Genomic DNA, 114,362 nt, shown 5'->3' with positions numbered 1-114,362 from the left:
TTAGCTCTCTTATGTAAGGTGTTGGAAAATGAGTGCACTATAAATGTTTGAGTACAGATTCTGTCGATCATCAAAACCCACATCGTGTGATAGGCTGACCCACCGACTGTATCTCTGCTTAACAACTATACCACGTGAAAGAAGTGTTATAACTATCGCAAGATTTAGTACTCCTTACAGTTCCCTTTCATTATGTTCAGGATTGTTTTACCCTCCTGCTTATCAAAAGAACACACAGCTCCCAGATCGCGGGGTTTTAGTTTTACCGACTTCATAAGTTTGCAATTATGATTGGATAAGAAATTCAACACTATTAAGGAAAATATTTCATGAAACTCTAAACGTAAGTAGCCTCCAAAACTAAATATATCAAACTTTAGTATGAGAACGTCGATCTGGTTATGACGGACGTATAGTTGATATACTATCATATGATTAATAGTTCCAGAAATAATTGTCACACAAAAAACGACAATTTTTATGTTATACTTAATTTGTTCACTCACGTTAATTTTAATTTTCCGTGTAAAGTTAGTTTGTATATTATTGTAGTCACTTTTAGTCTTAAGTGGTAAAGTTCTGTACCACAAACAAAATGGATCAAATTCGTTCTCATGATTATTAGTACCTCAGAAATCATTTATCTTGTTAATTATATCGACAAATGTCAAGGATATCTCATGCTGTATCAGGAGATTCTTGTAATGCATAACTAAATGCTAAGGACGTAGCTTCAAATGCAAACGATTCGGGACTGGATTTTGATTTTTCTGAGTATGTTCTTTCAATGATTATTGCGCGTAACAAGTCTAGCCATCACCTTGATAATAGAGATTGTTCATCAATCTATATTGTACAGCTCGTTTGCCAACTAGACGGGTGCAGTCTGAACGAAATAAGTGTACGGTTAACGACTCATTAGAAATTGTGATTTTCGGACTTTAGAACGTTTCATGTCATTCATACTAACTCACTTCAACATTCTTATCACAGAAACAATGAATAATGTCATATGTTTCTATGGTTTTTGGCATCTTTTTGACTTACTGTTCAATCTCACTAATAAATTAATTGGAATACAAACAATAGAAAATGAATTTTTACACAATAACGTCTTTCTTGACTTAAAAGCAGCATTCGACTCCATAGACTGCGAGATTCTGTGGCAGTGTCTGTCATTGAAAGGCGTACCTCAGAAGTACATAAACCTTGTGAAGGCTCTTTACTCGAACACTACCAGTCGAGTCAGAGCTTATGGCGAACTGTCATCTGATTTTGCAACCTCAAATGGCGTCCATCAAGGCTGTCCACTTTCTCCATTTCTGTTTAACTTCATCACAGACCTATTGATGGAAATAACGATCTCGTCGACTGAATTTTCGTACATTAATCTCCTACCAGGAAGTTCACTTATAGACTTAGAATATGCAGATGATATAGTTATGTTTAGTGAAGACGCAGATAAAATGCAGTCTTTTGGTAGCACTAAGCAACAATGCCAGAATGTTTGGAATGCGCTTCTCTCCCACTAAATGTAAGTTGTTACTTCAGGACTGGTTTGCGTCAATATCTGAACTAGAGATAGGGAGTGAAGTAGTCGAACGCGTTGACAACACTTATCTTGGAAGTCTGACCAGCCACAATGGGTTAGTGTCTAACGAAATTTCAGCACGGATTCGAAAAGCTCGTTTGACTTTTACCAACTTACGTCACCTATGGTGAAGGCGAGATATCCGTCTATCAATTAAAGGACGAGTATGCTGCACAGTAGTTCGTTCTGTTCTATTTTATGTCTGCGAAACGTGGCCATTAAGAGTAAAAGATACTTGTAAGTTGCTGGTATTCGATAACAGATGTCTTAGAAATATTGTCAGCATCTGCCAGGATCACTGGGTAAGTAATAGTGAGGTTAGACGCAGGGTATTATGGAATGATGGCAAATAAGTCGATGATGTTGTGAATCTTCATCGACTGAGATGGTTGGACCACGTGTTACACATTCCTGAACACCGATTACCACGACACGCAATACTAACTAGTGTTGGAGATGGTTGGAAGAAAGTTAGGAACGGCAAAACCAAAACGTGGCATCAGTGCTTGAAGTCACTAACTTCTAGTCTGAGTCATGTTGGTAGATGCAGACTACTTGGTTGGGGTCCGCGTGACTATCGTAACCAATGGTTGGAGACTGTGTGACATGGCTAAAAATCGATCAAAATGACGTAGGTGTATACACTCTCTGTCTTCTCTTAAACTAAGAGATTAAAATCGCTTCATATCTTTCTTTCTATGAATCAATTCTTTCTTCCTGTACTATATCCTTATACACAATCTTTCTTTTATATATTACCACCATTGACTTAACCACTCCTATGTATCCGGTGTTCATCTTGCTTTGCTAATGAGGTATGGCATCTTGGACTGATGCATATATGTGCCTGGTTCTACGTTGTAGCCGACTGACTGACAGTAAGGCATGTATTTTCGGGCAAATGAAAGTTAGTCTTATTATGTTTTCAGCAATAATTTTGTGGCAGCTAATTAATAAGAATGCACAGATTTTCAGAAAATGTGCTCAAAGACTGCCCATTCATATTATCAAAGATCTAATGCTAGTTTTTCTGTGAGCCTTTGAACTTTGCATATGATCTCACAAATATTATATCAAACAAAACTCCAATAGGAAATGGTAGAGTTATATGACACCATTAAGGTCCCACAGAAATTAGACATTGATACATTTTAGACTGGTAGGTATATCGATAAAATCCGTCCACTTCATAGTTTGATAGCTTGTATTTTAGCGTCTCAAGAGGTAGCTGTATTTCACATGCCGGAAGTCGTTAGATTCTTTTGAATACTAGATTTTATGTATGCAGCGCATACCGTTTTAAATCTTCGTAGACCTAGTTCATGTGGAATTTTTGACAGAAAGACAAAATTCACTCCATTTGCATTGTCTTAAGACAATATTTAAATATAAAGAGTACTCTATTTAGTCACCGAAAATTCTCCGTTCCTTTCTTCCATCTTTTTAATTTTATCCATTTCTATATTTTAACAGTATCAAAGACAATTATCGTAAGAGTTTTGATGTCCGAATATGTCCCATCGTAATTACGTACGCGAAGAGCAGTATGTAGGACCGTACAGGCTTGAGAAGACGTTGGGAAAAGGCCAGACAGGTTAGTTGATCTAGTATCATAGTCTTGTTTAAGTTATGTGGCTTGCAATGAATAGAAACATAAATTTTATTTGTAATAGTTTGGATTATCTTGTTGCTGATATTTTGACTGGATTTTGATCAATCGAATTGCAGAATGAACATCATCTCTGAAATTCAAGTAGATCCGGCTAATAAGTCCACTCCATCTCTTCTATCTGTAAGGACGTGTTAGTGTAGCTCACTATATGCGCCTAATAGTTTAAAGTACTTTTAACGTTTGATGTTGTATATCTGCTTGTCATTCTGTGATTAAATGAAGCTGTCATCCTTATGTCTTTGGGGAGCGAACAATTTCATTGTCTTAATTACATTATGTGGCTGGTTTCAAAAAATCAAAAGCATAATCGTATCACCAGTGTAGTTTAAAGGTTTCAGCAATAAACGTTAGTGGATCAAGCACTATAAGTTTTGGGGATATTGTTTCACAAATTCAAATTAAGAAATACAGCTTACATTTGCAAAGAATAATAATGATAAATTAGTAAATTTCCAATTTCTTTTATTTGGTTTACAGTAACGTTGTTTTAAGAAAAACGTTACTGTTTTCTCTGTGATTTATTGTGGACCGATTGAAATATAATTATTAAGAGGTAAATAACGTTAAAATAGTCATGGGGAAATATCTAATGAGCGGGTTTTTAACGTTTGAAATGCCTAAACGTTTCCAAAATAAATAGTTGCGTGTACTCAAAGTTCACTCACATGCGTCAGAAAATGTTTTATATCTTAACCTTAGACTACGGCCAGGATATGGGTATTGTAAGTTCTTGCACTTTAAACCCTGACTTAAGAATTTGTAAGGCACCTAGGCAGAAAAAAATAATTATTCGTTTCAAGATTGTCATGTCGATTTCCATTTACACTTAACCAAGCGTGACATTAACTCCGAGTTGAACTATTTTACCTTATGTAAAACTTTCTTCACTTTTTGTTATTGGAGGCTAAGCTACTTGGAGCATAGATGATGCTCAGATATTTTAACGAATTAAATGAATGTTTGCTAATAGTCAAGTCGGTTGTTCTGCGGTATACCTTTTTCAATGTATATGCATGACGTATGACCATTAAAGACAAAAGCATGTGAAGTTTGATTTTTGGTCCAGGTTGTGTGGAGAAAAGGTTACATCCACTCCTTTCCAAATCCATTTAGTGATTGACTTCCTGGAACGTCCTGAAATCTGTTCTGTAGCACTCTATGTTCGTTCAAATTTTGCTTGGGAGAACTAAAGAATTATTTGTTGCTTTGGATCGGTGTCTCATTAGTAGAAAAGGGATTTTGGTTACAGAGAAGTATGGTTCTGAAGACTAAGAGGAAAAAATAAATCAATGATTAATAGAGGTGATGGAGGAGTAATATTTAGATTAATCTTTCAGTATCTACAGAACTGAAGCAATCATGGAGCTTTCTTTTTAAGAATTCAGCAGAAATAGCCTTAGCTATAGATCCCAGTAGAGAGCTCCATAAGTTACTCTTCGAAACGGCGGACAGACTTACACAAATTTTGTATGAGCTCTTTCATATTTAATCCTGAGTGGATTTCCTCTTATATGTAGTCTGTTACTGAAATGTATCAGCGATCTGTTAGGCTTGAGCAAACTATGGGCGATATATTACATTGTGTTTATAATCTTCCTAATCCTATTACACAGCACTAGTTTTAAATTAAGGGATTCGAGGCTAATGGAGAACGATTTATTTTTTATATAAACACCTCTTTGATTACCGTTTTTTAACACGCTTTACGAGAGTAATGTCTTTCTTAAGGTAAAGAGACAATGCAGAAGTTTTTCCATAGATAAGGTCTTAAATAAACACTGAAAATAGTATTTAATGGTTTCATACTTCGGCTATTGAATGTTCTGGAAAGAGACCTTAAGACTGGATGAATTTCATTAGCTACATGATGATAATGGAAAGTGACATCTAGATCATCACAAAGACTGATGTTCGAGTCTCAAGTGATCTCAAGATATTCTTGTTGACTGTTTCCCACGGATTAACATATTCAAATAATTCAAAATCGTTTAGCACTGCACACGTGTTAAGACATGTTTATCAGTTAATCCATATTTTATTTGAGTCGTGTATCGTTTGCGCTTTGCGTATTTTCCATGTGGATTTGAGGATTGTACCCTTCATGGTTTAAAGATGCTGAACGATCCATCAGTAACCGCTAAATAACCGATAATCTTATCAGCGTGTAACTCACCATTTGGAGTTTGTCGTGGGTTTAGAATACAAGTTTCGCTTAATATTTTATTTAAATTGGTATCATGAGTGGATGAATGTTAAACCGCCATTAAAAACCTGGAAGCATTGAACGGCCGTTTCGTCCTAGTATGGGACATTAATACCGTTGGTGCCGGCTCAGTGGTCTGAAGGTTAAGCGTTGGGGCGCGAGATCGAAGGTCCTGGGTTCGAATCCTTTTGATGGGGAATCGTGGGTGCGCCGTTCAATGCTTCCAGGTTTTCAATGGTGGTCTAACATTCACTCATTCATGATATCAATTTAAACTCAACAATCTCCTCAGCCCTATGCTGATGATATTCTATCGTTCATTTCTTATCTCCAAAGCTTTTGTCATACATACGGTGAAACCTTATCCAAGTGAACAGAGTAACTCATTGAGCTTTTGTCTTTGCTGTCATTATTGTTAAGCTCATAATTATTTCGTGGGGTTTTCAAAGCCACCCTATCCCTTAGTTTTCTAACTCGACTCACTCGAACGTTGTAAACAAGCTTTTGTGTTCCTTTACTACTGTATGTAAAATAAATAAAGTTCTACCAGGTAAGGTCCCATTTTACGAGCAATGCAACCAGATCTAAACCAATTAGTAATAAGTGCTGATATCTACTAACCAACCAATAAAATTTTTGTGTTGGTCATTGCTGATGAGTTGCAATAAACTACTTAATGTTACTTTATCTTTACTATCGGGATCATGTTGAGAATGAATTAATTGAAATACTGTTCAGTATTATTTAATTAACCAGAAGTAAGCAACAAATTTATTCTGGGCTGATCTTCGTGTTTTATAGTTGAAGAGCTGATAAAACATGTGAAGGTCGGTCAAATATGGCAGAACTTCACTCACTGTTTTTTGGTGATTTATGTCGTATTATTCTGTACAAAATTAATTTATCAACCTTAACTTTTTTGCCCTATCTTTAAATTCTACTTTCTGACTATTGTGAGTAGTATTATTTCTATTTTTTGCTTCTATTAATCCCTTCTTGATGTGTCGATGTAGAGCGTGACAATCGTAAAGTTATCCATTAGCATTGTGAAAGTTTCCAATTTTCTTCTGTATATCTCTGTCTGTATGTCTTTTATGGAGTTATCAGATGAAATAGTGATCCTACTCCACATACAAAATGGTTTCTAACGATTACATCACGACTTACTCAGAATGAGCACCATAAAAATCTAATAAAACTTCAACGGACTTCATTTTTGTGAAAGCAAGTGTAGTAATGTGGGTAACCTCTGCTTTTGTGGATGCGCAGTTGAATCCCTTAAAATGTTAATAGTTTCCTTCATTTGGTGCTTTAGCGAAATGCCTGTTATTTATTTATTGTACAGTTTTTTTTGTCATATCATCCCCTTGTATACCTCTCATAATGGAATCAATCAGTATTAATTATTCAGCCATTAATGTCTACCACGGGTTATAGCCTGAGTTTAAACTTTCTGAAAACAATGATATCACATAGTTCTTATAAATATTTCTTAGCGCTAAATGCTACTTTAAATAGAATGAATCATGATTTCCTATTATCTATGTTTTACCAGACTCCAAATATGATTATGTTTTGACTACTTGTGTTCAATCCGGTATTTTATGTTGATACATTTCTCTACTCACTTTTTTAATTTCAGTCTCTTTAAGTGACTCATTTTAGGGTCGGAAACCTCGTTTTTGACAGATAAAGGAATTTAAGCTAATCGAATTTCCATTTACAAACTCTTGAGGCAATAAAATTTCTTTGGTAGTTCAAAATTACAACCATTAGGACGAGATATTGTTTCTCTTTTTTATGATGGTTTACTGGTAGCCTTCGCCTAGTAGTTTTTCAGCGTAGGGAATTATTCTTAGGACGAAATTAGAGTCAGATATTAAGAAAAGCAATGTGCCAAATGTGTTGGTTTATGTTTTCAGTATTTGTCGACAACAATGACAGAAAAATGTTAAATTCAACAAAAAGGTATAGAAAATAAATTTGCTTATGGTAATAGATTATCTTGTGTCTAGCAAGTAATAAAGCTCAGGCCTATTAACACCAGTAGGATAGGTTTTGAGCCGAGAAAACTTGTGACCGTAGCCAATGGTTATGGGAATGTTGAAAATCCACAGTGAAAGAGCGTACAGTTCTATAAAATGTTCCAAATGGTTAATCGATTACTACCTTGTTTGAAACTAGTGATTCATCTACCATCTACTTAAATGTATATCAGTCAGCGACGTTTTTTCGATATAAATAGCTAAATGTGTCAGTTAAATCTTACTCTTTCTTCAATTCTCGGAAAATTAATTAGTTGTCTTTATTGGTCGATATCATTGCATGCAAAATGCTTGTTCTGAAAGTTGAAAATATGACTACCACACTTAAATTCAATCATATAGGGATATATGTTATCTTTCCGAGTCTTAGTCAAAATGCAATCCACTAATTACGCTTTGTTTGAATATTGTCTATTCAAGCCTGTTCACTGTCTATATTAGACTGCTGCTGGTGCATTTTTGTTTATTATGTAGTTATACAGTATATGCCATTGGTGAAAGGTGTATCAGGTCTATGTTCTCGTTAATGGAATAAATGTTTTTGTTTGACATTTATATTACATTTAGTCATATGGAGAAAATCATGTTATATCATTCACTGATGAACAATTCTACAAGTGTTTACTGAGACGACAGGTTGATTGCCTTTGCTTCTTTTACGAGTCCAATTAAACTAGGTGTAGAAATCGTTCAGTTTTTTTCCTGCATTGGACCTTTAGAGCATAAAGAGTAGTAATCCAAGCATTCAAATTTTGACCTTTAGGTCGGTGGTTCAAACCCTCCTTCTCTTAATTCAGTTTGTAAAATCTAGTATCATCAATAGCCGTCAAACAATATAGCCTAAAGCCAATTACATTAAATACTATACTTTTAATATGATTAGTGAATGTTGATAAAGCGCTTACACTTCAATCTCCCAATTATTCGACGTCATACTGTACATTAGTTTGATTTCTTAGTCTTCGAAAGAAACCTTGAATCGTGTTTTAGTCAGAATATATGTTGATTATCGTTTTGTAAGTTGAAAATTAATTTTTAATATTTCTTCTACTCATATACTTTACCAGGTTGATAATCCATTTCAAATTAAGTAGTAAAATACACCATAATCATCGACGTCTTAATAATTTTACCTTAATTAGTTATTTATGTTGATTAATAAAATAAATTCGTCATTTTATAAGTCATCAAGTCTATTTGATTATATTTCATTTCTTTCTTTTTTTTCACATCATTTTACAATTTTACTAGACTAATTCTTTTAAATAGGGCGTTAGTATTCCAAAACCTATGTATTTGCCTACGAAGTGAGTGGGTCACTTCTCCACCCAATAAGTTCACCACTCTAATGGTTGTATATTATTTTTAAAGTTTAGTAGTGAGGAGTGTAAGTTAGGTTTCTTACCTGGAGATAAAAAAAATTATTTCCAAATCATTTTGAAATTTCATGAGTGATTAAATTGTATAAGCTATCTAGTCAGTAATCAATTGTTACATTGAATGAATTGTATTTTACATTTTGGTGAAAGCCTTTAATATTTTCTTAGGAAATAAGAAAAAAGTAACTATTAAGAAGGAATTTCCATTCTTATTCAATTTAAATTCTTTTAAGGAAATTTAGAGACTGGCTTGTCCTTGTGTAGAGTGGTATCACGCAAATTTTTGTATATTTCAGTAAGAATTTTCGACATGAACTGATATAATTACAAACCATGAATCACTAGACAATTGTTTGAAACTTCTCATTAGCAGTTTGTTATCACTGGCCTCACATAGAGTGGAATCCAAGGGCTTCAATTTTCTTAGGGAGCAAAATACCTTTATATCATTGAGTCCAAAACCAATCGCCAAGAGATTGGATTCGGTAACTTCCTGGTACTGGCTGATACCAAGTCGATTACATAGGTTGGTTACTGTCCCATTTGTGACTTGATTGATTCTTTCACCTTGGTGAGAAGGAAACTAGTCACTGTTAAGTAGTCAGTCATCATCAATGTAGGATTTGGCATGGAATTTTTACTAAGTGAATTGGTTAGTTCATGGATAAGTGAATACCTGATTGCTTAAATAAAACAATATCAAGTAACTCAGTGTGAAATCTCCCTTATTTCCTTTATTTAATCACGGAAATCAGACTTTTCATTGTTTATTTTATAAAGAATCAATAGTATAGGAAAATTATTCCTAATAAACTGAACTAACCGGTGATAGTTTCCCCTACTTTTCCAAATAGTAAATTATCCTAGTTAAGTGGGTCTCATCTGTACTAGAGCATAACCCTACTTATTTAAGATATAAACTAATAAGTGTAATAATTCTGTTATGCTTTAGTTTTCAAGTAACTTTACCAACTATACTAGAAGTTTTAGAGTAACCTACAGGTTTGTACATGAATTATGCGAATTGATAGATAAAACATTATATATACTAGTCCACATTTGAACCACGGAGACGAAATAATTGCTGCCACACTAGCTGATAGTTTGTTCCTAAATTTCCGAACCAGTTAGTTTCATTAGATATCTGTTGACTCACTTCATGTTTAAACTCTACTTGAAAATCCTATGAAATCAGATACCAACCAAGTATCTACTAATAGCTTGGATCAAATGTCCCATTTTAATCAAATACTGTTGTTATTTGATCAGTATAACTATGCATAAAATATCTAAGAAATATTTAGGAAGTAGACCGACATTTCTCAGCAAGCGAAAAACCACTTCAATCCTGTATTGTTCGAAATTAGTGGAACTCATCGGGTATGTTTTTACACTTGACCTTGTGAAACTTTTACAATGTGAAAACCGAAGATATCTACCACTCGGCTGCCGAAATTGTAGTAGGCGTGTTGGAGCTCGAATCTTAAACTGTGTAATTAAAAGTAAACTGCTTTCCCCAAGAAACCACCACTCAACCGACTTCCAATCACTGCTTAGGAAAATATTCCCTAAATTTACGCCTTTGTGTCTATTTTTATTTGTTATAACTGTAATGATAGGCTGACAAATTATGGTTATCGCCACCATAAACTGTAAGTAAATGAAAACTTTTTTGTTTCTTAAAAGTGTACATTAAAATGTATTAAGTAAAACAAACCGGTTAACTTATCTTTTGAGATTATACTAATGATTATAGAAACACTGTAATTTGATATTGTTGTTTAAATTATTGTAATTCATAGAGTATTGGTTTATACTCTTGGTTTTTCGTATCATTATGTATGAATTATTGATACCATTCAGCTACCAAACTCGAATTAATGAGTGACAGTTCTCAGACCGCGACCGGTTAGTTGAAAGCCCAGAACTCTAACAATTAGACCGACAATTCACTTATCTGTAGATAGCAAAATTTGTATAAAGTTGAAATTTACTTATCTTAATACCTTTAACTTTTCATATATTGTATTTCGAATGCTAAAACATTTTTATCTTATAGTGTTCACCTTTTTTCTATTAATATGTTCGTTAGTCATAACCACCTATTAAAATGTTTCGGTTTAATAGATTTTATTTTTTCATGATTGGAGATTTAGCAAAATTTTAATTTCTAAAAATGAAATAACTAGTTATGTAATGCTTTTAAAAAAATTGTTCAGTGTTTAAATACGAGGTTCAGTATATCTATTAGGTCTTGAAAAAATGTAATGATACGGTGTTACATCTCTCTGAAACCGGAAAGTTATCTATTAATGTGTTTAGCTTTCTGTAAATTATTTATATATATATATACTGCACGACATAATAATTTTATATTTATTTATTTAACTACTAATGGCTTAGTAAACAGAAGATTTCCTAGAGTATAATCATTTCTTTTTATCTACTCAGGTGAGCTTATAGGAAGCCAAACGAGTTCTATTAATGAGACTGTTAGTTGCATCGGTTTAAACCATGTATACTTAATATGGATATTCAACTTTCTTGTCTTTTGTTTCCTACTTCATTTTTCAGGACTTGTTAAAATGGGAGTACACTGTGTGACAGGTAAAAAGGTAGCTGTTAAAATAGTCAACCGAGAGAAGTTAAGTGATAGCGTTCTTCAAAAGGTAACTTGCTTTTTTAGTTCATTCTTTGTTTTTTAACATGAATAGGTTGAAAGGGAAATTGCTATCATGAAACTTATCGAACATCCTCATGTACTTGGATTATATGATGTCTACGAAAACAGACGACATTTGTATGTATTTCTGCATATATATATATATGAATAATTGCCTTTTGTCTTTCCTTTTATAGATATCTTATTTTAGAACATGTGTCCGGTGGTGAATTATTTGACTATTTGGTTCGGAAGGGTCGTTTAGCGCCAAAAGAAGCAAGAAGATTTTTTAAACAGATTATATCTGCATTAGATTTTTGTCATAGTCATTGCATATGGTGAGTGATAGTCTCTATCGATACCTTTATTTATTTCTATCAGTTGACAAGCCTCCAAAAAATTTTATTGTTAAAAACTTGACTTCTTTCTTCTTATTCTTTAAATCTCTAACAATAGGCTAAACTTGGGATATATATATATATATACTTATGTCTATTACCCATCGCGGAGGAGCATAGGCCACCTATTAGCGTTATCCATCCAACTCTGTTCTGGACAATCCTTTCAAGTTATTTCTAGTCCTTATTAATTCTTTTGACACCTGCTTCCAGTTCTCGACGCTGTGTGTTCTTTTGTCTTTGTCTTTACCGTTCCCCTTCAGGATTGCAAGTTAGTGCTTGCCTAGTGATGCAGTTTGATGATTTCCTCAACCTATCTCATACCCACTTCTAACGTCTTTCCTTAAGTCCCTCTACAGTTGGAAGTTGGTTTGTTCTCTCCTACAGTAGACTGTTGGTATCTGGCCAACGGAAATTGAGTATATTGTGTAGACAACTGTTTATAAATACTTGGTTGTATTAGTTCTCCAACTTCCAGCTCCATACAAAAGGACTGTCTTAACCTTCGTACTGAAAATTCTGACTTTGATGTTGGTTGACAGTTGTTTTGAGTTCCATATGTTCTTCGACTGTAGTACTGCTGTTCTTTATCAATCCGTGCCTCTATATCTACTTCAGATCCTCCTTGTTCATCGATGGGGCTGTCCAGGCACGTGAAAATTTCCACTTGTTTCAGAGTTTCTCCATCAATTTTGATTGGGTTGGTGTTCTTCGTGTTGTATTTGAGGATCTTGGTTTTACCCTTGTGTATGTTAAGGCCTAATTATAAATAGGGTTCTCCTATACTAGTTGTCTTGATCTGCATTTACTCATGTGTATGGGATAGGAGGAATTGGTTATCTACGGAGTGCAAATCATCTAGTCACATCCAGGCTTCCCACTGTATTTCATGCTTCCCCTCAAATGTGGAGGTCTTCATACTACAATCAACCACCCGAAGAACGAGAAAGGGTAAAAGTAAGCAGCCTTGTCTGACACTGGTCTTCACTTGGAATGCATCAGTCAGCTGCCCTCCATGTACGACTTTGCAATGTGGTCCGTCGTATGAATTCTGTATGATGCTGACGATCTTCCCAGGTACAACGTATTATCGAATAAGGTTCCATAATATTCTCCTGTCAACGCTTTCAAACGCCTCATTTTCAAGGAAGTTGATGTATGGTGACGAGTTCCATCCAGCTGATTGTTCAACGATGATTGGTAGTGTTGCGATTTAGTAAGTGCACGACCGATCCTCTCGGAATCTAGCCTTATTATCTCGAAGTTGGGCGTCCACTGGATCTTTCAGCTGGTTGAGCAACACTCTGTTGAGAACTTTTCCTGATACCGATAGTAGTGTGATTCTTCTGTAGTTTTCACACTTGCTCACATCTTTGTTTTGTATCTTGGCGAGATATCCTTCTTTCCAGTCTATCAGAACTTGTCCCTCCTGAATCTTTCTGAATAAAACGCGGAGCATGTTTGGATCTGCTTCTATTTCTGACTTCAGTGCTTCAACTTATATATTCTCATATCCTATTTCTCTCCCACTCTTGATTTGTCTGATGGCCATCCTATATATATATATATATATATATATATATATATATATATATATATATATATATATATATATATATATATATATATATATACGAAAGTAATTATACTACGACGATGTCTTAATATATGCTGGTGAATAACTACGATTAAATGTTTTATGAACAGTAGAAGAGTGTCTCTTACTAAATGACTATATCTTTTGATCAGACCTCTGAAGGATCGCGACAGTTTTCTCTGAGCTTCCTACAGTTTTGGGGCAATGGACAAACACATCTGTAAAAAATACAGTAAAATTACAATTGCTGTGATTCATTCATTTGTTGAAATACGTGGTGTGAATGAGAACAGAAGTTTAAGACATATTCTTTTTAAAAAGTCAACCGATTAAACATAATTTTACTAATTCTTTATTTTATCGAATTTTAGAGTGACAGTTTTTGATTATTGACGCCTAAAAGATAGTCTCGTCGCCACTTCTCTTTATCTGCTGCATGATATAACTTATTTTTAAATAAAAAATAGGGACTTTCAGAATTGAATTCGAAATTCAGTGATCTATTGGAAAATGTTAGTTCATCATGACGTTTTGGGATTGAGTAGTGAAATAATATGACAGCTCTGAATATTTGATGACGTTCAAAAGAAACGAAATCCTCTCAATCTTATTTGTTTTATGTTATGTATATGTTATGTACGAATAATCTCAGCGATTAAAATCTAAATAATTCCAACTTTTCACCAGTCATATTGATCTAAGCTTCTTGATGAAAACAAGCAGAACTGGTACTCCTGATTTTGATTATTTCCTTGAAGAAGCTCAGACGATTCTGGCGGCTGAAATGTCGAGGTTATTTGAATTTGATGACTGAAATTATTCAAATATAACATTTACATATGGTGCCTTCTGTTTGCTTGGCGCTCAAATTCTGTCAAATTATCCGTCCAAATTTGATGAATGTTTACACATATTCTTTGTTTCAGCGGACTAATTTCTTTGAATTCCTTTAAAAGTAATGTATAAGTAGAAGTATTTGTTTCTTATTTCATGAGATTGATTACCAGCTCATTTTCTTCTTTAAAATTCATAACTATAGTGTGGAATCTTCTCACTTACAATAATCTCTGGCGATCTAATTGACAGAAAATAATTTTCACTGTTTTGTGGTAAACCAATAAAGGTTACCTATTACTAATTGTCAATATCTTACTGTTGTCCTCTAAACTCTTTTTGCTTGTATGTATCGACTGTAATTTTCATTATGAAACTCAGAATATTGAGACTTTTTGTTTAGAAGATTAAATTTGCTTTTTTCCATTAGATCGATGAATCGATATTCAATAGATGATACTTTAAAAGTTAATGAACTGTTTGGTTCCAATTTGTTTATCCATTATGTTCATTTATCTGTTGAAGTTTTATGCAACTTTATATATCATTTATATTGGTTGTTTGAATCTCCTGATTGATGATTAGAACTGCAATTGATGTAGTCTCTTTTTGGCGTATGTACATCCTGTGCAAACTACCTCTATATTGCCATTAATTCACAGATGTTTTAAGCGGATATGAATGGTGGCTAGTGTTGTAAATTGCGGGTAGTGTCCTATTAATGTATAAGGTAATGATACTGTCAATTAGAGAACAGTGATTTATCGACCGGACCAATGACGCATAAAACCCGTACGAGCAGTCGAGAGTCTTATCGGTCCTGCTTCCCGTCTAGCCCTACCTGTTAAGTCCAGAACACAAGTCTCAACCTCTGTGTTATGAATCGTTTATTTCAAACATACTGGGTTTATATACCAACCAAACAGACCACATCCTACCATAAAATAGAAAATAACATTTGTACAAGATTCAGCTAAATGTGGCTGTGAATGTGGGAGATAGTGATTGATAGACAGGGCATAACTCAGGAATGGTATATCGTATAATAATAGTTCATAGGTCAAAATAAAGCTTATAATAAGAGAAACACGAATATAAATAGTTTAGTCACTTAAAAATCATACGATAGAAATATGTGTATAGTAATGGTCCAGAAATAGATTCCAACAGTTACCATTCATTATATTCGTCGGGATATAACAGCTAGTAATGAAGTCTTAAATAATACAAAACCCGTTTCCTGAATTTCGCCATCCATCTCTGCTTAAGATTTATATATCGTTTTTTGTATTTTATGAAATAATATTTACTACTTATTTTTACTTATAATTTAATTAGTCATAGAGATTTAAAACCCGAAAATCTTTTACTTGATGATCAATTAAATATACGTGTCGCTGATTTTGGTATGGCATCATTACAACCTGAGGGTTCATTGTTAGAAACTAGTTGTGGGTAAGTGTATGCTTTACTTTCCTCTGTATTCTTTATTTTAAAAAAAAACTTATGTTGTATTATTGTCATTATTTTTTTTATTATTTAAGTTAGATGGTTTTGTGAAGGTGACATTTACTTACTTTTAAAATTATTCAAAGACAATTGTTTATGTCTGGTTTGAGATTTCAGAATTGTTTTTATTCATAATCTCCACATAGAATGGAATTTAGTAACTTGAGGATTTGTGACGAAGATGACACTTCTAAATAAATAAATGCTAATCCAATAATCTAGATCTTCGAATTCAATCACTTCATGTTATAGACCAATCTTTTAATATATTCATTGAATAATTGTCTCATTCTCAACATAACTGATTTTCTACTTAGAACTGGAAGAATTTTTATCGCGTTGTTCGAGATTAATGAACACAAAGTTATTATTAAACTAATTAAAGATATGATTAATAATAATAGTTTAGAGTAAATCAGTTTATAGTGAAAAAATACTTTCTGGAAAAAAAGCATTTGATTTATGTTTTCATCAAACAGATTATATGAGTTATTATTTTCCAATAAAAAAGAATTAATTTTACTGTTCTTTCTCTTGCTAGTTTTTGTCAGATTTGATTAAAAAGTTTGACAGTATAGGATTGTGAAGATTATTAAGTTTCTGATTGTGATCGTGAGCCGATTGATGTTATACCACCAGCGTTCGCGTGCGAGACAGTTCGAGTCCCGCGAGCGGGATCGTGGATGCGCATTGCTGAGAAGTCTCACAATAGGATGAAACGGCCGTCCAATGCTTCCAGGTTTTCAATGGTGGTCTAACATCAATTAAAAAATTTAAATTAACGTGTTAAAATTATTTTTATTACTAGAGCTGTTAACAAAAGATTTCCGATATTTGTAGTTGATGGTAGTATTTTAATTACAAAAAATTGTATAAATAATGTCATGATTGTCTGAATTTCTATTTCACATCATTGATCATTCTTCTCCTCAACATCATCATTACTATTATGAATATAATCTACTTGGTACTGTTTGATTATTTTGTATAAATGTATGGTTATTGATATTTTACATATTCACTGTACTTCTAGTGACCCTAAAGTCTTTTTTCCTATATAAGATATGATAATTAGGTGTTATTATTGACAAGCATTTGATCCGTTTGTGATAGAAACAACTGCATCAATCTCATTTATATTTTTTGCAGCATATTGTTTTATGCTAGTTACAATTGTTATTGTCGATCCATTCTTGTGAAAGTAGTAAGAGAAAAGTTATTCTGTCTTTTCCATACATAAGATATCTATATTTTCAACGTCAACAACGATCTATTAGACTTATAAGTTATTGTTAGGATTTCATCGTTTCCTATAAAGCTGTGATTGATTAAACTGTATTTTTACCCACCATATTCAAGAATTCTATGATGTTAGTTCTCATATCCCGGTTCAATTGAATATATTTTACATTCGAATTGCTCCTTACTTTGCTAGATATTCTTAACTATCAAATAGTCATCTTTACTGGACGGCAGACACAGCAGTATTGTTGTTTAATAGTATTGGCTTGGATATTTTTTAATAATCATGTTTTTTTTCACTGGTAATGGAGGATCAGGAGTCCTATCTACACAAATATTTGGTCTTAAAAATGTATATTATTAATTTTATAACTAATGATTAAACTTTTAACTGTTTGAAATGATACTTTTAATAAAATAGGCGTTACGGACAGATTTATTCATGTATCATGCGATTGAGTATAATCATTTATATTGTTATAAATTACTGTATTTTTCAAAAATGTGTTCAGAATAGGCTAAAAATAACATATATACACAAATATCACTCATTTGTATTTATCTGGTTTCAAGTTCAGCAAACAACCTTAGAGGTTCTTCAACTAAAATATTTCCACTATTTTATAAAGTATACATAATCATTTCTATCGAGTATTTCGAATAAATCTATGCTTATTACTTGATTAAAGCCAAGTATACTAAAAAATTCTAAAAGCAATGAACTTAATTGCATATGCCGAAATCGGCATTTTGATTTCACGTATTACATATTACAATTTAATTTCGTATCCATCCCAAGTGAGAATTCTATGAAGTTTTTCGGTTAGTATTCTAAATATTTCTCCAGTTAATTTAAATTTGTGGTAGGCTTGAAGAAACTTGTTGATGAACACATACACCTACACCGTTTCATGATAACACGAGTTTAACTGTATGTGCTATTAGTCCAGTTATCTTTCACACTATCAAGTCCAGTTTTTGTGTCAATTAAGATTTCGTGATAGTATCATCATTATAAATCATGTCTCTGGTTCAAAAATACGAATCAATAATGTTATATTGGCTTCTCTATTCAATGTCGTTTTACATAATTGAAATATATATATATATATATATATATATATATATATATATATATATATATATAATTCTCATACTGTAATCGAAAACTGGTTAAAAATAAATTACCAGACAAAATATGATTTTGTTTCATGCATAGGTTTAATTAGTTATATTTGTGACTACTTTCTACATTTATTCAACTTTTTTCTTCTAATGCTCTGTACTCTCTCTTCATCTCTCTCTCTCTGTAACTTTCGTGCTCATAGCCTAAGCGAATCAAACGAGTTAGTTTATAACAACAAATTAAAAAAAAACAATTTGTAGAACAGAAAGTCTATGATGGGATAAAGTAATTAAATTATCTACTCAAATAGGACTTCAAACAAAATAGACGAATAAATAAAAAAATAATAAAGTAATAGATAAGAATATATTTAATTGGATTGATCAATAAATACATAATTAATAGAGGTCAGCTTCGATAGTCATGAAAGTATATATATCATTACACATGAGTTAAATATTGCTTTGCAATAAAATGAGTAAAATGTCTTAGTAGTGTCACACATCAAAGGAATGAATTTTGTAATCAATTGTAGGCCTAATGGTTTATCCATACAGAGAGTGTAGACAATAACAATTTATAATTTTTAGTTTTGAAGAAAAGTGAGTCATAAACAACTTATAATCTTATAAAAATGTGCACTAACACAAGTTGTCCATCTTTACGGTATGATATACTGAAATGAATAGGATTAAAACCATGGGACATTAAGTAATAATATGATTAGTAGTGATAAGCTAACTAAATGAGAAATATAGTCCTATATTAATGCGTGAGTGAAATTAAGCAATACAAACTATGGTTTTGTGTTAAGTTCATGATTTTCAGGCAGATGACAAACGAATGCACTTACTATCGATTCTGATCCGTTTGACCTAAACTTTCCAACCATAGATTGCTCTTATCTCACAAATTCTAACCAATAGGTTATAACTTCTTAACATGATCTAGGCTAAACTATAAAAAACACTACTGACTGGGTTATAAATCGAAAAATTAAATTCACCATTATAATGTTAAACTGTCTATTCCCAAATATACTGACATTTCATTTTCTTTACTCTTTTTTACTCATTCTTTTCTTTTATAGCATTTCCGTCGTTTTATGGATTTTTAGTGAGACTTTTCTAATTATTTTTATGTCATAGATTACAAGATACATATATCTTATTTCTGAAAGGTGTCATTTTATCCTTTTTTGATAGAAAATAAATCACTTATTCTCAATACCTAATATTGATAAATAGATGATCATAAGCAATATAATATCGATATTAACTCATTATTAATTATTTATAAGACAATAAAAGTATATCGTATACTTCCTACGCCAAATTACTTGATGGCATTTTGTATAGATCAATTAAAGTAGAACAAAACTCATACTGATTAATTTATAGTAGGTTGTTAAACCTAGTGATTTTAGTCGAAGTCACATTCCAATAAATAGATTAGCTTCAAGTGAGATGACTCAATGAATCAAATTTGAACTCTATGACAAGTGAACCTAGAATTTTCACGTAAGTTTTGGCTAAACCAACAGACCTATCTATACAAAAAATTATCAGATTAACAAATCTTCTTTAAAAATATCTTCAATTTTAATACCTATACTTCACTATGATACAATACAGATAAGTCGTTGAATTATATCAGATTAGTTTTTTATCTTTAGTCAAAAGTTTGTTCATTTACACTTCATCGGTGCTAACGATAAATAATTTAATGATATATTACTGTTTATAATTCATCAGCTCTCTTACTTGCTCAATTCCTATCCTTTTGGACATTATTCCTTAAACATTTACCAAATCAATAAAGTAATTATGAAAAGTAATTTATCTGATGTATACACATCCCATTCTATTTATAATGGTATTGTGAGTGTTTTTGATGAACGTTACTTATTAATTATGTAATTAAAGATAAAATTATTTCTAAATGTTTAAGATGGTGTGTTAACACCATGGTTATTCTTAATATAAAGAAATATTCTCTACTTATAAATAAATAATCCACTTGTCCAGTAAATTGTTTCACCAAAGTTAAAAAACCCTCCAGGTCTTACAGTTATAGGTGCAGTCACCAATACGGAATATACAGTTGCTTTGAATATATCGTTTACCATATCTGGTGATGAACTAGATATTTCATAAGTGACAAATATATTTGTATACCCGTTTGATATCCATTTATGACTTAAATCTCGGGAGGGTGAACTGCTGTTTATAGATTGAATTCAAAATGAAAGTCTGACAAGTTACCAATCAGTTATAAACGGTTTGGAACCTATTATGTACGTTCATGGGCTTAAGTTGTTCACATTATGCAACAGCATAACACGAGAAAAGTGACTACGTGAAGAAAGTTAGGCCTCTTGCCCTTCTTGAGGCATAGGCTACCGATCAATAATCTCCACTCAAATCTGTCCTGGACTTCCTTCATCAGAACGTTTTTCCAACAAGTGTAAAATACAAGCCACGTCATCATTTATCGGTTGATGATCTCAATGATCATAACAACTTGTACATACTAATAAAAAAAACTTACAGGTTCACATATAATTATATTATTTTCTAGTTATTGCTCTTGGAGATGCTGTTATTGGTTTTATACTGATTGACTGTGTAACAATGTAAAATACCGCGTTCATCATTTTTAATTATAAGATTTAATTTTCTCCCTCTATCTAATCAAAGTCTTCAGAGTGCCATATTCATATTTCACATGTTTTAACAGTTTTTCGTTTATGTATATACTTTTAAAACTCAGTCATACAACTTAAGACTAATGATTGGCTTGAAATAGTTTTTATCTATAATGGGGTTGTAAAATTTGCAACTTTTGAATAAACCATTAATTAACTTTTTTATATGTTATTTTCAGTTTAGCTGCTTAATTATGTACGTTACCATACCAAACTAAATGATCTTAATAACGGACTAAATGTTGTTTGATATATATATATATATATATATATATATATATATATCATTAAATTATTCCATTGATTAACTTTTATTCATGTAGCTCCCCACATTATGCTTGTCCAGAAGTTATAAGGGTAAGGGATATTTTGGATAGTATACCTGCATGTGTTAATTGAAATGAACAATGCATAGAAATCTACCCCATTTTCAATTTATAAACATCACATTTTATTCTTAGATCACTTATTTGTCGTTATTGTATGTTGTGCTATACTGATTCAGATAGTTTCATTCTATGCATGCAAAATTTGTGCATGTTATTCAGTTAAAACTGATTAAGATGGGTTATTCCCTTTTTCTCCATTCCATTTACTCTCTAATATATTTAGAGAAATTTATTTATCATGTTTACAAAAAAAGATAATGGACTCTTATGAAAACAAGTACATATATATATATGTATATCATGCAAATGTATATTTAAGTGGTTATACTAGAACTTGGATTATATTTTACGTTTGATGTTCTATGGTTCAATTCATCATTCACCTGTTCTTCGTTGGACTTAGCGCAATTTCTTTCTGACTTATGTAATATTATTACTAACTGGGTAGAATATTTTACGTATTCTCATTTTCCATGTAAACAAACTGTCAAATTCCTTTTTATAGAAATTCACGTTGAAATCAATATTTCAGATTACACTCATCATCATATGTTTAAGGATCTAACCATACTCACAGGTGACTACTACACTATCAATTCACTAGGATTAATTGTACAGTTGAATTTACCGAGAATTATCGAATCTGAGTAATATACGAAATTCCAAATAGTAAGAGTTTGAAAACAAATAACTTTAATACATTTGTTCATTGTAAAATCAGTAAATTTTGTGTTCTACCTACACACGATGATTATTATAATTATGCTTTGATTTAAAATGGATCTAATCCTTCAAGAAAATGTACAAACATCTTGATTAATAAAATCATGTGGGTTGACAGTTAACTTCATAGAGATAAGTGTCGACCAAAGAAGACAAAAGCTGCATCGAGAATCAAACAAATTGATAATAGTGGCCATCCAAAGAAGAATAAAGTTGATCCAGCAGCTTAGTTTTGCATCCACATGGCTTACAATAAGTCATCATATTTCATTGTAATGATACGTTATTAACTACATAAACTTTATGTTCAAACTATCCAATTCATCTTTTACATTTGGTTCATCTGGTTTCATTTTTTTATACAGTGAAACTTGTTTCAACTAGTTTTTTCAATAATTAAAATAGTATATAATCTATGTTAATGAGCTTGTTGGTATCAATGCCAATGTTTGACTAGATAGTTACAAATAAATTTAATTATTTACTTAGAAGTGACTTACGTTAAGTCACAAAACGTCAGAAATACAACTTTCTACTCATCGGGATATCACAAATAGTATATTTATAATATAATATATCTGCGTTTGGTCTTGAATGAATCAAGTTTCCTGTATGTCACTGAAAGATGAAGTATCGCTTTCTGCGAAAACTGAATTAGTTAGTGAAATGTCAAGTACACGACGTCGGTATCTCTTTAAAATCTAGTGTAATCTATGCCATCTAGTGTATAAGGTGAAACGTAATCACTTTAGAACTTTTAATTATCCCAACCAAATAAGCATTCATTTATAGTAGTTGTTATTTTCTATGTGGAAGTTATTAAAAGTTATTACGGCTTGTTGTTCAATAACACTTAAATCTAGGCAATTGTTGACTTTGTAAGCTGCAGGTTAGAGGTAGTCGATATAAAACTCTGAACCTGGGTTTCGTACTATTTAGCACTATAGCAAGGTTTACCAGTAATTCTGAGTTATCTGATTCAGTTCTTCGTCACCCAGCTTCACGGTCAGAAACATTACCCCTGAATTATTTTGATCGCGACTGAATTCCTGTAGGTCTGTGATTTCACATCGGGAATCGATCGATAGGATATGATTGGCACTAAGAAGCACTTGTCATACATGATATCGGTCACTTTTAAATGATCAGTCAATTGTAAATTATTGACTTTATTTTCCTGTAGTCACTTGTTATTACGATCAATAAACTCGATAAATGATGTCCGACTCAGTTATATTTTAGCTCCTTTAACGGTTAATTATCTTCACGGAGTTTATCTATTAATTAGGGAAGATTATTGATTATACTGATTTTCTGATTATTTCTGGATATTTTCGTATAAATATTTCTCATTTAAATATATATGTGATTATTTTAAGAAATAAATTAAGCAACCAATATAACTCGGTTATTCTAGTTAAGTAGGACACTAAAAAATATATAAAATTAAATTAGCTAGGTAAATATAGCAGGAAAACATAAAACATCAGAGGTAATAATAAGGTTAAAGAATTAAAAGATAAATTAGGGAAAAGTAATAATGCCTTAGTACAATACAGAATCATATTTCTTTTCATGCATCACTAAATATTTAGCATTAGTTAACTCAATAAATGTAATTACATAATACCATCACGTCATTTGCATGAGATCTCACACATAACGGGACAAATTTCTTACTAACTGTTTTTAATGAATATAAAAGTTTAACTTCATTGCGTCATTCAACTGTAAAGCATTTTAGCTATTAATCTGAATTAAATTTAAATTGTCATAAACGGTTGAGTAATAAATTTAATTTGGCTCCATTTTATATTGAGTTGGAATTTATAGTATTGTTTTTACACGCCTGTAAGATAAACAAATATACCTATGAAGTGTATTACTGCATTTATTTGTTGAATAGAATGTGAAATTAGTAAAAAACCCTCATAATTGAAACTACTCTGAGCATGATATTTTTCTTCTCTTGCCTTGTTGCAAATTTGAGATTGCTTCGATAACCACAATAATTTTTTTCGGCGAGACTATAATTTATGGACGAACTAATCACGTATAACGTATAACAGGTCTTGGATTTTGGCGCGAAATTCACTCATCCATTTGGAGAAATAGAGTTTTGGCATCATAGCTGATGCCAGTCCGTGATGAAAACCCGGAATCTAATTCATAACCTTAATCATCAACTGTAGATTATAATTATAATTTCTTACATAGGTTTATAACCCTCATTTGGTCCTGGTTATTAAGTGGTCACTCAAGGTTAGTCTCAAAAGTCGTCCATACATCATAGTCTCACCATTTTTTCTTTCAGACAATTATGATCTGTATCAGTTTGTCCTCAATAGATGTCATTGATATTTTTCAATATGCTTAGGATAGTAATTCAGTAGGCTAATTTTTAGAATGAATATAGATTTCTATTATTTTAATTGAATGCTTTACAAAATACTTTCTTCATATATCATCATGTGAGGATACACTTTAAATTGTTGTCATTGCTTCTATGTTGTATATCGTGTTATATTTTTTGTGTTTATCAACACAACTATTCATTCTTTCCTGAATACCAATAATGATAATTACATTTTTAGTTATAATATTTGTGTCATTTAAAAAATTATTTCAGGGTGAAAAATACGATGGACGTATGGCAGATGTTTGGTCTTGTGGGGTGATTTTATATGCTCTTCTTGTGGTAAGTTCTCATGATTTGTATGTCTGTGTATTATCCTTAGCGTATTCGATGTTGCAAGTGTCAGGTTTCAGTTTCCGGCATAAATCTGGCATATTATCAGTAAATTTGTGTTTGTAATTTTTTCATAATCCTCTAGTATATTATACCCACGCTTATTCGTAATTAGTCTAGACACATTAATAACTTAAGTATATATATACTGTGGCGAATTCCAGAATTACACTCACCTGTAATCCTATAAATAGACTACAATGCGTGAGTGTATGTGGATGGTAAGAAAATATAGTTACAGACTTCTAGGCATTAAAGCAGAAATATTGAGGATTAGTCACTGTTGTTAACACATGTTATATATATTAGTATTATCCTCTTAAGCGTTGGCTGTTTTAAGCTTCGAATTTCTATAAGATTTTCCACTTGCTTCATGCCTCTCGTTATTTTTCACTTATATATTTAATGTTCGCTGTACACTTTTTATGAATCCATTTTTGTAATTATATTTTGTATGTGAATGTTGTATCTGGTTGTTTTTCCCTAATAATGTGTAGAAAAGTAATCATTGTTTATTATTGAATACATTTTACGATTAGTGATAATTTTCTTTCGTTTTATTACTCAATATCCATTTACATAGCCTTCAATTATTTTTAATTATTTTGCCAATTCTATGTTTAATTTGTCTTTAAATAACTATTTTTCATCCACAAAAGTTCATATTAAATGAAAATGACCACAACGATTAATTGCCATCGTATATGAAACACAAGTTAACTGTGTTTCCATTATTCTTACTAAAGATATTGAATACATTTCATTGTTGTAGGTGTTTAGTTGCTTCGTGACAGTAGACCTTTTGAAAATGATAGTGTTTTTTTTACTTGTCTCCCTTAACATTTATCCACTAACGATGCAACAATGATGTGCATTGACAATAACCACTATGGCTTATAAATTAGATTTTACTTGTAGTCAACACATCAACTACATGATTTAAAGACTTCCTTTTTTAATTTAATTATTTTAAGCTTTTTAATATTCATAACTGATGTATGTTCATTTGATTAAGTGTTTTAAGTGGTATTTCCTCTACTACTGGACATTACAAATCCAATATTTATACTTTCCCTTAATAGAAAGAATTTTTTCTCATAATAATAAACCATACCTTTTATATGAACAAAGAGAAGTTGTTCCATGATTAATAGAAACCTATTTTATACAACTGGAAATACAACAGCATAGAACCTTTAAAATGAATATATGTTTGTCCTAAATATATTTAACTTACAATGCCTCTAAAGTAAGCATGAGTGAAATAAAGAAATAACTCATAAAAATATTTAATAAAATGTCTATATATTACTTCTACATGTGATCGAGTCTCTTCAATGTATTTGATTTTGAACGGTTTAACTATTTCAGTATAGTGGCTGTAGAGATTGTTAAAGTTCGATTGAGATCATGAACCGATTGATGTTAGACCATCACTGAAAACCTGGAAGCACTGGACGGCCGTTTCATCCTATTGTGGGACTCCTCAGCAGTGCGCATCCACGATCCCGCCCGCCGGATTCGAACTCAGGGCCTTCAGTCTCGCGCGCGAACGCTTAACCTACTGAACCACTGGGCCGGCATCCAATGATATGTATAGGTAGTCAGTGTGGTTATAAGCAAGGATGGATAGTGTCTAGAAGCGGAATTTTGGACGCGCGTTTCGTCCTATTTGGCACTCGTCAGCTGGATGCATCTGCATCTCAGAGTTGATGCTCACTCTGGAACTCGGACCCAATACCGTTTGCTTCAAACGTCATCGCTTTATCCACTTAGCTACTGAGTCCTGATAGCCACTTGCTTGTGCGATTGGATGAAGTTTAGATTCGTTTGGTAAACAATACGAAGAAAGCAATACTAAATCAAGTCAGCGTGATGATTTTCTAAAACCTGTTTAACTTTAGTTTTGCATAACTTTTATGAGTAATTTGTCATTTAATTATCTACTTTAGTAAGTATATTTATCATTGATCAGTTAGTTGTTTTGTTTTTACGATAACAGTTGATAGTTCAGAACAATAACAGGGATTATAGACATGTTTCCTCGTAAATGATTTGAATAATAACCAGTAATTAGTATTTATGTATGTTAGATTTTATCGATATACTCTGGGTGGTTACTATCATATTTTCTCTCTCATCTCAATAATAATAATACTTACTTGTCAGAATGACACAATTTATATTGGTTTTAGAATAAATTATTTTCTACATGTAAAGTGAATAGAAAACATGTCAGTAGAGGTTGAGCATTGGGAAAGTTATTTGTATTGTTTTTTTCCAAATTCCACTCAGTTTTTTCCTTTCAAATGTCCATCTAAAAAATACTTATCGAGTTTCAATTTAACCCATTTAGAATGCACTGATCATGTTCCTGTTTTCCCTATGTGGTGGTCTGTATACAGATTAATATAAGGCTTGGTTACACAATTTATTAGAAAGATTTAATATATGTTTCTTCTGGTTTAGTTTTACAATTCGAGTTTTTTGATATTATAAAATCGGCTTAGTTATTCTCAGGTAATAACCTACTGAATTAGGAATCACTGTTTACTTTGTCGAACAATCATTGTTATTAAAGTCAGTTGCCTATTAGTCCACCACTCATCACTAATTTCTCTCCAGTCGTCTGTGTAGATAAGTTTTAGTCTAGTGTTTAAACACTGAAATCTCCCCTGTAAATACTTATTTTCGTGTTGCATCACAAAACTCAATCCATTGTTGTTATGCTTGCGTGATAAATCTCTAAAATATCTTGATCGATTTACAATTCAAAGATAGTCAATCTGAATAATGAACTGTTTTCTCAGTTTATTCACTAGCTTTATAAGTAATAATTTGTTCTCATAATAAAAAATTGCCATTACAAGTTAAATAGTTGTTGAACTATAATACGCTATTACGAATTCTTTGTCTGTGATTTTGTACTTACTCTCGTCATACTTTTTTTAGATATTGCAAAATCAATATGGAACCACTGATACTGTATTAAGATTATTTATAATCACTTAAATATCTATAGTTATTTGTTCTTTTTCAGAGCTATATTTTGTACTAGTTTAGTAGCATACATTTTTAAATTATAGTAATTCACTTGACTGGTTTCCATTTTTACATAAACTTGAAGTGACAAGCATATGATGATCTAACGTTCAAATTCTATTCTACAGTTTCTCACAAATCTATTTTAATTGTGTTTTCTACATGGATTTAAAGGAAATAAGAATTATACTTAATTGAAGATATTGTTATAGAAATATTTTGCAATCTGTGCTCAAGAACTAATAAATAATTACGAATGTGTTATATCACCTGAATATAGGTCGTTAGTGTTGCTTGCGGGGCCAAGTCTTAAAGATATCTTGATAACGACTATTGCTTTTGTTCTATTGGACCTATTTTCTTGATCAATGAACTTCAGCAGCCTGGATCATAGTTTGAAATGATCAAGAAAAGAAGATCTACTTTTTAGTTTGTATATACACATTACTACTGGTTTATTTATAGACTTACAAATGAATTAACACTTCCAGAATTTTTCAGAATATCTAACAACTATCTTTGTAATGGTTTATCATTAATGAACATGGAAATATATAAGTTTATTTCATTATAGACTTTTGTAGAATCTCTTGTAGAAAAATTTCCTTTTTTGAAGTGTTTAATAACTTTGATAACATCTTGTGCTTGTCGCATTCACTCTATTTCTCATAAAATTTATAAAGCTCATACTTCATATCTATTCGTTACATTCGTCTACGCTGAAAATCAATGATTCCTTCAGATCCCACTGTAATCGGTATTCTACCACTAATATTTTCTTACGTCCTCTAAAAAAACAATTTGTTACTATTTTTCCGTTTACTGATTGCATAAAATTGAAACGGAAATAAATAATACAGCATAAAGTTGGTTTCAGTTCACACACATAAATACTACAGTTCAGTGAAATATATATAAATATATATATATGGTTTAACACTCAAATGGATCGAAGAAAATTACTCTTCAGCTGTAGCAAAGAAAAACTATCATCTTTATTTATTTTGCCCAAACTGTGTACGTGACTTTCTGTGTAGTCGATTCGTTGTTCTTTGTTTGTTTTTGCTTCAAGTAAAAGAAAAATCAACACATTTATTGTTTGCTTGTATGGGTGTATGTGTATGTGTACACGCACAATTTCTAGTACAATTACTTTATTTGTCCTTTATCATTCACCTCATTATATTTTTATGTCTTACTGTAATTATTTATGTTACGCTTCCTCTTTCTTCCACACCAGGGTGCACTACCGTTTGATGATGATAATTTAAGAAATTTATTAGAAAAGGTTAAGAAAGGCGTATTTCATATACCAGCATTTGTTTCAAGTGATTGTCAGTCATTATTAAGATCTATGATTGAAGTGGATACACGTAAACGTATTACAGTAAGTTTAGTTGATTTTTATTTATTTATTTTTATAGTAGAAACAAACAAACAAACAATTTGTATTTAAATCTATATGAACTTATTGCTTGATTCTTTCTTTTTCTGAAATTAAGTTGAAATATTATTTGATATTTTTATCGTTTTTTTAATTCTACATTTAAATGTCCACTTTCATTTGATATTTCTGTGTGTAAATAGACATATATTTAAGGAAATAATTAATGTTGACAGTTTTGTGGTCCGATAATTTATCATCTTATGTGTATACATTGTATAGTCAACAGAGTGAAATGAAAATACAATCGCTGAATGGATTGCATGATATAGTTGATAGATCCATACTACTTAAGCTTCGATGTTTATTAAAGAGAGAGATGATTAAAGATTATTGGTTAAATATGTGTTGGCTACTTATTTTACATACATTCAATAATGAGAGTTATTTAATTGTTGATTCTGGGATGAATAGATATTGGCCGGTCTTCATGTTGGCAACTTTGAAAAATGTTCTACAGAACTATAGAAAAAATCATTCGCTCTATAGGTTACTTTTATTTTAACCAACAAATCCAAGTGATGTTCAGCTGAGCTTATAAAACAAAAGTATATGTTGTTTGGGTTGTAAAGTTTCAGTATCGAAATAAGAAATAACTAACTCAGATGAATTAAACTAAACAAAATGAGTTCGTGTTTGAAATATCACGGAATATGTTAAAGCGGATTCAATATCATGTGGAGAAAATTGAACTGTCTATGTTAGTCACCGAAAATCATATAAAATATGAAGAATCGTCAAATGACCATGATGTCTTCATTTTCATAGTTTAAATGAAGGACTTACTTTAGTCAAATTACTATCGGAAAACCAAAAAAGCTCTAGACATCTATTTTGTCCTAGTATGGAGCTCACCATTACTGCTCATCCATGACCCACCATTGGGAGTCTAATCAAGGATCTTTTGTCTCGCGCGAGAATGCTTAACTTCTAGATCACTGAGCTAGTATCAGATGATGTTTATGTCTAACTTCAATCAGTTTGGAATATTATACGACCATTTTCCACTGCCCGTATACAACTATCCCGACAGGGTCGAACCCCAGTACCACAAACATTTGTCTTACTGAACAAACTTCCTATTTCATTTGTAATTTATTATATAAAGTATGAAAAAAATAAAAGTTCTTTACATAAAAATACTCACACTTAACTTATTCTTTACAAAGAATTATTCTTGTAAACACTGCCAAACAGCCAGGTATTCTTGAAAATCGATTTTTTTTGGTAAATGTAACTTTATATTGTAAGATTTTTAATACCTATTCACTTTTATGCTTACTTATAATGAACCATCCCTTTTGAATAGCATATTAGTCATGCTTGAGCCTTTTTTACACGTAGTGTAGTTTTCTAATACTTGTTTATATTGTTTTCTAAAACAAAACAAACTATTTCTTTTTTATTCGATTGATTGTATTTAATAAAAGAATAAAGAGACACATTTTTCTGTTGATACTTGTTATTCACGTTTACCTGAGGAAAATGGAAGATGGTAATTTGCAATACCGTATATACTTTTAGTATAGAAGGTTTAAATAATTTATTACATAAATTGCGTTACCTACTGACTTTAGTTAGGCAACCATTGGAAAAAGGAAAGATTGATTTTTCATTTCATTCTAGTATACGACTGTTCAATAATGTACGTTCACTGCCTCACCGGAGATCGAACTCAATATTTTTGGGCTTTTCAGTCAGCCCTTAACATTCAGACCACTGAATTTGTGTCCAATCATTTACATTTTCTAATTCTTGTCAGTTCTCGAAAAAGCGCGACCATCATCCATTGCCATTGGTGAGTAAACTTGGGCTTTACTGGTCACAGCTTTTCACCAGGACTCCGAGATTTACCTCTCGAAGTTAGCCACTGGTAAAAAGGTGATTATTCGTTATATAAATGTGTGAAAATTGTTATTTCGCTTAATTCAATGATTTCAAAAACTGATGGATTTAAACTTGTTTTTAACAAGTAAACTAATCACAGAATTTTGTGTTCATCTCTCTCTTGTTAGTGAGTGATATATGTTTGTTCATTTTTCTTTTAAATACTGTGTACGTAGTCAGACGTGTGTTTTCTTTACAACCAAATATCAATATTACCTGATAGGTTATTACTTGTGTAATAATTCAGTTGTAAATCCATGTTGCTTCTGTTAGTCTCTCATTCCAACCTTTATGATACTACATCACTTAGGTTTGTGATGAACAGGATAAAAGTTACTAATTTTTCATGCTCTGTTGAAGTTGTAGATTGTTTCAAAAAAATTCATCTTAGAAATTTAACCCAGAAGCTTAGAAATATACAGTATAATATACAGCTTTGTTTACGTTCCTTCTTTGGTAATCTTGTGATTTACTACTAAACATTATATCAAATGGATAAATGAATGATAATACCATTTATTTCCAACCTTATGAATGTATCTATTAAAAACGAAAACGTAACTATCATTTTTCATGTTTACTGTTCTGTAGAAATTTTCCTATTAATTTTGGAAACTGTTTTGTCGTTTATGCATCATCTGTACTACTTTTAGCTTACTTTCATTCCTTTTTTATGCATCCAACACTTCTCTTCATTCTTTCCTCTTTTCTCTTTATTAATAAAATGAACATTTTAGTTTCTTTAGCATTTATCTACATTAATGATCCTTGCTGTACTAAGCTTAATTGTTTTCTGATGGATTATTTATTATTCGTTACTTCAGAATTCAACAATAAAACAGTCTTGTCATGGCAACGGTTTTCCTATCTCTTCCCTTTACCTATTCATCTACCTAAGAGTTTCACTTCCCTTTGTTTTTCATTCTTTATGCATTATAAATGGGATCAAGTATAGTTTGATATACATTGCATTGTAATTGACTGTAGCCGCATAACTTGACGTATCTTTATAATCTTAGGATTGTATTTTTCTTGGATGCTTTTTATTATTAATTTAGCGTTTTTATTTTGGTTAAACAGCCCGCTTTACTTCCATAAATTAATTGTACACATTTTCTGTTGTTTGATAATACTTCTCTTTCTTGTAGAAAATTTTATTTTGAGGATTCTTTTCAACCATTGTTTGCAAAATCACATTTTATGAATTGAACTTACTAACAGTTCTATAGAATAAATAGATGAAGAATGTTTCTTTTTTATTTCATGAATTAATCTTTAGAACATACAATGAAGAGTTTAATCAATAAAGTTTTAAGTAGTGTAGTAAAATCAAAATTAAATATTAAAAAGCCCGTACAACCAAAGGTAAAATGCAGCCAGTGTATAATAAAACAAAAAATAGCTTACAATTACGTTTGCTATACAAATCGTACCAGTTGTATTGGTTTGAGTTTTAAAATGAGCAATATGCATCTATATCTTATTTCATACATAATTGTATGTTTTAGTCTCTGTTTTAAACAGTAATGAGAAATATTGTTCATTGTTACTAGTCTTATCGGAAAGTCATATATTTAAAAAAACTGCCATGTTGAAGTGGTTATCTTGGGTGTTACGTTAATGGAAGTTAGTAATAATCTTTACTATGGTGAACTTCATTTTGGTAAATTTAAAACTATTGAACAATTATCATTTAGATAATTGTAGGCACGGCTGAAGCTAATCAGAATTATTGAATTGTAATATTGTTGTCATCTTGTAAATTGACTTACTTTAAAATAAATGGAATAGTGGATTTCGACTGAGTGAATGAGTGACATTGTAATGATCACGAAATTTAAGTCATTTGTAAGAATTTTTTGTAGTTCTATGTAAAGACTTCAGAAGTTTTAAACCATGGGCTGATATAATGGTTCTCCAAGTGAGGCGACCATCTTTATTTGTGTGTACTTTGTTCATGAATTCATGGCCTTTCACAGGAACATGTGCAGCATTTTTCGAAGATTTTGGATTTGTCGGATCGATTCCTACTTTGTTTATCTAACACTGTAAACACATTTCAATGTCTGATTAAATATTAGTTAAAAGCTAGTTGATTAATAGACAAAAAGTGACATGGTGTAATCAAATGTTAATCACTCATTAAACTCGGATTGAAAATATTTAGTCATGATCAAACAATAAACTATCGACATCATTAAAATCAAATTTATTGCTAGGGTTGGGGACGTTGTTTGTATGATACGATGAAATATTGTTTATTTCCTTCAGAGCTTTTACTAGTTGACAAAAAACTCGAAATGTTAATCTCGTCACCTCGAAATTTGAACTTACATTGTGTCACATCATACAAACAAATGAGACCTTTAATATACGCTGAAATGTGTATATAAGTAAGTTAATAATGTACAATGTGCTTCACTTCCTTCTCAAGGTTTTACGTTAAACGTTTCTGATCAAAATGCTTTTTGTCTTTTCTGATTTCCTTTTTAAATAGTTGAAGGAGGTACTAGAACATAAGTGGGTCATTGGGTGAGTTTATTTATTAGTACTACTAATTAATACTACTACTTATAATATACTACTTTATTTTTTACTGTTTATTGAATTATATTTGATTCACATAAAGGATTTTGATTTGACCTCGATAAATACGTAAAAGCTGACAAATACAGCTTAATAGAAAATAGTTTTCACCATCAAAACTAGTAGTTCTGTAGAACACAAGAATTTTCAAATCGAATAAACAATAACAGTACAACCTATTCTCAATGATCACTAGATCGAGATTAATAATATCAGTATCATTCAGAGGTTTTCTTAACTATAAAAAACATGAATGACTTAAACTTTTCATAAATTGCTAATAACTATTGTTCTCAGGAGAAAAGAAGGCGTTATCATTCATCTGACCCGGATCATTTTATCCAAGCCAACCATATTCAACTGTGTTTTATTTGTGTGTAAATTTTCATGTTATTGATCTTAAAGATTGCAAATGTTCAGTCTCTTGTGGTATATGTTCACATCTTATAACATTAATACATAAATCTAACTCATCTGCACCATATTACGAATTGCTTAGTTTGCCATATTCACCAAAATACGCAGAAGTATGCACGAGTATGTTTCACAAACAATTATGTTTAGCTGAAGTAACATGAGATTAACATAATCAGAGTTATTTCGATTAAACTAAGAATATCCTGTTTTGTTTCCGACGTATTATTTAAATGTGTGTTAATTCAACTCGTTTCTTTCTGTTTTCTCTGAAGGAGAGATTTACAATAAGCTGCAAGATATCAACAAATCAATTTCTTGCACATTGAGATATCACAGATTTAAGATTATTTTTGTTCTTAAAAACCGATAATTTAAATGTACTACTTCTAGTATGTAACGAATAAAAATATGAAGTTTTAACTTAGATTAATACATTTCCTCTTTTGATTGAAAAATATCAACAAGAATAAAACGTCAATATTTATTACTAATTTTTCCACTTTATTCAGTAAAATACAAAGTGTAGATTATGGTGTAGATTGATATCGGCTCCACACAAAAAAATACAAAACCACATGTCAGAGACAGCTAGATAAAATTACCAAACTGTATATAAAAACTAGAAATATTGCAAATCATAGTATTATCAGTAGTCGTGAAAAAAGTTGGAAAAAAAAGCTAAGAGGGATGGATGAACTGGGAAAATGATCGAATAGTGTAAGTGCAATAGACCGGTAGTGTACCTATTTATCTATCTACCTACATATACATATGTTTATAGTAAATAATAATAATAAATAATGCGAAAAACTCAGTTGCTTGCAGTTGAATATATATAAAATCTATAATTGATGAACTAGTATTAATTATGATAATACTGTGATGACTGGTTTGTAATGTATCTAGTTTAGTGAGTAAGTATAAAAATGATATTTTACACATCACGTACCTTTTCTATTTCATTCCTCACAGTATTTTAAAGGTTAGAAAAATCTAAATAGTTTACATATAGGAATTTTATATTCTTGAAGAATTTCTGTAGATATTAAGTTGAATTCGTTCTGTGTGAATGAATCTTACCAATTGACAATTGTAGAAGTAAGGAACGCTTATTCACTGATCTATCACTTTCATTGATAACAAAATTATCAATGGTATTCAATTCATAAACATCATATATTATGGATTTTCCAAGTTGTTAGTTTGCATTATAAGTATGTATTGTTGATTACAGGGAAATCCTGTACTGTACTATGTTTATTTGTGTTTTACAAAATTACACTGAAATTTAGGGTGTTAATGGGGTTTTTTTTCTATGGTACCATAGACTTTATAAACTCCCATTTACTCACTTAGATTTGAAATTTTTGACATAAAATTCTTGTATTTTGTTTATTGATGAGATCTGTCTATTAGCCATAATGTTCTCATTAATCAGAACAAGAATAAATCTCTGACTAAATTGATGTAACTTGAATGTTGCATACACCAGCACATAACTGAGGATACAAACTCAGACGCTAAAGTAAGGAATTAATGGATTTTCAGTAAGGGACTATGTAGACTGTTGGGTGTCATTAATGACGGTAACATTTATCAATTTCCACAACCCCTTTCTATTAGTTATCATGTGCTCACTAGCGACTAGTTTTGAGAGGAACGTCCCAGAGTTCTAGTAAGGATCCGTAATCAGTGTAGCGAAGCCTTATCGAGTGTGTGGTCGCGCAACAATGTGGATTGATTGAAGTTAGACAATAACAGCATTGGATCGCGACTCAATGATCTAGAGGTTAAGCGTTCACACGTGACCGAAGTTCCTAGTTTTGACTGTATTGTGCTAGTTTGAGGATGTTCACTGCTGAAGAGTTCCATACTAGGACGAAATGGCCATTCACTGCTTCCCGATTTTTAATAGTGGTTTGTCCCATAATTTCAATGAAATTAGTGAATTCTCAGTTACATTTTGGATGATAAATTTAAACTATGACATAAACAGAAACTTGTTTGACTTTTAGCTTAAGAATTATAAACTAAGCTTACTGATTAAAATGAAGTGAACATCCCTATATCCTTTATGTTATGAATCTTTTTCAATCATTTGACTAATATTTTCAACCGTGTTTGGTTAATATTATCTTCAAATGTTGTTTAAACAGTCGAGTCAAGTTTGATTAAATTTTACGATTTTTGTTCTATCAGTGGAAAAATATAATGTACTTTGGCATAAAAGAATTTTGACATATAAATCATTATTTGGTTATATGTAATCAATATAGACATTTCTTTGTTTATATTTTTGACAGCAGATATAATGGTTTGAATTATGTGATTTTAAAAAAACATCTTATTAGTGATGATTTGAGTTTATGTATGTAACCATTTACCTAGTTCGCATAAAATATAGATATAATAAAGACCAGATTACTCAAATCAGAAAACGCTTTATTCCTTGAAACTTTTTTAAATATATCTTGGAGTTGTCCATAATATTTTCTGATTGGATTTTATCGATTATCCTTTCGTACAACTTAACAACCAAACATTTCACGCTACTATACTTGATTAATATTTATCTCACATAACAAGTGAATATTTTTTCAATCGTTTATTTATATTCTATATCTTTTTTATGTGAAAGTTTCTTTTCAATTTCACTAGATATTTTAATTAGGCTCTCAAAGTTGACCTTTAGCGTCGTTGAGTTGTGTCAAAACAAATACTTTTAATGACTTGTATTCATTCCCTATACTCAGAAACATTTTTTGATTACTCGGTTTTTTCTCTTTCTAAAATGTGTATACACAAAAGCATATTTTTGATTTAGCTGTCTTTATATAGATTTGAAGAGATTTTTTATCACGAATTGAGATGAGCTGAAAAAGTATTCAATATCAAGGATCAAGGAATAACTGTTTCATTCTTCTTTAAAAATTCTCTAAAATTATCGCGCTTTCTCCAAGATTTCATTAATAATAAATATCTGTTTAAACTAAGACTTGCTATCAGTTTATGAAATCGTTGACTATTGGACTTAGCCGTATCGGCGAAACTACCTGGTTGGAGGTCACGTGATTAGAAAGCAGTCAGTCACTGGAGATCTTATCTTCGCTAAAATATTTAACCTCAGTATTCCTTTATACATACTTCTTATTGAACTATACTGTGAATGTTTAGTCTTCATTATCATTATGAATACTATTATTGCTTTGACATTTAGTATTTTTATTTCATTGTCCGTATCATCAACTTGAGGTAACCCATATTTGTGCAAGACCATTGAATGTAATTGATCAATATTTTGTATCTTTTATTAGTTATGGATGCTATTTTACTTTGTAGTGAAAATTTCTTGCCAAACAAACGCTAATTTGTTGATAGACTAGAAAACGGCTGATGAGAACAAATATTTTTTCCAGAAATCTTGCCTAATTTAATCAATATTTGACCATTTTACACTAACACTGACTACTAGTTTTAGATACGAATATTAGCGTTGGTAATATATTAATAATCTTTTAATTTAGTAGTTTATAACATCAAGGTAAATCCTTACAATTTATCAATGAAACGATCACTTTCCAAAATAAATTTTGTTTGTTGTCACAACATTGTGTCAACAGAGCTAATCAATTAATAATAGAATTTGAATGGTAAGGACGCATTATCAAAATGCGAAAAAAACACTTGAGAAGAATAAAATTTCCTATATCCGATATGTGACTTGTGCGAAACCTGATCCAACTACACTACCTAAAAAAAAAACGTTTACATCTTTACACCATTCTGAATTAAAATTGAATCAAAAAATCAATTATCTACTGATTTCTAATCCTCTAGAAAAATAAATCTTTATTAAAAGCATTCTTTTAACGTGAAATATGTCTTCCATCTTGACAAAAAACTTAGAAAATCAGACTAGAAAATATTCATATTCTTTCTGGTAATCTATTTCACTTTACTTCCCATTGCAATCATTCAGTTTACGAGTAATCACAATCGCTTCAGACTATAGACTAACTGTTCCTTGCATTTTTAAGTAGGAAACAATCTCTGATACAAAAAATGATCTATCTTTTAATTCGTGTGTTTATACGTTAAGCCTAATGATATTAAACCTAATAACTTACGCCTGTTACCCCTCGTGTAATAGCATAGGTCGCCCAAGATTCAACCTTGTCCTGGGCAATCCTTTCAAGTTTTTTCCAATTGCTATTCATCGCCTTTATATCTGCTTCCCATTCCTGACGCACTTAATTAAAGCGTAATATATATGCTAACTAACAACTTTCTCTTATGTTATAAATCGTCAGGATAAATTTAATACACCTAATAAAACCTTTATAAGCATTCAAATATCATAAAGATCAAAAGAACAAGTTAGACATAAAGTAACATTAATTGTAAAGAATATTTCTGGTCTGATGATTTCAAAAATATACGTGATTATTATCTTACTACTGCTTTTATCGCCGTATATTTTTTCAAGCATATTTACATACTTTTCTAGTTTAGAATGAGTATATGCCGTTTCTATTGACTATTTCAGTTCATCCGAAAAGCATATGCAGTCCTAAAGAATGTTGTTCATAGTAAGTTAAGTAAAATAAATAGTGATATTGTGTGAAGTTTAAACCCCGTAATTTACTTAAACTATTCTCTATCACCGTAACCTTCAAAAAGTTTGTTATCAGTACTATGATGTAAAATAATCATTCGCAGATGAACCCTTCAGTTTTTATGTCTATTAAATTTTGATTACATTTTAAGGTGTTTCATAGTTTAGTCTAGGACTATTGGCACGGGATGTTTGCGAAGTTTTCTCAATTCATGCACTAAATTTAACTCGACAGGGAAGACTGAATGATTATAGGATAATACCCTTCAGAAATGAAGGTGCTCAATATTCCTAAATAGTCAAAATGAACTCAAGTTATTCGTTAATATTACATAACTTACATAACCTACTGTCATACATGCACTAAGTAGCTGTGTAGTGTTCTTTGGTCTACAATATTTATTTAGCTGAATTTAATTCATAGTCTTGACTAGAAATATAAAATCACTGTTTTGAGTTTGTTCAATTAGATATCCCTGATTTTCGACCAACGTTATTATCCATTACAAAATAAGTAGAAAATTTTAAAAATCAAAAGGACAGTCAATCCTTCCTACACCTTATTTTTCAATTATTTAGATTTATTTGTGATTTAACAATTCATAGCTGCCTTAATAAGTGAATTTTCTATTTCTCTCAATATTTCTATAGTTTTGTTTAATTTATATCCCAATTCATTGTTCAAATCTTTTATTAACTAATCCGATCATTTACCCTGTTGCTTCTTATGGTAAATGCATACTTGTGTTTCACTTTAGACTGGAACTGACTTCACAGTCATTGACGTTATAACTATCCTACTTTAAACTCAAAACTGTTAATCATCTAGGGGCCGTTCAATTAATATAAATTTTATTTGAATGTTTAGACTTGTTGTTAGTTCTTAAAACTGTTAATAAAAACGGAAATAACCTTATCTAAATAATTTAATTCATCATAAGGTTATCTTAAGTTTAAAACTGTACTATACTCTAGAATAAATTACTGTATAAAGTTGATTTTTAGTTGTTAAATATCTCCACACTTTATTTATTGTGTCTGGATTCAATATACGATTAGCTTTTCTTCTGTCTCATAAATTACAGATCATCATTTGAATTTTGATTTGTTCAACATTGTAAACAATAGGACTAATTGAGTTAGTCAATAAGTCATAATTGTTATCCTTAAAATCTATATCTATCTACAAATAACTAACTGGAATTTTATGCGAAATTATCGACAGTATCAACACTAGATTATTATATCTCCATTTTGTGTTTCATAATTAACCGGATATTTAATAGTGATCACAACTAACGGTAATGTTTTTCAATTTGTATTAGAACAAAGGTGTAAACCACAAAGTTTTGAGTGGTTGATGTTTTTCCAAGTCTAAGTAACAAACGTACGTATTCAAAAGAATAAATAAGTACTATTTTTTAAAATAAATATTGAATACGAAATTTACTATGTAAACTGTTGTGTTTGATTTCGATGAGTGACACTTTTATATTCAATAGCTATTGGTTCTATTAACTTCTCTTCCATATATCTCTTGGATAGTTTTGTTTTCGCATATCAACTTGGTCAGCTACCGTTATAAATCAGAAACAACTGTCCTCTAAATGGTGACTAATATTACGTATGGTGTTATCCATTATTTAAAAAAATATGTTAAGATTTTCTTTTTTTCACATGTTCATCCTATTTCACTGTTTGAATCACTTAAAATATGTTTTGAAAAAGTAAATTATGTATATCTGTTTGTCGTGAAAATCACTGACCGTTTTCTCTTTCAATAGCTGTTTTTCAGTTTCATACCGTCAACAACATTATTAAAAACATGTAAACTGTCCCAAGAATATATATATATATTGAATTGAAATAAATAATAACTGAGAAAGTTGATCTACCTTTTATTCTCAGCATGAGCTGACTTAATTTTCTTAACTTCAATGTCTTTATTCATTTTCTCTAACCAAGTGAAAAGCATTACATTTCTGTGAACAAAACAACTATTGGATACCAGCTATCGTGTTCAGATGTTTCAGTTTCGGTTCTCTTTTAAATCCATTGTGTTATCATACATTTGTTTTCTTAATTTTTAATGTCACATTAATAACACTTCAGTCGAGGCTTATATTCGTGTATGTTACTTCAGAAAAATAATGTTGATCCTTTTTTTTGCTTATTCTCGTTCTTAATACTTAGGACTGATTGCAAATCAATGTCTGTTGGCATATGCATTGTATAAAGCAATAATTCTAAATTGTCTGTCGTCACAAATTTAATTACATCTATTACCTCAATGTAGACTGACTGAGTTCATTCCTCGTTAATAATAACGATATCTCGGTTGTTCTTTTTCTGCCAAAAATTTTATAATTTTATATTTGAATTGTATATATTTCATACCTGTGAATACAATATGTATTACATCTTATATGAATAATAAAAAAACACTCATCAGCTAATGACATCATTTTCACTTGTTTATAATCTCGTTACAATGATTGTGATCTGTGATCATTCTTTATCGATCTTCACTAAAAACTAGACAACCATAATGTCTGTTCACCTCATTATTCAAAAACAACATAACTATCAGTTATCTTGTAGTTACATTCATTTTAATGTTTATCATTGTCCAAATATACTTCTATTCCTTCATCTAAATTTCCTTAGAGCTAACAATAATTCTATGTCATTTCAACATTTTCCTATTTAATGCGTATCCGTATTGAATGGATATAAGAAAGTGGAAAAGATTAAACGTTAGGTAAATACCAACAAGAAAGAAACAAATTTTGCGGAATGTTATTAAATAATAGCCTTATTTAATTTTGTACTCGTTATTGTTTCTGAGTTTGGTATTATTATTATTATTATTATTACTATTATTATTATTACTAATCATATTACTTACTTGTTTACCTTTAGTGATCAAAATACACCTTTACCTTTGGAGCTGCCAATGACTCAAGCTGTACAAACTGCTATTATTCCTACACGTGCAGATATAGATCCTGATATATTTTCTACAATGACTTCCTTACAATGTTTTCGCGATCAAGAAAGATTAGTTGAAGAATTATTATCTCCAGTGTAAGTTCGAAAATATTGCTCTTGTTTCCTTTTTTCTTATCTCTAGTGTGTGCTTTTTGCATAACAGTATATTTATATCGATTATAAGCAGAGATGGATGGTGGCTAGCAGTGGAATTCTGGACGCTCATTTCATCCTATTTAGGACTTGTCAGCTGGATGAACCTGCATCCTAAATTTGATGTTCACACTGGAACTCGAACCCAGTATCATTCGCTTCAAATGCCTTCGCGTTATCCACTTAGCTACTGAATCCGGATATTCACTAGCTCGTGCAATGGGATGAAGCTTTTATTCATTTTTGTATTGTTTGTTTTAATCTTTCTATCGGTGATTGAGACTGTAACTTATCAGTCTCTTATTGGCATATGTGCATCCAGTGCTGATTGCTGTCCATCTCTGTTTACAATGCTTGTGAATTAAGGCAATATCGAGGCAGCTTGCACAGGATGCACATATGCCAATAAGAGACTGATAAATTTCAGTTTTAAACATAAATGGAAAGATCTGAACAACTAATAAAAAAAGAATTTATATAGATTCTTTAGTTCAGGACTATATAATAATCACGATTTGTTCACGATTATTCTTAACCCTATGCTTACATGCTAACGTGTAGATAGATTCCGGAGACATTGTTTAAATCTCCGTGATTACCGTTACCAATGATTTAAGGTGTTGGGTAACATGATTCAGAATTGTTATATATGGAGCAAGTGGATTATTTCTTTGTTTTCCAATCAATTTTGATTTCTAAAATTATTCTATACTTTTTATTCCACAAATTTATTCTACCTTCTGATATCATACTGTACAAGCTTAACATTTTCAACTACCAGCAATTGTGTTGATAATTTTACTACCCTGACCCATCTTGATAATTTTATCTCACTATATTAAAATAATGCAGACGTTGATACAGTATGACTATCGGACACCATTCAGATGACTATCGCATACTAATGATCAAGATTTGGCTTCCCTTTCTAAGAAGCAAAACATACCTCATGTGGCTTTTATTCCTAAGAAATATATATATCTTTCTATCCCCTTTACCCATTAAAGCTTCTTTTTCACTCTTGATCTGTCCACTCAAGTAACTGGTTTGGGCTTATATATATGAGAGAATTGTATATTATGATAGTACTATGGTCGGACACATCGTAATATAATACACATATGCCCAGGTGGAGTTTCGTTTTGTGAGTTGGATGGTTTGGTCGTGTAGCTATAATTGTTCAAAAGAACAACAACAGCTCAAAGAGCAAAACTCTATCTACATTATTCACTAGAGCTACAAATCTTCATCACCATCTCAACGTAAATGCCGAATTCCACATTGCTTTTACCTGACTGACCGACTGGTTGAACTTTGTTAAATAAAAACTAATACTATCTACCTCAGTACAACGGAAGTTGGTCGCGCAATTTCGTGGATTGGTTGATGTTAGAAACTATCACCATTGGATGCCGGCTCAATGGTCCAGTTGGTTAAGCGTTCGCACGCAAGACCGAAGGCCCTGTGTTCGAATCCCGCGAGCGGGATCGTGGATGCGCACTGTTGAGGAGTCCCACAATAGGACGAAACGGCCGTCCAGTGCTTCCAGGTTTTCAATTATGGTGGTCTAACATCAATCGGTTCATGATCTCAATCAAAAACTATACATATTCATTTTATTTACGGATTCAGTTTACTATCTGAAAACTAATGTACTTCGAGAAAATTTATTTATTGATTTAATCTGACTCGTGAATCGCATATCGTAATCAACTCAATGGAATCAACTTTATCTAATGAAGTTTTAAATAATAAATTCACTTTGTTGAAGAAGAAAAAACGGTTAATTTATATTCTTATTGTTAGATAAAAATTATGGAAATGAATAATCAATTCACTGAGAATTATGGAATATATATATGTCTTGTAATTGGAACAGTCACTGTTTTGTCATACATCATAATTATTTTTCTTATCTACAATTATTGTAATCTATCTTCTTAATCATTAGAATCGACGTTAAATACCTAATACTTCGTAGGTGGTAGGCAGTTCCAAATATAACATTATACTTCAGAGAAATTTGTTTGTTTGCTTTTATTCGCTACGGAACTGTAACACCTGAAATAATTTTCATCACTTCATAGTTTCTTTTTAAATCCAATCAATAATCATAAGTTATCGTATTGAACAATGTAGCACAACTATTCAATTCACATTAAGTTACTTATCTTTCAACGAGATATTTCTCATGAAAGCTTGTTAAATCATTAAGTAGCACGAATATATCTAATTTATTACTCAATCATTTACCACAAAAATCAAGTGCTTTTATCAATAATTGAGTGTTTAATTGTGTTAAACAATGAAAGATTTTCGCAAACTAGTTTGAGTAGTTAAAGAGAAATAAATGTCTTGTACACTTTTTCACAAAATATATATGTATCTGTACATTTTAAAGAAAAAAGTACTCTTGTCTTATTTAAACCTTTCAATTAAACTAATTCAAATGATGTTTTACACATTTGAAAAATGGTTAAACTTCATTTCATAATGTCCAGATCTAGTTGTAAGAAATGCTGGACCTCGAAACAAAGATAAGATAAATAAAAAAATAATAATAACGACTATTATATATAAAATCAGGAAGTGTTTCTTATTGAAACATACATATTTAATAATAGATGTTAGAAATGATTTTGTTTGTGATTGATCCATATTTGTAAAAAAATTGTGATTCACAGTCTTGTGACCACTGTATTTACTAATTGTGGTCTATTTTGTTTAGACATGGAAAAAAAAGCATAACTGTTTTGTTTGCTTATATTTTTGTAGAAAAGTACCTCAGAGATTTCTTCTGCTTACTTGTTAACAAAAAATATTTAATAGAGATAAGATTTTGAAGTTGGATGATTTATGAAATCTCATACATTTTTAACCAGTGCACTACTGTTATTATTGTTATGATGAATTTGACATTCGATAAATTATTGAAATTTCCGAAGTTGTTATTTTTTAAGATAATGAGGTAAAATTAAATACCATTTTACTAGACTATTTAGATTTGCTTAGTTGACGAGTCCTGAGATAGACGAAATGCGTGTCCTGAATCCCACCGCTGTTCATCATCCATTTCTGCTTCAAATCAATTGATGTGTTACTAGGCTTTTAGTAGACAAGCAATAGTCAATACATTCGATGTTTTTATGAAAAAACTTTAAGATATTTACATTATTCAATGAAGCAATATTATGACCGACTTCTTTATATTTGAAAAAGTTATACTTTAGACACAACTGTGAACTCTGACATAGTAGATATAGTTATTTCACTATGTTGAAGAGTGTAGCGATCGAAAGTGCTGTCCAATAGAATATAATGTAAACAATAGTCTGGAATCAATTGAATCACTGTTGAAGTTTAATGTATCTTGTAAGGATCTTTCTTCATCCTATATAGCTTTCAGTTACTTGTATACTTAAAGTTAGATTGTCATCACTTGTATGTACTAATGATCTCAAAATTCGATAGTTTTCTTAGAATACTCATTATATCTTTTTAATCACAGTTCATATGTACAATTTATTCAAACAATGCCAATAATTAAACAAAGTTTACATGTTGCTTTTTGTTTAAAGACTCTGCGGTTAATTCCTATCAATAAATAAAAAATTAAAACCTCCCCAGTCGTCTGGTTACAATTTCTTTACGCATACCACCAGTGTAAACACTGAATGAACACATCAACCCGCATGCTTTTGTGAAAACATTCTCATCATATGAAAATGGCATGGAGGTCTTTTCTGTCTAGAACTCATAATTCCTAGCTTTCAAAATACTTGTACTATAATTTCTGTTTGAAATCACTTTACGCAAAAGTGGTTATGGACTTAATACCTTCTGAAAGTTATAAAGTTGATAACAGTATTTTCCATATACATGGAGCTGTTGTCCAAGATTTAGAAAATCGTCAGTTAAGTATAATGAAACTATTCATTTTGGGAATAGTAAATACAAATGATCAGAAAACAAATGAATTTTTATCGTACACCGTGAACTACGAATGAATGACCAACTATTATTATATTTGGTTTTATTATATTGATAACTCAAATTGAAATTGACTATTCTCATCAATCAATTACTTAAAACTAATTTAATTATGTACATTCCACTCTTATTTTATTCAGGATGCAGTGAATGTGGTTTCACAATATTGTTCCTACTTAAGTGTACAGTAGTCAACAAAATATTTTAAATATTAAACAACCAATTAAAATGGTTTTGTTGGTGTATACCTGTACAAAACAACTTATAATCAAGAAAATACTGAGGCTTTTCACAACTTCCATTAAACATAACATGTGACTATAACACTTAGACAACTAGAAACGAAATTAAATTAAAAATACAAGTTATTTCAATTAGGCTGATAACTGTTCAATCATGAGTAACAATTTTTTTTAAACAAACTCCAAAATAATGTCTTAGAAGACTATGGTGTAACAACTATTGAATTAGTTACCTGATGAATATTAGGAGAATCATTTCTATTTTAAGTATAAAAGTGCTTAATAATTCTAGTCATAGTGTATTTTCATTAAACAGATTTCATAATCTATTAACGAATCAACATTCTTTTAGTTGTGGAAAGAATTGTATCATGTGTATACAAACTAAAATAAGAGAAACCCTTTTTTTCTGTTGTGTTGGTAAGTCTTGAAAGAATCCGTTATCATCTCTCTTTAGAAAATCGATTGCTTCTTATTTGCGTAAGTCAATAGTGGAACATGTTTACATACCAATTTAATGAAGGATTTTCATATTCAAAGGATTTAAATACTTGTAAAATCGAAGTAGGATAATGATAGCTCATACAGCATCATATATATAGTTAATAGTTTTAAAAAATATGATGAATTTAACAACTGACTGCAATAAATCACACATATATATATCACGCTGATTATTATGTTGGATGTCACTAACATTTTTGAAAACGTCAGTATGAATATATTTCCCTATTCCATATTCTATGTTAAGGGAACGATATATATATATATATATATATATATATATATATATATATATATATATATATATATATAGGATTTGACCGTACATGATTACTATATATATAAATAAGCGATGACACGTCTCATATTATACATATATATGCTGGAAAGTATTTCATAATTGATAAAGAAATGATAGTACTCAAATTACCTTGACAAGTCTACAACAGATTACGATAAAATCAAATTTAACCATATGACTATTTTTTAATTTAGTGTAACTCATAAACGAAATACAGATTCGTGTTTACTGGTTTTTAAACCAAATAGTTTTGTAAAGATTATTGTTGGTATCCAAACGAAAAAGATAAAATCAGTTTTGGACCTCAGAGATAAAAATTGAAAACTTTATTTTATTTTTGAATTTATTTACTTTTTCATTTATTCTTTTTTTCTACCAATTAATAGACATAATACTGAAAAAGTTATTTATTTTCTCCTGTTGGATCGTAAACTACGAAATCCCAGTTCGGATGATCCAGATGAGATTCGATCTAGGAGTAGTACTCGTAAGTTGCTCGTATAGCTCCATGAAAATATCGATATTTTGCGTTGTCCATACGTTTATAAATGCAGTCATGCACAAGTATGTGTGTTCAGCTATCATAATCCGTATAGTTGTCTTTCATTGTCTTTTCAAGTGTATTAAGATTGAAAGATTACTAAATATTTTTATTTCTCTCTACGATCATTTATTTAATCATGATGTGTACCATATATATATATATATATATATATATATATATATATATATATATATATATCAGATTGCTGCCGCCTGACACAAAGTCCTTTTTAAGTGTTTTCTTACTTTAGAATAACAGTCACATACGTATTTTAATTAACAATAATAATTACTATCACTGAAATGAACTGTGGAAAAGTTTGGTTGTACCTACACACCAGAGTTGATGTTCACTCCGGGACTCGGACCCAGTAGCAAGGATGCAGGTACATCCAGCTGACTGGTAACAAATTGGAAGAAACACGCATCCTGGATTCCATCCCTAGCTAATATCCATCTCTGCTTGTGATGCTTGTAACCTGAGGCAGTATCGAGGCAATCCGCACAGAATGCACATATGCCAAAATGAGACTGACCAATTGCAGTCCTAAACGTGAATGGAAAGATTCAAACAACTAATAGAAAAATGAATGTGGAAAATATTTTTAACGTAATGAATGTATATAAATACTAGCTATAATGAATTTCCTGATAGAACATAAAATTGACTACTATCCGGGCATAAGAGAATGAAACTTAATGAACGTACTAAATTATTTAACTTTGAGAGTATTGTTGGTAATTTAATAATGTGGCGTCCATTTTTTATTTAGTGATGTTTGTATTTTCAATTCAATTATGAATTCATGTGAAATATTATCTGTTGCAAATTACATAAGTTATTGACTCTTAGTGAAGATATCTAAATGATTATAATTATTTTTACGATGTAATAATAAATTGCGATCTAAGGGTTGTACTACATAATTATAAAAGTAAGAGAAATCACACTTTAGTTTTCGTTTCAATGAAAATGTGGAAAATCTCTCAGCTAAAATGTAACCATGTTTTCACTAGCGACTAGCTCTGATGAAGTTCAGCTACGTGGGGAATGGACCATCTACCACCGTTGTCACTAGATAATCGGCATAAAACATCTCTTGTTATATGAAGTTTTATGATGATACAAGTCAATTATTAAGCTCAGATATAAATACTTACGCTTAAATGGAATTAATCATGTAAAAGCTAGTGATACTACTTGGTCTCTAAGATCGAATTATGTTAAGTAGTATTCAAACCTGTGATCTACTAGTTGAAATCTGAATGGTAAAGCTATTTAATCACTTCACCACTTGTTGAATTTGAAAATATGAACTCTTGAGTTACGATTCAGTGGTATCAAAGTAATGAACCTACCAGTAAACTGGAAATACTTTGATGGACACTACTTAGAAGACCCATACCGACATGAAGCAGCTGTCCAGCACACTTATTTTCACCAGTACTTTTGACTGATTCCAATTACTAAACAATAAAATTTACTGATAAAAAGTATTATTTGAAGGTGAGAATTCATCACACGTGAACATAAATCGAAAAAACTGCTGAAAGTCAGGAAACACTAAACGACTGGGCTGTGAATCCTACTCAGATTGTCTATAGTTTTCAAAAATCAAATTCATTAAACATTGGTATGACCAACATATTTAAAAGGAATTTAGATAGGTGGATAACCTGTGTTCATTCAAACACCTGTCTGTCAGATTTCTACGGACTGCATAAAAGCATGCATGCATTTGCGTCTTCCAATGATCTAAAACATCGTAAATAGTGGTTCCAGCAAAATAATTATATTTAAAATAATGAATATGATACATTATGTTTCATGAATACACAAGAGTTTGTGTTGGCCTTTGTGCGCATTTCTAAGTTAATAAAAATTGAATTATTAGGTATGTACTTTTATTCAATTGAATTTTAATATTGGTTGAACAATCTGCTCTATCTTTCTTCTCCTTCGTCTAGTTCTCTTACATTCGCACTATGTTTCTTTTTCAGTTCTTTTTCAGTATCTTAACAGATTAATTCATGATCATTAGTTTGGTGTGAAACATACAAGTTGCTTAGTTCAACTAGAAATAATTGCATCGTTTTACTGTTCAAAGTTCTTAAATTTAGATAACATTAATAAGCATTTATTTAAACCCATACATGTTGACCACCGATCGTTGCTCTTTGGTTAATGATGATAGCTTATTGTAATATTCACGAGTCTGTTCCTGAATGGATAACCCAAGGGAATATATATATATGAAACGTTGATGAAAATGCTTCAAATATATCGATCTGGTCATCTTAATATGACAGATACAAAATATCAAAATGCTTTCTTAAATAGTCAGTTTTCTACTGAGTTAAACTAAGGTCAGATTAGGTTTACATCACTGTGTATGACCTTAAATACAAATGTTGATATGCTGTCATAAGAATAAGTTTGTTAATCACTCCATACTGAAGTTCCTTTTCATCGCTAAATACTGATATTTGCATTATTGTCTTGACTAGAAAAAAATTGACCTTATGTGTTGTCGTTTTATTTATTTCAAATTATTGTTTTCAGTTTTAAACGTAATTTGCTTTTGACATGAATATTTCATTTTCCTAATTTGTAATCTATTTTACGTGTGTTTTAAATTTTAAGAAAACCAACTGAGTTCTATTTATTTATTTATTTGTTTTTCCCATCATCTTAACAACCTAAATAAAACATTTACCACCCTTAAAAGGAATAGAATTCTTTTTAAATACCGTACCTAAAGTTTACAGGGTCTTCAGGCAAATTTTTAGCTTTATAGACGAAAAGACATTTAGATTCTGATTGAAAATCTACCAAAGAACAGTCAATAATGTGACTCATTGACTAACTCGGTCTCAGACTATTTAGCTCACTGTTTATTGACCTTTAAACCTTGAACTTAAAGAACTAACAATAAACATCGCTGCTGACTAATTTGCATTGATGATCAGATGTAATTAGATCTCCAATTAATCTTTAGTGTATATTCACTGTTTAAAAGTTGGGAATTCAGTTAAGTCAGAATTGCTTAATTAAATGTTCTATATTGAATAATCTTGTTGATAAGTTGTACCACTGACTGTATTTTTGGTCAATTTTTTTCAATAAAATTACTTGAATCTACTTGGTCAATCCAACAGATGAACTAATAGCAAAGATCCGACATCAACGTTCCGATCAAATTCTAGAAAACGTTTTCTGGAATTCATGAAATATTTCAGACTATTCATTGAGATAACAAACTGAAGCGAAAAATTGAACCACTTTAAAAAATGTCATTTGTTTCAGTAAAGGCTGCTAAGATTAAAAGAATGATGTATTATGAAAACTCGCTTGTAAATTCAGCAATAATTGCTCGAAAGTGTGTAGCATTCAAGTTGATCATCATGCTTGATTACTAGAATAACGCCCTTTGGATTAACATTTATTCTTGAAATACAAACGACACGTCGTTTCGACGAAATGTAATACAACGACAAGACTGCAAAGGACCTTAACTTCAACGAATATTTTGAACAATATAAATGTAGACACAACAAATTTATTTCTATAAATAAAGATTACATTAATAGGGACAAGATTAATGTATCTTCATTTTGCAAATTTTGATTTTCATAACCTAAATTCATCTATTTACTGAGTTCAGTAAAGCGTGTGAAAGTTACGGTCATTAAATATTCTTTATCCAAAATAAGTATTTATTAACTTATCTTTTAAAGTTCAAGTTACCTAAAAGTACATCTGGGTTATTTTCTTTTAATTTACTTATACACTATAAACTAATAATAAAAAAATATTCGAATTTCTATTCCGATTGATTAAATAATAAAATCTACAATATAAAAACGACCGCATTCAAAAATTAAAATATCAGTGTAATTTGTTTATCCTTTATCATAATTATTTATCATTACTACTACCACATTATTGTTGTTATTATTATATGTTGATAAAGTTGTTTCCATCGCTTTATTAACAGTCACACAGACAATAATTAAAACAGTCACATGAGGTTTTACACCATGTACCTTGAACAGCCTTGATAAAAGGAATTAAATTGTTGCAATATGTAATTAATAAAATGGTAATGGTTAAATGCCATTCAAAATTAAAATCATATTCAACATACTATGTTATCTACTTGTAAAATGAATTAAATCATATGCTGTGTTCGTCACAGATTGATCTCATTTTAGGTACCATGGGGCAATGGATAGCCGTTTTGTTTTTTAGCGGCCCGTGGATCTGACTCCAATTAGATCGTATGAATGTTTGTTATTGCCTATCCTCGTGTACAATCATCGACTTAAATCACGTTAGTCAATAACGGAATTTATATAAGTCAATTAACGAGAATGGACTTTGAATACATATATTTTGTATGTAAAGTGAATGTAATAGAACAAAGCAAAATGACGCGCAGGGGAGATGGCTGGTAAGCCAACTCCATTTCTATCCAGGCGTTACGCAATATTTATAGGCAGACAAAATAAACTACAGACATGTGGTGAGACATGGGATATGAAGTGTACACACATATACGCTCATATAAAAATAGTCAAGACTGATAAGCGAATAATTGACAAGGTCAAAATATGACTCAAGTAGAATGAATAGATTGGTTTGTCCAAAAACTAGAATAAGACATTATGGGCTTAAAATAATGACTGACACTTTAGTTTACCTATGCAACTTCTAAGTGTTCTCATACGACCCTCTAGGGATCAAATATAGAACCGTCATACATTGCGGCGAATACCTCACGGTTAGCCTTCATAGGTTGAGGTCTAATCCTGAAATCCAAAATTCAATCGACTTGAAGTATGGTGTAACTATCATTCAATGTCATTAAATTAATTATAAGTCAAATATTCTCGTCTTATTGATTATATAAAGATATGTGAGAAGTAAAACTGAGTTATTGATTATCCTTTCAAAGTACTGTAGACTATGATACCAATTTAATTCAAAGCATCTTTCAAAAGATATATATAGACCTTTTAACAAAGCAAACTGTTTCACAGAGAAGTTTTTTAAAACTTAATTTTCGAAAAAATTCTCTTATTTATGTATTCTACTAAATAGTTTGGTGAATATTTATTATCCAAATTTATGTGTAAGTTTTTCATATGATTGTTCAATTGACAATGCATAGAATTTTCACACTAACTGTCATATTTATTCCATTGTCAAGTCAGAAGGAAAATAAAAAAAACAACCAAGAATTTAGAGTTGCGTAAGCCAAAGATAACGTTTATTTGTCAGATTTTAAATTGTGCCTACATTGTATCAGATTATTGCAGCCAACTGGTCATTCAATGTTCCAATTGCTTTGTATCTGTGAAGATTTGATTTTTAGCAAAAAAAAATCGTTTCATTGCCAAACTACTACCAGTCATTGATTGGTAAATGTTTAACAGAATAGATCTCTTCAGTTTTTTATACATTTTCAGTGTCTTGGATCAGTTGAATTATATTATTAATATCATATTTAATCAGATATTTCATCGGGATGCACGATCCTTATGTTTTGTAATTTATCTTACTGGTTTCTTATGAAACTCTAATATTTAAAAAATTTTTCCTGACCAAAGTGACAGATTTTATTTCATTACCATTATCTTCTCTATTATTGAATTCTGGAGGACTGAAACGTTACTATCATTAACTAAATACACTAGTAATTTATTACTTAGCTCAATTTATTCGTTAATTCAACTTCCTTAGTTTATTCATCAAATAATACTTCAAACTGTGAAACGATACCACTGTTCATGATTCATTTTCATGATATATATGTGGTTTGACATTTTTTTCTCAACGTAGAAATATAGTATCACACATTTTTGCATGTGTTTGGTACATCACGGTTCTTGAGAGATTTACACAGAAAATTTATTTTACATTTCTCAAAAACTAAAAAACTATCATATTTGGAAGAATTTTTGTGATGAATTTCTCTCTTTATCTCTGCGTTTATGTAAACTGCTATTCTAGGACTACTGTAACAATAAAAAGTGAACACTTATCCTAAGAGTCTTATCAGATTTTCAGTTTATTGACTAACAAAATATAGGTTCAAATAAATGTGCTCTTTTGGCGTTTATCAAATTTCAGTACCTTTGGCACAAACAAAATGCCCTGCTTCATAATTAAAGGAAACTTTATTCCTCTTCTGTCCACTTTAAATTATTTTACATAGGTGAAACATTCTCTCTGAAGGTTCCAGGCACTCATAGACTGTAAATATCCTATTGAAGATTTCAGGGCATTGTCGGTATTTAATGAATTCGCCCACTGAATTATACAAGTATACTTTTTAAAATTTCAGAATAAGATTGAATTTTGTAGACAATGAGTATATATATCACTTATTAGTGAGTTTGTAAATTCTATTTTGACATTGTAGAAATACATCTAGTAAACTCAGATGCTTACTTTAGGAACTAGTTTAATTCAAAGCTTTTTTAAGGAGTATAACTACTATTCATGTTTGTTTTACTTATTAAAAATATCCTTGAATATATGATATCGATTAAATTTCATTAAACATTTTTATTCGTAATATTAAGTTTCGAGAAAAATTAATTGAAATTTTCATAAAATGATTTGTAAAAAATCAGTGTTATTTCCGTGTTCACTTTGTGTTTATCTAATATCCTCTACCTTGTTAATCTCTGTCATTATTTAAACATGTTTTTCGGATTCACTGGCTACCTACATTCATTCCTCCAAGTGTTTGGTAATTCAGTCATATTATCATTCTCACCTCCATTTAGCACACACACACACACACGCGTACATACGTTTCATTCGGTTTCTTTATTCCATTCTGTTTTGCCCAAGTTATACTTTCTGAACAGAACTTTTTGGATGTTTTTTTTTAAAAAATACTTACATACACTAATCTTTTTCAAACGTTCATTTTGCATGTTCTCAATTATATTTTGGCATGATACAGTGATTGCTGATATTATTATTATTATTATTATTATTATTATTGTTATCATCGCTGTTATGTACTCACGTGCACGACTTTTGCTTTAGCCACAAATATTATTTTTTTCCTTTTGGAAGTCTAAATGGAATGAGAAAAAGAAACACATTCCTACTGAGAGTAGATTTACTTTGCTTTATTCTCTATGATATACACAGTTCAAAATAATAATAATAATAACGGTCTGTCTTTGCTTACAGATTGGTTAACATCGAATAAATAATATAGGAAATAAAACTTGCGTATCAATAAAAACGATGGTGAGAATTTATCATTTCTCAAAATCAATACTACTAGTTACCATACTTCATTATGTTGTCTCCTCGTTTATTTTGATTTTCCAATACAAATTATGGATGTCATGTTTAAGACTTCCAACTTGTATAATAATAATACTTATACACCTTCGTTTTCAATTTTTTTAACGAATACTAACAGCATTTTTTCTCACTAAACGGTTTATAAAGTTATTAACTATTGATCTGAGCCATATCGATAAATGTAAATTACCTAATTGGGGCTGGCGCGATAATTGCGATCGATGTTTGCAGACTAGATGATATGGGTTACCATCGTCCAAAATATCACAGGTCCATTCACTCTTTACCTTCCTCTCGATCTTGAATTCTACTATTCCTTTATAAATATCTTTCCACTCTGTTTTTTCGAAGTATATTCTCAATATTCAATGGTTCTTATTATTTACGATACTGAATTGCTTTCATCCTTTGTGTAATTCATCTTGTTAATTTCATTTCACTGTATTAATGTGATATGATAACTTGGTTAATACATACCTGTGCTAAACTATGCGTTCATGAAAACTGATTCACCAATAAATTTACGATTTTCATTCAAACACTACAAAACATGAAACAAAGATGTTGATGTAACCAGAAGAATTACAATACTAAGCTATATAGGGTAAAAGTCTATCACGTTATGTTTATTCATTGTTCATATTTCCCCACAGAATTCTCAAAATTTTAAATAGATGCGTGATTGTGCAGTTCAATCCTGTCGTTATTTCACTTTATGCATTTTACTCATTAAAAACTTCAAAGAGTGCAATAAATATTCATCCAGTAAATGATACATGAATTTTAACAACTCTTCACATATAAGTAATAGGTTTTAGTTTTAAACCATGAGTCTCTTCGGTTTACAAAGCTGGTCAACATCAATAGCTGTCACACAAATAGTCGTCGGTCAGAACCAAGTATATAAAGCAAAATCGCTTTTCAATTACTATCAATGTTTTAAGTGTTTTTTTATATTTCGTTTGCAAACGTGTGAATCTTCTCGTTGTTGTTGTTAAGGTCTGCAATCGATCAGTCTCTTTCATCATATGATCTTGATTCGATATTGTCATTAAATCACAATTGAATATTAGCTAACACGAATACAGGACGTGCGATTTGTGCTGTTTGGAACTCCTCAGTTAAATGTACATCTACCTCCGTGTTGATATTTTCACCGAAACTCAAAGCCATTATCTTTTGTCTTGAACGCCTAATGCGTTACCTAGTTAGCTACTGAATCCAAATAGTCACTGGCTTGTACAAAAGTTAAATTTTAATTAATTTGGAAACGTTGCTTTTAAATCCTAACATTGCCGATCTTAAAGACTAATCGATCAGCCTTTTATGGCATTTATCCGTCCATATTGTTTTGATTTTCCCATTAATTTACAGGCACTTTTTAAAATACTAGATTATCCACTGTAAAATGCTCTTATTACATAATCATGTTTATTCATTTCTGGTATTTTATTTTCATTATATTAAAAGTACAAACTTAATTGTTAGCTTAAACAAATCTCACCTTTTTCTTTCGCACAATTTGAATCGTGATTTATTCATTTATTTTTTTATAACTTAAAGTTGTCTATGTTTGTATTTCTCCTTCGTACTAAGTGATCATTTCATCACTATTACCATACTAATCACAAATAATCATGTTTTAACAAGTCAATAAAATTGTTTTTCTTAGTATATACTGAACATTATACAAATAATTTATGGTTAAATTTTAGTCTGTTGCGTAAGTAAATCCAACTTGTATATCCCTATTATAGATTGATTTTCATTGAAAATCAAGAAATGGAAATAATAATAATAATAATAACAGTATGAAATATGTTAATTTCACAATTTATTAGTTGTTTTTGGGTATATTTCAGTTAGGTTCTACTTTCCTCTGTCAATCATTTGGCTGTCTTATCTGTCCAATCGAAAATATAACAACAGAATGATAAATTATTCAACATTTGTGCATAATACATCAAATTAAATTGCATGCACTTATGTGATAATGAGACTTTGTTTTATTTCTGTCTATTGTTGTTTTTTTTATTATCTTGTTTCTGTAAATCTATTGAAAATTTGTCTTGAACTATTCTAATATTTTACTTTGCTAATGTGTAAGTAACAATGTGAACTGATATACATGTATATATAAGACGGTTTTCACATCGGATATGACTGCTTGACTGACTGACTGTTGTATTTATCATTATAACTTGCTTTTTTTTAAAAATTTTATTTTATGCTCCTTCATTAAATTAATCATGTTTTGAACCATTGAGTGGATTCGATAATTTGCATATAACATTATTTTTATTGTGTTTTGTGTACTAATTCCACAATGTTATTGGTGAGTTTTTTTATTTGTTAAGTATGCTCAATTAGAAAGAACATGGTGCATTGTTTATCGTTTATTTGATAACTTATTTTTGTTGAGTTTCATTTTTATTTTCGTGATGAATCGTAATTCCATGTATTTGCTTGTTGCTCGTTAACTTTTTACTTTCTCTGTGTTCTTTTTTTTGTATTTCACAATGAAATTGACAAACAAATTAATTTGCGAATAAAAAAATCATGCATTACAATCTAATAATCATTCGATGTTTTGATCATCGTTCGGCTGTATCACCTCTCTACCCATTACTAATGATGATGGTGATGTTGACATAAAATCACATCGGCATACGTGTTTACTTCTTATCGTCATGCTTCTACTCCACTGTTCAATGTCAATTGTCTTCTCTCCAATTTTGGTGTATTTCACCTGTCATTGATTATGTGTCGATTCATCACAATGCTTTAAACTCAAATAATGATTATTTTGTTACTCGTATAGAAAGCCTAGGTTCTGCAAAAGGTAACCATATACTGTTGTCATTTCCCTACTGTGTATGTGTTATTAATGTTAAGATTACAATACTACACTTTTGCACTAATTATTTAAATAATGTTCTTTTCAGTAATTTTTTATTCCTGGTATTGTCAGTTGACCATTTTGACTTGATTATTTTAGTTGCTGTTACGGATTGCTTATTTATTTTTATCAAAAATATTTACTATCGTTTACTGTACATCCTTCCAAGAGAAAATGTAATATCTGAAGAAATATGCTGAAATGCATGCGCTAACATCTTGTTTAATGCTACTTTTGAATTCATTTCCTGGGTATTTCATATTCTCATCCAAGGCTTTTATAGCTCATAACAAGGTTCAAGTCTGCACTCACTGTTTATCAGTTAGAAGGTTTTGTCAAATTTTGTTCACTGACATATTACTATTCCATTATTTTTTGTCTAACAAATTGTTCAAAACATTTGTTTACTCAATTTATTTTATTCTTTAGTTTATCTCTGTAATCTATTCATTAATCATTCTATGTTATACATAATCCGTAGATTCTTCCTCTTATTTTAGAGAATAGTTATCATCTAATCATTCATGATTGCTTTCGAATCTATCCTAAGAATACGACGATATATAACGATGTGTTAGGTATTATTGTCATTATTAGGTGTTAATTTGACAGGGAAATAATAACCGGTATGGAATCCTGCTACACTCATTTCAGCTCAGGCAACTCCCTAGTATCATTAACCTTCTCACTCAAACTGTCCTTTACACTCTACATGGAGGATGAGTGAAATAGCAAATTAATATTATAAAAATCTTTATTTTAAATTTTAATATTTCACTTCATAGTTCTCTGTGATCTCTGAAAGTTAGGGATTTTTAGTCGTAAAAAGCGTGCACATTTTCTCATCATTCACCTAAAACAATAACATATTCATTCAGCTTCATTTTTGGGACTTGATATTTTCATAATTAGAGCCGTATTTTGACATGTTTTGCCTGGGACCTATGATATAAACATTTATCTCAAGGCTCTAAAAAATATGGCTTCAGATGAATAAATACTACCCGTACTGTAGACAATATTATGTATACAGATTATGAATTAGACCTTTTTCATTGGCCACCTTGTAAATGACGCAATTATATAATCCATTTATATGCTTTTCGGAATAGGCAATAATAGGATCGTAAATCCATCACTTATGTTTTCCTATCAGAGTGAATATTGATGCTCTTTTAAACACTTGAATCTTATTTTCTCATGTTAAAATTCTCACTAGATTTAATCCTGAATTTTTATTTGCTCCTTATTTCCTTGGATAATAATTATTATTATTACTTGTGGACAGGATTTGTCTTATATCATTTTCAGAAGAGGTTTTTGTGGATATTATAGTAACTCTAATAGTTGGGATCATGAGTCAATTGAAGCTAGACCAAAGTGGAAAACCTGGAAGTACTGCTGAGGAGTTCCACAATAGGACGAAACGGCTGTCCAGTGCTTCCAGGTTTTCCATGGTGATCTAGCATTAATTGACTCATGTTTTCAACTATTGAGATTATTTCATTATCATTAATATGGTTGATTAAGTGGTCGGTATTTAATTGACATACTTCAGTACTTAGTGCTTGTACTAGTTACCTTATAAACTGATATGAACAAAATGCCTATCGATAAACCCAAAAATTAAGTGGTATATCGTTAAGGTTTTACTTTTGTTATGTTTTTTTCATATATACTTATCAGACCACTAAACTACTCACTTTTCTCTGTCAGTTACACTATAAGTATTTCGTTTCACTCATTTCCTTTTTTCTTCTGAGTATGGACAGTTTATGAATTATTTCGTTCATTCACTTGAAAATATTTTAATGTATTTGTTTTGATTTTATGGTTACACATGTGGGAGTTACGTTTTGATTGCGATGAAGAAAATTATTTGACTCTGTTTACGATTGATATTCAAAATTAATAATGTCCATTGGGTTTATGGACATTAGCTATCATTTTAGAGTATATGTATATATGAATTTTTCAAATTTAGAATAGTATTCGTTGAGGCGAGTTATTGAATTCGTTATTTCTACTTTGTATTTTCTAAAATCGAGATGGTCGTTTTAGTCACTATTGAGTCTATTAGTTGTTGTGTCTTTTATGATCTTACTAAATATCAACTGAAGTATGCGCCTATTTCATGTATAGATCACCATTATTGTCTGTATTGTAGTAAACAAAGTTTAAATCTAATTAAACTACATGATTACTATTAAATTTTATAATTCTATTGTTTCAACAACCATTAGTTATTCATTTCTTCCGCTGGATTTGTTTGTTTTTTCTTTTATTAATTATAGCTGATCCACCTCGTAAAAGAATAGATAGTTTAAAACTAACATTAAATGGTTCATCACGTTTATCACTTGGAAACCTAAGTGAAGGTTCTCCATTATCTGGTCGTCGTGGTTTGGCTGTACAAAAATTGTGAGTTTGATTACAATTTTATATTAGTATGTTTTTTGTTCTTTTTCTTATAAATAATCTAATTGGGATTTATATTGAAGTCAATTTATAATGATTAATGAATATTTTTTATGAACTAATTGAACTCTGAGGATCATTTTTCTGTTTGATATTATACATTGTTACATGAAATATGATTTCTTTCATTAGTTTAAATAAATCTGTTAAAAATTACGAAGTAAATATTGATAGACGTTTCTTAATTGGGAAGTGTTTTGCATATTTTATTTCCTTTTTTTTCTTTAATTTATACTTTTATTAATTTAGGATTATGAATGACACATAGAGAAGTGGAAATATTTTTAAGCTTATCGTTAGGTTTTCTTCCATGCTTATTTTTAAATAAGCAGTACAAGTGTGTAGCTATTAGATTTTGATTCAATTATTGTATGACATCTCTGTGATGTGAAATATAGAATTTGTTATAAAACGAGTCACACATTCATTTCGTAGAATATTTCATAAAGATGTAGTATATATTAGCATAGTAAAATAATCTAATCATAAGTTTACAATATTCTTAATAGTTGCATAGTGACCTGACATTTTTACTGAGCTTTGATGCGACAAAATCGGATTCAATGTACACTTAGTTATAAATTGAACTCTTGGTTAAATTAACTAACCATAAGATATAACCATAGCTTGCCACTTTTGAGTTAGACATTAAGACCGTTAGGTGACGGCTCAATGATTTAGAAGCCAAACGAAGGTCCTGGGCTCTATTTTCTATGGCGATGTGGATACGCACGGGTTAGAAGTTTTATACTGGGATGAAACTTTTCCAGTGCTTACTAGTTTTTGATGTTAGTTTTACTAAGATCAGTACGTGATATAAAGTTCTAAAATCTTCACACAACTCCATACTGATAACAAAACTTGTTAGCTTAGTAGTAATAACAGTAGTATATTCCCAGTTTTAGTCCTGTGTACTTCAAACAATCGATTTGTTCTTGATTTTTTTTCTATAACCCATTATGTAAGATAATTAATCGAACTCGGTACCTATGAATTCATTCATTAAAATATACAAATTAAATAAATGAAATCATGAATAGTCAATACTATGCAATTTTCCCATATTCTAATTCAACTTGAACACATATTATGGTATAATAGAAAAATGGTAACATAAAAATGAATATATATATTTCCATATTTGTATGTATAAGCAAAACCCAATGGTGGTTGCTTTGATGAAATTTTTTTTAAAAAATAGAAAGAAAGAATGAAATCTCTTTTTTGTGGTATAATGTTTATCACTTTATCAGTTGGTTTTCTAATGCTATATAGTCTTATATTTCTCTACCTTTCAACAAATAAATCTAAGCTTTTACTTAAATTTCACACTTTTTTATGATTATTTTGTACTTGCCAGGTTTCACTTCCTTCTTCCTGTAAATGTTTATGTTTCGTTTGTTTATTTATAAAACTTGTAGTTGTAGCTGTCTGGACTACTGCATCTTTTTTGTCTACTGTTATTAATATCTTTATTATACTTGCTATCATAATAATTGATATTGTGTACATGTGACATCCTTGAATATGGATTTTCTTTCATCCAACGCATATCAGTATCATTAATAAAATGTTTCGAGTGTTTATGCCTAATTTAATGTTGATGCTCATGATTATGATGGTAAAATCAGTTGTGCTTATCTCATTTGAAGTATGTATGGGTACTTACTGCATTATTATATATATATATATATATATATATATATATATATATATATATATATATATATATATATATATATATATATATCATAAATAACCTGATTAATATATCACAACCTTAATTGGCCGCTCCTTTTTCTTTTCCTTGTCCATAAAAATTGTTTCGTTTAGACATTTTTTGTGCTAATTTACTTCTCTGTTCATGATTTCGCCTTCTCTTCAAACCTTGGCATAAATTGTATCCTCTCTCTCTCTCATACATACACACATACAAATACACCACATGTTCCCTGAACTAATACGTGATCAATAAAAATACTCTGTATCAGCTTTCGTTGATGGTGGATTTATTTTTCACACTATGCAATATTCAAATAAACAAGTAGACAAAGATGCATCTGCCCACATAATCACGTGATTATACAGACTGACAGACTAGTTGGGCACATAAGAAGTAATACAATTATAAGTTTTCTTCATTTTTGCTTTATAAAAACAGAAAATTAAGCATTTTTGGTGTATTTTCACTTTAAGGATTATAATTTTCTTTTTTTGCTATAGATTGGATTGTTCATACTAATTTGAGTGGTTTGCGCTGAAAAGGCGGTCTGTTATCGTGTTAATAGTTTTATATTGAAAGTTTAGTAATACGACTGTTATTCATTATGATACCATTTCTTGGTTATAAACAACAAAATCAAAGATAAGGTGTTTAAAACTCAATAAATTCATATAACTTCCCTCTATCAATAAATTATATGCTAAGTAAAAGCATAAATCTGGCTAGCTATCACTGATGATTAACGAAATGTATATTGATGAATAGATTAATAAGTTAATCCGATAAATTCTAGCATATCTACTAACAGTTCATTTATTAGGATCTCTAATGATTCATTCATTTTTAAACATCAGTCAGATAACTAATTAAAACCTATTCTCTACCCAAGTAGTTCTATATGTTTGACCGAATTAAAAACAGTCATCCAAATAATTAGAATTCAATATTCAAATGAGATACCTCATATTTTAATTCAACTTGATAAGATTTTATCAACACTAATACCTATAAATCAGACTCACCTTTTTTGTATTGAATATTTAGAATAAATGTCTAGTATTGAATTCTAGAACGTGAGGTTCATCCTATTTGAGACTTAGCAGTTGAGTATATCATCGTCGCTAATTAAATAAAATATGTGCTTTGGATTCCACTACTAATCACGGTACAAATGGATAAATAAAAACTTGTAATCAAAAAACTTTATCACTGTACCAATTTAACATGGATAAATATATTAATAGTAGTTGATCAATACCAATCCTGAATATTATATATTTACATATATATAGGTGTTGTGATGTCTGATTTAGCTTGCTAGACAATTGTGGAGAAATTATAATACCTTATTTCTCTTTGAAGTACGAGCCGATGATATTGTTCAGAACAAAGCCAGGAAAGAAAGAAAACTTTACCGGTTTAGAAATGAAGAAATTAAACAACTTATTTTTGTTCATTTTTGTATTGTTTGTTTGAATCTTCTCATCGACGTTTAGGATTGCGACTGATTAGTCTCTTATTGGTATATGTGCATCCTGTGCGGATTGCCTCGACATTACCTAAAGTCACAAGCATCATAAGCAGAGTTGGATGCTAGCTGGTGACTCAGTAGCTGAGCGAATAACGCAATGGTGTTTGAGGCGAACGGTACCAGGTTCGAGTTCCGGAGTGACCATCAACTCTGGTACGTCCAGCTGGCGAGTCCTAAATAGGACGAAACGCAAGTCCCGTGTTCGACTGCTAACCATCTTTTATCTTTGCTTATAACCTATTTTCGGCGAAGTATTATTTCTTACATACTTTACATGTAGTGAAATTTTTGTTTTGTTTTAACTTCCATGTAAATTCCTCTGTTTCTCCGTCTTCTTCTTTTTTGTGTATATAAAAGACAATACAAGATTTTATTTGTATCCCTAACACAATCTATAGATGACAATTTGAAGTGAACGAAAAAAATACAGAGATGTTCATTTGTTACTGTGGAACAACACAACATAATTAAATATATATAATAGACTGAATAACGAATGAATCCATAAATAATTTTCAGAATTAGTTATTCATGTTACTTTCTTATTATTATTAAGAATTTATATATTGTTTACATTAATAATATTGATCCTGGATTATTTATTGAGGAATGAACAAAAGGTTTAATGAAGAGATCAATTTATAAATGGTAGATAATTAAAGATAAAAGTGATCTTGATGTTCGAAATTTTTTCAAGATAAACAATGTTAAAGCAAAAAAATTATTATCGATAAGTTTTACTTCTTTTTACAAACTCTACAGTTATTTTGACCTTTAATTGTTGTATTATAAGTGATAACATTCGAAATTTGTTGTTAATAATTTTCCTTTTCTCAACAGAATGACATGAATTACAATACTAAGTGTTAGTTCATTTTGTTCTCAGTGTTTAATTATTCTCTTAGTGAACAGTTGAATAATACTGTTTGAGAACTATGTATATCAATTGTATTATATTAATATCCCGAAACGCAATTTATGCGTGGTTAGAAAATAACATTATTAATCTAATATCTCCGTCAAAGTTATCGATAAGATAAACTATATGCGTTTGATCTTTATTTCTGTATAACTGAAATGTCATTTAAGAATTAATATGAAGAATTTTAAGTTATGTATAAAAAACAAAACAAAGAATTTGTTCAATAAACACTTCCTCTTGTTACATTCTAATTTTCAACTTATAATTTACTACCTTGTTCCATTCTTAAATTTTGATAATAATTATTGTTCTATTTTATTTCATCAATATTTTCAAATGGTTATCCAGACTCAGTAATCACCAGATATTAAAATACTATTTCTAACCAAAGACCATTTCTTGTAACAATTTCAATTGATATGCCTTTTCAGTCAGAATCACATTTTGCTTAGTGTTTTTTTTCTAAACATACATTTTACAAATTATTGTGGCTGTAAGATAAAAACTGTATAAATGCTTGACCTTAATTATGTCTATGTATAGATGAATGGAATAGAGAGTGAGATTATAAAATAAATTTCTTAGAATTACTATATTTCCACTAATATAATGTTTGACCTTTCGCTGAACACTTATTCTTCAATTTCTTATTATGATGCTAACCTTTTAATTAATTGTTAAATGTTATTTCATGAGGTCAATTACGTTACTCCATAAACTTAAAACAAATTCCCATTTAACAGCAAAGTATTTTAATAGTTAAATTCATGAGTCGATTAAAACTAGGCCTCCATGGGAAACTTGAAAGCACTTGACGGCCATTTCGTCCTAGAATGGGACTTCTCAGCAATGCGCATCCACGATCGCGCACCAAAGGGACTCGAACCCAGGAACTTCAATGTCGCACGTGAACGCCTAACCTCTAGACCACTGAGCCGGAATCCAACGGTGCTAATGTTTAATTCAAACCACTACATGAAATCCCGACACTGTCCACCACCATCTTCAGCGAGTCACTGCCTCACAACAGACACGGTTGAACTCCACTGGTCACGGCTTCTTACTAGAACTCCAGTAAAAAGATCATGAAGCTAGTCACTAGTGCGCACATAATTATTATTATCATCAGAAAGTGGGTTTTTGTGGATAATCCCACACTATATTTCAAATGTCGTCCATTGAAAATACCGACTCATTGGTCAGAAGAGCTAAAGATACTGAGTCTAAGTCCTAATGGAGTCGTAGTGTAGTGAACGAGAACAAAAATGTGGACAATCAAATGTATATGAACACAAAATTACAGATTCTCTTAGTAAAATCTGAGAACCATACAGCAAATACTTCAGTTGCAAAATATCAGTCAATTGTCTCAGATTTGATTGTGCCTTCATTTCCACAGCAATCATTCTCTGTTCTCGTTCTCTTTTCTTCGATCTTCTTACCCGTCTGCTTCCAGGCATTTCACTTTCCATTGGTGATACATACTACTTATTTCTATCGACATCAGTAACACACACCACGGTAGGTGTATATTGCTGATAAACCTCATATTTATTGATTGCTCTTTGAATTTTAATAGTCCCTTATCGAATACCAGTTCGTGAGGAAAACGAACTTTAACTTCAAATAATTTTTACAATTTTACTAAATGCACACTACTATAATGAACGAGAACTCAAGTGGGGACAACTAATTGTATATAAATACAAAATTACAGAGCTTTTTGGTGAAATATAAGAATCATACGTTCTATACTTCATTTGCAAATCCTCTATCAATTTTCTCAAACTTCATTCTTTCTTCATCGCAATAACAATTAATCTCTGTTCATGTCTTCTTCAATTCCATCTTCTTAGCCTTCTGATGCCAGCCATTCAACTTTTGATTGGTGTTACATACTACTAATAAACAAAGCTTCCATAACAGTGATAAAGTCTGAAATTATAAAGTTCATGAATAAGAAGTGTATTAATAATTTTACAGACAGAAAATAACGTTCACGTGTTCGGAATTCTCTTTTCGTATTTGTTGTTTTCATGAAAAAAATTTTTCTTGCCTGAGACTTACTTATTCTTGTTACCCCTTGTGCTAGAATATAGGCCACCCACCGGTATTCTCCATAGAACTCTATCCTGGGAAATCCTTACCAGTTGTTTTTGCCCGCGACACAAAGTTAAATTTCTTTTTATCACGCAAAATGTTTTCTTACTCTTATTGTTGATATTATTTACATCTTTAACAAAGAATGTCACTTCAGAATTATTATAAATAATAATAGATTCTATCGTGATTAGTAAATCTATTTAAATTAAAATTGATAAGTAATACAGTAGAATTAAATCTTGATAATCTGGTACCTATAGGAAAAACAATAAATTAATCAAAAAGAAAACAAACCTATTAACTAGTTAGTTGATCCACTGAACAATATGATGTACTAAACCAAATTTTATGAAATAGAACGTCTATTTGTTTATTATCATTTATTATTAACGACATTCTCCGTATAAATTTATTTCAAATTTTTCTGTAAATTTATTATATGCCTTCTTTAAAGAAAGTTTTTTTGATTATTGTTTGATTGGTCATTTGTAATAGTTAATTAAATTTGTTTTTTTTTCTTTCGATTGTACATTCATCTAGACGAAAGAAATCATTTTCCAGTGGATTAGATAGTCAATCTAGTACGCCTGCTGTTAGCCCATTAGGTTCACCACTTTCCCTTCAACGTGTTCATTACAGATCAGTAGGATGTGAAAACTTGGAAAACTCACATCCTGTACAAGTATCTATATCAGTCCCACCATCAGTTAGATCACAAACTACATCTACAGTATCTTCTACAAATACAACTGAATCAAGATCTAACACAGTAGCAATTACATCAACGGATAACTGTAGTTTAACCAGTAATATTTCAACAAACCATGTGTCAACAAGTACCACTAATATATCATCGAATCTTCCAATTCATGGAATTACTTCTAACTCTTCAATTAGTGGTACCCAACAATCCCATATACCGCAATTACAACAACATCCAAATCTTAATATTTACTATTTTGGAAGCATTCCACATATTGGTCATAGACCACAACATTTTCTTCACCCGTCAATGACTCCTATTCCTGTTGCAACAACTTTAGCTCCACCACCTCATTTTGTACCACCACCATTCCATCATCTACTTCCTCATCTTCATCCACATTCATTTACACCTGGACCCTATTTTATGCCACCGTTTGCAAGTGGTAATAATAATAATGGTTCTATGCTACCGGCTCCATCTGGCCCTGGTGTGACTATACCTTCTTTATCCACAACAACACCTACGACAAATAATTATAATAACAGTATTGGACTGTTACCGGTGCTCACTGAAGTTTCATCAATTTTTGATCAAATCAATCATCCACCATCAGTAAATCCTAACGTTGTTTCATCAACATCTTCATCGTCATGTTTAATTCCTTCATGTTCTACATCTTCGATTGTAACTACAGAATCTAATTCAATCTTAACCAATTCCACCATATTTATACAATCGAATAAAATAATGAATACAGGAGTTACCACTAATACGACAACGACAACAGCAACAACGATAGTAAATACGACAACGATAACAGCGAATCATAATCAAAACAGTGATATTGGTCAAAACACTGAAAGTCTATTGATGTCAGCCGATAAACAATCAATAGAAAACCACTTAAATAAAGTAAGTTAACTTATTATTATGTTTTTTCTTATAAGCATTGTTATTTGATTATTATTTAACATAGTTATAAATAACAATAACAATAATATCATTAATAATAATCGTATGAACCACGATAACTTACTTACCTCTGTTAACCTTCATGGAGGAGCATAAACCACCCATCAGCATTCTCCATCCAACTCTGTCCTCGAAAATCCTTTCCAGTTACTGTTTATCCTTTTGATGTCTTTTCTTTGGTCTCGCTCTTTTACGTTTCCCTTCAGGATTTCAAGTTAGCTCTTGCCTCTTGATGCAGTTTGATGATTTCTTCAACGTACGTCCTATCCACTTCCATTATCTTTTCCTAATTTTCTCTTCAGCTGGAACCTGGTTTGTTCACTCCCACAGTAGGCTGTTGCTGATAATATGGTCATCGGTCATTGAGTATCTTGCATAGACAACTGTTTATAAATACGTGTACATTTTTGATAATGGCTGTGGTAGTTCTCCAAGTTTCAGATCCATACATTAGAACTGTCTTTACGTTGCTAATAAATATTCTTTGATAGTGGTTGACAGTTGCGTTGAGTTTCATATGCTCTTCAACTGTAGGAATGCTGCCTATACTTTGCCAATCCTTGCCTTGTAATAATCTATATTCCTGTCAATAGTAGATGAATTTGTTTCTTTATATTTACTCTCCGCTTCACTTTTCAGGATTATATTCCTCACACAATTTTCGTGATGATAGGCACACGATAAGTATAAATAGTACTATATTATTTCTTTCAATATCGCAATAAACTGGTAGACAACGCTAAGATTTACAGCTCAAGTGGATGCTTTTCCAGATATTGAACATTTTAAGTTATGTCGTTTTATTATGGAACTTTCATTGTTGTTCTGAACAATATTAATACTTGATGTGTGTAGAGTTGAACTTCCTAATTATTCTATAAGCTTTAAATTAGTTTTCTGTGTTAGCTTTCACAGTGGCCACTGTTTGCGTACACATAAGCGAACGAGAACTATCGATGTAATGACATGGACAATTACGAACATTAAATATATTGGGGAAACGTCGAAATTCTGGATTGAGGGAATTCTAAGAATACTTATCAATTTCCAGGCCCTTGACAAACCAATTGGCAGTCAAAATACACATCGAGATATTATATTGACCTATGCGAGAAGTCAAATCAACCAAATGGTCAGGGATTAATTTAAACAACACAGTCAACTTGAATATACAGACAAATTGAAAATAATGGAACCGACAAAGAAAACCATACAGAAAACAACGCCACGAGAGCAAAGTAATATAATGCATGTCACTTTACTAAGAAGCTCACTTCTACATGAAACAGGGTATAAGGTTGTTTTTCAACGGTACAATGAAAGTTTCACAATGAAATCATATGTCTTAGAGGAGTCAATAACACCACAAGCTTATTTATATGCATGACAGATATTAGTAATAGATGAATAATAACCAATGAATACCGGAACAGCCTCATCTTCAGTTTATTGTAAATCACGAACCAGATATATTTTAGTAAGGATAAATAGACATCATTACAACAATCAAATAATAACAAGTATATTATAGAGAAAAATATTCTAATCACCTGTAAAATCATTTATCAATGGTTGTTTTTATACTCGGTTACATGCTAGTAGTACATCACAAACGATTCTCATTTACCAAATAAGATGTATTGTGTAAGACAATGGTTATATAGTTGACTGGATTTTTAAATCCAAATTACTGATGACAAAGTAATCCGATTATACATATTGAATCCACTTGATATGGCTCAACATCATTTGTATTAGGACAGATATAATCAGTTTCGTTCTTATCTTACATTAGATTTCAAATTTTAATATTCTTTATTCTTTAATCCCATTCCTTCTTCTTGAATATTCCCTATGTTAAATTTCTCTTACTACAATTAATACTAATATGATTTTGACTTATTCACTATTTGTCTTGTCAATTCTATTCTAATGAATTAATATTTCTTGGCAAATTTGACCCACACACATTTGTAGCACATCATCATCATCCTTGTATTAAAACTCTGTACTAGAAATATCTATTGAGTACAACAAGAATGTTTTCACTCTTTCGTAGATTGAATTAACTTTCTATTTTAAGATTGGCAAAATTATTACAATAACTGTTTATTACCGCTATTATTATTATTGTTATTATTATTATTATTATTATTATTATTATTATTATTATTATTATTATTACAAATAGAGTACTAACCAATATGTTTTAATTCATTCAGTTTACTTCAACACCGTCAACCCATCTATAGACCGAAAGAAATAGACAGATTTACGCATAAATGCACAAGTGTTGTCTTTCCATTTTATTTATTTCTACCTCATATATGTGTACCTAGCTGAAAAATATACGTCTACGTGTGGAGATCAATTATTTGTAGAAATATATTTACTTAGTTGGTTGGCTGGACGGTTGATTATCGTATCGATTTCTTGTATCGTATTCAGATCACTAACTAGACAGCCATATATATATATATATATATATATATATATATATATATATATATATATATATAGCCTTGCTACTAAATCCAGTTCTTTGTTTATCTGCTTTTCTTCTTCATATCTTCACATTACTGATTCATATTTGAAAACCCAACTGTAACAAAGATGTTAAAAAGTGTAAACACTAATAATTTCTAATCTAGAATCATAGATTATCCTTATTTGTTTTGATCTAGCGGCTAACGACTTCTTTTTGTTTAGCAATTATATAACCGGACAAATATGCGTCCACGTACACATCCGCACAATCGGTGTTTTATTCTGTGTGCATATATATATAACTACTGAATAATAAAAAAGAAAGCGTTTTATATAGAGAAATAAAACACAGAAAATATGATAGAAATTATTTTGTTCAATTAAAAGTTTGTGTTTGTTTCTATGTCTTCATTGTCAGTTTTATAATTTGTTGGAATTTTTTTCTCATTATCGATACTTTTTCGAGAAGCTTCTTTCTACTTTGAAATTCGTAAAAATTCAGTTAATTGAATTAATTATTTGCTTTACTTAGAGAAAATAATCCAGATATCTCGCTCATTTTTTAAAATCGCACATATGAAGCTTTCCTAGCTCATAAACATATTCATTTGCTTATTATTAAAAGTCTAGTACACTTTTCGGAATCCTGCTCTTTTTTCGATACATACAAATCCAAGCATGACATTTCTTCACTTGGTTTCACATCAAAAGTTCACTATCAATGTAATATATTAAAACCATCATTTCTTATTCAATACACAAGGTAGAACTGTATCTTGGTACACCTGGTTGAAAGTGTTCATATAGTAGATAAAAATAAATCATTTCGAGTGATCTACCATGTATATTCATAATCTCTTAATGGGGTTCCATTACGTCTTCTATGTATAGGAGAAACTAAAGGTATCCGAACCTATAACAGCACTTCATGTATTCAGAAGAAACTGGTGACACCCATGTCCATTCCTTAGCCGAATATGATTGAATAGACGATTTTATTGTTTTTCTTTACATCTCGTATTCGTCTTATATTTTTCACCTCTTGCCGTTTATATTCTTTATTATCAAATTATTTACTTTCTACTTAATTGTATTAAGGTTTTGTGATTTCTATTTTAAAGTCTATTTATCTAAGTTAAACCTACTTTCTATATTGAACCATTGACCAGAACTTCGACTATTTTATTATTTTCAACACTACTACTAGTGTATTGGACGCCACTCGCAAGATCGTAAGTAGTGTGTGTGGCGTAATGTGACGTCGAAGTTGTCACAATAGTCAGACGGAGTGAAGAGCTTCAGCACATTGAAAGCACTGTATTGGCGAAACACTTGGAGAGCAGACGAGAATACAGGTTAGGTGGCAGAACACACTGGGAAATGCAAATGGAAGATTGAAGGCTATATATAATGTATTATATGAGTACTTTGTAGCTTCTTACAATAAATGCATTCCTCCTGACTATTATCATGTTTTATACTAGTACACCTGTCTAATTACTATCAGTTTGTACTTTTCACTTATTACATGTAGTTATACAATCTATTTCATTTTGATCATTGACTTATAAATTGCCTTAACTGTTTTAAATATTCTCATATTCATATCAGAGTAAAATCTAATGAGGATTCAAATGAAAACAATATTGTTCGCTTATATGTGTGTTATTCTAACTTTCATAATATGAATCTTTAGTATTTTAAAATAGATGTATGACAATAACTGTCAATAGAACGATCATTTTTATTGGACTAAATCATCTCAACATAAATTCTTCTGACGATTTATTTTAAGTGTGATACATTTCATTTTATAAGTGATAACTAATACACTTTTGACAATAATAATACCATCATTCATTACTTATAGAAACGTATAGAAAGTCTTTTCGGAAAATAATAAATCCTTTCAATAAACACCTAAAAAGTGACTTTATCTATTCTTACTCATTAGAAATATACACAATCTGGTAAAAAATAGAAATTAATTTAATAAATAACTTGTACATAAGGTCACCTAAGAATGTGATGTGTACTTTTTAAGTGAATTTCAAAAGATGTATGTCATTTAAGTATTTAGTATTGAATTGAGTATAGCTTTGAGGATATTATATCACTTAGATTCATGTAACTATCACATAATGCAGTGAAATAATTTGTATTATTTATTTTAGAATTTAATACAAATATTAAAGTATTGAAACAAAGTTTTGAATATTACACTCACTTTTCCATTTATATAATTTTTCCTAAATTTTTGATATGTTTCAATAAAGTAAATAATACTTATTTATTGGTTATGTTTCTTTATGTATGTTGCAGATTTTATCTATTGAACTAAAATAATCCTTTTGATTAGATAGGGAATGAGTCAAATATTTCCGATTCCTTGTTCCAGTCATCATCACAACACTCAGTAGTTGCTTATTTATACGTTTGTTTCAAACCTTCATTACACACAGATTTCGGTTGTAGTACATTTCATTTAATCGCTTTAACTTTGTACTGATGATTTAAGTAAAAGCATTTCACTATTATTATTATTGAATAGTAATTTGATACATTTTTTTCCTATTGATTAGCAGACGCAGTCTATAAACGACGTACAAAACAGTTCAAATTCAGTGAAAACAATTCACAAAGAACATGAAAAAGATTTGAATTCTCCATTATTAGACCAAATACACTCGTCTAATTCACCAAGTACAGCTCCTTCATCTCCAATAAGTGGTGGTGTTCAATCAATTCGAAAGAAATGCAACTCATTAGCTCATTCATCATCTCCTACTCTAAAATCTCAATCGAGACAGACTGTAATACATCAAAATTCAAAAGATGTACCATCAAGACAATCTCCAGCTCAATCACCTATATCTGGTCAAAAATCAGGATCAACTTCTTCACCTAATAACAATCTCAATGTTAATAATATATCTCGTGAAAAAACACATACTACTAATGGGACAACAAATGTACAATCAGATATAAACGGACAAACTGTTAAATATTCGACTCTAGAAAATCCACGTCTTAAATCTGAGATTAGAAAACCCCGTTTAGACGGTTTGAAAACTGTGGATAGTATAACTTGTGGAAGCCCTGTATTAACATCATCATCATCAGCTTCTACTACAAATAGTCCAATATTATCTCATACGATTTTATCTAATGCTCCACCAACAAGTCCCACATCTGGAACAACTCATCAACCATGGCGTGTAAAATTAAATAATTTTAAAATGTCCTTTTTAGGATCACCACGATTTCATCGGAAGAAATCATCTCTTATTCATACAACTGATCAATTGAGTGAAACACCTCCGAGTAGTCCAAATTCTTTTACACAAAGTCAGTGGAGAAACTCTGGACGAGCATCTGGTTTAGAACCATCCCCTTTGTAAGTGAATAACATTTCTATTACCTAAATTATATGATATTTTGTCAGTTATCAATCTTAACTATATTAAAAAATTGATCAAACGGAACATATGTAAGATAATTGGATAGTATAAATAACTGATTGTTCAAAAAATCGATTTTAACACAATGAGATTTTTTTAAACTTTTTTTCTGAAAATTTTATTAAATTTCAGAACATAAAATCATCGTCTCCTAGTGGTCAGTATTAAGACTTTTTATTTAAATCACTAGATTCATAGTACACAATATAGTGAACCAAACAACATTTTGCACAATTTCACATGAATAATAGAGATAATGTCGCAAGAGATTGAAAAGAAGTGACCTCAATAGAAGAATTCATTTAGTTCTACCGCTAACTTGAATGATTAATGAACAGTTAAATAAACATCATTTCCGCATTTTATGAAGAATATTGAGATGAAAATTGAATTAAACAATAACTACTGTATATTACTTAAATAATAATTTAATTATATAACCATGTTTTACAGAGCTACCTAAACTGCAAATAAAAAATATACATTCACATACAGTTGACACTCAAATGTCATATATATATATATATATATATATATATATATATTCAGTTTTATTGTGAAATTAATAAACATTGTCATTTAGTTAATCTGAACGACGTAGAGCCCTATAATTCTTACTGTATATAAAAAGATTGGTTTCATATTTTGTTTTATTTTATGTATGCTTATGTTGGTAAAAAAAAACGGTTCACATATTTACTAGGTAAAACTTGGAAACGTCCTATATACTTTTAAACCTATAATATACAAACTGATGAGTCAGAAATTGTTTGCATAAACATTTATTGTAATCAATAGGGTGGAATTGCTAAGCGAAGAAATCATCAACTTTGATGAATAAATTTGATGGCTGTCTCATCGTTCACATTAATTAATATTAATGAGTACACAAATATTTAATTAATCCACAATTTTTTTGTGGTAATAAGATATGTAATTTTTCACGAAAAGATATTATTAAACACCAACCAAATCATCGAGTTCAAGTAGGTCAATCTTTTGATTGAATTATGAGATTACATTAACCAGGATAGCTATAAAATGCGTTTTACAAATTGCAAAAAGATTATACACAGTGATATTACTCATAGAAAACGTCATTGAAGCTTCTGCGTTATGTATATGGACGTTACAGATAATAATCCTTGAAATAATAATGCATTACAAATAACGAGTTGAAATTGTTTCTGGTAGTTAATGCTACTTGTACAAATATACATTCACGCTCTTCGTTGATTTGAGAATTCAAACGTCGAGCATTTTACCGTTTATTTAGTGTGTCGTTGCTGTATATAATGGAATAGTTTTCCCTGAGTTCATTTTTGACCGTCTAATGCTACTATATATGTGATCTTTGAATACGCTACTGTAGCGCATCCCAACTTAACGAGTGTAAAAAGCAGATAGATAATATGAAAGTTAGAGCTCGAAATGAAAACATCACTGATAATTATGCTCTTATAAGAAGCATTCAATCACCAAGTGAACAAAAAATTACTAAATATTCATTGAGAGGTAGATGCGCTACAAATTCACGGACACGTGCCCTATCCCGTTTCTCAACTTCTATATTCAATTGAACAGATTTCAATCACAGGACAAATGCAGAGAAACTATCATGTAAATTTATTTAATCAAAAAAAGCACACTAGAAACGATGGGTTATTTTGCTGAGCTATAAAATAGTAAAATTCAAAATTTCTATTGACATATAAACTAATTCCAGTTAACACTACACACTAGTCATTTCAACATAAACTATTTTCTATTTCATTTTACTAATAATCATAAACTCATTTATTGTAATTTCAAAAGATTTATTTGCGCTAAATTTACCTATCACCTTTGTAGCATTAACTAACTATAGAATTAAATGAGAATAATATTCTTTATTCCAATTCATATATCTCTGTTTCAATAAATCACTTATTCACTACTCCACTTTTAACCATGAATTATTTATGTAATATGAAGAAAAATAATTAACACACCGGTAATATAGAATTCGAAGTACAATATGTATTCATTTCTCTTTGGTATTTATTTTCGTTTTAAACTATAGATTAACTCATAAATCATGGTTCAACGGTTTCTTGACAGCTGCCTCTGGTCATGTAATCACTAAGGGCAGTCAACATGCAGTGAATGCAGCCGCAGCGGCACAAGATTCCGCAGCACTAGCAATTTCTATTCAATCCAAGTGTAAAGAAGAATGTGGTCAAAGTAAAGATGAACATGAACAAAATGAATTTCCCCTTGAACAGGATGGGCACTCAGCGAGATTATCGGAATACGTTACATCCAGTAATGAATTAGTAGAGAATTGGAAAAATTCCAATATAGTCTATGAAGGAAATACTGCTACCACTACTAGCAATAATAATAACACAGACTCACAGTATTCAACTTCTCAACCTTCATCACCATCGTATTCATGTGTTTCAGACGGTGTAGCGAAAACTCACCAATACCATTATCATCCTCATAATCATCACCTTCATTATCATCAGACACATCAACAATCGCATCATCTTAGCGCTACGACAGATATTCAGTTCAATGCAAATCAGTTACATCCTTCTTCAGACCCGTTCTCAAATAATAAACTAGTTGAAAGACGTGGACCGAAACCATTAATATCAACAAATTCTGTCACCAGTACTACCACCACAACGACACTAAATAATAGCAGTACTCCAGGAGGTGTAAATGCTCCACCAGAGGAAACAAATCATGTTGTTATGGTTAAAGGTCGTGCTTTAAACAGACTTAAAGCAGAACTTGTACAAGTAAGAAATATTGCTTAATTTTTTAAATGTATTATGATACGCTTTAATAACAAATGTTTGTGTTCACTCATTTCATAGTTTTCTCTCTATTTACGATAAATTTCAACTCTGACATCAAACTCTCTCTCTTAATATATACTTACATTGATAATCATGGAACTATTGTCATGTGATGTTTCCTTTTGTAAAACTATTAAGTTGGAGAAGCTAATAAATTAATTATTGAAATGAACCAAAAATACTAATGATTTGTGACAAATTACTTGCTATCAGTTTTTATGACATAAAAAATTTAGTTGTGTTCAACGTATATATGAGTCTTTACAAAATAAGTAGTTAATTTTAAGTAGTATGATCTTCATAAGTATCTTTTCTCAACTTGGTATTATTAACAGTAATGTGTTTTACTTTAGTTTTTTACTGTTAATTTCCTCTTCAACTAGGTTTGTGTAAACTGATAAATACAAAAGTTATTTACTCGCCTGATAAATCTGTTGAAGATAATCTTAAAAGTACTTCATGTTAACGTAAGATATCCTGGGTTATTCACCAGCTTCTATCAAATAAATAATGGTGAATTTTTTTTATTAGTGAGACTTCACGTCTTTACTACTGTCACTGATAGTATCTATGTCATCGGTGATTTGACTGATTACCAACCGCACTATCATTAAAAACCTACCATTCATTGTACTGAACGCATCAAAGTTGTGTTTTGTATCTATTACATTGCGTATATTTCTTAATTTTAACTTTAAAAAAAATTAAGCCCTGGAATAATTTGTCTTTTTTACACCTATATTACAATTAACTCACCATATTAGCTATGAAGAGTATATTTTGTATGGATGAGTGTGTTTCGTACTGACTACACTTTGTTCCTGACGAGTGACAAAATCTAAACCAATACAGAAATTGTAATAATAATATTACTAGTAGTATTCGCTTACGAATATTCCCTACTTTTAAAGACCACTTTCCTTAGCCATAAAGTAAAATAAAGTGAACTACTGCTCAGGATAATATCCATTTTTTATCGGATGGGCATTTATTTTACGTCTTAAGTGGAATAAGTTGGTACAAGCCAAGCGAGCTTTCTGAATACATTTTGAAATTTTATTAGACATAAATGCACCAGGGCTGATGACACTTCCAAGATAAGTGAAGTAGTCATATACCCTCAACTATTTTACTCCATTTTGTTGGTTTAGACATTTACACAAATAAGTCGTGATGGATTTTTGAGTTATCGAAATGTTGATTTTTAATTGTTCTTAGAAAATCTTAAATCATTTGATTCGTATAAATCTATTATGATGTAATTTTGCCACATTCAATTTAGGGTTTCTATTTAAATAATCATAATAATACTAGTCTCAAACTTAAAACTTATTTCTTCAAGTTATTATAGATTATGTTATTCTAACTAACAACAAATAACTAATTTCACTGCTTCTAATTACAGTAGGAATAAATTTCTGTTGTTAGGAATTCAATATGTAAATAATATCAACCATGCCTACAAAGTGAAAAACCGTTAAATACATAATGCCATGAACTCAAGTTATTTTTTTCTGTTTGAGAATAAATTGTATCCAAAAATAAATCTTGACATTGATCAGATTTTAACTGTACAGTTCGTATAAACAAATTAGTATTATGTATTTCATTATGATCGCATTTTTATTTGATAAAGGTTTTTCTAGCTACACCTGGTGTTGTTCACACAGTAATTTCACCAACAAGTTTTCGAGCTGAATATCGTCGTGCAGGCAGTGGATCAAGTTTACTTGCTCGACCTGTTAAACTTCAAGTGGATATGGTACGTGCAACTGGTGGAATTAGTACAGGTTCTGGACACCAGAATAATATAAATTCTATTTCTTCTGAACGAGAAGTGTATGCAGTCAATTTTCAACTGTTATCAGGTAAAAAAAAATATATTTTAGTGTAAAATGTTTTTTTTCTTCAAATCCCTCCGGAAATATAACAGAATTCAACAATTTCATATAAACTATTTAAGGATTAACCCTGTTCAACATATTATCAACATGTGTATCAATAATAGACGTATGGGCATATCTATTTCCAGGTTTTTCATTATTATCCGAAGAGTATTAAAACATCAAGAAGAGTTTTTAAATCTAGGATTAATTTTACTAATCAGATTGATTAATGATTGCATTAAATTTTTATGTTATCATCTTATGATGGGCTAGTATGGAAAGTGTTGGGATTGCTAACTGAGCTATGTTGAAGTGAGACACATTGTTCTAAGTAGTAATGATAAAATGGCTGATAAGATTGTGGACCTTTATTGACTGAGGTGGTTGTTGTATTACATATCCTCAACCGTCACCCAGTTCGATGTTTGATGGTGTAGAAGAGTTTGGAGTTGGTTGGTATAGTCATTGATCACTATACTGAGCCGTATAGGTAGGTACAGACTACCTAGTTGAAGGTCACATGATTATCTTCATATATGTATATATATATATTTCATTTGAGTCTGACTATTGTCTTCTTTACTCTCCTTCTACTATCAATAATTTATAGGTCCAACACGTCGGTTCAAACGTTTATGTGATCAACTACAAACGGCTTTGCTGTCTGGTACTGCGCATCCGAATTTTGTGCCTCATAGTACATTGAATTCTAATGCACTAGTTGGAGGAACATCATCAATAACCAGTGTTTCACCAGCAACTAATGTTGGTACACCTTTCCTGAACCCATTGACTCCATCCTCTACATCAGTATCCTCCACCAAAGCAACAAGCCATATCTTGGATGAACAAACTACGGAACAAAACAATTCTGATTTACATTTCAATCAAAGTCATGCTCATCAGTCTATACAGTCCCGGTTCAGTGATGAAGAGGCACTATTCTCTTCAAAGTTAACCAATCCTGACGAAACTACTAGCCAAAAGCATACAAAAGTACGAAATAATAACTGTAATTATTAGTTATTGATACGATACTATTGTTAGCAATCCTCGAATCTTTGGGTTTGACTTCCACTCACATGACCAAGGGACTCCAACTGCCTATTCTTTCAATTTTTTAGAGACGCTAGTTTGCCACTCCACGTTTGAGTAAAACCGCTGTTTGCTAGCTTCATAGTTTTGCCAAATTTTTCTTATTAAACTATCAGTTTACTTTCAATTGCTCTAGGTCAACATAATGAAATAAATTGATATATATATATATATATATAAAGCGGTCAGTATATTCTTACGATCTCCATACACGAAAAATCTTTTACCTATGGCTATACTTTACATGAAAAGTATTGACGAGACCATAATATATGGACGAACCAAATCCAATCTAAGATAGCAGGCCTTGGATTTATTCACTGATCTAACCATGGTGTAACAGTGCTTCATTCGCACTGATAATTAGATCACTTTAACTTCCTTACGTTTTTTTTTCTATTCGTACCGTTCATGCTCTACATCAGTTTTTTTAGGCGTTCTGAGAAACTTTCATAGACACTTACCAGAAATCACACCAAATCAAAGTTATCAGAAGTTCATTAAAGAAGGAGGCATTTTTGTGAACTTTAATCATTCTGATATATTGGGTTTCTGTTCCTTAGAATACAAACAAAAAAATTGACAATGGTATTCTTTATTGATTAGTTTTAGTAATCACGAAACTTATATTCAAACCTAAATTTCAAATGATGAATAATTTATAACATTATGTAAAGTTCAAAATCAATATGGTATTACTTGACTAAATAGTCATACTGCATTTTACATTCAACAAATAGACTCAAGATGTAAGCAGAGAGTTAACATTTAGTTTCATATTTCTATACGTCTGTTAGAGAAACCGTCTTTTCCTTCAAGGTATACTGTACATTAAACTATTTGTAATTTTTTATATTTTACCGAATACATTATTTAACTCGGTATCTAGAAATAATTGTTTGATTTCAGAATGCTGTTTCTATATAACTTTTATTCATAACATTATGATTAAATTTTTCTACATATATTATACTTTGTTACAGACATCTTTTCCCGCTGCCTCCTCACAACCTCATGAAACACTAGATTCTACATCGGATTCCCTAATTTGTCAATGACTCTTCCATCCACCCACGTACTCCTCCTTCCATGTGCACACAATCCCAAAAAGCCTTTCATTTGCATTAATACTTCTTAAAATTACATGATAAGGAGTGACATTATAAATACTTTTCTCTTTTGAAATCCAACAACTTTAATGATTATTCTTTTTTATGTTGTATTAAAACCGAACATCTACATATATGACGATGATCATGAGTTGTCCCCATCATTTTGGTTGGCCTTTTTTAACATAGCAACACTAAAAGAATAAGACAAACAATGATGCTAGTTTGCATCATTAACTATTATTATTATTACTTTTTGCTGAAATGTTTTGCTACTTCTACAAACAAAAATTTTCTTCATTCTTCCCTTTCAACTATGTTGGTTGTTTTTATTTTTCTTATGACATTTATACACAACATATATTCATGTATATTCGTGTGTACATGGATTTATGATTTAAATGTAGATCAAGTTTTTTTGTTCATCTTAAGTAGTCTTATCTAATGTTAGTACAATTATTCCGTCACAATCGATTGAATTACCTAAAACGGTTTAATTACATGCGTAAAGGTCAGTTCTATTCATGTGTGAGGTGATAATGTTATTATAGTATATTTTTCTATGAGAATCAAACAGATAAATAAATAAGTAAACAGTTTTTTCTGGTCTTAATGTCATCTGATACTATGTCATAAAAAAATACCCATTAATTATTAATATTATTATACATTATTCTTGTTATAATTACTTGCAATGGTGTAAATGATAAGGAGGTTGTTTATGATCTAATACCTAATTAATACATTGAAACAAATTATCTGAATTTGTTCTATCTCATTAAAGTCGACATTTATCTTGCTAATCTAGGATACTAATTTGGTTTAACCATTACGATTACTATCATGTTTATTGTTGTTATTATTATTATTAAAAATATCAACAAGGCTAGCAATATCTCCAACAGTCTTTTGTTTTATCATTTATCTTCACTTTTTGTTCGATCTCGTTATCATCTCCGTTTCATAGTTAACACTTAAATTAATAGTTTACGGCATTGTGTGTTCCTTTTTCATCTTTGTATACAGTTCCTCTTACCTTTCTATTGTTTTCGCGTGTTTGGATCTTTTCTCTTCTTCCTCTCCCCCTTCCTCCGCACTCTCTCTCTCTCCCTGATTAACATGTCAGTATGTATTTTTTTAAAGATCTTTTCCCATGTATTTCTAATACACCTGTGTATACACGTCTTCTCTAAGACTGTCCACACATATATATATACTCTTATCATTAGGAAGATAGATAATTAACATTTGTCGTTTGATTACTCTTCTGTGTGTATATTTGTTTTAAAATAAATGTGAAAGGTTTTAAATGTATAAAACTATTAATTGATCCTGGAATCTTTTACGTTTATATAATCACCTATTATTCATTTCATGTTTGATCAGTTACACATTGACTATTGTGTGTTTATTACCTACTATTCCCTAATCTCATAAAACCAAATAATTTATTTCGCATTCACGATTCATTGTGTTTATTTGATTTTGTTGCTCTTATCATCATCATCATCATCATCATCAAATATGTGGTTATTTGACAGTATTCTCTCCTTGTACTTGTACGCCTACATTGTTCTTGGTGGCTTTTAATCACTAACTTACATTTATAAAAATAATATACAATTGCATTTTTATGAATAAATAAAGACAAGACATTTTTATTTTCCAATATAACTTAGTATGATTATTATTCTTGATTGTCTGTTAGTCTCTGTTTGATATAATTTTGTTGACCTCAAAGTATCTTCCATACTGGAAGATACTAGTTTTTTTTGTCTAGTAAAAAGAAAAACACCGAAATGTCTATTTTCTGCATATGTCTATCCAGTTTTTGTTCCCTATTTCTCTTTTTTATTATTGAGTTTTCTCATCTCGTGTTGGGATTTAATCAGTTCCATATGAATTTTGTTATTCTCAACGAAATGCTCTTCGTTATTTCTCTCGCTTTTTTTCTTTATTGTTGCCTTTATTAAATTTAAGCCGCGATTTTGACAACAAAACGATGGAGAAAAAGAAGACGATAAAGAGGAAAACTTGACTGTTAAAGAACAAAATAGGGAAAGGTGAATAAAGTACAAATTAATAAATGAAATATAAAAAAGAAAATGTTTTTTATTTGTATATTTATTGTTTTCAATTCTGAGCTTTGTAGAATAAAGAGAATGATCAGTAATTATTGAAGAGTAGCTTAGATTACTTTCAACTTATTGATAGAATAGGGTTTAAAGCTTGTTTTTCGTATATTTTACTTTAAATACTGAAAAGTAGTATGATTACATGAATTCGTTAAGTTGATTAGGTTAATAGTTACATTATTTCAATATATTTAATTACTAATAAATTCAATATTATTAATATTTAGTGAATTTTTAAAGAAACCATCAGTTAGGTAGTCTATAGAACTTGAAAAATTGAAAGTTACAGGTAAAATGAATAGCTTTTGTCTGAAAAAAATCATGATAGCCTACTATTTTTTTCAAAAAAAATTGAATCTCTGCTCACAAACGTATTAATAAACAAGCTGAAAAGATGTGTTTGCTAGTCTATGAATGTGAATCTCGATATCACGAGATTAAATCCTCTGGGGAACAACAGTTCTCACAAGATTACAGGTAAAACTTTTTGACGGGTGGTTAATAACCTGAAAACTAGATGTAGGGTCTCCCGTTGACTTCCTCCAACTATCATCTTACTTTTCACTTTTGAGTAATGTTAACCGATCATTAACTGTAACAAGATTTAAGAGAGAGTTTGAAATATTAACAAAACATTGGAAAAATCGGAAATCAAAAACTGAAAACTTCGCATCATATTTTATTGACTTATATGATAGGTGTTCTTGATAAAGTTCTTAAGATCAAATGACTTGGGGAAGCAGTAATAACAACAGCCATAATCTCTTCACATTACTTACAACAAATCGTGAACAATTCTTTTAAAAAAAAACGTGAATTCCTTAACTTCGATGGGTAGTTGTTTGATATGAAATAAAGGGTTGCATCGAAGTTAGTAAAATATGACAATATTTACTTACATGTTTAAGATGACATTTAATAGTCGGATAATAAATAAGGTTATCAACTAATCAAATCAAAGTATATCGGCAAAGATGTAAACACAAAAAAAAACACTAATTTCTAGCACTAAAATAAGATTTTTAAGGACGATCTCAATTATTTCGTATGTTTAATTCATTTATCAAGGAACTCACTCATACAAAGTTTTTAACTTAAGCTTCCATCAAAATTATGATGCTCATTTTTTTCATAGAACAGAATAATGGTGATTCATTTTATGTATAAGTGACGTTTAGAGTAGTTGCATTTAATTCCATAGTCAGTTTAAATCTATATTATTCCAGTGTACGTGTTTGTGTGTACACAAATAATAAATTAAGGTAGAATATAAGCAAAAATCGGTCTGTGTGTTCGAAATAAATGATTTCAACAAAACTGCTTACGAGTTTTATGGAAATTAGTTTAATTTTGTGCTTAGATTTTGTCGCGAACGTATATAAGCTGGGGAGAGGAAAACAAAAAAAGCCAGACATACATTGGGGAACGGTTTCATCTTAGCTTGAATCACCTTAGTAGTGTACAGTCAGCTCCTGAATCAGAATTCTTCAGCTGTTGTTAGTCAATAACGAGAACTGTTTTAAATATCTCAACATCTTAACTGATTGATTATTGATTACCACTTTTCTTTGCATTTTTGCTATTCATTAATTAGTCTTGAGACATAATATTCATGTTAGCGTAATTTTACTATTTTAAGATACTTGATGTGATGATTTTTCTGTCTATACCCAGCTAAACTAAAACAGTTACTGTTTATTTAAACGATTACTAGTCTGCATGTTGTACTCACCTTTTCCTAATCTACCAATCAGAACACTTGAAAGATCAGCCAAATACTTTATATCCTAATGTATTATTCAAACTTGAAAATTCATATTATTATATGCGTGAAATACATGACTATAATATGTCATGAATAATCATAAATCTCAGTATGTACATAACCGTTAAAACTCACATACAAATTTTGTTGACATGCATATGGTTAACTGTCTGTAATTTATGAATAGTAAAAAATATAGCAACAACAATTAATAAGTCAATTAGGAATTACAATTAGGAGAACATAAAAATACCGTAACGGAACTTTGTAAATCAATACTCAGTAACATATAGACAATAGTTTCTTACTGTACGGCTTCCGGAGTTTCACATTTTTAAATATTCGCCAAATCCTGTCAGTTTTTATCAAGAACTGGTATCAGCTGAGGAGGCAATCAAAGCTTTGAAATGGTGGACTGCTGTTTTGCTCTGGCTCAAAATCACCAGAAGCAGAACTCACCTGCAATTACATTACAGAATTCCCTCAGTTAGGATCTGGTCGTAAATGTTTTTCAACTTCGGTTAATTCTGAATAAAGAGCTATCCTAATTTAGTTTCACTAATCTAAACTTGGTCACAAGCGAGCAGAGATCAAGAATTTCAAAATTGCTGTTTTCTTACATTCGTTCGGTTTTACTTTTGATGTCAAGTCATAATGAAAGTTTTTTATTGAGATCATGAACCAGTCAATGATAGACCACCATTGAAAACCTGAAAGCACTTAATGGTCGTTTCACCCCTGTATGAGACTCCGCAGCAGTAAGCATCAATCAGTTTATGATCTCAATAAAAACCCAACAATCTTCACAACTCTAAGCTGATAACGAATATTATTTTTAAAAATTTTGTTATACAATAACCTCATTAGATCCATCAATGAAGTACATACATGTTAGAATGTGCTATGGTAAGCAAGGAATTAATTGACTAGAGTGTAACACATGGAATTGATTTTTTCAGAATTGTCTGTGACATGTATTACATGTAAAGAAGGGGTAATTATAACCATAGTCAATTGGTTATACCTGTACGTTATAGATGCTTCATTGTATGATATTGTAAATGTGTGTTTACACCGTAAATTGATTAATTAACTAAAGATAAGTTTAGTTTATTCAAATCTGGTCGTTAGTCTGATTGTAATTAAATCATAAATTATTTTGGCTGTCATATATATCCTCGTCTACTATCTTGATGTCCTTATTTGAGTCATCGATTTTTCTGTTCAAGTACAAAGATATATCCGGCCACAACATGACGTATCATTCGTTGAACAACTGATGCTTAAGACCGTAAACATATAATAGAATACTATTTTAACGGTTATTTGAATATAATTACATCACTGGTTCATTAAAATAATGGATGATAGGATTGATATTTTCAACTAATCATAACAAATGTAATCTCATGCTCTGCTTACAAGATAAAATAACTAAATTCTATAGTGTTTGATCAACATTTTGGTTATTTTATATTAATCAGCTTTTCAGCAGATCGTATGGTAATCTACATGATGCAATAAAAACATTCTATACCGTGAGAGTTCATCAATGATAGTTAAATAAAATATGAGTTTCATCCCAAATTCCTGAAAACTATTACTGATAATGTACTAAGAGTGCTAATTATAAAGAAGAAACAAATCAATAGATATTACTTTAATATGTAAGGAAAGTCAGTCAACCAGTAATAAACCTATACTCTGGTATATATGTGATCGGTTTAAGTTGACACATGCTGACATGGCGATATAAAACTATTAAAGCGAAACCCAGAGTATTAGAAGTAGTAACGGTGTCGTTGATAGTAGAGAAGATTAGGCATATGCAATATGAACAAAGTCAAAGCAACGATTGAGGCAGCCTAAATTAATATTTTGGTTTCATTCAAGTTCGTAAGTGAAACCAACTGCATGAAATATACAATATGATTTGACAAAAAAATAAATTCTTGGAATAATGAAGCATAAAACAATTATGAAATTAAAAATCTAAGGAATGATAAAGAGTGAATCCATCTGCACTATTGTTTAAATTAAAAAGTATAACTTAAATATTAATAATTGCAATTTAGTTTACAACTATTAAGTATTATTTCATAAATATTTTGAAATCTATGGATAAGCAATGGTAATGAACGTTATTCTTCAGTTAAGATCTCTCTATTTTAAGATCAACTTTTCTCTGTTTTAATCCAAATTCACTTCAAGTGGATAACGGAAGATAACGTTGGAAAATTTTTGGAGTAATACATGTACATATAGTAGACAGCTGATGAAGTGAAAATGATTTATTTTGTGAAATATTTTTACAGCTGATTGATCCCTGAGTAGTGATCAGTGTAATATACATCAAGTTCGTCTTGGTGTTGATCAAATTCCATCAATCAAAGTTGCACTGTGGCCGCTAGTCGAAATGACTCATCTTCACGTGTAACACGGTAAGACGTGAGATGGCGGTTTGAGATAATCACCAAAACACCCTGGATTTAGGTTGATACAATTAAATCAGCGCTAAGAAGAGCTTGACATACATGACATTGCTCACTACTCAGGGATCAATCAGTTGTAAACAACTCTTAGTCCAGAAGAAGGTCATCTGTGGCCCCAAAATCTCAGTGGCAATTCCTCTGTCAAATCCACCCGAAATCATCAGTTCCCCCAATATTACAGGTACACCTTGCTGACGAGTGTCGAAGAGCATAAAATCTAGGTTCAGATGTCCTGGTAACTTTATCTTTTTTATCAGTTATACAGACTGTTATACAAACTTTTATGTCTGTTTGATCAATCCACCACTATTAGTACATCTACACATAGAATATCACTGATATTCTGGTGTCAAATTATGCAAAGGTCTAATGATAAATGGGTCAGTTAAACAGCCTTTAGATATCCCCTAACTCTCAAAGGATTTTTGAAGTTCTTCACAGATATGCCATTCACTTCATAACGTTACTCAATAATATTATTATTTTTGCTCATAGTATTTCTAATACTCTGTAATGTTTTTAACATTTATTAGATATAATTATTGTAACTAGTCTTTTACACATTTTCATACAGTTGTTTCTATTAAAAAATATATTAGTGATTTTATACCTTATGGAATCGGGTTTAGGAATGTTAATAGGCTGTAAAAGAGGAAGTTAGAAAATATTTGATGAAGTATTATGCGTTTCACAAATAAACATATACGAAACAGATTTTAAAGCAGATTACATTTTACTATAGTACAGCTGGAAGTATTCCACCTTCAGACATCCAGAATAATTCATCTGCTTACCGATCAAGTTGTTTTGTAGTGAATGCTTAACTGAAAAATAATAACATTCCTGGTTTTAAATATTCCTAAGTTCTTTCGTGAAGCTAAGATTTACTAAAGCTCCCCTAACCCCTATATTATGATAAGAGAAGCTTAGGAAAATGATAAATTTCATCTGACTAAAAAGTCAAGTCAAGAAGTATCTACTATATATGAATATATAATCAATATTTACAACTTAGCTATCCTTCAGGGTAGACCAATCCGGCAATGAAAGATTTGTGTAGACTCTATTAAAACTATATTAATTAAATATTATATCACAAACGTTTTCTTTCACGTACCTGGGAAGTATCATCGATTTATAAGGAGGATCCACTGTAGATGTAAAGGCAAGGATTGGCAAAACAAAGACAGCATTTCTACAGTTGAAGAATATATGGAACTCAAAAAAGCTGTCAAACAATATCAACGTCAGAATATTCAATACGAAAGTAAAGACAGTTTTGTTGCACGGAGCTGAAAGTTGGAGAACCATGGCAACCATCATCAAAAATTTACAAGTGTTTATAAACAATTATCTACTCAAGATACTCAATGTCTGTTGGCCAGGAACCATTAGCTACAGCCTACTTTGAGAGTGATCAAACCAGGTTCCAGCTGAAGAGGAAATTAGGAAAAGACGCTGGAAGTAGATAAAACATACATTGAGGAAATCATCAAACTGCATCATAAGGCAAGCGCTTGCCTGAAAACCTGAAGGGAAACGTAAAAGTACGAGATCAAGGAACACACTGCGTTGAAAATTGGAAGCAAACATGAAAAGGACGAACAGCAACTGGAAAGAACTGGAAAGGATTGTTCAGAACAGAGTTGGATGGCGAATGCTGATGGGCGACCTATGCTCTTCCATGAGATGTAACACCCGTAAGTAAGTAAGTTCAAGAAGGGACAAGAGTTTCAGCTGTTTGATTATAATATTTAATCTGAAGGACAAAGGGATAAGGTCAGAAGCGATACCTTAGATATATCATGGAGTACCTTAAATCAATAAACAATCAAATGTTTGCTTCCTCTCTTTAATTACAGATTATGATAGATGAAGTTAAAACCATACTATCTTTATCTATCTATACAATCAGCTATTAACTTTCTATGAAGTAAAAACGTTGCTTAACTTTATGCAACAAAACATTAGTTAGTTTTATTGTTGATGATATATTTGTAACTTTTCATACATAGTTTTATCTGGATTATATAAGACGAAAAATTGTAATCAAATGATAATTATAGATTAATATCACCTTTCATCATCTTATACATGACTTACTTGCTTAATTATAAACATTTTATAAGTTTCCGGACATTTGAAATACAACTTTAATCCATGGACATATATATATACATATCTAAAAAAACACAATTAGAAGACAAGACGACTGAGTTAACGTACATTACTGTCGAAAAATTAAAAGATTATTTTATAAAGCATAAACAGGAAATCCTGTAAATATGTCTCAATTCATTACAAGAAAATTAACCATACCCTCTCATTTCAAATATAGATTGAAAAAATATTATAAACATGTTTCAAGTATACACACAACTTCAATTATTCCATGAGTTTCAAAAAACAAGAAAAAAAAAGAAAAAGAAAAGGGGAAAAAAATCACAAACTGAATAAAATGGCGAACATAATTAATTGTTTTTACTTTTCTTTTAATGAGTTTTATTTTTCTTCTCAAATTTTACTAGGATTTCGAGTGTTTCACATTATTTTCTTATTTTTACATTAATTTTTTTTAAATCTCCCTTTTAACAATAATTCTATAAATATAGCTATTAGAAATTAGACAATCAATGTCAACGTTGTTCTTTTGCATAGTAATTCAAAATAAATTAATACTATACTTACAAACAATGCCAAGTTAAATTAAATTCACCCCATTGTACAAGCAAGTGTCTATCAGGACTCAGTAGCTTAGTGGATAACGCGATGGCATTTGAAGCGGATGGTACTGGGTTCGAGTCGCAGAGTGAACATCAACTCTGAGATGCAGGTACATCCAGCTGACAAGTCCCAAATAGGACGAAACGCGCGTCCTAGATTCTACTGCTAGCCACTACCCATCATTGCTTATCAAAAGCTTGTGAATTAAGGCAATTTCGAGGCATACGCACAGTATGCACATATGCCAATAACAGACTGATCAATTGTAGTCTTAAACCTCAATGGGAAGATACAAGCCAAACAATACCAAGTGAATTTATACTTACAAACAATGTTTGAATTAAATTTACACTTTAAAAACTATATACATAATGATTCATTTCTGAAATAATAGGGAGTCGGACACTTTATTAGATTATATTCTAACTTCATTTGATTGGTAAATGTTACTGTTATCTCATTATTATCAATGAATTTCTTCAAACATGAGTCTTTATCTACAAATTATATAATTGTTATGTCTTTAGGTTATACGATTATTACGAAATATGGTTGCCAATTTAGATACGCTGATTTATACAACCAAACTAATGATGCATATTGTTACATCCGAGCGAAGATTAAATCACGAGTGACTTCTGAGACATCTTAATTGACAAATATTATCTATACATTCTTATGGTATTACTATTCAATGATTAGATTATGTATATTTATATTCCTCTTATTATAAGTTTTATTTTGACCTATAATTTATTATTGTACGATTTACGGTTCTTAAGCTATGTTCCGTTTATTGACTACTGTCTCCCACGTTCACAGTCACTTTTTGGCTTTATGTGTACAAATGTTATTTCCTATTTTATGGTGCGTTGCGGTCTGTTTGGTTGATATATAAACCCAGTATGTCTGAAATAAATTATTCGATCCTCTTCGATTCGCATATTGGAAGCTGGTATTTGGTGTTCTGGACTCAAGTGAACGGGATAGGTGGACATAGGAACAATAGGGACGCTAGACTGCTCATACCAGTCGAACGTCATTGGTTTTGGTACAGTGCGAAGATTGTATAAGTCGTATTTTGATTAGTGGATAAATCACGTGATAAAAAACCGGACATAGTCATAACACATATATTAGTACGAGCAGCCTATAGTTCCGAATGGTCTTTTTTCCGCCTAGCCCTATCTGTTAAATCCAAAACGCCAATCTCAGCCTCTGTGATACGAATTATATATTTTAAACATATTTGGTTTATACACAAACAGAATCAGACCACATCACAGCATAAAATAAAAAGTAACATTTGTACAAGATCAAGTCAAATGTGGCTGTGATTATGAGAAACTATGACTGATAGATTGAGAATAAATTGAGAATAGTAAATCATATAACAGTAACCAATAGGTCAATCAAGAGCTTATAACAATATATATATATATATATATATATATATATATATATATATATATATATATATATATACTTAATAACTATGCAATAAGAATATGTATATAGTATCAATCCATAAATAGATCCCAACAGTTAGTATTCGTTATTTTCACGAGGATATAACAATAATCACAGTTGTACAATAGCATTCTATACCTAAAAAATACCTAAGAATTTAAAGACTGAACAAATCATTTTTATAATAATTAATTCAAACAGCTATTTGACTAACATATGAAATCCGAACGTTGGTTGTATATATAACGAGACAATAGAAAATATTTAAATTGAACACACAATTTCGCCTGAAGATATTTGGTCGACTGTTTGACTTTTCTGAATGTAAGTAAGTTGAAATGCTTGAAATACAAGTACTCTTTTTTAAGCCGATCTATTTATCATGCCAAAATATGTTAGAAATAGTCTCGCACAGAAACAATATTAACATATTATATTAATGTATAAACTTACTTTTTTCATCACATAATATAACAGTCTATCCGATGTCATAGACTGCATTACTATTTACATCCATGATTGTTGTAACACCTAATACAATCGACATAAAAGATAGCCTAGTAATTGTTTGGACATAATCACTCGTAGACCATAATTCTGCTCTGTTTGACACTCGTCAGCAAAATACAAATAAAATCTGCGAAGAATTGATGTTCCCTCTTGAATATGAACCAACGTCAATAACTTTTACATTCACTATTACTGAGCTTAGGCCTTGGTTTATTCTCATACAAGACAGAGTAGTATCAATTCCCCTACGGTTTCAGGTAGTCAGACTAAAGAATCCCAACTAACGTGAAACTTATGCCCAGGCTTATCTGTTGACTACCTTCAACCAACTGGAATCTCAACATAGTGCGCTGAATGTCAAATCATTTTGACTAGTGAGCACATCGCGACTTGGTAGAGAGAATACGAATAATGCTAAGAACTATACGGATACTCTATTGATCAATAATATATATATACTGGTGTTCTGCCTTAATTCTGTTTTAAAATTACTTTTTATTTTCATTTATTTAGCTTGTCTATTTCTGGAATGTTCTTGTTCCCTTTTATTTGTCCCATTTGTATGGTTCTGGTTTGTTTGTTTGTTTTTTCATCAAAAATTAATATTTTAACTCATCTGATTTGAATGTCCTCATTCAGTTCATCAATACAAGTTTACTTATATTAGTTTACTTAATACCTGAAATAAGATAATTCAATATATTGAAATAATGACAGACTATTATGATTACTAATAATAATCGGTCTAATAAATTATATATATTTCTGTAGGAAATTTTTTTTTTCTCTTTTGTACAAAAAATTTGTTATTCAGTTTGATGCTTGTTTGTTAATATAACTGAATCTATTGCATAACTATCACATTAACATAGAAATCATTTATAGTTGAGGGATTCTGTCGAATTCGAATTTCTCTTTCACTTAAGAAAAGTAGTGATTTTTTTATTAATAATACGGTAAAAACTAAACACATTTAGAGATAAGACAAACATCAAAATTTAAATATGACTGTCCACTTAAGATCAGTCTGTGATGTGAAACATGAAAATTTTACAATTGCCACAATCCTTCTTATACTAATAGTAATAATCATGTCCACACTATAAAAAATTACTCAAAAATGTAATTCCTAATGTTCTAAGTATGTCACGTGTGAGACACTTATCAACCACAAAAATATGGAAGATGGTTTAGCAGCATCATGAATCGATCGACGTTAAGCAAGTACACTTTTAAATAACGGTTCAGTAGTATAGAAGTGAAGGTTGTTGATTCAAATGTCCATGGTTTGGTGATCAATTCTCACTTCTGAGGAGTTCTATAGTAGAAGGAAGTAGATTTCTATTGTTTCGTTGTTTTCAACGGTATTTTTAACTAAGAACAGTCAGGGATTCAATGATTGCAAATATTTTTATGAAATTTTAAAGGGAGGGTCTTATAATCTGAAAGACTTTTTTATCATGAACTGAAATCAACTAAGATTACCACTGAAAATTAGAAAACAATGAGAAGTTATTCATATATATCTTAAAGATGTTATTTTACGGTTAGAATGTTTAAAATGTTACCAGTTTATCCCAAAATTTACCAAAAAGGTCTTTTGGAATCGTAGTATAAATCAGTTGTCAGTTGTTGAGTCCGTATACTCAAAAATGAAACAGTGATTCGGTGATCATCCTAGAAGAAGATATCACTTATCGTAAGGTGACTTTACCTAAAATTGTGGACTCTTGTTCGAAATTCATGATTAGATTATGTTGATACCATAAAGTTTTGAACTCAACCCCATATAAAATTGTAATTGGCCAAGGCTGATGAGTCTCATATTAAAATCAAACAGATATTAAATGCTTTTTAGACATTAATAATTATATGTTTGATGGTTGTTCATGATGAAATGTATCTTTTAAAAATAACTATATCATGCATTATCAATGCATTTTATTCAGAAGCTTTTGGAGAAAAAGTACCAGATATTTGATAGGAGCAATTATGGAAATCCGTACAAAAACTAGATTGTTGAATAATTTGAATTATAGTTTATTATACAACAAATGCTCATTATTCATTAACAAATCATATATACATATTGATATAATTCAATTTGATAACTACTTTATGATGTTATAACATGAATTCTCTATAAATAGTTAGATTTCAAATCATTGAAATCATTTGTTCTATGATAAATGAATGTTTAATAAATAGATCATTCAATCCAAGATATACACACATGCATACAATCCATTATGTGGATTTACTTTAAGCATATATATATTAGAAATAGTTAGCCAAAGTAGCTTGTGTGTATCTAAATAAAAAGCAACAAAATACAATGAATTCATCGTATTCACAGAATATTGTCTTTCCTTCTTTGTTCAGATTTGTGAATAGAACCAATTGTGTGGAATGAAATACACTGTCTAAAATTATATGTTTTATATTACTTGGAATAAGATCTAATTGCATTCAAGTGCACTGTCGATTTAGATAATTGTTTTTGTCACTACAACCTGACATCGATCAAGAAGTCACTGTATACCAGAGAGCATTGTGTGATTTGTTCGTCTTCTTTTCAGACTTAAGACAATTTCACACTTTAGTAAACCGCAAATCACACCAAGTTGTAATACAAAACGCTGTATACTTAACTCCAGCTAGTTCACACTAAGACATCATCTTCACTTAGTGAATTTCTAATTCACTTTCACATAGGCTGTCTCGAGAAATCATTACTTTCCCCTGAAATTTCGAGAAACTATCAATAGTTCAGTTGATTTTGTTAAAACTAATATGATTTGAAGATATTTTTTCCAGTATTCTCTTTCCATTTTAATTTACATATTCTCACACATACTTAAAAAAAAAACTATAAATTCAAACTGCATACTTATTTGTATCCACTAGGATAGTGCAGTTTAAGATTTAATGTTGCCTAAGAATTAAATGAGAGTTTACTACTTATCATTTATCGTTAAAGTTTTAAATGTCATATATTACAACTACAACTTTTAAGATAATTTACAGATAACAAATTCGATAACCACGTTGGGAATAATCTCAACAGTTGAGATCATGAGTCAATTGAAGCTAGACCACCATGGAAAACCTGGAAGCACCGGACAGCCGTTTCGTCCTATTGCGGTACTCCTCAGCAGTGTGCATCCACGACCCCGCGGTATTTGACCCCAGAACCTATCAGTCTCGCGCCAGGCGCTTAACCAACTAGACCACTGAGCCGGCGTCTAACGGTGTTAATGTCCAGCTTCAACTAATCCACGAAATCGAGCAACACATCCACCATGGTCTAGCTTCATTTGACTCATGATCTCAACTGTTGAAATTACTACCATCTCAAAACCCCTTCTGATACTTATGAATAATCATTATTGTAAAGTAAAAAACTTAAATTAGATCTTTTATATACGTGTATCTATCTTTAATTGTTTATTGTGTACAACTCAACCAACATAACCTAGAACTAATGAATCTATATGTATATCGACAATTCTTTTAAAGACAAAATGTAATTGTCATTTTGAAAATTCAATTAAACATATTTCTTTTTTTGAGTATTTAGATAATTAAAGGACAGGATATAAATAAGTTGCAAATTAGGAATGATTAAGATTCGGTCAGTTGTTGATTTGTAAACTTTAATTTTTTTTGTTTGTTTTTTTCATCAAAGGGAATAGAATATTGATAAACTGTAAAGAAAATTATAATCTTTCAGTTTAGAACGAGATCGATCCATTGAAGCAGTAAGATATGAATTCATTATTTCCCCTCTTCAGGATCTTACCAACTGATTACAAGTTTTAATACTTTGATATGAAAAAATGACCGGTAACGTTTAATATAATTTATTTGTAAGGGTTGTATGAACCTTTCGTTGAAGATGCTAGAGTCTTAAATTAGTTTTTTTAGTATATGTAGTACTTACTTTGATGCTACAATTAAGTGGCAAGCATTTTAAACAGAGTTGGATAGTGCCTAGCAGTCTTTGTGACTGAATACTAGTATCAAGACAATCCACACAGGATGAACATTTTAAAAGAGACCGGTCGATTGCAGTTCTTGACATCTGGAACAGTAAGATTCAATCAACCTTTCCAAATGAACGAAAATTCAGCATGTGGTTATCTGTACTCAGTAGTTAAATAGATAACTCCTCAGGCGTCTGAAGCAATAGGTATTGGCTTCGAGTGGTGATGTGATCATCAACACTGCGATGTATGTGCGTCTAGCTGATAATTCCAAAAGTGTGCGAAACGTACATCTTAGATTAGATTGTTTGCAACTATCCAACTATACTTAAGAAGTTTAATATATTTATAGTTAGAAGATAACGTCAACTTGTATCGGTATGGTGTAGTAAAAAGCCAGATCAAGCTTTAAAAAATGGTTAGATAAAATGTTGTAAATAATTATCATGTGTAAAAAGAAGTTCTGGAATGTTGGTTAGGATAGTAACAAAAGGTTATAAACTTAAAATTAAATGGTTATGTAATAAACTAACTGGACATAAGTTAATATTAATTAGGAAATAAAGTGAAGCAAGTCTGTTTAATTAAGAAGGCAAAAAGTATGGCCTAGAAAAATAAATTTTAAAAATGATATCATCAAAACAAAAATTATAGTTACTGTTATGACTTTTAGCCCGGCTATTTATAGCATGATTTATTCACCAATCGAAATACGACTTATCCAATCTTAACACCGTGCCAAACCAATGTCGTGTCGCCCGGCATGAGCAGCCTAGTGTCTTTATTGGTTCTTTTCCTCCTAGCCCTACCAGTTGAGTCCAGAACACCAATACCAGCTTCCAGTGTACGAATCACTTATTTCAAACATATCTGGTTTATATAATAACACATCAAACCACATCACACCATAAAATAAAAAATAACATTTGTACAAAATCTAGCCAAAAGAGGCTGTGATTATGGGAAACTGTAATTAATAAACTGGATATAACATAGGAATAGTAAATCATAGAATAATAGTCTACAAATCAAAACAAAGCTTATGATAAGAGGAATATAAATATACATAATTTAGTTACTGAACAGTTACACAATAGGAATATAGATATAATATTAGTCCATTAATAGCTCTCAGAAGTTACGAGTAATTTAATCTTCACTAGGATATAAGTTACTGTGTTATGTACAAATAAAGATTCAAAAAAGTAACTGTCAGAAGACTTAATGGAGGTTATTTTTCATTCAAACGAGATTGAAAACTATATTTCTGAAGATAAATAAGATCAAATGTATTTGTCATTTATTTCTGTCCACCATTTAACGAATGATCCAATTCAACGTTAATTTGATTAATTTTATTCACTTGTATATTATACTAAAAGCATTTTAATTTAGATCAGAAATAACACTTGTTCAATTCTCTTCTACTTTATGCGTTCATTGAACATGATATTTTAGTGTTAATAATAGTTTTGCGATACGTTGTGGTGTGTGCTACTTATATTGACATAAGTAGTATATTATGTTAGTCGTGAACAGAAGGTCTGGCAGTAGAGACAAGAGAATCAAACAGTAAAGAATGGAAACAGAATTCAATTTGTATGAAAATGCAAGAGCAATCAAGTCTGAGTCATTTTGAGACAATTGATGAAAATTTTGCAAATTAAGCATTCGCTTTATGATTGTTAGATTTTATTAACAAGTCCCGTAATTTTGTGTCGAGTACATTCGTTCTTGTTCACTACAACGTGAGTATAAATAATGTAAGGCGCTTTAAAATTAACCTTGCCAACCAATTGTTTCAACTTTACAAGCTGTCTTGAATTTGTAATCATACATTATTAATTATTATCGATTGTGTTCATTTTCTGTTCTTAACTATAGTCTTTATTTTTTTACTCTACTCAATATTCGCATAATCTACACCTCTATACACCTCCATGATAGATCCAAACATACAAACGGCCAAAACACCACACTGATGATGATTTTAATGAAAAGGAGGATAGTGAAGGGATCAAAATTCATCTGGGTATCATCGTGTCAATTTTTACTTGTATTTTGTTTGGTACATATCACTGAATTTTCCTTGTTAGAAAAAACCGTTAAAAACAACGAAACAATAAATATCTACTTCCTTCTACTACAGAACTCTTCAGAAGTGAGCATTGATCACCAAACCATCAACATTCGAACCAACAACCTTCAGTTTGGTATGCGCACGTCTCACTTCTATACTACTGAACCGTTAAAATAGTGTGTATGTCTAACTCCAATTGATTCATGATACAGTGCAATCATCATTCGTTGCTGAAGTTTGTTGGTTCGATTTTCGATGGTTTGGTGACGAATACTCACTTCTGAGAAGTCCTATGGTAGAAGTAAGTAAATATCTATTGTTTCATTACTTTTAACGGTTTATTCTAACTAGGAACAGTCAATGATGTGAACTACAAAAAGTTCAAAAATCTCCGAAAACCATGTGCTTTAACAATGAGAAAAATCATTAGACAGAAAGATCATTCATTTACACCAAAGAAAAGAATTGAACCGCTATCGAAATACGAATATTAAAAGCAAAGTAAATTGTTACTATGGTAATGAAAAATAACATTGTAATTTAACAATTTAAAAACGTTACCAAGTTTATATTTGTCCTACTCAATTTTTTTTCTATTCATAGTTAATGTTAGAATAGGTCGAATGAATAAAATACGTTGGTATAATGTATCCAACTATATTCTGTTGTGCCGAAAAGGACTAAAAACGCGTTTTGATTTCCATTACTAATCCAGGATGTACTATAAGTCTTGTTTGGAACACGCCTCTTGGGTGTAGCTCCATCCGGCTATTGATAGGTTCAAACCTGCACGTGCATCGACACTAGGAATAAGAATTTCAATCTAAACCTAATGCACATCATGACTTCCGCTACTAACCACAAACCAAATATACTAAAACTTGTTACAAAATGTTTGATAAAGGAAATCAGCGTAGGACGCTTTTATGCCAACTAAGAGTGAGCAATCAAAATCCTGAACTTCAACAAGGATAAGTTAAAAAGCCTTACTAACACTTAATCAATTAATTAGACTTAAAAACACTCAACATGAGAATCTACAAAACAAAACGTATACAAATTTGGTAAAATGAATATAATTTATTGTACCAATCACAATAAAAATGTGTCAAACGTCAGATAATGTGTTATCGATACGGTTGAAATATTTATATGGTATAAGTTCTCTAATCCTCTAAATCATTAATGGTATACACTTCTAAATTGATTCAGGTTAAGAAATATTTTCGCAGTTGAAATAATGAGTAAATCTCAGTTACACCACCACTGAGAACGTGGAAATATAGAATTACCATTTTTTCCTAGTATGGGACTCCTAAGCAGCGTACATTTACGATCCTGAATGTAGGACTGAAACCCAGGACCTATGTTTACGTGCGCGAACGCTTAATGGTAATGTCTAACTACGATCGATCGATATTTTTGCGTAACCCTTCTTCTATTGTTTGAGGTGGGTAACTGCCTCACACTCGACTCAGATTTGATTCCACTGGTCACGGCTTCTCACTATAACTCTAGACGTTACACATTGAAGCTAGTCACAAACAAGCACATGATTTTTATCAGTACGGAAATTCGTGAAGATTGTAGTATTTTCATAACAAACGTCAGACATTAACACCGTTAGATGTTGACCCAACGGTCTAGAGGTTAAGCGTTCGAGCCCGAGAATGGAGGTCCTGGTTTCGAATCTCACCTTCAGGTTCGTAGTTGTGCGCTGCTTAGGAGTCCTATACTAGGAAAAAATGGTCATTCTGTGCTTCCAGGATTTCAGTGGTGGTCCAGCTGAGATCAACTCATTATTTCAACTGCGAGAATACTACAATCACCACAAATCGCCATAGTGAAAAAAATATTTGTTCACTATTGATAAAAAGCAGTATAAACAACATTATCAAGTTATTCAATGTGATAATCGTTCAGTCCGTTTTCAGTCAAATATCAAAGAATTCTGTTTTTAGTTTTTTCATTCAGTTTTGAGATATGTCTGAGAAACAGTTTTATTCTACTTCATAATTATTCAAAGAAAATGATCAATCATCTAACAGAAAGTCTGTATTAAAACAGTTCTATTTTTCAATGATATAAATTCTTTAATGGTTGAATTCACGAGTCGATCTCAGCTAGACCACCATTGAAAACGTGGGAACACAGAATGACCATTTTGTCCTAGTGTGAGACTCCTCAGCAATGAGCGTCCACATCCTGCTTCGAGAGATTCGAACCTAAGACCTATCGTTCTCGAGCGCGAACGCCAGTAATGAAAGCACATCTGGACGACGTATCCTAAATAAAGAGAAATTTGCTTCCTGAATTTCACTGCTAGCCACTATTCAACTTAATAATCTGAAACTTGCAGAGAATATGTATAACAATCTTTTTAGGTGAAGAATCTGAAAAACATTTAAGCATATAGGTATCAATGCCATGGTTGGACTTGATAGTTTCAAATAAATTGAGCAATGGGTAGAGAGTTAATAAAAAATATTTATTACTGTCTAAGCACATATTTGATAATAAAAATTATATCAGTTCTGTTGGCAATAATTATGCTAAATAATAAGACTTACAATGATCGCTTATGAATATCCATTATTTTATTTATTTAGAATTAATTACATGTTTGGTTGCCTGGACAACTGGTTGTAAGGATACAAATATACAGTTTTATCTTATCTACCATCAATGTAATGATAATGACTGAAATAAGTTGCCTAATTTTCGTTCAGTAGTTTATGATAAGATTTTAAAGATACAGTCGGGAAATTTTATCACGTTTGTATAATCATGTGTTTACTTAAAAGTAAAATGGTTCTATACAGAATTTATCCCTGGCTATTCATGTTTTAAGTTAATCTATTTGCTTTAAAATTAACTACCATACCATAGATTTCGATTGAATAATTTGTAAACTGGTCTAATGAGAGAATTTCCAAAATTACGATGATCTTCGGTGTGAATTAAAATTATAATAGGTAGTGGAAGAGGATAAAATTATTTACCGTAGCTTTTACCTTATCGCCATAATCGAATTTCCTTATCTTGACCACCCTAATTAAATGTTATTTTGATGAACACTAGTTTCTTTCTATCTATTGTGACAAGGAAGTCAGTTGAAGGGAAATAAAACCAAAACCAGAAAATAAATGGTTTAAAGGTGAATATTTACAGTTTACTCTACTGAGGTGAGACGTCAGGAATGAGTTTTCTGTAGATTATCAGCATCTTCAGAGATCTTGATTCCTTCAAAGAAAGGGGATTTTAAACAGTCCGACTCCAAATATACCCCATCTCATCTTCAGCGGATTTTCATTCCTAACGAAATAGTAGGAAAAGTATGAAACCATTAGGTTGAAAATTACTTATAGAGAAATAATATGCAACAGGCTTGGGTTGTATCAGATAGATGTAACCTTTACTGTTATTATAAATTCTCTTTCACATCCCTTAATAAGGAGCAGTCTACCATAATGTGGAAATCCAGGAAGTGTCAATCACCAGTATACCTACAAGAGCACTAGAGATACTTTATTTGTGTACCGAAAAGTTGTAAAATAAACCATAAATTTGATCAATTATATCTTATTTCTTCATGATAAGCTATTCAATGCTAACTGTAAAAACAGTTTTAAAATCTATATTTGCTTTTCATAGCTTCTATTGGTGATACCACCTCAGCTTATGATGAAATTATCACCCTTAAGCCTATAAATACAAACTTAAATTTATTCTATCCAGAAAAGAAAAAAACATCGACTCAAAAAAAGGTAAATAATCCGCCTACACGAAAAAAATTTTGCATATAAACAAAAATATTTCCAAATCTTCACCTTTAAATTTTCACACCATTATACCTTGATTCAGTTAATTTGTTGATTTTTATCAATAATTCACAAAAGATGTAAATAACACTTTAAAAAAAAAGAGGAAAATATACTTACAACTAAATACATAATCTTAGATAATTCAGACAAAATTATTTTCACAAATATAGGGGTCGTACGTTGTTTTCACTTAATTTTTCTGTCTTTTTCAATGTATTGTACTGAACGAGATCTCGAGTGAAGACAACCAACTGTATTTTGGTACATATTTACAGAGTTATTTGATAAGACGTAAAAACCATACGCCCAATACTTTATTTGCAAATCCTCCATCAATTGTATCAAACTTTACCGTACCTTCATTTACACAACAATTACTCTCTGTTCCGGTACTCTTCGATTCGATTTTCCCAACGTTCTTCTGCCAAGCATTCCACTTCTGATTGGTGTTATATACTACTTATGGTAACATAAATAACATACACCACAGTATAATTACATTTCTATATAAAGTTCATAAATGATAACATCATAGGCGTTGGTCATTGTTTCATTTTTTTTCCATTGATTTTGATTTTATTCAACATCTATTGTTAAAAGCCTTGTTAATTTTTAACGCCCATTTACTTCGATTAACTCATAATCAGAGTTTTTAATTAAAGGTTTTTGTTAATCACTCACTATGCATGTTCAGTTGATAAGATCTGTAACATGATACGGAATTTTATTTTATCCGTCCAAAGATATTAATAAGAAGAAATATAATGATATAAATATCGACGATCGTTGCTTCTAAATAACGGTGTGAAAAAAATATAAATATTTTTTATTTATTTTAACACATAGATATTGGTACAAGGAAGCACCAAGTAGATATGCGCCACACAGATCTCATTCGATATCTGTGAGGGCTGTGATACTGCACGGGTGCCCAAAACGAAGCAGGTGGTTTTCTTAGGGGGCCACACCCCGAGCCTTCGACCTGAAGGTCTGATCCACAAGGCAGTGGAGCAACGTAAGGAGATGCAGTCCCATGGAAGCCGGTGACCAACGATTAGTTCATACGCCATTTGTTCACTCAGGATACTGGAGCCCATGTGCACCATTCGTAAACAACACCCCCCCCCAAGAAGGCAGTGAGTAGGACTTCCCTGGCAGAGGCTATATATGCGTGGCCATGTGAGAGCATTTTGAGAGGGAGAGCAGACTCTCCTCACTCTCAGCCGTACCAAGGCATTTGGGGGCGGGTCTTCTTGTTGTCACGAGCGGCATTGCCAGCCAACTCAAGAACTTCAGCTGCCGGGTACTAGAGGACAGCTGCCAAATAAACAGGGGCACCAGCCCCGACACGTTCTGCGCAGTTACCCTTGCGAAGAAGGCGATGGACGCGACTAACTGGGAACTGCAGACCAGCACAGGCTGATAGCGTTTTGGCCTTAGCACGAGACTTTCCACCTTTATAAATATAGTCATGATCACAAATAATTTATACCAAACACAATGACTTCATAACTGTTAAAGTAAGTAGATAGATTTGATATCTCGAAATATGTTCTAACAATTACCAAAATGTATTTCAGATGATTCGCTTAATGTTAACAAAATATTCAAATTGGCATTGTTTGATAGACTTATTTTATGAATTACATCAATTTTCCTGAGGTATTCGAATATATTTTGCATAAAAATATAATAAAATTTTTTATTGGTTAGATTTAATGTTTTACTAAGAACCTGTTGAATTATCATGTTACGCTTCCTGTTAATTCATCTCTAGAACTTGGGGGTTAAAATATCTAATTTCATATTAATATAATGACCATTTATTCTTTCAATAGTTGAGATCATGAGTCAATTAAAGCTAGACCACCATGGAAAGCCCGGAGGCACTGAACGGCCATTTCGTCCTATTGTGGGACTCCTCAGCAGTACGCATCCACGACCCCGCGAGATTCGAACCCAAGACGTATCAGTCTGACACTAATCAACATATACTCACTAGTGACTGGCTTCAAGAGGTATTTCCTGGAGTTCTAGTGAGAAGCAGTAACTAATGAAGTTCAGCCGAGTCTGTTGTGAGATAGCAACTCACTGAAGACAATGGTGGTTGTGTCGCCCAATTTTGTGGATTGGTTGAAGTTAGACATTAACACCGTTGGATGCTGGGCAGCTCGATGGTCTAGTGGTTAAGCGCTCGAGAGCGAAACTGTTTGGTCATGCGTTCGAATCTCGTGGGGGTGGGATCGTGGATGTGCACTGCTGAGGAGCCCCACGATGGGACGAAACGGCCGTCCAGTGTTTCCAGGTTTTCCATGGTGGTCTAGCTTCAATTGACTCATGTTCTCAATTATTAAAATTACTACAATCTCCACAAAATTCCTTCTGACACTATTTATTCATATTTATAATACAAACCTATAACATTGTTGATGATAAATATAACTATTTCTACTTTACACAACAACAGCTTATTTTCTAAACCAATATACGAAAATAATCATTATGGTTAAATAGACTTTTCAATTTTAATCAATCTTTTTTGAAATATAAAACTGTTACTGTGGGAATCTATTTGTGAAGAAAACTGACAAGAATTTTGTCGAAAAACCATATTATCATTGATATTTAGTTAATTGGCTGGATTTTTTTTTATTACAGCAGCAAATATCAAGAGTAATATTGTCTAGTGAGAACTAGTGTATATCAGTTAATAATTAAAAACGTGTTTAACTTGATTTACAACTATCTAGCATTGTATAGTAAGGGCTACAAAAAGAACAAAATAGCTGTCCTATTTTCACTGGTTTTCAACAGTTCTTTACTGACATCAGTTCTTGTAAAAAAATAATTTTCAAGTTGAATAGATATACGTTTATAATATTTCATTGTGAACCGTTGTGAACTGAGTTGTATTACCAAAATCATATGTAATAAAAGTACTCCAAAAATGTATTATGAAAATGACAAGGGAAATATGCAAATGATTACATCTTAATACCAAAAACATAGTTAATTATATAAAGCTTTTAAATTGGTACCTATTTCAACGTACACAATACAACTTGATAGTTCATATTTTATTATAAGAAGTTCTATCATTCAATATGATCAGAACCATTGTTTGTTTACCTCAATTTCAAAAACGAAACATTCTATGTGAAGTTCATAAATTTTTAAACAATAATATATTTTCAATTGTTGAGATCATGAGCCAATTGAAGCTAGACCACCATGGAAAACCTGGAAGCACTGAACGGCCGTTTCGTCCTATCGTGGGGCTCCTCAGTAGTGCGCATCCACGATCCCGCTCCCACGGGATTCGAACCCAGGACCTAACAGTCTCGCCCACGAGTGCTCAACCACTAGACTACTGAGCCGGCTGACATCCAACGGTGTTAATGTCTAACTTCAAATAATCCATGAATTTGAAAAAATATATTTCTTAGGACTTTCCTTCAAAATCTATAATTGAAATTGAGATTCAAAAAGGATACACTTTTTTTTGTACATACACTTAATGAAGTAAACAACACCATTCGATATTTACATTCATAACAGACTGAAAGAAGACACTATTCTTTTTTTTTAAAGATGCACTTCTTCTTATTCACCTTTTCACTAAAGTAATATTGATCCCCAAGAGAAATGTACAATTATTTATGATTATTTTCATAATTCTTTTTTTCCTTCGTTTTCATTTTCTCCCATCGTGATTGTATTACATGTGTTATAGAAAGAAATCAATTGGGGAAATGATTGATTTTCATTATGTTTCAAGTGTTTCTCTCCCTTTTCCAAATTATATCTATATATATATACAAATATATTATTCATTTTGGAATTAATAAATTCGTCAGTAATTTAGTGTATATTGGCTAAATAGAAAAATAGATAGATAGACAAACATGCATCAATAAGAGAGAGAGAAAGAGAATCAATCAGGTATATGGTTAGTCAGTAGATATTATTATTGTTATTATTACTTAGGTGGAAAACATTATTTAAGTCATTATATAGAGATATAAAATTTATTTGCTTTTACTCTCACTGCCATTTTTGTTTTTTGTTTTTTTTTTCCTTTTTTAGTTGTAACTTAGTTTCAACTACTGTTATATTTTGTTAATTTTCTAATTTTACATAGAATTCTATACCAAAGAGTTTAGTTCATTCAATATAATTCTGTCTTATTCTTTCTTTCTTTTTTGCTCTTTTCTCTTTTTTCGTAGTGACAATTATTTATAAAGATAAAAATGTCTTTTAACTAACTTCACTTATACAACTTTCATATTGTGTTTTTGTTTATAGTTTGTTTTTCACTTCACTACTTATGTTAGTGATAAATGAGTCATTAATTTTTCTTTTCTGAATGAATATTTTGATGTTGATGATTAAGTTGGCATGATGCAGTTACTAGTTGTTTAGTATTGATCGTATCTATTCATGTAAAAAATATAGAGTTGACGATTAACATAACTAAAATACATAAACTTCATTTTGACGTCATTGAAGAATAGTATGAATACGAGAAGTAATTTACATTTCTCGTATATATTATATATATATATATATATATATATATATATAGTGACTAAGTGTTTTACACATCATTGTTCCTCCTGATGGAATCGAACCCATTTCAATGAGAGAATGTGTTTAATGCGTTTAATAAATGCTTCGTAAACATATCTACCTACTGATTAGCAAAAATCAGTAGTATACTTATATTCATTAAAAACCACGTAATTAGTGGAGGTCTTACCAATTACGTCAACTGAATGGCTGGGTTCTAATGTCAAGATCTGAAGTATAGAATTCAGTCCTTAAAAAAGTCGTTGATGAGGATTTATGTAATAAAGGATACTAACACGAAAAGATTGCCATGTCTTTTTTTAATTTTCAACTTTTCTGAAGCTAATGTTAGTTCACGACGTAAACTGTTATCAAATTAAACTCATCTCCATGATCTAATTGTAGCAGTTAATGAGTCCCTAAAACAAATAGCTCAGTAAGCCGTCGATATTGATGCTGTTCAATTTATCACTGTCGGCCCCACCACTAGCTGAGGTCACTCGGCTAAGTATCCTTATTTTACCACATTTTGAAACACTAAGCAACAAAACTCCCCCCAACGACTAGCCAGCTTAAATATTATAAGCTATGATACATCCACCTATAGCTCAGATGTGTCCTCTACTATCAGTCTGAACTACTGCTCTTATTAGCCTTTGAGCCAATTCATGAATAAGGACTCAAACAGTAGTAATATCAAATCCTGAGTATCCGATGTACATTCGTATTTTGTCAAACGCTAATCTTGTCCTGCTCGAGGGAGACAGAGGACGTGTCAACGTTTTGATGGCAAAACATGACCATTATTATCAAATCATGTAAAAAAAAAAATTATTCATTCATAGTATTTTACTTTCTGGCAAAAGTGTTCACATGAAACAAATCACATTTCATGGTCAACGGATAGACCATATAACTTTCGTCAGTGTTTCCCAGTAGTGACGATACACATGTCAACAAATTCTTTGTCATGACCTTGCGAATAACTAAATAGTTTTGACTTTACATCTATTAGCTTGTTTTTTTATCGACACAATATATTGGCCAGTGAAATGTTACTAAACCCTAACAAAATATACATCTAGCTTAACGTATCCCAACCTACGAAAACGAATCCCTAAATGCTAAATCCTTTATTGGAATTCGATAGAATTAGTAGCACATTGCCGGATTGATAAATCCACTCCATGGAAACTTCACACTTAGCAGTCAACCACCTATTTACATTTTACTTCTCAATTTCCTTCATATTCAAGTAAATCGTATACTTTGTATGATTTTGTTTGTTCTGGGAAAACTAAGGAAACTGAATAATCTGAGCAGCACGTCAGGGTAGTGTGAGGCATGCATTTTGTTGCAGTCACAAATTGAAACATAAAGTAATAAAAAATTTGAAAGATGCTATAATAAACAGAGTCAGTCATCACATGCGATCACATAACCATAACTAAGTTTCTGTAATAATGGGAAATGATTTACTACTGAACTATTCCTCACTAAAAAAGAACTTTATTGATAAAACACTTTTCCTAAGACTCCAAGCATGTATAGTTTCAGCCAATCAAAACGTAGTGGTTCTTGAGGCCTGAGAACCCTAATAAGTCTGAAGGGTCAGATAGATTTAATCCCAGATTTCCGGGATAATTTGTAGATCCGAATAGCTTTAGCCTCAAGTTCCGATCAGGTGTCCGGTGTTTGAGGGTGAACCACCTAATACTAATTTGTTTCAAAATATAAAAGTTATAACAATTTGAAACATTCACATTCATTATTTCATAATTTCTTTGAAATATAAATCAGTTTTCATTATTTTCAGTCTCGGAAAAGTGGAAAGTTTTATCAATATTAAGAAGAACTATCTTGTCTGATCATCCGAACGTGTTCCTTTTAGATACATCCTTCTATACTAATTCATGGACCACTGAAAGAAGCTGAACATTGTCACTAGAACAAAATTGTTCAGTACATATAAGTATCCTAAACCGTACCATAAAATTCTGAGGTCAAAGCGTTAATATTTGGATGGTGATGCTTCCTGAGGTCAAGTCATCTACAGTCTAAAAGCCATTTAAGTCTGTTCTGTAGTGGTATATTAGCCGTTTAGCGATTCACATCTAGCCAGAAAGATCTTTTCGTACTAGGGAAGCATTCAAAGTAGAACACAAAAAAGAAAAAAACGTGTCAACGATCCATCAAGCGCACGCAATGCCCTACTAAAAGCAATAGAAAAAATTACTAATAGCATAAGCCTTCGATCAGTACACTGTCGGAGTCGAAACAAGTAGCAGATAGTTTAATCTATTCAAATTGATTACTATAGGTAGCGAGGCATAATATCCGATCGAAAGCCATTGCTTAATCATCGATCAACTGAATAATCTTCAGTATCAAACTTTGGAATCCCCATGTGTTCTTCAGATAAAAAAAAGCAAGAGGTTTCGATGTCAGCATTATTCATACCGGTTCTTAGACTACCATAAGCTATACTTCTCCAAAGACTAGAAAATTCAAAGCTGTAGTTGATAAAATTACATTGGGCAATCTAGATGGTGCTGCTATCATTTACACTATCAGAAACTATTCTACAATGCTCTTATGTGTGATTTTTTTATGTTAGTAGTATATCACTGATAAAACGTCCCTATCGTTGAGACTCACTCCAGCAGTCTGAGCACTAAGACCTCAAAACTAGCATTAAGTTTCAGTTCTTAACCATACATAAACAGTTATCACACATATATGAAGTACAAATAATCTTACTTAAAAATACACAATAATATTTCAACGGTAAGAGTTTTAAAAACGTGGAGTTAAATTTATTGGGATAAAATGATTGTCACGAATGTTCGGTGCTCGACAACGCTGTTTTTTCACATCAATATAACTGAGGATCGCATACTTAGTCAAACCAGAAGTCATCTTCTGAGAATACTTAACAGAATGACTTCGGCTACGATGTGTCTGTTAAGACTAATGAGATCAACATCAATGTCGAATCTTCACAAAATTGTATAGTTAGGGTTTATTTTGTCACTACACCCCCCTAGTGGAACAATTTTGACACTAAGGAGTGCCTAACCAGAAGTTTCAACCTGACGGGCTTTCTGTCGGTAACTAATCTGATAGCTATCGATATCCAGCAGCGTCTGTCCGTTTACTCTACGAAGTTGTGGGGTAAATAATAGTCAAGAAAGTGTTTGGTCTATTTTATTCATCATCAGTATTTTAAACTTTGACGCATCTCGTGGCAGAAAGAATTGAATATATAAGTGCATGTACATGTACGCTTGTGTTAAAACAAACAAGCAAATTATGCAAAAAAACATCCGTAGATTTGCATATATAAACCATGAGACAGCAAAAACATAAAGAAAGAATTAGCTTAGGGGCACTTCGTGCGGTATATATCTATACCTGAAAGAAGGTTAAAAATTGATAATTTTAGCCTTTTTGTTTTGATACAGCAAAAACTGAAGCACGACAAATTAGCTTTAGAATGCGGAAACTGAGATAAAAAGCAATAAATCGAGAGAATGTCCTTCACTCGATTATCGTCTAATTATTCTGTGACCCTATGGTATTTCCAGATCGTTGTCGCATTTTTCCGATGACCAGATACCAAGGAAATTCAGATGTTAACAATCAGGGATTCCATCATGGTTGCGAATAGTGTTTTGCTTGGACGTTGATTGTAAAAGCCAATAGGGAAGGGCTTGTCCCGTGAGTTGGCGGTCTTAACCCCGTCGATGCTCATGTTAGTTCGGAACTGTGTACAGTGGGGATTTATTTAATGCTACAGTAGGCTGATTATTCAATTTGGTTCTAATCATACTAATGGGGACGGATCTAAGTGTTTGTCTTCAAACACTTCTTTCCCATATGAAATCTCTTCTTATTGCTCAGGAATTTTTGAGAATAAAAACAAGAATCAAAACTTTTTCATATGTCGGGTTTACCTTAAATTTAAATATAGATTCCAAATAAGCAGCATCTCATTCCGTCTATCCAGATAGTGCTGTAATTTCAGTAGAGTGACCCTGAAAGCATAGACTGAGTCTCATTCATGAATGTATGTGAGGAAACGTCCTATGCTTTTTTGGACAATACGTTGATGGATGTGATTGTCGAAAAGTGAAATCTAAAGATTGTAGAACTCGGAATATAAACTAGTAATCCTGGGGATTGTCGAATACGTACTGTAATTGTCACCACTGGAACAGCACTCAGATGAGAGGTAAGTGAATATGCTCGAAATTACTGTACTTGTTATTGAAATCAAGTACTCAATAATACACAATTTAATCATCATCACACATAAACAGTGTGACGGGACATTTTACTACTCCAAGAAGTTCCAGCAACCATGATGAAGTTACGGAAAGAAAATTGCAAAAAAATGTAAAGATCTAGTTTAACAAATCTCCACAAAGTTACCTTTCAAAACCCTTGGAAAGGATTATTGTAGCAAAATGTTGTCGTCCAAATTGGACTTTGCTACACATATCAGATGGCTGACGAAAAACTATCAGTTATTGCTTTTCACTGAAAATATCCAACTGGTACGCGCTTTTCAGAAAAACACTGAAAGCAATGACATGTAGTGTGGAGTCGAGTCGAGGTTGACTATGATCACCACTATAAGAAGGTAGCGTACCAGATATCAGAGAGGCGATTAGAGGTTGTAGCGAGATATATTTGTTGGCAATCTCATGTTGTCGAAAGCATATCAAGATCATGCCAAAGGAGTACAAGCGGAATCACTGAGCAAACGTAAGCACGTGCAAAATCATAATCAACGGAAAAAAGAAGAATGTCTTTAGTACAGTTAAACAAACAAGTACAGTAAAACAATCACTGGTACAATTGGTTATGCTAATAATTGTTTCCAATACATCAGTCGCGTTCTCTTGATAAAAGTAGGTCACTACAGACATTGATAATAACTGTTGTAGATACATTAGGGATTGCAGTAATATTGTAATGTAGCAGTAAATAAATCCTCTAGACAAATATTTTTATAATTCTTTGACAAGGTGACCTATGTGAATATCTGGGCTATATATGTTTTATTGTTTGTTTTAACACATCACTTTGTATATTAGTTTCATAACCTCTTAGGTACGTTTCTGAAAAGTGTACAACTTTTCGTTATACAAGTTATAATCAGGGATGTCATGATTTCTGGTAATATGTATGGAAAAGAGTATGCATTATTCAGATGTCCATTACTGAAATGCTGTCATCTAACTGGCGACCCCTCAATATGTATCTTCAGAATCAACCACGAAACAAGAAACAGAAACTTCTTGAAATTTATATTGTGCCAAAAAATTAATATTGAATAAAGCCGCTAATAATAGCAATAATAATAATAGCAATTGCTTCAAACCTCATTAGAAATTTTCATTTGACATTTTTACATTCCCACTTTGTACCACATGGCCCCTGATATTAGGGGGGGGCATCAGATAACAAGTCTGTGGTGTTTGTATGAACTGATGGGTCCTTTGTACTTTATGACTGCCTGATTTCAAATTCCAAATACACTACGTTTGTTCGTATTCATCAGGTTCTCCTTGTTTGCCTTGCATTATTTCTGGTATTCCTAATCCGCACAATAATCCAAATACTCCTAATCATCACATTGGCATCGCGATGGAGCCTGTGATGGAAGGGTGGGACATACATTCAGATTTTGATGCTTTTGAGGACTACATGTAAAGGTTGGAAATCCGGGTTCTGACAAAGGGAGATGTTGAAGATGCTAATAATGTGGCTCATTCCCTCACATTCATCGAAAAGTAACGCACAGCTCAATAATGACATTGGCATTTCCTAGACAAGCCGATTTCAATATAATATGCAACTCTCAAGCAACTACTACAAGACCATGTAAAGTAAACAAATTTCGAAAGCGGTAAAGGAGATAAATTTCACAGAATGATTCATCAGGACATCCAGAATTCCACTAATTTACCTGTGTTGATCCAGTCCAATGAGTTTTTTCATATAACAATTCATTGTAAAATTGAAAGCAGGTCACGAATATGAGCATAAGTTTGGTGAATGCTTGTTCTGTGGCACGTTTCATCCATGTAATTCATGTGTACTTCGTAATTCTAAATGCTTTAAATGTGGTTTAATTGGACACATATAAGCAGTTTGTATTACTACAATTTATGTCGCTGCAACTAATACTAAACTTTGTAATTCTGATTATATAAGTTGCAATGTTTTTAATGACCATTTATTTTTATCCACAACTTCGAAAAACAGTATGTAGTCATATAGCAGTCCAGAACTAAATGAAACTCGGACTCATTGTGAGACAAAAGCTTCTAGTCAATCGATTTCGTATCAGACTTCCCATGTTATTGTACCAGATATGGTTTGTCCTAACGGTTCACATATTTATGATGAAACGTTTTACAAAACTGAAGGACATATGTTGAATGAATCAAATCATGATGAAAAATGTGATGCAGTTTTGATAGATGTTGATTTTTCTGATGGTCCATTACTCTTCAATGACATTCCTAATAAATTTGAGGAGAATAGTTCAGAAGAATCAAATGCCGGTGTCATATCAAATATTATTTGTCCTCATAATGCACTTGTTTCTTAAGGGAAAGTTGTTCAGTGCGAAGCACGAGTGCTAAGTGGGCTCGAGTTTGATTACAATTGGGATGATTTCATATCAAACGTTGTTTATGAGTGTTATGAAGTAACTCCTAATGAATACCCTAATCAATGTGAGAAATATGTTTTATAGAGAAACCACATTATTCATATAGTCAAACAGATATAGACTGAACTCAAGATGACGTACAATAGGTTAAAGAGACTTAGACTCCAATTTAAGCTGTGGTGTTTGTATGAACTAATTAGTCCTTTTGCACTTTATGACTGCCTGATTTTGAATTCTGAATACAGTACGTTTATTCGTGCTCATTTAGTTCTCCTTAAGTAAATTGCATTATTTCTGGTATTTTCAATTCACGCAATAATTCAATTACTCCTAATCATCACAAATCTATCAGAGGAGCGTCTGCCAACGACAAACTCAATGGGCTTGGACTTTCGGCTGATCGCGTCTTAGGATCACAAGCTCCCCATTAGGTGAGATAGGGTAGTAGTGAGAATAAATCCTCAAAATAAATAAATATGTAAATTTCAAACTTTGATGATGACCTCACTAGTTTTACTGAATACATACTAGCTGAAGTTGCCCAATCGCGCATCCGCACGAGATCACGTGTGCGCAGGTCGAGCTACATAGCTCTTGCAACCACTAGCCACCTCAGACCAGACACTTCTCGAGATATCAGTAGACTCCTAAATATATCTCCGAGCCCTTTCATTCATGAATTATGATCTGACCAGGTTGGTACAATTCGATTGTAACGGCGTTGCATGTAAAGGCATTTTCAAATTCCGAATACCTGTGGCATCTTTAGTATATTATACTCTTAGTTGAACCCAGTTGATGAAGACAGTTAAAGTTAATATCCCGTCTTAAAATTATTACATGACCTCGTGATTCAACACGTTCGCACAGTATAATCCCAAAGATTTCATACATTCTTACTAGAAGCCAAATCATGATTGTAATCCGGATAGATGGGTCTTGAGGCAAGCTACATAACAACTCAGACAATGAGTCTTCTGGTGAATCCACACGCAAAATCCATATATAAATTGTAAAAGCA

General features: G+C 31.1%; 1 protein-coding gene across 2 annotated transcripts; it reads left to right on the top strand.

Annotated features, from left to right (window-relative positions):
- Window positions 1-233: 233 nt before the first annotated feature.
- BRSK1_1 (Serine/threonine-protein kinase brsk1) lies at window positions 234-83,240 on the top strand. 2 transcript variants are annotated; one of them, XM_051213635.1, is made up of 20 exons: window positions 234-343; window positions 3,065-3,185; window positions 11,465-11,559; window positions 11,605-11,690; window positions 11,750-11,890; window positions 15,720-15,836; window positions 21,289-21,322; window positions 24,707-24,775; window positions 29,109-29,255; window positions 33,697-33,731; window positions 41,740-41,904; window positions 47,385-47,485; window positions 57,699-57,719; window positions 60,071-60,197; window positions 67,074-68,151; window positions 73,284-74,095; window positions 76,222-76,948; window positions 78,645-78,876; window positions 79,505-79,890; window positions 80,973-83,240. In XM_051213635.1, the coding sequence occupies exons 2-20, from the start codon at window positions 3,104-3,106 to the stop codon at window positions 81,045-81,047; spliced, it is 4,530 nt and encodes a 1,509-aa protein (XP_051069625.1). In that variant the 5' UTR covers window positions 234-343; window positions 3,065-3,103; the 3' UTR covers window positions 81,048-83,240. The 2 variants fall into 2 exon arrangements, with proteins under 2 accessions (XP_051069625.1, XP_035585660.2); XM_035730365.2 differs by lacking the exon at window positions 57,699-57,719 and having other exon boundaries at window positions 73,281-74,095.
- Window positions 83,241-114,362: the final 31,122 nt, after the last annotated feature.

Source organism: Schistosoma haematobium, chromosome 3 (assembly GCF_000699445.3).
Source record: "Schistosoma haematobium chromosome 3, whole genome shotgun sequence".
NCBI classification, from domain to species: Eukaryota; Metazoa; Platyhelminthes; class Trematoda; order Strigeidida; family Schistosomatidae; genus Schistosoma; species Schistosoma haematobium.
The sequence above is the reverse complement of the archived record's forward strand: the minus strand, read 5'-3'. Positions and strand labels throughout refer to the sequence as shown.

Excerpts from the sequence above, each read along its gene's own strand:
- BRSK1_1 (XM_051213635.1), top strand. The coding sequence starts at position 3,104 with ATGTCCCATCGTAATTACGTACGCGAAGAGCAGTATGTAGGACCGTAC. Across the intron at positions 57,720-60,070 it reads AAGCCTAGGTTCTGCAAAAG|CTGATCCACCTCGTAAAAGA; the intron begins GTAACCATATAC and ends TATTAATTATAG. Across the intron at positions 79,891-80,972 it reads CTAGCCAAAAGCATACAAAA|ACATCTTTTCCCGCTGCCTC; the intron begins GTACGAAATAAT and ends ACTTTGTTACAG.